The 144,179-nt window shown below is 40.6% G+C and overlaps 1 protein-coding gene across 15 annotated transcripts; it reads right to left on the reverse strand.

Moving 5' to 3' along the window:
* Positions 1-23,501: 23,501 nt before the first annotated feature.
* Positions 23,502-105,943, reverse strand: LOC132391456 (phospholipid scramblase 1-like). Of its 15 annotated transcripts, none has more exons than XM_059964688.1 (12): positions 105,749-105,942; positions 105,257-105,318; positions 82,547-82,651; positions 59,535-59,578; positions 57,998-58,117; positions 52,574-52,731; positions 48,490-48,532; positions 45,212-45,432; positions 39,485-39,646; positions 37,297-37,458; positions 25,530-25,625; positions 23,512-24,545 (listed from the first exon to the last, which is right to left on the reverse strand). In XM_059964688.1, the coding sequence occupies exons 4-11, from the start codon at positions 59,545-59,547 to the stop codon at positions 25,566-25,568; spliced, it is 939 nt and encodes a 312-aa protein (XP_059820671.1). In that variant the 5' UTR covers positions 59,548-59,578; positions 82,547-82,651; positions 105,257-105,318; positions 105,749-105,942; the 3' UTR covers positions 23,512-24,545; positions 25,530-25,565. The 15 variants fall into 15 exon arrangements, with proteins under 15 accessions (XP_059820677.1, XP_059820678.1, XP_059820675.1 ...); XM_059964681.1 differs by lacking the exon at positions 105,749-105,942 and adding an exon at positions 105,527-105,649; XM_059964689.1 differs by lacking the exon at positions 105,749-105,942 and adding an exon at positions 105,543-105,557.
* Positions 105,944-144,179: the final 38,236 nt, after the last annotated feature.

Consider the following 144,179-nt stretch of genomic DNA (forward strand, 5'->3'; position numbering starts at 1 on the left):
AGAAATGAAGCCTGCAGATATCCAGCTGAGAAATGAGGCCTGCAGATATCCAGCTGAGAAATGAAGCCTGCAGATATCCAGCTTACTGAAGCCTGCAGATATCCAGCTGAGAACTGAAGCCTGCAGATATCCAGCTGAGAACGGAAGCCTGCAGATATCCAGCTAACAGAAGCCTGCGGATATCCAGCTGAGAACTGAAGCCTGCAGATATCCAGCTGAGAAATGAAGCCTGCAGATATCCAGCTGAGAACTGAAGCCTGCAAATATCCAGCTAACTGAAGCCTGCGGATATCCAGCTGAGAACTGAAGCCTGCAGATATCCAGCTGAGAAATGAAGCCTGCAGATATCCAGCTATCTGAAGCCTGCAGATATCCAGCTGAGAAATGAAGCCTGCAGATATCCAGCTAACTGAAGCCTTCAGATATCCAGCTGAGAAATGAAGCCTGCAGATATCTAGCTGACAACTGAAGCCTGCAGATATCCAGCTGAGAAATGGCCTGCAGATATCCAGCTGAGAAATTAAGCCTGCAGATATCCAGCTGAGAAATGATGCCTGCAGATATCCTGCTAACTGACGCCTGCAGCTATCCAGCTAACTGAAGCCAGCAGATATCCAGCTGAGAAATGCACCCTGCAGATGTCCAGCTGAGAAATTAAGCCTGCAGATATCCAGCTAACTGAGGCCTGCTGATATCCAGCTGAGAACTGATGCCTGCAGATATCCAGCTAACTGAAGCCTGCAGATATCGAGCTGAGAAATGAAGCCTGCAGATCTCCAGCTAACTGAAGCCTGCAGATATCCAGCTGAGAAATGAAGCCTGCAGATATCCAGCTGAGAAGTGAAGCCTGCAGATATCCAGCTAACTGAAGCCTTCAGATATCCAGCTGAGAAATGAAGCCTGCAGATATCTAGCTGACAACTGAAGCCTGCAGATATCCAGCTGAGAAATGAAGCCTGCAGATATCCAGCTGAGAAATGAAGCCTGCAGATATCCAGCTGAGAAATGAAGCCTGCATTTATCCAGCTGAGAAATGAAGCCTGCAGATATCCAGTTGAGAACTGAAGCCTGCAGCTATCCAGCTGAGAACTGAAGACTGCAAATATCCAGCTGAGAAATGAAGCCTGCAGATATCCAGCTAACTGAAGCCTGCTGATATCCAGCTGAGAAATGAAGCCTGCAGATATCCAGCTAACTGAAGCCTGCAGATATCCAGCTGAGAACTGAAGCCTGCAGATATCCAGCTGAGAACTGAAGCCTGCAGATATCCAGCTAACTGAAGCCTGCGGATATCCAGCTGAGAACTGAAGCCTGCAGATATCCAGCAGAGAAATGAAGCCTGCAGATATCCAGCTAACTGAAGCCTTCAGATATCCAGCTGAGAAATGAAGCCTGCAGATATCTAGCTGAGAACGAAGCCTGCAGATATCCAGCTGAGAAATGAAGCCTGCAGATATCCAGCTGAGAAATGAAGCCTGCAGATAACCAGCTGAGAAATTAAGCCTGCAGTTATCCAGCTGAGAAATGAAGCCTGCAGATATCCAGCTGAGAACTGATGCCTGCAGATATCCAGCTGAGAAATGAAGCCTGCAGATATCCAGCTAACTGAAGCCTGCAGATATCCAGCTGAGAAATGAAGCCTGCAGATATCCAGCTGAGAACTGAAGCCTGCAGATATCCAGCTGAGAAATGAAGCCTACAGATATCCAGCTGAGAAATGAAGCCTGCAGATATCCAGCTGAGAAATGAAGCCTGCAGATATCCAGCTGAGAAATGAAGCCTGCAGATATCTAGCTGAGAACTGAAGCCTGCAGATATCCAGCTGAGAAATGAAGCCTGCAGATATCCAGCTGAGAAATGAAGCCTGCAGATAACCAGCTGAGAAATGAAGCCTGCAGTTATCCAGCTGAGAAATGAAGCCTGCAGATATCCAGCTGAGAACTGATGCCTGCAGATATCCAGCTGAGAAATGAAGCCTGCAGATATCCAGCTAACTGAAGCCTGCAGATATCCAGCTGAGAAATGAAGCCTGCAGATATCCAGCTGAGAACTGGCCTGCAGATATCCAGCTGAGAAATGAAGCCTACAGATATCCAGCTGAGAAATGAAGCCTGCAGATATCCAGCTGAGAAATGAGGCCTGCAGATATCCAGCTGAGAAATGAAGCCTGCAGATATCCAGCTGAAAAATGAAGCCTGCAGATATCCAGCTGAGAACTGAAGCCTGCAGATATCCAGCTGAGAACTGAAGCCTGCAGATATCCAGCTAACTGAAGCCTGCTGATATCCAGCTGAGAACTGAAGCCTGCAGATATCCAGCTGAGAAATGAAGCCTGCAGATATCCAGCTGAGAACTGAAGCCTGCAGATATCCAGCTAACTGAAGCCTGCGGATATCCAGCTGAGAACTGAAGCCTGCAGATATCCAGCTGAGAAATGAAGCCTGCAGATATCCAGCTAACTGAAGCCTTCAGATATCCAGCTGAGAAATGAAGCCTGCAGATATCTAGCTGACAACTGAAGCCTGCAGATATCCAGCTGAGAAATGATGCCTGCAGATATCCAGCTGAGAAATGAAGCCTGCAGGTATCCAGCTGAGAAATGAAGCCTGCAGATATCCAGTTGAGAACTGAAGCCTGCAGATATCCAGCTGAGAAATGAAGCCTGCAGATATCTAGCTGAGAACTGAAGCCTGCAGATATCCAGCTGAGAAATGAAGCCTGCAGATATCCAGCTGAGAAATGAAGCCTGCAGATATCCAGCTAACTGATGCCTGCAGATATCCAGCTGACAAATGAAGCCTGCAGATATCCAGCTGAGAACTGAAGCCTTCAGATATCCAGCTAAGAACTGAAACCTACAGATATCCAGCTGAGAAATGGCCTGCAGATATCCAGCTGAGAACTGAAGCCTGCAGATATTCAGCTAAATGAAGCCTGCAGATATCCAGCTAAATGAAGCCTGCAGATATCCAGCTGAGAACTGAAACCTGCAGATATCCAGCTGAGAACTGATGCCTGCAGATATCCAGCTGAGAAATGATGCCTGCTGATATCCAGCTGAGAACTGAAGCCTGCATATATCCAGCTGAGAAATGAAGCCTGCAGATATCCAGCTGAGAAATGAAGCCTGCTGATATCCAGCTGAGAACTGAAGCCTGCAGATATCCAGCTGATAAATGAAGCCTGCAGATATCCAGCTGAGAAATGAATCCTGAAGATATCCAGCTGAGAAATGAAGCCTGCAGATATCCATCTGAGGAATGAAGCCTGCAGATATCCAGCTGAGAACTGAAGCCTGCAGATATCCAGCTGTGAAATGAAGACTGCAGATATCCAGCTAACTGAAGCCTGCAGATATACAGCTGAGAAATGAAGCCTGCAGATATCCAGCTGAGAAATGAAGCTTGCAGATATCCAGCTGCGAGATGAAGCCTGCAGATATCCATCTGAGAACTGAAGCCTGCAGATATCCAGCTGAGAACTGAAGCCTGCAGATATCCAGCTGAGAAATCAAGCCTGCAGTTATCCAGCTGAGAAATAATGCCTGCAGATATCCAGCTGAGAAATGAAGCCTGCAGATATCCACTGCAGGATGGAGGGCAGCATCCATCAACCATGTTGGTGCCATTGGTGAACCACTCAAAGTGTTTCTCTTCTGGGGTTAGGTCATCGGTTGCGCAAGTGTGTGAACGTTAGCCGGTCAGAACACCAAGAAGAGTTTAAAAGGAGGCAGCTTTATAGAGACAGACAGAGTAGGAAGGCTTTGGCTCAACAGATCGAGGCGAAGTAGGTTGCTTGTTTAGAATAAAGACAGCAAGAATGTGTGAGGCCAACGTTCTGTGTTTGGTGTCAGATGTGGGAAGTCAGCTTCCCGGATGGCCACGTCTGCGCCAGGTGGATCAAGTTCCCTGAGGGACCGTGTTAGGGAACTGGCGCTTCTGCTCGATGACTTTCGTCTGGTCAGGGAAGGTGAGGAGGTGATGGATAGGAGCTATAGGCCAGTGGTCCCCAACCACCGGGCCGCAAAGCATGTGCTACCAGGCCGGACAAAATGATATGATTTGGCGATATGAAACGATATGAGTCAGCTGCACCTTTCCTCATTCCTTGTTATGTCCCACTGTTGAACTTGAACCCACGCGAGGTCATCAGTCGCTTAAATGCAGTGACACCCTCGTGCCAAGGATCACTGGTTGGCCTCATGTGGCCGGCGGGAAGCGCTGTTGGTACCAAGCTGAAGCACGGACAAATGGGCGCCACCTCTGAACCTGTTTAGCACATCGAATGTTCGTGGGAAACCCGGTGCTAAAATATTCGCAGACGGGCTCAGGACTCAGGGTTTCATAAGTAACAGAGCAGCTACCTCGCTGCGATCTACTGAAAGTCAACCCTCAAGCCTAGCTTTTGTCATCCAATAGATCCTACAAGGGGGGGTGGGCATGCACCCAGTCGCATTCCTCACTTGGTCAGTCACTCTCTCCGGACTGCGACTGCCATGGCCCCAGTACAGGGTCCTCCGGCCCTGACCTTGTCCTCCACCAACAACCAGCAGCACCTGGCCTAGGCATCTGGCGGCGGGCGGGCGGGAGGCTGGAGTTCGGGCCTGGAGGCTGTCTAATGAGGCAATGAAGCCCTCAAAACTGTTTCAGTACCTTGAGTCCAAGCAACCTGCACTTAAAGACAAACTCACTGAGTTTTTAAAGTGAAAAAAAACGTGAGCAAGTGGGACAGAAGCAAGTGCTGAAAGCCATGAAAACTAAATCGTGGAATAGACTGGACATAAGGAACTCCTTTTGTATATCACTGTCTCCATCAGCCCACGATGGGTCCGTCTTGTTAGAGGGAAACAAGCCCAGGGCTCCCATTGATTCAGCAATACTGGTGTGTTGCAATGATTTTATATGTTCATACAAGGAAAATACGTGCTGTGTGTTTACTATCCAAATGTTACTTAAAATGTTATGATGCTATTGACTTATAATTGAGTTATAATTGACTTATTGCTATATTCATGTGAGGAAAATATGCGCTGTTTAATATTAAATTTGTTAGATAAACCTTTTTAGAAACTAAATTGAGTGTACTAGCCACTTATAAGTGCCTTTTAGTTGACTTATCACCTATATTCCGGTCGAGATTAACAACCACACCCACCCCCCGGCTAGTCCGCAAGAATATTGTCAATATTAAACTGGTTCGCGGTGCAAAAAAGATTGGTAACCCCTGCTATAGGCAGGTAGTCAGTCCGGGGACTCGGGAGACAGTTAAGTGGGTAAAAGTCAGGATATGGAAGGAAAAGTCAGGAATGAGACGCTAGAGAGCACCCCTGTGGCTGTACCCCTTGACAGTAAGTACTCTTGCTTGAGTACTGTTGGGGGAGATGTCCTACCCGAGGGAAGCAACAGTGGCCGTGCCTCTAGCGCAGAGTCTGGCCCTGTGGCTCAGAAGGGTAGGGAAAGGAAGAGGATGGCAGCAGTGATAGGGGACTCTATAGTTAGGGGGTCAGACAGGCGATTCTGTGGACGCAGGAAAGAAGCACAGATGGTAGTTTGTCTCCCAGGTGCCAGAGTCTGGAATGTTTCTGATAGCGCCCACGATATCCTGAAGTAGGAAGGAGAACAGCCAGAGGTCATGGTACATAACGACATAGGTAGGAAAAAGCAGTCAAGTGAATGGACAATGAGGGACAACAAATCCTGAAGTTGGCAGTAATGCAACAGTATGGATGCCAACTGCCATAAAAACACAAGGAAGAAGAAGAAGATAGGAAAAGGGAGGAGATCCTGAAAACAGACAACAGGGAGTTAGGAAGGAAGTTGAGAAGCAGGACCACAAAGGTAGTAATCTCAGGATTATTGTCTGTGCCACGCGACAGTGAGTATAGGAATAGAATGAGGTGGAGGATGAATGCTTGGCCTGAGCAGAGGGCAGGGATTCAGATTTCTGGATCTTTGGGATCTCATTTGGGGCAGGTGTGGCGTGTACAAAAAGGACGGATTACACTTGAATCCCAGGGGAAACCAATATCCTGGTGGAGAGGTTTGCTAAAGATATTGGGGAGTGTTTAAACTAGGATTGCTGGGTGGGGGTATGGGAACCAAACTGAAGAGACGGAGGAAGAGGCAGTTGGCTCACAAATTGAGAAAGCTTGGAGACAGTGTGAGAGAGAGGATCGGCAGGTGATAGAGAACGGCTGTGCTCAGACTGATGGTTTGAGATGTGTCTATTTTAATGCAAGGAGTGTTATGAACAAAGTACTTGGAGCTATGATGTTGTGGCCATTACAGAGACATGGACAGCTCAGGGGTAGAATGGTTACTTTGAGTGCCAGGCTTTAGGTGTTTTGGAAAGGACAGGGAAGAAGGCAAAAGTGGTGGGGGTATGGCACTGTTGATCAGAGATAGTGTCATGGTTGCAGAAAAGGAGGAAGACATGGAGGGATTGTCTACGGAGTCTCTGTGGGTGGAAGTTAGGAACAGGGAGGGGCCAATAACTCTACTGGGTTTTTTTGTAGACCACCCAATAATAACAGGGACATTGTGGAGCAGATAGGGAGACAGATTCTGGAAAGGAGTAATAATAACAGGGTTGTTGTGGTGGGAGATTTTAATTTCCCAAATATTGATTGGCATCTCCCTAGAGTGAGGGGTTTTGATGGGGTGGAGTTTGTTAGGAATGTTTAGGAAGGTTACTTGACACAATATGTAGATAAGCCTACAAGAGGAGAGATGTACTTGATCTGGTATTGGGAAATGAACCTGGTTGTGTGTCAGGTCTCTCAGTGGGAGAGCATTTTGAAGATAATGATCACAATTCTATCTCCTTTACCATACAATTGGAGAGGGCTAGGAACAGACAAGTTAGGAAAGCATTTAATTGGAGTAAGGGGAAATATGAGGCTATTAGGCAGAAACTTAGTGTTGGCATGTGGCCTAGTGGATAAGGCATCAGTCTAGTGATCTGCAGTTCACTGGTTGTGTCCTTGAGCAAGGCACTTAACAACACATTGCTCTGCAACAACATCAGTGCCAAGTTGCATGGGTCCTAGTGCCCTTCTCTTGGACAACATCAGTGGAGAGGGGAAGGCTTGCATCTTGGCCAACTGCCAGTCTCCTATACAACCCTGCCCAGGCCTGCGCCCTGGAAACCTTCCAAGGTGCAAATCAATGATCTCACAAGACTAACTGATGCCTATAAAGGCAGGAACTTGGAAGCATAAATTGGGAACAGATGTTCTCAGGGAAATTTACGGAAGAAATGTGGCAAATGTTCAGGGGATATTTGTGTGGAGTTCTGGGCATAGATATGTTCCAGTGAGACAGGGAAAGGATGGTAGGTTACAGGAACCGTGGTGTACAAAGGCTGTTGTAAATCTAGCCAAGAAGAAAAGAGCTTACAAAAGACTAAGTAATGATAGAGATCTAGAAGATTAAAAGGCTAACAGGAAGGAGCTTAAAGAAATTAGGAGAACCAGAAGGGGCCATGAGACGGCCTTGGTGGATACGATTAAGGAAAACCCCAACCCCATTCTACAAGTATTTGAAGAACAAAAGGATAAGATGTGAAAGAATAGGATCAATCAAGTATGGCAGTGTAGAAGTGCATATGGAACCAGAAGAGATAGCAGAGGTACTTAGTGAATATTTTGCTTCAGTATTCACTACAGAAAAGGATCTCGACAATTGCAGGGATGACTGAAAAGCTTGAGCATGTAGATATTAAGAAAGAGGATTTGCTGAAGCTTTTGGAAAGCATCAACTTGGATAAGTCACTGGAATCGGGTGAGATGTACCCCAGGCTACTGTGGGAGGCAAGGGAGGAGATTGCTGAGCCTCTGGCAATGATCCTTGCATCATCAATGGGGACAGGAGAGGTTCCGGAGGATTGGACGGTTGTGGGTGTTGTTCCATTATTCAAGAAAGGGAGTAGAGAAATTAAGAAATTACAGACCAGTGAGTCTTACTTCAGTGGTTGGTAAGTTGATGGAGAAGATTCTGAGAGGAACATTTGGAGAGGCAAAATATGATTAGGAATAGTCAGCACAGCTTTGTCAAAGGCAGGTTGTGCCTTATGAGCCTGAGTGAATTTTTTGAGGATGTGACTAAACACATTGAGGGTAGAGCAGTAAAAGTAGTGTATATGGACTTCAGCAAGACATTTGACAAGGTACCCCGTGCAAGGCTTATTGAGAAAGTAAGGAGGCAATAGAGATTAATCAAAATCAATTCAATGAATGGAACAAGATGTTATCAAGATATATTTGGCAGGGTAAAAGGCCTAGAGTTTGTCTCAAAACTTTGCAATTAGCAAAGGAAAAGGGCGGATGGGGCCTACCTTCTCTTAGAGATTATTATTTTGCAGCACAGTTGAGAGCTGTGATATGTTGGTGCAACCCATCATATGACGCTCAATGGAAAAACATTGAGGAGTGGGTACTTTCCATCCCCATACAGGCAATTTTCGCTGTTAACCTGCAAAAGTACATAAATACTATTGATAACCATGGGGGAAATTGACTCTAAAAATATGGAAAATAACTATAAAAGAATATAATCTAGAGGGAGATATTGCAATTCTTAAATGGTGTGCATATGACTCAGAGTTTACACCGAATAAACTGAATGCTAGATTTCAGGACTGGACAGCTAAACATAATGAAAGAATGAACATTGTTCAGTTTTGAAATGCTTAAAGGGAAACACTTATTAGAAAAACAAGATTTTTATTGGTATTTACTGATGTGCCAATATGCTAAAAAGAGGCTTAAAAATGTAACCAAGGCAAATACATGCTTGATAGAGTTCTTTAGAAAAGCATATAATTCAGATAATGGTAGTAGAATCATTTCAAGCATGTATAAGGGGTTGTCGAATCTTAAAACACATTCGACTTCATACATTAAAACAAAATGGGGAGCAAGGAGGAATAATAATATCTGAGGAAGAATGGACAATAATATGGAGGCATCAATGGGAGTGTACCAGTTCACAGAAATGGAGGGAGTTTGGATGGAAAAACTTGATAAGATATTTTATTACACCCTCTCAGAAATACCATTATGATAGTAACCTCCCTGTTTGCTGGAGAAATTGTGGAAATCAAAATGCAAATCATTATCAAATTTTTTGGGACTTCCCTGTTATCAAAGATTATTGGAGAGGGATACACAATGCCCTACAAGACATCTTTAAATTTGAAATACCCTTAGAGATTAAGACCATATATTTTGGGTATATACCGCAAGAATGGTTGAAAAGAGATAAATATTTAATGAATATACTGTTGGTGGCTGGTAAAAAAACTTTTACTAGGAAATGGTTATCACAGGAGAGCCCAACTTTAAATGCATGGATGGAAATTACAATGGACATTTACAAAATGGAGAAGATAACAGCTTCTGTTAATCATAAGCTGGAACAATTTTATTCATTCTGGGAAAAATAGTTTAACTACATAATGCCTCATAGATTTTATTCTCACAAATCAATGAATATGTTGTAAAAAAAAAATCACTCCCTACTTGTACATAGCTTTTTTCTTTTGCTTTTTTTTTTCCACTCTTTTCTATAAGCTTATACCTCAGACAAATACTATATGGAGATTTGTGACATATATGATTATATGATATATATGTACAATGTCTGAAATACATCTTATGGACATGTTTGTTTGATGATGAACTTCAATTAAAAAAAATTACAAAAAAAAGAGAAAGTAAGGAGGCATGGGATCAAAGGGGACATTACTTTGTGGATCCAGAACTGGCTTGCCCACAGAAGGCAAAGAGTGGTTGTAGACGGGTCATATTCTTCATGGAGCTCAGTGAGCATTGGTGTACCTCAGGGATCTGTTCTGGGACCCCTACTCTTCATGATTTTCATAAATGACCTGGATGATGAAGTGGAGGGATCGGTTAGTAAATTTGCTGATGACACAAAGGTTGAGGGTATTGTGGATGGTGTGGAGGGCTATCAAAGGTTACAGCAGGACATTGATAGGATGCAAAAATGTGATTAAGAAAGCATATGATGCATTGGCCTTCATGGGATTGAGTTTAGGAGCCGAGAGGTAATGTTGCAGCTAAATAGGACCCTGGTCAGAACCCACTTGGAGTACTGTGCTCAGTTCTGGTCACCTCACCACAGGAAGAATGTGGAAACCAAAGAAAGGGTGCGGAGATTTACAAGGACTTTGCCTGGATTGGGGAGCATGCCTTATGAGAATAGGTTGAGTGAACTCGGCCTTTTCTCCTTGGAGCGACAGAGGACAAGAGGTGACCTGATAGAGGTGTATAAGATAATGAGAGGCATTGATTCTGTGGATAGTCAGAGGCTTTTTCCCAGGGCTGAAATGGGTGCCACTAGAGGGTCTGTTCAATAGCTTGTTTGGCATAGTCAAAGGGAGCTTGCTGGTTGGGACCCCATTGGAAAGGTGTCTTTATCCATGATACCTGCTATATATTATTGTTAGGTGGGAAATATGTTGTCATCAACAGCTAAGTAGTCCCACAAAATGCTAGGTCATCAATCTACACCCTATATTTTTTGTTTGGTCTTTTCTGGTATCTCCCCATTGTCCAGAATTCCATTGTATTCACAGAAATAACACATTCTGTCTGGGGCTTTGGATATTGTTGTGATTAGTAGATCATCCGCTATCCCTCAGGGAGATAACCACCTTGTCTAGTGCCTCCCCCACTGTCTCCTCTATGGGCCCCTGCAATCAGATACCATCTGTATGTAGTGGGATACTGAGATGGTTGTGAGTTTCAAGTTATAATGCCATGGCAAAATGTTAGACTGTACACATATCCCTGGGGAAGACAACAAAAGATACACAGTCTGCCTTCAGACATAAAGGCAAACTGGTCCTGGGACTCGGAGCTCAGGAGAATGGAAAAGAAAGCTTTTCAACCTCCTCTCTGTAGGCAAGGGGCACCTGCTAGTGGATGATGGGGAGGGAGTAGCCATGTGCATCCTGATTACCTGAGGTGTATTGGTTGAAATGGAGACTTGCGTAGAAAATAATTGCTGCAATGACATCGTCCACTGAAACACTGCTAAACCTTTTTCTTGACTTTGTATTTTCAATGACTGATTTGAAAATAATTTGTGAGTAATGCCATCCAGTGGTCAGAGTATGTAATCATTTACCAGTTGACAGATGGCGCTTCTGGTTTTAATAAAATTAGATGTTTATGGTGAAATGACTTGACATAAAAATGTAATTAAAGTCTGGCAACAGGAAGTAAGGGTCTGTAATTAGGAAGTCTGTGCAGACATAATTTTTTTTATGTATGTTACAATGATTTGACTTTAAGTGGTCTTTACACAGAATAAAAGATTTTAAACCACTTCCAGTATTTTAAATTTGATTTGCAAACTCTTAATTCTGTTAACTGCCTGCTTCTAATAGTGATCTTAAAATTCTAACCTTTGTTTTCAAATCCCTCCTTGTTGTTCCTCATCTCTGTATTCTATACCATCCCTATAACTGTCTGAGGTTTCTACACTCCCCATATCCTAGACTTTTGATCATCCCTAGTTTAATCGGGCATTCTGAAAGCTATCAGAACCCTGAACTTTGAGATTAATTTGCCCTGATGCTTGTTGAAATATTCCTGCCCAAATGCCACGAGCTGGCAGAGCAATGTAAGTTTCTAACCTACCTATCCAGGGACCTGAATTCAGATCCCACCCCCATGAAACTTAAATTCAGTTAATAATCTTTAAAATTTTAAAAGATGAGGAAATGGAGGAATAACATAACTGAAAGAAATGTTACCATCCTTATCAGATCTGATCTATATGACACCATGACAGAGCTAACATTTAAATTGCCATACAAGCTTTCTTCAGAGCCTAAGGACAATTAGGCTCAGCCAATAAGCTGTCTACTGGATTTGGGCTTGACTTGTCAGTGAACCTCGGACACCGATAAATGAATATAATAAAAATGTGATCTAATGTTACTTATTAGCAGTCTGCTCAAGAATCTTGGGATGTTAATGACGTTGACAGTGCTTAATGATTGTTGGATTTGTTGCTATTAATTAGCAAGACAGTAGCTTTGGATTTTGCCTAATCTTATGTACTGTATTTACTTCATCCTAATGAAGGATGTCTATCAAACTGATTGTGCTAACTCCAATCACATATAGATCAGGGATGAGATTTCCAGCCACGTGCAAGTTTTATCAGGATTAAAAGCAGCATTTGTCACAAAACACAGAAGAAATGACAGAGTTTTGACATCTTCAGAGACTTCCTCCTGCTTTGCTCCCCCTTGTACTCTCATCCCCTCATTCACTGCTCTGTCTCGACTGGATTTCCATTTATCTTCCTCCTACTTTATTCTAGTAAACACAGATGTGACAATGGAAGGCAACAATAGGACCATTCTCCATGCACATTTGAAATAAAATTATATAATTGGTCTCGTCTCTCTGGGGGGTGGGGGGAAATGAAATAACATGCTGAAAATTGTCTCCTTCCCAGTTAGGGATCACAATCTTCTTAAGATATTGCAACACCTCAGGTGAAAGAGAGGAGACCTAAACCAAGACCTTGGTCTCAATGCCTCCTTGTGCAATTGGATCCTGGATTTCCTCACTTGTAGACCCCAGTCAGGTCAATTGGCAGCAACATCTCCTCCACGATCTCCACCAGCAGAGGTGCACCATAGGGCTGTGTGCTTAGCCTCCTTCTCTTCTCACTTTTACACCTATGACTGTGTGACTAAGCAGAGTTCCAAGATCATATACAAATTTGTTGATTGCACCACTGTTGTGAGCTAAGTCAAAGGTGGTGATGAATTAGCTTACAGGAGGGAGACTGAAAATTTGGCTGAGTGGTGTCATTACAACCTCTCAGTCAATGTTAGCAAGAACAAGGAACTGTTAGTAGACTTCAGGAGAGGGAAACCAGAGGTCTATGAGCCAGCCTTCATCAGAGGATCAGAGGTGGAGTGAGCTAGCAGCTTTAAATTGCTGAGAGTTAGTAATTCTGAGGCTCTGTCCTGGGCCCAGCACGTAAGAACAATTGCGACCAAAAGCACAACAACGCCTATACTTTCTTAAGAGACTGAAGAGGTTCGGCATGACATCTAAAGCTTTGACAGGCTTCTATAGTTGTGTAGTGTAGAGTGTATTATTAAATCTGATCTATATGACACCACGATGGAACTAACATTAAATGGCCATACAAGCCTTCTTCAGAGCCTAAGGGCAATTAAGGCTCAGCCAATAAGCTGTCTGCTGGTACTTGGGCTTGACTTGCCTTGGTATGCAAACACCAATGCCTTTGAATGGAGAATCCTGCAAAAGATAGTGGATTTGGTTCAGTACATCATGGGTAATGCCCTCCCAACCACTGAACACATCTACATGAAACACTGTCATTGGATGCAGTATCCATCATCAGAGATCCCCACCACCCAGGCCAACCTTTTTTCTGACTGCTGCCTTCAGGCTGAAGGTACAGAAAGCCTTAGCATTCACATCACCAGTTACTCCCCACCAACCACCAAGCTCTTTGAGCAAAAGGGGATTAACTTGCCCATCCATTGAGATGTTCCCACAACCCATGATCTCACTTTAAGGACTCTGTATCTTGTTATCTCATGTTCTCATTATTTATTGCTAGTTATTTATATTGGCATTTGCACAATTTGTTGTTTTCTGCTCTCTAATTGATGCAGTTGCAGTTACTATTCTGTGGATTTACAGAATATGCTCGTAAGTATATGAATCTCAGCCTTGTATATGGTGACATGTGTACATTGAAGATAAAGATTTGCTTTAACTTTGAACTGTCATCCTCATGGAGCTGTTGGCAATATGGAAAGTTTATTAACTTAACAGTTATTTCAAATCTAATGTATTTGCTGTGCACTTCCTGCATTTCATTTAAAGTTCTCTATGTTAGATACTTACTCTTTCCCCAACGTCTGAAGGATATATACATGTAGTTCAGTAATGCTTTTACTTTGTTGTTTGATTTGATACAAGATTTGAGTGCAATGTCACTTTACTAAAAGACAAGCAGTAAGAAATCAGTACATCAGTAAAGTAACAGTCCATCCAGATAAAGTATAAATTTGGTAAGAAATGTGAATTATTTATTTTAACCTAACATGGTTAAAATAATACTTCACTAATTCTGAATCATCAAGGATATGAATAGAAAAATGAGTTTGTCCAGAATTCTAGGAATTATGATCTCATGTGAGCATGCATCCATAAATTAAACCACCTGGTAGAAGCAACATGTATATTCTGTTTCTTCCCTGCTTTTCTTTTTACTTAGCTGGTAAATGCAATGTACAGCAAAACTGTGCAGAGTTGTATGTTTCTGGTCTTTTTCCAGTTAGTTTACCTGAGCTAGGTTTGTACCAGGCACTCAGTGATTAGCTTTAGCATCCACGCATCCTTTTCACCAGAAAATCAGAGATCCCAGGCCTGGTCACAATCAAGCATCTCATCCTAGAAATGAATTATTAGCTTTAGATATAATCATCTACAGTGCATAAAAAACTTGCCAAACTTTTAATGAGATTCATGAATCATAGCAATAAGGTCAACAAGGCAATTGGTCGACATGGAACTTTAGCTCTAGTTAGAAGTAAGTAACCAAGATAAAATCGGCAGTGCACAAGATTAAAGTGCACAAATCAGAAAATTGCAAAATTGTCTTCCCATGGAGAAACTTACGTGGATGATAGAATTGAGAATGGAGGTTAGTATGGTATACAGCACTCTCGACTGTCGGGCCCATACTGGCTTTTGAGCTTAATAGTCAAATAACAAGGACCACAGTGAACAAAATGCACTCGTCTCCTCTGAGTAAAATTATCAAATCGTCCCATCAAATAATTGAAACTTAAACATGGAATGGTGTTTGACATTTTTGTGGTTACTCTTTAAATTTGATATTTCAAATGATCAGGACCTCTTTTGGACTCCCAGGTAAACCACCAGATAAAATGAGCATGTGCTCAGATCTTCTCAGTCCTGCCCACCCAATCTCCATGGCAGAATTTCATTAAGGTGATCTGAAAGTGTCCTTGACAAAAAGAAACCATTACTATTATTAATGTCTTTCTGTATTTCTGAATGACAACAAATATTTCTTCAGAGTCAAATTAGAAAGGGAAAGATTAGAAACTGCCATAAGCTCAAGGCAATATCCCTCCATTATCTTAAGCCAATTGAGCAAAGCTGTAAAAGGAAACAATTCACATTTTAAAAGATGGTTCAGAAATGTTGCTACAACTTCATGTGACAAGCACTTTCAACTGAACATCATTTTCTCCCTGACTGGTGCTGAAACAGGAAAGATTTTTGATTATCTCATTTATTTAAAAGGATTTTGCTACTGTATCATTGTCTTCTGACGATACTGAGGGAGATGACAAGTCATTGATTCACCTGCATACATAATTATAAATGGGAAGATTCCAAGTCAGAACTTGATTAGTTGTGAAACTGTAAACTCTGGCATATGACTAGCTTCAAAGATTCAAAGTACATTTATTATCAAAGTATTATGCAATATACAACCCTGAAATTTGTCTTTCCCACAGACAGTCATGAAACAAAGAACCACAATGGAACTAGTGCAGATAACTAGGAAAAAGGAATACAGAGCTTGAGGACTTTCTTAAAATAAAAGAAAGGCTCTGATGAAGAGTCACTTATAAATTAAGAAATGAAGGCAAAGAACTCTATCTTTGCATTGTTTCCAGGATGGAAAATTACCAGGAGATGGTCATGAGAGTATGAAACAGTATGAAGGAGAGAGGAACGGAGTGGGTAGCAATAGAGAGGGGCAGTAGAAAAGGGGGGAGCAGCAGAAGAGGAAGACAGGAACGAGGGGAGAGCTGAACAGGTGGTAGGGGAAAGGGAAGCAGCAGAGGATCAAGAAACAGAGTATGAACATAGAAAGGAATTGGCATAAAGTAGAAATGAAGGAAAGAAAGGAGATACTGCAAAGACATGATCAGCATTTAAAATGACCAGTAGTTATAAAGCTACTGGATTACACGGTTCTGTTGGAGACATGTCCAGGATCTGATTAATATTCAGGTGGGGTACTGACTATTTGTCTGCTATTATTCAAAGGAAGCCACTGATGCCATTGGCCTGTAACAATTCCAATTCCTTGGCCTTTTTGTACCAGCAAGCAGACTTCAGCAGAATTGGTTAGGTGATAAAGATGATTCATTCCAACTCAGGTGAAGACATCCATAAGGAGCTGAATCAATATCACTCAGAAATGATGCAGTGGCAGCTGGTGAGTTACTGAGCAAGATGCAATACACCAAACAGGTGCTAGAGGAACACACAAAGCTGCAGAGACCCTTCAGTATGAACGAGCTGGCTTGGCCAGAATTGCTACCAGGTGCAACAAACACCAAATGGGGCAGGTTTCCGGCTTTTTATATCCCTGCCCAGAATGTCAACTGTGTATTCTCTCCCGTAGATGCTGCCTGTCTTGCTGAGTTCCTCCAGCATCGTGGGTGCTTTGCTCAAGATTTTCAGTAATTTTATATTCTGCAGAATCTGAATTGGTACCATGTGCTGCATTCCCTGCAACATTCCATGCCAGCAAGAACTGGTACAAACATGGTTAAATCCATAGAGCGGAATGGAGAGGGATATGAAGACAGTGCTCTTCAAGAGGCAACAGCTCCCCAGAATTTCATAGATTCCTTTTAGCATAACCATTGGACTGAAAGAACATGTATACCCCATTACACAGATGACCACATATCTCTCTTCTCTCTTTACAGCAAAGGTATATTTCAGTATAAGATTTAGATTCCTGCAAAGCTTGTTTTAATTTTCAATACCTCTGAATAAATTGTTTTTTAGAAATACTTCTACTATTTTCAATATGAAATATCTCATTTAGTAGTTTTGTTGATGTTAAGCTGTGGCATGAGAAGCAAGTTGCAAGTTTGATTTCCTCCTGCTGGCAGACAGACCTAAATACCATTTATTCAAAATGCCATGCAATTACATTACTCGCCTTCGGTTCCATTCCAAAAAAAACTTTATCAGTAACAGTTAACCATATGGAATTCTTTATAGTCGAAAGCTAGTACAATGGCAAACTCCATTATAAATCAGGGTCTGCATCAATATGAAAGTGTCATCATTTTTAAAAGATTAGTTTGGAACAGGAGTAAGTCATTCAAGGCAGTTCACAAAGAATCATTTCATCCTTTTGTAAACCTGATCATCAGTATTTAAAACAGCAGTTGAATAGGAACTCTCGAGCTGCCTGTAGAACACAATCGAATACAAACACAGCAATGAAGTGAGTCTCATCCATGGTTGGGGTATAACTTACATTAACAATTGGTGGAAATACTAACCAATGATAGTTTAGTGAGGGCAACAATGACATCTAAGATGTCAGTGAGAGATGATAACAATCAAGTAGGTGTTAACCAAAGAGATTCAAAGATGAGAAAGAAATAGAAGCTTAAAGGGAAGGAGAAAATAAAATTAATTTAGATAAATTTGAAAGTGAGAAAGAAAAGTTAGAGGAAGTGACAGAATCATTAAAAACAATTCATGTTTTTGTCATTTAATCTCTCGTCTTTGATCCTTGATCTGTTGCAGACCACTTCTTGTTTTCCTTCTGCCCCCCTTTTTTCTTCCACGTTTGATTGACAGGTCTCTCTCCACAACCGCTGACTAATCTACCATGTGTTTCTAATATACTCTGCTTTAATTCAGATTTGAAGCCTCAATTATTTTTTAAACTTTTGAAACTTGTGGTATCAGCTGTGCAAAGAAAAGCACTGATATCATTAAATGAAAATCAGAACAAAATGCAGCTGGGCCTGACAGAGAGGTAATAGTGAACTCAAATATAAATTTAGTTTCTCTTAATTTTCAGGTCTCCAGACCTAGAGTTTTAGCTATTTCACTTCATAATGTTGCCTAACCTGCTGAACATTTCCTGGATTTGCAGTTTACAACTTAAATATCAATTGATCATTCAACATGTACACGCAGTGGCCACTTTATAAGGTCCATCTGCTCGTCAAAGCAAATATCATCAGACAATCATGTGGCAATAACTCAATGCACACAGACATCGTCAAGAGTTTCAGTTGTTCAAACCAAACTACAGAACGTGGAAGAAATATGATCAAAGCGACTTTAACTGTGGAATGATTGTTGGTGCCAAATGGGGTGGTTTGAATATGTCAAGCAGCCGAATATCTGGGATATTCACACACAACTGTCTGGAGAGAACAGAGAATTATGTGAAAATTGAAAATATCCTGTGAGCACCATTTCCATGGGTGAAAATGCATTGGTAATGAGAGGTCAGAGGAGAATGGCCAGACTGGTTCAAGCTGACAGAAAGGCAACAGTTAAATAATCACACATTCCAACAGTAGTGTGCAGAAGAGCATCTCCGAATGTACAGCATGTCAAATCTTAATGTAGATGGATTACAGCAACAGAACAGCATGGACATACACTCAGTGGCCACTTCATTACAGACAAGAGGTACTTAATCTTCAGTTCAGGTATACTCAGTGACTAATTTATTATGTTTGCACAGTCCTGGATTATCCCTAATGATCTCTGTGCTGAAGCAATACTTGAAGTACGTCACTTGGTACTTCAAGAGATTTAAAGAAATTGAATTAGCAATTATCATCTACTAAGATACTGTACTTGCATTAATAGTTATACCCCTAACTTTCAGCTGCATTTAGTAGTCAATTAAGATGAAAATTGGCCCTTAAAATATTTCTATGTAGATCAGTTGTTTTGCAATACATATTTAGGAAAAATGACACGACAGGAATAGTGAGAATTCACGTTAAGCATGGGCTGTGCCCACTACATCTGCAGTGCAAGTTGGAGGAACAGTGCATCTCATTGAGCTAGTAAATTCCAACACATGCCAGATTAATGGAGGAATTTTGCTGTACAAATGAAGGCTTCTAGCCTACTCATAATGCTGAATGTAAGTTGGACTTAAGCACAGTGCAGTAATATACACTGTACAAATAAACTAATGGAAATTGTGGGCATATCATTTCTTAGTGCTGGGTAACTACTTTGATCTGAAGCACTGGATGTGCTCTTAGAAACAATTTTCAATGTCACTGTCGTTGCAACTGAAAACGTTAAATCACAAGTTTAACTGCTACCTCAACAGACTGTAATTGCATGCTACGATTTATCCAAATAGGGACAGCACTCTTCAGTTTCTAAATGTACAATCATCCCACCTTAATAATGATAAATCAGATTCACAATATGTCAGGGGTCATTTGCAGAGCTTCTGTAACCTTGACAGCAATTGCTATTGTTGTGCCATCTTAAGCCTTTCCCTGGGTTTGAGGACAATTTGTCTCTACTCAAGCATTCTGTGTTTTGAGGTGGTTAATGAGGCCACTGCAGACCTTTCCACACAATGGGCAATCGGATAGTTTTGCGATGGCCCATTATTTTCTGCACATACTCAAGGCTTTGTTATGCTGTCCATACATAGTCATGGTTCACAATATTATATTGAATATTTCTTTGCCATTTTGACCAGGGATTTCAAAGAGCCGGTGGGGATGCTGCATTTCTGAGGACTAGAGCAAATTTCCTAACGCCTGGTCTCAGTCCAAAAGTCAGAAATTTATCTCTCCCAACGGAAGACTGGATGGTTGAACTACAGAAGAGTACAACAGTAATACTTCTAGAATGAGCACGATGGAAAAGCAAGGGCACTGGTTATTTGCTTTATTATTTAGAGATACAACACAGTATCAGGCCCGTTCAGCCCAAGGTGCTCCAGCAGCCCCATTCCATCCATGTGATTCATTAACTTACTAACCTGTATATCTTTAGAATGTGGAAGGAATGTGCTGATTAAATTTGCTGATGACACATTGATTGGCCTCATCTCAAACAATAACAAGGTGGCCTACAGGGAAGAAGTCATCTCTCTGATACAGTGGTGTCAAGAAAACAACCTCTCCCTCAATGTCACAAAAACAAAGGAGCTGGTTGTGGATTACGAGAGGAATGGAGATGGGATAACCCCTACTGACATCAATGGATCTTGGGCTGAGAGAATTAACAGCTTCAAGTTCCTCGACATCCACATCATCGAGGTCTCTCGTGGTCTGTACTCACCAACTGTGTGTTGAAAAAAGCACAACATCGCTTCTTTCAATCCAAGACGGTTGAGCAAGTTCAGTATGGGGCCCCAAGTACTAAGAACTTTCTAGAGGGGCACAATTGAGAGCATCCTGACTGGCTGCATCACAGTCTGGTAAGGGAACTGTACCTCCCTTAAATACAGGACTATACAGACAGTGGAGTGGACAGCCCAGTGCATCTGTAGTTATGAATTTACCATAGTTCAGGACATTTACAAGGACAGGTGTGTAAAAAGGGCCCGTAGGATCATTGGGGACCCAAGTCATCCCAACTACAATCTAATCCAGCTGCTACCATCCGGGAAGTGGTACCGCAGCATAAAAGCCAGGTCAAACAGGCTCCGGGACAGCTTCTTCCACCAGGTTGTCAGACTGATGAACTCACGATGATTTGAGTGTACTCTTTATGAGTGACTGTTCTATTTATTACAAATTATTATAAATTACTATGATTGCATATGGCACACTTACATGGAGGAATAACAAAAGATTTTTACTCATGTGAAGGATGTAAGAAATAAAGTCAATAAAAACACAAAATGCTGGCAGAACTCAGCAGGCCAGACAGCATCTATGGGAGGAGGTAGTGACAACGTTTCGGGCCAAAACCCTTCATCAGAAATAAAGTCAATTCAATTTGGAAACCAGAGCATGTGGAGGAAACCCATGTGGTCAAGGACAGAACATACAAACTCCTTCCAGACAGCAGCAGGAAATGCAAGCAAAGCTATTCTAATATTCCACAAGTATCAGAAGATAAATATTTAAGATATTCATCATATATTAACTTAAGAATCTTTATGTTTGCAGTGAGAATACCTTTAAATCCATTGTTCCTGTGAAATTATTTTGAGTGCATCAAGTGAAAAACAGTCTTGGGAAAACACATAGAAAGGCCAATAATGCACAGACAGACTTGCTCTACACTCTCCCTGATCTTTTTCTAACTGTGCCTACTTTGCTGCTACAAGTTTTTATTTATGATTGCAACCAAGTTGTATATTGATTTGTAAACACAAAAGATTCTGCAGATGCTGGAAATTCAGAGCCACACACCAAATGCTGCCAGACTACATCTATGTAGGGGACAGGGGAGAAAAGAGAATGAGCTGAAGTGGTCATCGTTAGGTTGATTATTCTCTCAAAACAGCAGAAAATGTAGACTTTAATGGAAGGGAAGCTGGTTTGCCTGATGGACTGGGCCACTTTCACAAACCTCTGCAATTTCTTCTGCTCTGGGTAGAGCAGTCGCCATAATCAAACTGTTATGTATCCAGACAGGATACTTCCTTTGGTATCTCTGTAAAAACTGATGAGTTAAAGAGTTCAATGCAAGTTTATAATCAAAGTACATACATGTCACCATATACTACCCTGAGATTCATTTTCTTGTGAGCCTTCACAATAAATACAAAGAAACACAATAGAAATCATGAAAACCCGCACACAAGCAATGTGCAATAAACAGGTATTAATATTGAAGTAGTAAAATGGATTCAACTGTGGCTGGATGAGAGATGCCAGAGAGTATTCGTGGTGGATAACTGTTTGTCAGGTTGGATGCCGGTGACAAGTGGTGTGCCTCAGGGATTTGTACTGGGTCCGATGTTGTTAGTCATATACACTAATGATCTGGATGATGGGGTGGTAAATTGGATTAGTAAGCATGCAGACAGGTGGCGTTGTGGATAATGAAGTAGGTTTTCAAAGCTTGCAGAGAGATTTAGGCCAGTTACAAGGGTGGGCTGAAGGATGGCAAATGGAGTTTAACACTGATAAGTGTGAGGTGTTACTTTTTGGTAAGACTAATCAAAATAGGGCATACAAGGTAAATGGTAGAGCATTGAGGAATGCAGTAGAACAGAGTGATCTAGGAATAATGGTGCATTTTCTTTCCAAAAATGGCTGCTAAAAGAAGCAGTTCAGTGTTTGGAACCTGTTGACTAGAAGAAATATAAGTCATCACATGGATTTCTTAAGGATTATGAATCCATTTTCTCTCATGCAGCACTTTCCTTATTCATGTAAGGATTTGTATAGGAACTTTACATATTCATTCTTTGAATGTGAGCAGCTTTGGTGATGTTGTATTTATTATCCATGCTATAAATCCTGCAAAGGGACTGACCAAATATTTCATTAATAATATTTATTTTAATTGATGAAATCAGTAGAATACAAGCTTCAGTTTCCCGTTGCCATAGCAGAGAAACCAGCAGGAATTGGACAACCTCAACAGTGCAAGATTTCTCATTTCTGCTCCTCTGTCCCACACAACACCCACCCCAATTATTCATTTCACAGGAATGAAACCATAGTCAGTCATGTAGGATACTGAACCTGAAGCACATTCAAGAACATCACATCCGAAGTTCTTCTACTCTTTAGGCATGACAGGAGTTAGGGACGCACTCTTCAGCATCGCTCTCTAACCCCGCTAGCCACAGCTCCTGGACACTGGAATTGAGAGCAAGGTAAAAATAATGACAAGAGTTCAATCAGTAGCACCAGGAGTTCCACCTCCTGTTCATCTGTAACTAATGATAACGATCCATTCCTCAAATGCCAAATAATATTCAATGATCACATTTCAGACAATATGTTGTACTATTGATGAACATATTGGTGAGAGTATATTTGTTGAGAATAAGAAGACAATTTCCTATCTGCAGGACTCTGAATCGATGCATACAATTACAGAATTATTCTAGCAGAGGAAAAGGCCATTCAGACCATCAAGTGTATCCTAGCTTCCACCACATCAAAGTAGTCAATCCGATTCCTCAGCCTTTCTTTAATTTTTCAACAATATCCAACTGTGGCTTTGATCCTGTTTCAATTATCATCACTGGTGGCAAGTTCCAGATCACAACACCATTCATACTGGCTCCAAATTTCAACCCCATGTCCCCTGTTGATGGAACCACCTGTAAGTGACAAACCAGTAATCTTCTCATATGCCTTATCAATTCCCTTCTGCTACAAAGTGAATCACCCAGATTCTTCATTATTTAGTGGAAAACCCTTATCCATAAAACCATTCTGTTAAGTTTTTTCCTCTAATTGCTGACTCCATTACTGAAACACAATGGACATGGAGGGTCTCACTACAACTGACTCAGTAAAATTCTCTAGAACCTCTGGAAATGTACGCAAGCCAACATCTGTGCTTGCTCCCTCGCTGACACCCCAGCATTTCAGCTCTGCATACCTTCAACTGCACTGTTGACACAAGATTTCCAGAAAGTGAATTCTACTGAGTTCCAGGAGAGCAGAAACACAACATTTATAATTCATCCACAAAAAGAAGGGAATTTCTCATCTGAGACTACTCAAAATGGAGAAGACATTTGAAGGGTCCCATTGGAGGATTCTAGACACCATGTACATACAACTCTACCAGCTGTCCCCACTATTGTCCTAGAGCTGGCATTGTATTGTTCTTTGCTCTTTGATTGGTGTCCTTTTGCATAAGCCAACTGCATTTGCAGGACTCCCATATTCTCCATCACCATTCCTCAGATGAGTGATACCAATACCCTCCTCCTACTAGGCTTCTATTTCAGCCCTACCATTCAGTTTGAGTGAACAACCAACTCACTGCAGCATTTGCAGGGTCTGTAATATCGCCGTAATCAAAAAACAATCCACAGAGTTAAAAATCATGCATTAAAATCCCACTTTAGTCCTGGTTTATAAAATGATATAGAAAGGAACACAGCCACAATTGTTTGAACAATGCAGATTTAATTCCTTGCCATACATTTGGGTAGCATCTAGAACACAAGAACATTAAATTAAAAAGTTATGTATTACATAATTAATTAAATCAAACATTGATACTAAAACTCTACATTTTGAAAGTATGGTATGATTCCAATGGACATACTAACTACAACTGAATATGAAAATAGAGCATTCACAACGTAATGCTTTGAATTAGTTTGGATCTGGTCCCACTGAACATCAGTGACCAAAAGTGTCAGAATCCTTTGTGATCTACAATAGATGGCTTTCTACTGAAATTATAACATTATAAAGGACAAATGCAAGGAAACTCCCAAAATAATACTATTATGGTAACTGTACATTTTCTTTAATCTTAACAGGCAGTACAGAATACATTGATAAATCACAAACTTGTGATGTAAAACATTTTTAAATTAATCTACATTTCAAAAATGACACACAACATACCATTCTATTAATCATAATGTACTGAAGGTGAATAGCTGCAAGCTTTCAGAGGAACACCAGTGAATCCTTTTCATTCCTGTGGATCCATGCTGAAGTTAGGCACATAACTGAACATCAACACTCTCTGTGCAGATCATTTTTAACCTTTTCTGATGCATCTGTATGACAAAAGATAACACAGAGAATGCATTTTAGTGTGTCTGAGATAGCCAACAACGTAGAAAGCATTGTGCACATTTAAAACCTAATTATTCTAAGTAACAATAATACAATTGCAGTTGCAAAAATATAATTTGGTTGCTTCAGTGGCTATGAATATAATGTGACATAACAACATATTTCCCAGACTAGAATTGTTCGATATCTGGTCTCAACTATACTGGATGATGCCAGCAGTCTACTGCAGGGTATTTCAGATTGTTGTGTGTCCCTGGGCTTTGCAAGTGTAAAACAGAAACAGTGAAATTGTAAAATTCATCTAATATCCCAGTGGTATGTGCACACATGTGGATATTTTAGCCAAGGTACCACAAGGAAAAATTCCACCTTTTCCAAACAATCAGTGACTCCCTAGTGTTGGGTTGTACTATTCAGTGAGACACACTCGGGCTATTGGATCCAAGTCTGCCAGAAACAAGAATCCAGTCTAACGGTGGCAGGGACAGTGGATACTATCATTGCTGAATGGAGCCAAGTACAAGAAAATATTCCTATTAGATTTATTCAACTTCAAAATTTAGTTAGAAGAAATACAATTCACCAATCAGGTAAATAGCTGACTATTATTCAATATTAGATTCTTTGACCACAGCCAACATTTTATTCCGATTTCTATTTTAATCCTCTTCAATTTCTCAACTAACTCCTCTGTGCCATACATTTTGTTTTGTTTAACAAAGGAGAAAACAGGTGCAAAACTTATGACAGGCATCATGCCCCCAAATTATATTCTTTCAGGCTCACAGACTAAAGAATTAATTTATTCAAAACTTTCTGTTTCAAAAATCCTCTGGCAACAACATTAAAAGACACTTTTAAAATGATAGCAACAAGAATAATTTTGTTTCAAATCTCTAAACACCTTAATTCATCACAAGCAGGATTCATTCAACACAAAGCATGATAAAGCTTCTAAATCTTACCATAATACTTCTGACTGAATTCCAGTACTCTGTGGCTCACATCTGCCAAACTCCGCCAGGTCCTGCTCCAGAATTTTGCTCGAAGTACATAAAATCCTGAAGAAAAGTTATCAATATTTACAGTTCAATTGTTACATTACTGGCAATCTTTAGAAAAGGTTCAAAGATAGAAACCTTAGTCATTAACACTGCCATCAAAATTCTGTCTAAACAGAGAAGTAGATTACACCACTTTTAATCACAAGTCCACACTCAATGCCTGGGACAAAGTAGGAACATGTTTAAAAGTGAGATTCCGTTCTTCTGAATACAATCAACAGACCTTGCTTAAAATGTACAAGTCTGAATGTCAAGTAATCATAGGATCAGCATGCAAACTGCCATCTAATATCCCACAATGATCACTTAGTTTACCAGTATAATGCATGACTCAAGTGATGGAAGATGGAGGACTTCAGATAAACATGGGATTCAGATCAGTTCTTTCAATAGGAAAACCTGTGCAGAATGCCTCAAAATGAAGCGTCTTCAAAGACTGGTTAACTAGTGCAATGGAGGGGTTAAATTAATTTGAGTTTAAGCAGTTTTAGAAAGGAATGCACAAAAGAGAGCACAAAAGAATAAACACATTGGTGCTTGAGAAAAATTGCCAGTTAGGCTAAAATGACTTTAAAATCTATTTGTGCAAGGACACAGATTGTGGTAAATAAAGATGAAAAAAAACTATGTATTGATGCCAGCAAATGAAAACAATCTCAAACATGGGAAGAAATGTATACTTAATACTCCCAAGGATAGTCTTCAGAAAGTAAGGGAGTTGATACTGATGGAAAAAGACATCAAAAGTCAAGATCCCTGGACGACCAAAAAAAAAATCACAATTTACAGGAGCTTAGGATAAACACGTTGAACGCAGTAGTGAAAAAGAAAGAGACATAAAGATATATTTATAAAATTAGCATGGTATACAGTGCTGCTAGAAAGTTTGTGAACCCTGTAGAATTTTCTCTATTTCTGCATAAATTTGACTTAGAACTTGATCAGGTCTTTACACAAGTGCTAAAACTAGATAAATAACAAAAGAATTATACTTGTTCATTTATTTATTGAGAAAATTGATCCAATATTAAATGTATTTGCTAGAAAAAGTATGTGAATTTGTGTGGTAATGTCTTCTACAAAAGCTATTTGGAGTCAGGTGTACCAATCAATAAGATGAGATTGGAGGTGTGGGTTGTAGAGGTGCCCTGACCTATAGGCACACAAAGTCAGGTTACTGACAGAGCTTACTATACTCAAGAAACATCTGTTTATGCACACTCTGCCTCGATCGAAACAACTTTGAGGACATCAGAAGAAAAAGAATTGTAGCGATGCAGAAAGATGTAAAAGGGGATGAAAGTATTTCTCAAGAACTGAGTGTTTATCAATCCACAGTAAGAGGAATTGTCTACAAATGGAGGGAACTCTGTACTGTTGCTACTCTCCCCAAGAGTGGGTGTCCTGCAGTGATCACACCAAGAGCACAATGTGCAATGCTGAAGGAGGTGAAAAAGAAGCCAAGGGTAACAGCTAAAGACCTGCAGAAATCTCTAGAACTTGCTAAAGTCTCTGTTCATGTGTCCACTATAAGAAAAAACACTGAACAAGACTGCTGTTCATGGAAGGACACCACAGAGGAAACTGCTGCTCTCCCAAAAAAAAATCATGGCTGCCCATCTCAAGTTTGCAAATGATCACTTGGATGTTCTACAATGCTTCTGGAACAATGTTCTGTGGGCAAATAAGACAGAAGTTAAACTGTTTGCTAGAAATGCACATTGCTATGTTTGGAGGAAAAAGGGCACTGCACGCCAACACCAAAACCTCATCCCGACTGTGAAACAAGACGGAAGGAGCATCATGGTTTGGAGCTGCTTTGCTGCCTCGGGGCCTGGACAGCTTGCAATCGGTGAGGTACCAACGAATTCAAAATTGTATCAAGACATTTTACAGGAGAATGTCAGGAGTCCATCACCTGAAGCTTAATAGAAGCTGGATGATGCAACAAAACAGTGATCCAAAACACAAGAGTATATCAACAGAACAGTTTAAAATGAAAAAAAAATGTGTTTTACAATAGCCAACTTGAAGTCCTGACTTTAATCCTTTAGAAATGTTGTGATGAATCTGAAGCAAGCAATTCATGCAAGGAAGCCCACCAACATCCCAGAGTTGAAACAGTTTTGTAAGGAAGAATGACCTAAAATTCTTCCAAGCCAATGTGCAAGGCTGATCAACAGTTACTGGAAAAGGTTGGTTGTCGTTATTGCTGTACAAGGGCATTGCACCAGTTACTGAAAGCAAAGGTTCACACACTCCTTCCAACAAATATGTAATACTCATAATTTTTCTCAATAAGTAAATGAACAAGTATAATGTTTTTGTGTTATTTATTTAATTGGGTTCTCCATCTAATTTTAGGTCTTGCGTGAAGATCAGTTTATTTACTATGTCATTAAGTATGCAGAAATAGAGCAAATTCTACATGGTTCACAAACTTCCTAGCATCACAATATACAAGGGGTGATTGATAAGTTTGTGGCCTAAGGTAGAAGGAATCAATTTTAGAAAACTTAGCACATTCATTTTTCAACATTGTCCCCTTCTACATGTACACACTTAGTCCAGCGGTCATAGAGCATACGATCCCTTCTTTGTAGAAGTGGTCCCCTGCGGGCGTGATTGATAAGCTCGTGGGCTAGGGTAGAAGGAGATGAGTTATTAACAAACTTTCTGCATAATCACTCAAAGAGTTGAATTATATGTGATTGTAACGAGAGCGCCTTGGACCTCCAGGTGGTCCACAGCAGGGGTGATTGATAAATCTGTGGCCCAAGGTAGAAGGTGATGAGTTATATAGCTCTCGTTACATGCATGTGCAGTTCAACTCTGAAAATGAAAGAAGTTTGAAGTTAATAACTCATCTCCTTCCACCTTAGGCCACAAACTTATCAATCACCCCTGCTGTGGACCACTTCTGGAGGTCCAAGACACCGACTTCTACAAAGAAGAGATCCATATGCTCCACAACCGCTGGACTCAGTGTATAAATGTAGGAAAAATAAATGTGCTAGATTTTCTAAAATTGACTTGTTCTACCTTAGGCCACAAACTTATGAATCACTCCTCGTATAAGGAAACAGCGGAGCTTCAAGAGTGGGAAATCAGTTGTCAGGTGAAGTACTGGGATCTGAGCGGAAAAAAGTGGTCACAGTCCATAAAAATGTTTTCCATCACATATCACAATGGGAAATTAAATCACAGGTTTGCTATAGTAAATCATACTTGACGACTGTTTTAAAGTAACAGAGAGGCTTGATAAGATTGAGGGTTGTGCAATTGATGTTTTGCCAATGGGCTTTCAAAGGGCATTTGATAGGCAACCACATAAATCAGTGGAAAATTGAACCACATGGAATTAGAAGGCTGTGGTTAACAAATTGAAGGTGAAGATTTCTGATGGTGAACCACTGCTTTTTATAAACTAAAATGATATGTACAGCCAAGAATCCCAGGGAACAATTTTAGTCATGACTATCTCACTTCAAAGTTTGCAGTTAATGATAAGTTTATAAACAAAGATAATAGCAGAGTTGAACATAAGGCAGATAGAATTAAATGCAAAGTATAAAGTAATTCATCATGATCTGAAGAATGAATAGTAATTTAAATCAAATTTTAAGCAGAATGCCCAGAGTCTACTGGGTTCGAGCCATAGTAATCCTAAAATGATCACATTTGCCACACAGATTCCAAAGTTCAAAGTAAATTTATTCTCAAAATGTCACCATATACAACACTGATTCATTTTCTTACAGGCATAGTCAATAAATCCAAAATGGAATAAGAACTATAATTGAAACAATGAAAGACCACACCAACTTCGATGTTCAACCAGCTTGCAAAAGACAACAAACTACAAATACAAAGAGAAAAAATCATAAATAAAAAGCAATAAATATCAAGAACATGACATGAAGAGCCTTGAAAATGATTCCTTTGGTTGTGGGAACATTTCAGTGATGGGACAAGTGAATTTAAGTGATGTTATCCTCTCTGGTTCAAGAGCCTGATGGTTGAGGGGTTTATAACTGTTCCTGAACCTTGTGGTGAGAGCCCTGAGGCTCTTGCACCTTCTTTCTGATGGCAGCAGTGAGAAGAGAGCATGACCTGCAGGTGGGGATCCCTGATGATGGATTCTTTCCTGCGATAATCCTCTATTTAGATGTGCTCAATGGTGAGGAGTGATGGACTGGGGCGTATCCATTACTTTTTGTAGGATTTTCCATTCAAAGGCATTGGTGCTTCCATATCAGGCTACGATGCAGCCAGTCAATCTAATCTCCAAATTACACATCTTTAGAAGTTTGTCAAAGTTTAAGATGTCGTGCTGAATCTTCAGAAACTCCTAAGGCAGTAGAGGGTCTGTCATGCTTTTTTCATAACTGCACATACATGCTGGGCCCAGAACAAGTCCACAATAACCATAACACTGAGGTATTTAAAGTTTCTGAATCTCTTCACCTCTGATCACCTGATGAGGACAGGCTCATGGACTTCTGGTTTCATCCTCCTGAAACCAATAATCAGCTCCTTGATCTTGCTGACATTAAGATGTTGTTGTTGTGGCATTACTCGGCCAGGTTTTCAATCTCCCTCCTGTATGCTGATTCATCACCACCTTTGATTCAGCTAAGGACAGTGGTGTCAACAGCAAAGTTGAATATGGCATTGGAGCTGTTCTTGGCCAGGTTCCCCATCTGGGCTGGGTGTTTTTGTGGGTTCACCCTCCTGAAGGCCGCTCACATATCAGCCTCAGAAATTAAAATTGCAGGATCATTGTGGGCTGTGGGAGTTCATGATGATTCCTCCATGTTTTGACGGTCAAAGCGAGCAGAGAAGGCATTGAGCTCATCTGGAAGTGAAGCCCTGTTGTTGCCCATGTCCCTTGGCTTAACATTATAAGAGGTGAAAGCATTCAAACACTGACAACTGTTGAACATCCTTCATTGATTCCAGATTAATCCAGAATTCCCTCTTTGCCCATGAGGTGGCTTTTCAGAGTTCGTACCTGGACCTCTTGTAACCTTCTTTGTTACCAGACTTGAATTGCCTCTGATCCAGCCCTCAGCAAATTGTGGTTCTTCCAGGGCTTCTGATTGCGGAAATCTCTATTATTCTGTGGGGACACCCTCATCCGCAACTGTTATTATAAGCTCTGTGAAAACCATGGTGCATTCATTCAGATCCACAGCTCAGTCCTTGAACGTGGGCCAGTTTACAGACTCAAAGCAATCTGGTAGCCACTCCTCTGCCTCCCGTAGCCACCTCTTTGTTGTCCTGATCTTTGGAGCTTTGCTCTTTAGCCTCTGCCTGTATGCAGGTAGGAGAAGGAGAGGCAAGTGATCTGATTTACCCAAATGCTGTCTGGGCATGGAGCAGTAGCCATTCCTTACCTTAGTGTAATAGTGGTTTAGTGTGTTGAGTCCTCGGGTGCTACAGATTATATGCAGATGGTAATTGGGTAGGGATTTCTTCAAACAAGCCTGACTGAAATCCCCAACTATGATTTGAAAGGTGTCAGGACGGACAGTTTCTTGTTTGTAGACGGCATTGTGCAGCAACTCAAAGGCTTGATTATAGTCAGCCACTGGAGGTATATAAACTCTGATGAAGATCACAGATCAGAACCCCCTAAGTAAATGGAATTTCATCATTATGTGTTCAAGGTTGGGCAGACACAAGTTCAACAAAACCACCACATTGGAGCACCACCGGATGTTTATCATGAAACACACACCACCTTCTGCCTTTTTCAAATCAGCAGTTTGGTCCATCCTGTGAGTCAAGAAACCTTCGGGTCTGATCACCATATCTGGTGCACTGAGAGTAAGCCATGTCTCACTCAAACACAGAATACAATAACTTCTCATTTACCTCCAACACAGCAATCTTGCCCTCAGGTCCTCAAATTTTTTCTTCCAGCAACTGCACATTTGCTACCAAGATGCTGGGTAGTTGATGTCTCATTCCTCTGTGTTTCAGCCTGGCTTGGAGCTCCCCCACCACCTTCCTGCATCGTTCCCTGTCATGGTGATGAAACTTCTGCTTAAAGCTGCTGTTTGAGAGTCAAGTCTTCCAAGTCCTTCAGGAAGTCATGAATCTGTAGTTCATTAAGTCAATTTAGAAGTACATTGCTTAAAAGGGCATCACCTTCTGCAGATTGTAGTACTTATAAGTATTGTATGTAGTCTGCAGAATATCACCACGGTTCATTGGTGCCATCTTGCATCTTTTCTTTTTCCTTGGCTATAATTAAAGCATAGACTAAATGAACAGCTATTTTTGTTAATGTTTTAGCCCCAGGGGAACAGCAGCCATTTCTGAGAGTCACACATGTGAAGATATCCATACTTGAAGAGAAAAATTTCACGGTATTCCAAACTGGTACCAGACCTGCAAAACCTTGGTTACATCGACAAACTAAATCAGCTTGTGCAGCCAGGGTGTTTAGAATCAGAAAGGATTCTGATCAGAATAAAGACGGAGTAAGCTGTTTCCAGTGGTAAGTGGATTGGTCAGTAGAGGACAAATAAATTGCAGAGAATTAGAAGCAGCAAAGATACACAAGGTAACAAAATTGTTTTCTACAATGCTGGCACAGCTGTGGAGATACAAGTATAACCCTATATCTAGATCATTAAGCCATAATACTTGCATCAGGGAAGATGGAAAGAATCTCTATGAATGTTACATCCTCCTTAGGGACAAAGCAACCTGATTTGATGTTTTCCACTTTCTGGACCCGAAGGCTACAGTCATACAGCAAAGATTTTACTCTCATAAGGAAATTGTTCCAAAATGCCCATCATCTAGTCAAATACAACTACCACTGTCACCAGAAACTAAATATCCTGTAATACACATCACAGATCTCCAGCAGCAAACATAGTCCTATTATTACCCATGCCATTTCTCTGGGTAAAAGGGCAGGTAGTGTGCTGAACTCTTCTAATCTGGCCTAAGCTAGCTGCAGTGATTCAGAATGTACTTTCTGAATGAATGCCAGAAGCATTTTCAATAATAACTGCAACTTTCAAAAAGATTAAATGAGAAATAGTTGCAAGGATGTGGAGATAGATGTTGTGAGTAATTGGATAACTCATTCATTCAGCTCATTCAGATACAGTGACATCCAGTGCCAAACAATTTTGGTCAGCTTCCTAGTGCAGCAAATGTAGGGAACAACACGGGATTCCCTTGCTATAGTTAATATCAACACCTATTGACACATCATATCATTGTTTTATATCCAGATGGAGTGATAACTGCAATATCTGATACCAGGTTAAATGCAGCTCCACTGGCATTAGGAGAACATGCTGAGATTACACTGAAAACATTACTTAGCCTCCTGTCTTTTCTGATGGACTGGATTCGAATTCAGAAATGCCTCACTGCCACATTCAACTGCCAGTCACCTTGCTTACAAAACACCAGACCAACCAGAAGTTCACATCCCACAGTTATTTAAAGGGATTTATTTCAGGCTGCTGTAAACTCCTGGAAACTTGACACCAACTATAACCCTGGAACTTCCACATTGCCCAAAGACAGCACGATAGAGCCACGCAAATGGTCGAAGTGCTACACCTGCCCATTCACCTCCACCCTCACCTCCATTCAGGACCCTAAACAGTCCTTCCAGTTGAGGCAACACTTCACCAGCAAGTCTGCTGGGATCGTCTATTGCGTCATCATAAGTTGGTGGACTGATTCACTGAGCACCTCCACTCCATCCACCAAAAGCAGAACTTCCCAGGAGACAAACATTTTAATTCCGATTCAAGTTCCAATATGTCGGTCCATTGCTTCCTCTTGAGCCATGATGATGGCATACAGAGGGTGGAGGAGCAACAGCTTATATTCCATCTGCGCAACCTCCAACCTGAGGGCACGAATATCAAATTCTTCTTGCAAAAAGAATTTGCTCCCCTCCCCTTCGTCTACTTCATACACTGGCCTCCTACTTCTTCTCACCTATCTATCACCTCCCTCTGGTGCCCGTCCTTCCCCTTCTGCTGTGGTCCACTCTCCTTTCTCTTCAGCTCTATACTTTTCCTAGCCACTTGGTTTCACCTATCACCTTCTAGCTATCCTCCTTCCCCTCCTCACTTCTTTTATTCTGCCACCTTCCCCCTTCTATTCCAGTCCTGAAGAAGGATCTCAACCCAAAATATCAACTGTTTGTTCATTTCCATGGATGCTGTCTGATGTGCTGAGTTCCTCCAGCATTTTGTGTGTGTTGCTTTGCCTCATACATGACTTAATTGTAGACATGATATATTGTGGCTGCACAATATAGGATGCAAAAGGGAAGCAGGAGGATACAGAACATGGTGTGGTAGTCTCAGTGGCGATGGATAACAGATTTTTAAAAATTTTGTAAAAATCCCCAAGGATCAGGTTCCCCTCCATACAGACCTTAAGGATATAAAATAGAATACATTCCATTAGACGAGAGAACAAGCACTCAAGCAACATGGAAAAGAGGAAATTCTGGATGAGGGAGTGATTCAGGGAGGGAGGTGCACGACAAGCAGGTGAAAAAACTCAGGGGAGTGTCAGGCGTGTAACAATTACTGATTGATGAAACTGGATTAACTTTCACTTACTCCAATATGACCAGAACAATATTTAAAAAGAACAAAGGAGAGGATGACTTCCTGAATGTGTCAGTAGAAATGTCTCAGGTGTTTATGACCCAATAAGGCAAGAAGCTGTACCGGATAGGTTTTGGGGTGAAAGCAAAGTGGGGAAAGTGAGCAAATTATCAGTGAGACAGCAGCAGTCAGCAGATCATGAGAATTATGATAGTAATGGAAAAAACTAACAGTAGAAACTTTTTTTTGACAAAGATGCCAGGCAAAGTCAATGCAAATCGGTAAAGAAACAATTGGAAAACCCGGAAACAGGCAGCCAGCCAACATCTGATCGAGTGAGTGAGCAAGTCTGTCCAATGGGTCCAGTTCTGTTTGACCAGCCTCCAGTCGTTGCAGCTGGGGGTTAGGGAAAGAAGGCATTGAAAAACCCTGCTCCTACCCGGCTGAAGAAATCTACAGTCCCACAACAGCCAGCAAATCCATACCCATCCTTCCAGCTTCCCTAAAACTTAGTTATGGACATTGTGTAAGCATGAAGATGGCAGGCATTCATAACCTAGAGGAGAACCTGTAGTGTAAATGTGTTCTTAGTAGTTTGTGTGGATTGAAGACCTGCCTCTGTGGTTCTGTGACTACAGGAGTACAATGAGATGGGAAGTGAGAACTAAGATAAAATGAGCAAAGATCAAGGAACAGAATAAGTTCAAATCGAAAATAAACTCTGAAAACATTCCCCTTAGTCACATGGTGGCTGAGACCAACAAAAAGAAAGTTCAATATTTAAACTGAAGACACAACCGAAATACTAAATGAATACTTTGTATCTCTCTTTTCTGGGAGACAAGATGCTCTCTAGATCTCAGCAGAAGGGGCGGAAGTACAGGCAGTCCCTGAGTTACATACGAGTTCTGTTCCTGAGTCCGTATTTAAGTCGGATTTGTATGTACATCGGGTCAAGTAAATCCGGTATTAATTAGCGTCAGTCAAATGTTTGTCTTAGTATATAGTATATATTTTACCTTTCTATGCATATAAAACACTTAAGAAACATATGTATTCCAATAATTAAACCACTGCGTTGCTTAGTAATAATTGTAGCTTTCATCGGGGGAGGGCCTTTCAAATGCTCCATTATTCTCACTTTATCCATTATCCTTTAAAATTGTTCCGATTGTTGACCGACTGTAGCCTAATACTTTTCTAATGACTGATGGCATTTCACCTCTTTCCAAATGTTTTATTATTTCCACTTTATTTTCAATTGTGATCGCTTCTCGTCAATGGAACAGAAACACTGCGGGTGTCAGGTCCCAACCTCCGCCGGCTCTCGAGGTCCGCTGGGTCTTAAGGACCACCGCACACCATCAATGGAACAGAAACACTGCGGGCAACTGGTCCCGAGGCCGCTGGGTCCTAATGACCACTGCACTGAGACAGGCTGAATGGGACAAGTGGGCGCTGTGCTGGGTTTGGGTATTTGATCCTCCAGAATATTCTGCGTGGAAATTTAAACTGGAGGTGGCAGTGTTTTTTTTTTAATGAGGTTGAGTTGCGAGCTGGATATCAACCCAGCACAGATGGTATGGAGTCACTGGATCGACGTCAACCCAGCACGGAAACCTCCGTTCTCCAGCCCGGCGCTGATCTCACTGCGCCACCAGCTGACCGGAACGGAGGAGGGGGGCAGGGGAGGCGGGGTCAGGGTGAATCTTACTCAGAAAATTTTAAGCCAAATACAAAGTTAAACACTCAACACAGTGTCAATGGCAATAATTTAAAATGGCGGACGGCATTGGGATCCGACTTAAAATGGCGGACGGCATTCTCCTTCCTCGGTTCGTAAGTACGAGTTGTCCATACAGCGGATGTTCGTAACTCGGGGACTACCTGTAGAAATTATGTGTGGGGTGAAAACTGATAAAGACGCACTGGGCTGGCTGTGCTTAAAGCAACATCAGTAGATGTGAATGGAATGCATTCTAGTTTGCCTGGTGAAGTGCAAATATATACTGCTGCAGATCTTATTATACTTTCAGTTGTTCCTTGGATGTGGGACATATGCCAAAGGACTGGAAAGTGCCAGATATATCACACTTGACCTTGCAACACTTTATGTACATGAAGGTCGACTTCTTGCCATCCAGTTTAATATCAGTTGTGGCAAAGCTTTTCAAAACAATAAATCACGGCAAACAATAACAATTACTCCAAAAGATCTGCATTGATAAAGGAGAGCCAGCACAGTTTTAAGGTAAGTTGTTCAGCATTAATTTTCTTTTGCTAATGTCACAAAGAAGAAGAAAGGAATTCCAGAGAACATACCTCTTAAGGTACAGACTACAAAAGGAAGGCACAGGCTACAAAAGCAGAGCAACCATTTTGAGCTAGTACAGGACACTGGTATTAGATAGGGTTCTGGTCAACCCCAGAGAGGATGAAGTAAATATTAACCAGTTTGTTACTGATATTAACTATGCCAGCATGGAGAAACTACACCTATGCTCCCCGAATCAAAGAAGGTTTAAACAATATTTAATAGAGCCATACAAAATCACAAATGGTTTAAATAAAAGCTAAATAGAGGGAAGTTTTCCCATAATTATGGACAGAATATACAAACAGGATGCGAGGATGATTTTTTTTAAAACACCATCCATGTACATCCTGGAGTTTACTAACTCTAAGTGCGGAGTTAAACATTATTGATCAGCACCTTCACAAAAATCTGATGGGTAATAGAGTGGATATTTTACACAGTTTGGGAGAAACAGTGGTGGGGGGGGCTGGATAGATATGCGGCTAATGGGTTTGCTCTATTATACTAGTCCACACAGATGAATAGCCAAATGGCAACCTCTTGCACTATAACAGGTCTGGAAAACATTGAAATCATGCAACTTAAATCTACTGACATAGATACATACTCTTACCCCAAATTACTGACGTATCTCATCCCAGAAATAATAGCATTGTAAAGCTAAGGAGGATGAATCTCACTCAGGTTGTCTGCCATTCCTCCCTTGTTATAAAATAATGACAACAGTTTAGTTATTTCCACTTACCACAAATATGCATGCTCCAAGGAGAACAGCTTTAATTTTAACATCCAAATCCATAGGAAACTGAATTCCAAAGTTATCAGTATCTGTGAGGTATTCACGTACAAGACCCGACCATTGCTTCGATATCTTTCCAACAACAGTGGCCTCATCCCGGCTTACAACCTATAAGAAAACAACAAGATATTTTCATTCCCATTGTGAGAATAACTATCAATTGCCCCCTGCCAACTTTCATTGATTCTTATGTTGCTGGCATTAAATTGGTAATATCAAATCGCAATTCACATCCTAATGTTGAGAGGTTACAATTACATCCTTGGTTATCAGAGGTAAATACCAGCCAGAGAGCAGGAGAAAAGAGGCACCTCCACAATTTGGAAAAAGACACTGTAGTTCTCAGTGAAATGAACATCAGGGGAAGTCCTGTGTGCCGGGAGCCAAGGGACAACACAAGAACCTGAAATTCAGTGGCTCAAATAATCTTCAACAGCGCTAACCCAGCATATTGGAGCAGCACAAGACACATTGTAACTTCAAAATATGCCGAGACAAGTGAAGAAAGCACAATAACACAAAAACATATCCCTCTAAATGTAGGATGAGGAACAGGTCCTTCATTCAGCCCCAGACACCAATAAAGAAATCTGCTTATAAACACAAGAGATTCTGCAGATGCAAGAAATCCAGAGCAAACATTAATTGCTGGAGGAACTCAACAGGTCAAGCAACATCAATGGAGAGGAATAAACAGCTGACATTTCAGGCTGAGACCTTTCATCAAGACAGAAATTGACACACGTGGCAGAGACCCTTCTTAAATGAAGGACCTCTCCTGGCTGGAGACCAACAACTGCTCCAATGGCAGAGTAACCACGAAGGCACAAGCCACCTCAGAGGCTATATGAAATATATTCACTGTATTTTCAAATTGCACTTAATATTTCCTTCTGTGAAGAGTATGCATCTTTATTAATCCAAACCCTGCTACATTACCTTGAACATGATTCATATCATACAGTACATGGACCTCCAGTCAGCCTGAGCTTGGCAAAGTATTGAGAAAGAACACCCACATTCACCACCCCCCATTATATTGTCATTTCCTTTCCATCGGTACAACCATGAGAAAAATAAGATGGCAGTCAGAGGTCAACAAGGAAGAGGACGGAGTACATTGTGTTATAATGCCAGAACCCCAAGCACCAATTGGTACAATTACACATAGAAATTAGATTAAAAGTTTGGGTGACATGGAGAGAGATACACCAGGATCCAGCAGTTTATTGTCTGGCATCAGGACTGGATTTTAAGTGGCACTCACTGTGGACAGCGAAGGATATGGGGGTTCTGTTAGATGTTGGACGCTATTGCAAGTAGATAGATACTTTGATGCAACTGTACAGGGTTCTAGAATGAGAGCATAACTAGAGTACTGCACACAGTTTTGGTCACCCTATTTAAGGATATACTGAGGAACTGAGGCTATAAAGAATCATTTTGAAACTATGTCGCCTCTGGCTAAAAGAATAATTGGGACTAAACAGGAATTTTTGAACTGAAGTAAACTGTCTTCAGCAGTTAGCTAAAAACTGGCTTATACTATTTCTCCCTTGGTTTGCAGAGAAACACCGAGAGTTTGATAACATTGTATATTGTACCCTTGTTTAAGTAGGGGAAGGAGAACTCACTGATAGGGACAGCAATGAACATCCATCTGTGATTAAGTCAGGCCCTAACAAAGGGAATAAATGATAAGGACTGGACAGTACATCCATCTGAAATTAAACCTTAATTTAGCGGACTCTCTTATCTGTAACTAAGTTTTGCACTCACAGACTTGTGGGCGTACCAGTTCAAATAACATCTTGCAACAGTAATGTATAAATATACGGCTATAACCTGAGGAGGCATGTCCACTTGTTGGATGGTGGCAGTACTTACATGCCTTCCCTTCGACAACTGGGTCTCAAACTCCTGCAGGAGGGTGCGCAATAAACTGTGGTAACTATAAGAAGCTGGTCTCCTGAGTTCTATTCAGATTCAACTTTAACAATACTTGCATTGGAGACACTGTAGAGAACATCAGAAGCTAAGTTCTGGATGAAGGGTTTGTGAATGAACATTGAGATCGTTGAACATATCCTCACTAAAGGAACAAGAAGGGATCTTATAAAGTACATGAACTTACTTCAAAGTTTACATCACCAAAACAACTCATTGTCAAGCAAGGACCTCTAATTTTCAATACTGTTTCACGACTTTCATTCAGGATACTCATTTTGGGTATAAAAGGATGCCATTCCTGGACAATATAGCCAATAGCTTTTCCTGGTGGTGCTTGAACCTCCATCTGCAAGAGAAAATATCACTTAATCACTGATGAATATTAAAATATTAATTATGCAAGAGTACAAAGATAAACAAACTTAAGAAAAACAAATGTTCTCATGGCCCATGATTAGATGCAACTACATTAGCACCAATTAAATACACAAATTTACAGTCCACCTTCTCTGGTTATTTCTAACCAAGATCTGACTCAGCTCTGAGTTCTACTGATATTATAACATTTCCTTGAAACTCCTCCTCTAATTCCATCTAAGCTCCAAATATCCCAACCAATTTTCCACCTTGTTGCTCATGCTGAACACATTTTAGGATCAATTCTTTGTCAAGAGTAGGAATTCTCAATTTCCTCTATCTTTTTACAGACAAATTACTGTAAAACTCCTGACGAAGGGTCTCGGCCCAAAATGTCAACAGTGCTTCTCCTTCTAGATGTTGACTGGTCTGCTGTGTTCCACCAGCATCTTGTGTGCGTTGCTTGAATTTCCAGCATCTGCAGATTTCCTCGTGTTTGAAATTACTGTATTTGCTTATGCTAATTACGAAGAAATAATGAGAAGCTTCAGTGTACAAAACATTATTCCAGATATTAATTTTATTAAATACTTAATAAGATTGAATGTGTTGATAGCATATTGCTTCTGAAGTCTGCAGTCTTTTGCATGCATTAAAATAAGTAGGAAGCTCTGGATTGTGGGGCAGAAACACTACTTCACAAAAACTTATCACAAGGACTCCAAAAATGTGACATGTTGAGAACAGATGCTTTCAGTTGTACATTGTTTGGCACATCTACAAACATGTGGGATTTTTGGTCACAGTGACACACCCATGGGGTCACTCCTCGTACCTAGCCAAGTAACACCAACATCTATTATTTGGCATTGTGCAGCTCTTGTGAACTGAGACACCAGACTGAATTCTCACATTTAAATTACTGACCAATGGTTTGAGCATTCTACATATTGGCTCCTTTATCCCCCCCTCTGCCTAGCACCCTTCTTATTTTGATGCCCAAGGACTACCCTCAAATTTATTTTGTTTTCCTATGAGGCAATTATTTCAAGTCTATGAAAGTGGTAAAGTAATCTTGCACTTCCAGCAACTTTAAAAATAGTTTACTGAATGATTTGCGCAGGTTACTTAGGCATAATTACAAGGGAGTAGAAAATCCCATTCTTATGTGAGTTGCCATTCCCTCAGAATGAAGAGCATTTTGAAAATGCTATTTAAATTTGTTATTTTAGCTTTCAACTCAATCCCATTTAGTTATCCCATTCTTTATTTCATGATGGCAAAGTTTCTCTGATGGTCTCTTTTCTCACTGCTACCAGAGAGGAGGTATGGGAGCTGGAAGGCACACACTCAATAATTCGACAACAGCTTCTTCCCCTCTGCCATCCAATTTCCGAATGGACAACTGAACCCATGAACACTAATTCATTATTTTTTTTTTAATTTTGCACTACTTAACTATGTTATATATAGTTACTGTAATTCGCAGATTTTTTTCCTCTATTATTATGTACTACATTGTTCTGCTGCTGCAAAGACAACAAATTTCACAGCCTGATTCTGATTCAGTGCAGGTGAGACCATCACAATTTCCAGGTCTTATTTCAGTTTGTGGGTGGCAGGTCCATATTCATTAAACAGTGTGACTGACTAATTGCAAGTATTTTTTAAACAAGTTTTATTTAATCTTAAGTACTCTAATGAGACACTGCCATCATGGGAAATGATAGTCTACGAATCCCATGTTCTGGAATGGATATTATTGATCTAGATCAGGGGTTCCCAACTTGCTTAATGGTGCTGGTCCATGGCATAGGAAAGGTTGGGAACCCCTGATCTAGATGAAGATGAGGGGGGGAAATTGGCCACCAGGAAAAATTTGAGCTACCGTTTCCTTCTGTTCACAATAAGCATCAATGTCAGAATGTCATCCTAAACATTTAGACATTGAAATCTGTCTGTCCATAATAAGCATCATTCTATCTGGTCCATCCATGTTCCCAGAACAGCAATCACAGCAGTCCCATTTCCTCTTTATTTCTCAGGACACTACAACCTCTTCTCTTTCCTGTGCCTGTCAACTCCCCTCTGGTTCTTTTACTACTTCCCTCCACTTGCTGAGCCAATTAACCCATCTCTTGTCAGTGGGATGTTGGAGGAAACTGCAGCACCCACAGAAAACCCATGGAGTCACAGCAAGAATGTGCAAATCCCACATGGACAGCAAAGGTCAGAATCAAATGCAACGTTGGAGCACTGACTACAGCATGGATGAGATGCTTCCAATAATGGAGGCTACGATGTGCTCATGTGAATAATCAGACAAGATTACCATGGGCAGGGAATCAGGAGAGCTGAGGGACATTTTGAACACAAAAGACTGCTGATGCTGGAAATCCAGGGCAACACACAAAATGCTGGAGGAACTTAGCAGGTCTAGCAGAATCAATGGAAGTGAATAAAGAGTTGACATTTTGGGCCAAGGCCTTTCCTCAGATCATTTGATCCTCCATCAAAATGAAGGACATTTGCCCACTGACCTCTGGAACAGGTTTCCAGGCCATATCAAAGGTCACAATGCAGTTTTAATAAAAGAGGTACATGACTGCCTGCTTTTGGTTGTTATCTTTTAAAACTGAATTTCAGACACAACAGAAAGAAAGGTGGGGAAATTGCAATACTGACAGGGGAACATCACAGCTTAGTGAGGACATCCTAGAGAAGTCACCCAGGGTGGCAATAATAGTAAGAGGTCAGAAACAAGGAAGGTGCAATCAGAAATATGGGTTATATAAGGTTTTACATCATTATACAGATGGCCCGTTTTTCGAACGTTCGCTTTACGACAGCCGCTGCTATGAAAGACCTACATTAATACCTATTTTTGCTAACCAAAGAGGATCTTTTTCGCTTTTACAAAAAAAGATGCCCGCTTTATACACTTGTTACCCCAAGAAAGTCTACCATGACCGTGAAGCCTTGTGTGGGCAGTTGTGCGTGCGTGTATGTGCGCAGGCGTGGACGTGCCGATTTTTTCTCCACATCAATTTTGGTAAGTGAAACTACACCGTACATACAATATTTTTATTTTATATAGGCTGTATATTTATCATATCATTCTTGCTTTTACTATATGCCCATGTTAATTTAGATTTTGTGTTATATGGTTTGATTTGGTAAGTTATTTTTTGGGTCTGGGAATGTTCAAAAATTTTTCCCATATAAATTAATGGTAATTGCTTCTTTGCTTTGCGACATCTCAGCTTACAAATGGTTTCATAGGAATGTTCTACCTTCGGATAGCAGGGGAAACCTGTATAACACACAACAGTCAGCAAGAGCAAGTGGAATAAATATGTAGGAAGATCAGGGAAAGGTGTAAAAATCAACAGGGTTATTGTAGTGGACAACTTTAATGTCATAGCATCATAGCCCAACTCTCCATGCTGACCAAGTTGCCTTCATTAATTATTAACATATTTGGCCCACATTCCTCTAGTCTAAATCCCATTTTCTGCCCATATCCAAATATCTGATAAGAATGCAACGGCCACTTTCTCCAGCAGCTCACTCCATATAACCATCTCAGTGTGGAAAAGGTTGTTCCTCAGGTCTTCTTCAAATCTTCCCATTCTTACCTTAAATCTGTGTTCTCCGGTTTTAGACTATGCTAACCTGAGAGAAATAATGTGACCATTCACCTGATCCATGCCAATCATAATTTTACAAACTTCTAAAGTCCTCAGTCTCCCAGGTACCAAAACAAAAAGCTCCATCCTATTAAGTCTCTGATTGACCATACTCTCCAGTCCCAGCAACAGTCACTGAATCTATTTTGCACCGCTTCCATCTCAATGACATCCTTCCTATTGCTAGACATTTAGTTCTGCACTGTTCTGCTTTTGCTGACTCCAGTTTGATTTTTTTTAAATGCACAGTCTGGTTGATGCCTGAATCATGTTACCAGGGGAGATGGTCTAAACAGATATAATTGCAATATTCCAAAAGGCAACTAGGCAGGAAATGGAGGGATATGGACCATGTGCAGGCAGTTGGAATTAATTTAATTTGTCATTACAGTTGACACATATATTGTGGGCTTAGAAGTCTCTTCTATAACGGGACCGCGTTCACTACCTGGTCAAGGTGTACGCTGAGTCTAATGGTAACAGTTTTAATTGATGTTGAGAATGGGAAAGGAATGTGTTCCCTGAATTGGGTGGGACAATATACATTACTTAACTCATTTATTTGGTTCTCCAGGCAGATTTCTGTGACCAATTTTGGATAGAGTAACTTTGAGAAGCATGATGCTCCAGTTATTCCCACTTCACAATCTTCCTATGTCACAACTTGGGGTTTCTTTCAGTTGGAACAATTGCCTGATTATCTGGTTAACACAAAGCTACATAGTAATCAGACCAGAGAATCAAACACTACAATACCTCATCAAAATATTCTGCACCTCGAGTTTATAAACTTCAGCTTCAAAAAACTTATTAGTCAAAGACAGCACTGTCTCCCTTGAAGAGCATTTAGTGACAGAGTCAATATTAAACTTACTCTATTGCACTAAGTTTAGTTTCAACAAGGGCTCCATATTTGAAATACATGGATGATATGCCGATCCATGGCCTCCTCTTGAGCCAAGATGAGGCCACCCTAAGGGTGAAGGAGCAACACCTTATATTCCAGCAACACACTCAAAATGCTGGTGGAACACCTTATATTCCATTTGGGTAGCCTCCAACCTGATGGCACGAATATAGATTTCTCCCTTCAGTAAACTAATTCCTCCTCCCCCTTTATTCCCCAACCTTTTACCTCTTTTCACCTACTTCCCCCTTGGTCCCTTCCTTCTTCCCTTTCTGCCAAGGTCCTTTATTCTCTAGCCCTTGACCGTTTTCATCCACTTCACCCCTATTACCTTCCAGCTAGTCTCCTTCCCTATCCCACCTCTTTAATTGGGCATCTTCGCCCTTCTTTCTCAACCAGCCCAAAATGGCGGTCATCTATTCATTTCTATAGATGCTGCCTGACCTACTGAGTTCCTCCAGGATTTTGCATGCGTTACTTTGAAATATTGAGTTGTTTAAGAAACCGGTTAACCTTGTGATACTTCTTAAGCATGATCCCAGTGTTTGGTATGATTGCCAACTGGAATTGTAGTAATTCTTCTGTTCACTCATGAGTTTTTAAAACAGGTAGGAAGATTTCAGGCCAATGAATTTTCAAGGGTAAAGCAATATTGAGATTAAATTATATAGTCTGTGGGAAGAATCTTCAAAAATCTCCCACACTACCTAACCCTGAAAAATCATGATTGAATTGTTATAACTAAACTCCATTTCAAGACTTCAGCTGGTATTAAAAACTGATTCTTCAGAAATAAAGGACTCCAATACATAACATTTCCAAAAGCATCTGGACTTTGGTAGGAAACCAAAAAAAAGGGCAGTGAATCACTAAAGAGGACATGCTTAAAAATAAAAAAACAAAGTGAACAGAAACAACTTCAGATACAACCAACAACTGAATTTTATTTTACACTCACCTGATGTAAGCAACAAGGGCAGCAACAAGATCCACATCCTAAAGGGCGCACAAGGTGCATGACGGTTCGTCCTAGGTTATCCAAAATCTTTATGATAAATGCCCTATTAGATCCACAACATATTCGATTACAAAATTCGCTGTCTTCAACTGCGTAATAAACTCTTTGCCCCAAGCCGTTTTTTACTTCATACTTGTTTTTGGTCTCATATCCTACTAAGGCTGAAAAGCAAAATACCGCACTTCAAAAGACAAATCAAAGTTAGCCGAAATATGAAAATTATCATTTACTTTCGGCAGACCATGAACACTGCTCACAAGGCTAACATATACAGTACTGGCCTTTTAAAGGGTGACAAGAGAGGCACTTTCAGAAACAGCTGGAGTCATGGATCCAGTTCCTGCACTGTGCTCAAGCAGTGAAGTTTGGAGGGAGGACTGCACCTATGTGCTTGCTACCACTGACCCTGAAATGGTAGACATAACATGTTCGAGAGGGGATACCGGGAAAAAATCTTAGTAAATAAAGTGGTGGATAGAATGTCAGCTCAGAAAGTCACTGACCCAGATGCTGTCAAGAGTTTGTGTACTGGTGGTGCTAATCTCACCTGGCAAATGAACATTTATCTCTTTATACTCCCAGTGTCTTGAACATTGAAGGTAAAAGTTGACCATCACGGGCATCACTCAGCAGACAATTCTGCCTCTAACAATCGCAAGCAGCAATGTATCTGTGTTGGTTAAGTTACACTTTTGGTCAACAAACAACCTCAAGATGTCATTATTTTGGGATTTAAAATAAATAATGCCACCAACGGCCAAGACCTAGTTGGACCACCTCTCGGTAGAGATGGATATTGCTGAGCACCTGTTTGTGCAAACAAAACCTGCAACAGTGTAACAATGGTGCAGTGGTTAGTGCGACACTATTACAACTCAGGGCATTGGAAGTTCGGAGTTCGATCCCGGCATCCTCTGTAAGGAATCTTTATACCTTCTCCCTCATGCAACATGATGGTTTTGTCCGGGTGCTGAACCAGGTTAGTTGAATGGTCATTGTAAATTGATTAGGCTTAATTTGGGGGTGTCAGGGGTTACTTGGGGGCTCAGCTCGAAGAGCCAGAGGGCCTATCACACATGGGATAGTTTAGATTAGATAGACAGACAGACAGACAGCTGATTGGATCGATAGACAGACAGCTGATTGGATAGACAGACAGCTCATTGGATCGACAAACAGCTGATTGGATCGATAGATAGTCTGACAGCTGATTGGATTGACAGACAGCTGATTGGATTGACAGACAGCGGATTGGATTGATAGATAGTCTGACAGCTGATTGGATAGAGAGACAGCTGATTGGATCGATAGACAGACAGACAGCTGATTGGATTGACAGAGCTGATTGGATCGATAGATAGACAGACAGCCGATTGGATCGATAGATAGTCTGACAGCTGATTGGATAGACAGACAGCTGATTGGATCGATAGACAGCTGATTGGACAGACAGACAGCTGATTGGATCGATAGATAGTCTGACAGCTGATTGGATTGACAGACAGCTGATTGGATCGATAGATAGTCTGACAGCTGATTGGATTGACAGACAGCTGATCGGATCAATAGATAGTCTGACAGCTGATTGGATTGACAGACAGCTGATCGGATCAATAGATAGTCTGACAGCTGATTGGATAGACAGACAGCTGATTGGATTGATAGATAGTCTGACAGCTGATTGGATTGACAGACAGCTGATTGGATCGATAGATAGTCTGACAGCTGATTGGATTGTCAGACAGCTGATTGGATCGATAGACAGACAGACAGCTGATTGGATCGATAGATAGTCTGACAGCTGATTGGATTGACAGACAGCTGATTGGATCGATAGATAGTCTGACAGCTGATTGGATTGTCAGACAGCTGATTGGATCGATAGACAGACAGCTGATTGGATCGATAGATAGTCTGACAGCTGTTTGGATAGACAGACAGCTGATTGGATTGACAGACAAACAGACCTTGCTGCACACAGAAACTGCTTCACCTGAGGACTTCTGAACAGAACTGAACACAGCAATCACTCTCAGCTCTGACCTTAAGAATGTGGGAAGGTCAGTACAAGGCATCTGTGGACAGTTGTGCTGAGGACACTGACCCATTGCAGTAAGGCCCAGAGATTGAGTTAAGTGGCTAATAACAGCAGCTGTCTTTTGCCCTCATTTTAACTTGGTTCCAAACAGATAAGGCTGGAAATCATGAGAACATAAACAAAAGGTACTATTCAGTTGCTTTTATTGTTTGCTGATTTGTTGTTTCTCTCTGCACATTCGGTGTTTGACGGGTCTTTTTTCTAAATGGGTTATTTTGGATTTCTATATTTTGTAGCTGCCTGTTAGGAGATGAATCTCAAAGTTGTATACATAAATGTATTTTGAACTTTAAAGGACATAATCCTCCACAGAAAGGCTGAGAGGTCCACACGCCCTCTAAATGAAAAGATTCAGAGTTTGCTTACAAATGTGGAGGCCACCAATCCCCACAATAGTGATTTCCTAATTAGACACCAACATTTAGATGCCTTGCATTGTCAGTGGGGAAAAAAGCATATTTTTCAGTGTCCTGCTGAACCTTTGACAGGAACGTGGAACCATTCATTTGAATGGAACAAAATGACTTTGGGAGAACAGCAAAGACAATTAAATCACACACATTCAAGAATTTTTCTGAGTTCTTTAATGGCATAATAAATTTTCCCATTCAAACTAACTAGCCAATATTGACAGAAATCAGAATGGCAGAATGTGAAAGGCTATTTAACTCATCTTCTCCATCCTGGAAAAAGTACACTTTTACTCACCATTTAATTACTGTTTTAAACAAGTTCAAAATTAAAACTGTTCCTGAAATCCAGCTCTGATTTTTAGGTTAAACACTTAATATTGAGCTTCAATCCCATATAGCAGGGTCTTAGCAGATATATTAAGAAGGTGTGATGCATCCATCATGGAATAGAGGACTGTCTACTCAAGCTTAAGCAGTCAATTTTTATAATGTTCTAATTAATACTGTTAGGACTCAAATTATTTTGCAAACATATTAGATGCCAATTCGAGATCTGATGGATGTCAGATACTTTAAAATGTTCAATTTCTGAAGATTTCTATACAAATCCATTTCAATGACATAGCTATATTAAAAATTTATCAATGCAGAACTAATATCTATTCAGCTCAATAATTTAAATAAAAACTCAATCAAATTACACTCACCTTCAATAAGCTCAGTAACCTGATGAACAAGTATCTGATCGATCTGTGAAGGGCAGAATATACCAGTTCAATACTTGAGTTATCTCAAAATAAACTTTGCAGCACGAGCACTGTATTCTATGTCAAGATTTAATAACAATCACAAGATGACAACACATTGCACCATTTCCTATCACTATTACAGTTCAATAAATTACTTCAATATTTTAAAAACAAGCTCTCAATGCATCTTTTGTTACAAAGGATAAGTGTCACAACAAAATACAGAAAGTTAATATTATTCAGATTCCCCATAACATCTTAGTTTCTAAATAATTCTAATAAATTGAAGGACTGTGGTGCTGGGGGTTATCTAGACAGATAACTGATGCTGGAATCTGGAACAAAACAAACTGCTGGTGGAAATGGAGTGTCTAGGTAACAGCCATTTCAGGTGATAATGGTACCAAGCTCTGCCATGTGAAGCAATGACTGAAAATGAATCAAATATACTCTATTCTGGCCTAAACAGGAGCTCTAGTTCCAGTTCCAGAACAACTCACTTATTAGAACAGCTTCAAGTGACTTCTGGTCAAAATTGCCAAGAAGGGATCCATTTTGGGAAATTCATGCCAATTAGAACAGGATCAAGTCCAGCTACTAAAAAGTATGAGCTTGAAGCTCAGGTGCAAATGGGTAACTATGATGTTGTTGGGATAACGGAGACATGGCTGCAGGGAGATCAGACCTGGGAAATGAATGTACAAGGGGATACGTGCTATCGTAGGGACCGAAATGTGGGCAGAGGGGGTGGGGTGGCCCTGTTGGTGAGGAATGAGATTCAGTCCTTTGCAAGGGGGGACATAGGATCAGGAGAAGTAGAGTCTGTGTAGATAGAACTGAGGAACAGTAAGGGCAAAAAAACCCTAATGGGTGTTGTCTACAGGCCCCCAAACAGTAGCATGGATATTGGGTGCAAGTTGAATAGGGAGTTAACACTGGCATGTGGCAAAGGTAATGTTGCAGTAGTTATGGGGGATTTCAACATGCAGGTGAACTGGGAAAATCAGGTTGGTGCTGGACCCCAGGATAGGGAGTTTGTAGAGTGCCTACGGGATGCATTCTTGGAACAGCTTGTACGAGAGCCAACCAGGGACAAGGCTATTCTGGATTTAGTCTTGTGTAATAAACAGGATTTGATAAGCGATCTTGAAGTAAAGGAGCCATTAGGTGGTAGTGACCATAATATGTTAAGTTTTTATCTGCAATTTGAGAAGGATAAGGGCAGATCAGAGGTGTCAGTGTTGCAGTTGAACAGGGGAAACTATGGAGCCATGAGGGAGGAGCTGGCCAAAGTTAACTGGATGGATATCCTAGCAGAAAAGACAGTGGAACAGCAATGATGGGTATTCTTGGGAATAATGCACAAGGCGCAAAATCAGTTCATCCCCCAGAGAAGGAAAGATTCAAAGGGGGGAAAGGGGCCATAGTGGTTGATAAAGGAAGTCAGAGATTGCATAGCATTAAAAAAAAAGGAAATATGACAGAGCTAAGGTGAGTGGGAGGACAGATGATTGGGAAATTTTTAACGAACAACAGAACTTAACTAAAAAAGCAATACGGGGAGAAAAAATGAGATATGAACGCAAGCTAGCCAGGAATATAAAGGAGGATAGCAAAAGCTTTTTTTTTAATATAAGGTATGTGAAGAGAAAGAAGATAGTTAAGAACAATGCTGGGCCCTTGAAGAATGAATTGGGTGATATTGTTATGGGAAACAGAAAAATGGCAGAAGAATTTAATAAGTACTTTAGATCTGTCTTCACTAGGGAAGACACAAGCAATCCCCCAGATGTATGGATGGGCCAAGGACCTAGGGTAACAGAGGAAATGTAACAGACTGACATTAGGAAGGAAACAGTGATGAATAGACTGATGGGACTGAAGGCTGACAAATCCCCAGGTCCAGATGGTCTGCATCCTAGGGTACTTAAAGAGGTGGCCCTGGAAATTGTGGATGCATTGGTAATCATTTTCCAATGTTCCTTAGATTCAGGATCAGTTCCTGAGGATTGGAGAATGGCTAATGTTATCCCACTTTTTAAGAAAGGAGGGAGGGAGAAAACAGAGAACTATCGACCTGTCAGCCTGACATTAGTGGTGGGGAAGATGCTAGAGTCCATTATTAAAGATGAAATAGTGGCATATCTAGATAGCAGTGATAGGATTGGGCCGAGCCAGCATGGATTTACCAAGGGCAATTGGAGTTTTTCGAGGATGTAACCAGGAAGTTAGACAAGGGAGAGCCAGTGGATGTAGTGTGCCTCGATTTTCAGAAGGCATTTGATAAGGTCCCACATAGGAGATTGGTGGGTAAAATCAGAGCTCAGGGCATTGGGGGGGAAATATTGACATGGATAGAAAATTGGTTGGCAGATAGAAAGCAAAGGGTGACGGTGAATGGGTGTTTCTCGGAATGGCAGGTGGTGACTAGTGGAGTGCCACAGGGCTCTGTATTGGGACCACAGCTGTTTACAATTTGCATCAATGATTTAGATGAAGGCATTGAGAATAACATCAACAAGTTTGCTGACGATACTAAGCTGGGTGGCAGTGTGATATGTGAAGAGGATGTTAGGAGAATTCAGGGTGACTTGGATAGGCTGAGTGAGTGGGCAGAATCATGGCAGATGACGTTTAATGTAAGTAAGTGTAAGGTTATCCACTTTGGGAGTAAGAACAGGAAGGCAGATTATTATCTGAACAGTGTAGAGTTAGGTAAGGGAGAAATACAAAGAGATCTAGGAGTCCTTGTTCATCAGTCACTGAAGGTGAATGAGCAAGTGCAGCAGGCAGTGAAGAAGGCTAATGGAATGTTGGCCTTTATTACAAAGGGAATTGAGTACTAGAGCAAGGAAATCCTTTTGCATTTGTACAGTGCCCTGGTGAGACCACACCTGGAGTATTGTGTACAGTTTTGGTCTCCAGGGTTAAGGAAGTACATCCCTTTTTTCCCCTTTTCTCTTTTTTTTTTATTTTTAGTTTTTTTTCTCCTATTAGTTATTAGATTTTTAGATTAGTTTTTGCATAATAATTTTTTTCTTTTTACTTTTTCTTTTTATTTTACATTATGATACAATATACAAATAAACAAGGCAAACCTAGGTGTATCTTTTACGATGTGGGAATACTCATTTATACTGTAATCATTGTTTTTGTAATCTTTTATAGTTAGTTGAAATATGTATGTTTGTAATCTCATTATCTATGTACCAATTTTATTTTGTTGTTATTAATAATGATAATAAAAAGATGGGAAAAGAAAAGGAAATGGGAGAGCAGATGGAGGACGTGGTTAAAATAAAAACATTTCCAGGAAGTACATCCTGGCTATAGAGGAAGTACAGCATAGATTCACGAGGTTAATCCCTGGGATGTCAGGACTGTCTTACCCAGAGAGGTTAGAGAGACTGGGCTTGTACACGCTGGAATTAAGGAGATTGAGAGGGGATCTGATTGCAACATATAAGATTATTAAGAGATTGGACAAGATAGAGGCAGGAAATATGTTCCAGATGCTGGAAGAGTCCAGTAGCAGAGGGCATGGTTTGAGAATAAGGGGTAGGTCATTTAGGACAGAGTTAAGGAAAAACTTCTCCCAGAGAGTTGTGGGGGTCTGGAATGCACTGCCTCGGAAGGCAGTGGAGGCCAATTCTCTGGATGCTTTCAAGAAGGAGCTAGATAGGTATCTTATGGATAGGGGAATCAAGGGACATGGGGACAAGGCAGAAACCGGGTATTGATAATAGATGATCAGCCATGATCTCAGAATGGCAGTGCAGGCTCGAAGGGCCGAATGGTCTACTTCTGCACCTATTGTCTATTGACCATAAGGTCCTTGGAACTGAAAGACACACTACACCAGCAGACAGACTGGTTTGGAGCCAAAATTATATTCAAGAAATCACAAGGTCAAAGTCATCTAGCACAGAGTATCGCTATAACACTCATTATATTTTATTAAGTGTAGATAATGATCCACTGAAAGATATGCTGTTGTTAGCTCTTCCAGGTTGTAACATGAAGGAATAACGTACTCACTCACCAATGTAAGGTACTCCAATCCTGGTGGACAGTTAGGAATAGGAGTTGGTGCTTGCATCCACTGTGCCTGGGGCTGTGTTGATACACCTGTCTGGTGACCAACCATTGGAGAACTACCATGATAGACAACATAACTGGGATGAGCTGCATAAGGACCTGCTACATATACACAGGATAGAAATAGAGAAACAAAAATAAATTTACAATCACAATAAAAATCTATCTCATATTTCCTGATAGATTTTAAATTTAATATTTTAACCTCAGCAGCCGTGCTTAAATATGTGGCAACTTTCAGATTTTAGATTGTGAAGTTTTGTTCATAATCCAAAGGTTTGTTTAGATGCTTCTTTCTTTCCCTTACCCAGGCGTAAAACCTGCATGAGCTAGCTGCTCCAAGAAATATTACTGATTTGATTTATTTAGCATTGAAGACATTCAGTAATGAGCCCAAAATTTACAAGATACTTATTCTCTAAACACTCAGCAGGTAAGGCAGCTTCTCACCCCCTCTCCACTCTCCCACCCTCTCTCCTACCCCCCCCCGTCCTGCACCCCGTCCCTCTCTCTTATCCCCGTCCCTCTCCCCTACCCCTGCCCCTCTCTCATGCCCTCTCTCCCGCCCCCCTCTCCTGCACCCTGTCCCTCTCTCCCGGCCCTCTCTTAACCCCGTCCCTTGCTCCCGCCACTCTCCTACCACCCGTCCCTCTCTCCCCCCCATCTCCCACCTCTGTCCCTCTCTGCCACCCCCTCCTACCCCTGTCCCTCTCTCCCAACCCTCTCTCCTACCCACATCCCTGTCTCCCAACCCTCTCTCCTACCCCCGTCCCTCTCTCCCAACCCTTTCTCTTACCCCCGTCCCTCTCTCCCACCCCAGTGTCCCAATTTCCCCCTCTCCTAACCCGCCTCCCGCTCTCCCCCCTCTCCCCTATCCTGTCTCCCTCTACCTCTGTCCTACCCTCTCCCCCTCCTCTCTTAACCCTACCCCATCATCTTTCTCTCCTACTTCTTCCTCCTCCCCACTGACTGATACTGCCTGACCTGCTGGGTGTTTTGAGTCTTTTCTGTTTATATTTCAGATTTCCTGCAATGCAGCATTTACTTTTTAATTCTCTTTTTTGGTCCATTTGAGCAACTTCCACAGAAGAGTATCACCATGCACTTAAGGAGAAATATGGAAAACTTCAAGTACACCTTTAAAAATTAGCAAATGTATCAAACCTTAAATATTAGCACAAGTAACAGGTGAGACTAAGTTAGTTTGATACAAATGAGATTTTATAATCGTATTTTTAAAAGCTTTCTCCTGCAGAGGGAAGCAAAGAAGAAATGCCCATTTTCTCCAAATTGTAATATTAACAGAAGCTTTGAAGGAGAGTACAGTGCAGTGCTGCTACTCTTAGCAATGTCTTTCCAAGCACACAAATCAAAAGAAAAAAGCAAATACAAATTTGACATGGTACTGAAGAATCCTTAATTCAATCTGATTATTAATTGTACAATTCTATTAAGGACTTAAGATTATCTTTGCTCTAAAAACTATCCAAGACTTTATTTGCCAACAAAAAAAAAAGTACAGTCAGTAGAGAATGAAAAATAGGACAAACTGAAAGAAGAGGTGGATCTTCTCTCTTCAGTCTTGCTCAATTTATAGATCTCATATAGTGCTCAAATGTTGCTGGAATATTGAGCAACTTTAAGGCTGTTATCTCCATTATCCATGGGTTTGGAATACTCTACCAGAAATACTGCACATAATAATTAAAGGTAAGCAAGTTTGCTGAGGACATTGCAATATATGCATCTAGAAGCATACGTTCTCTTCATTAATTCCTTATTTATTTGAAGTTCAGTCTTTAAAACTTGTTTGAAAATTCATTTCATCTCCTGATCAACCCTCATTGTGAACGGTTTTCAAAAAAATCAACCCCAGACATTCTTTTTTGTTGTCCTACTCCTACAGCTATTGAATTGGGGTCCAGATTATTGTTTTCTTGTTTATTTTTGTAGTTTTAATTTTCTTTACACTTGTTTTGTAATGTTTGTGTGACACCTGTTTGTCTGCATTTTCAGTCTAGTTTACAGAACAAGGGAAGAGCATGAGGTCAAATTCTTCATTATTTAATTTATTTGCTATTTGTTGTCATTTGCTGACACTACCTGACCTGTACTCTGATGAACAATATTCTTTAAAATGGCAGTGTCTATAAGATTAGCACCTCATTCTTGACAATAGACAATAGGTGCAGAAGAAGACCATTCGGCCCTTCAAGCCTGCACTGCCATTCTGAGATCATGGCTGATCATCTACTATCAATACCTGGTTCCTGCCTTGTCCCCATATCCCTTGATTCCCCCATCCATAAGATACCTATCTAGATCCTTCTTGAAAGCATCCAGAGAATTGGCCTCCACTGCCTTCCGAGGCAGTGCATTCCAGATCCCCACAACTCCCTGGGAGAAGTTTTTCCTTAACTCTGTCCTAAATGACCTACCCCTTATTCGCAAACCATGCCCTCTGGTACTGGACTCTCCCAGCATCTGGAACATATTTCCTGCCTCCATCTTGTCTGCCTCTATCTCTATCTTGACTTCTGCAAAACCTTCTTAACACATCATATCCAGATCTATCACAGTTTAAAGTAACAACCTTTTGAACTTCCTGTATTTCCCAATGCCTCTTCAAAATCATCGGGGTATCACGGAGGTTATCGGGAATGAAAGGGTGAACGTATGATTACTTGGTGGCTCTGGGCCTGTACTAGCTGGAGTTTAGAAGATCGAGACAGGAATCCCATTGAAACATATCAAATACTGAAAAGCCCAGATGGAGTGGATGTGGAGAGAATGTTTCCTACAGTGAGGTTGTCTTGGAAAAGAGGACAAAGACCCACAATATAAGGACATCCCTTTAGAACAGAGATTATGAGGAATTTCTATAACCAAAGGGTGATAAACCTGTAGAATTCATTGTTACTGATGGCTGTGGAGCCCAAGTCATTGGGTAAATTTAAAGTAGAGGTTGATAAGTTTCTGATTAGTAAGGGAGTCAAAGTTTACGGGGAGAAGGTGGAAGATAATAAGTGTTCTTTGAATAGGACTAAAAGGGACAATAAATCAGCCATGATTTACTGTGGAGTAGACGCGATGAGCCAAATGCCCCAATTCTGCTCCTGTGTCTTATGGTCGCCTCTTGACTGGACACATTTTGCTCTGCACTGCTCAACTTACTGACTTACAGTCAAAAGTTACATGGAGCCATAATTAAACTGCACAACTTCCTGAGTGTGAAATCCATTCTGGTTGATAAGGATATCTTTTCTGAGACAGAAGGAGAAAGCGCTGTAAAAAATAAGCATTCTTTTTCTATTGTATCATTGAAAATGTTGCTGCAATTTTTTCTCCAGTTGTTCGTGCATGTTGCATAATGTGTTTTTTGATGCAACAAGTTTTACATTGCATAACTTGTAGAGAACACTTTTATTCTAGGATTTGTAGGTCCATGGTTGTAGTCTTTCTTGAACTAATGGAAACGCACTGACATATTTAAGTTTTCACACCAGTTCTGGAGAGCATGCAGATCTTTGTTGAAGGTATTCCCTTCTGAGTTTCATTGGAACAAGTAACTTAAAAGCTGTCATTTCTCTTCAGAAGTGGCAAGCTTTTTCTGCTGAGGTTAGGTGGGACTGCAACCAGAGGTCATAGGTAAAGGGTGAAAGGTGAAAAGTTTAGGGTAACGAGGGAAAACTTCTTCACTCAGAAGGTCATGAGAGTGCAGAATGAGCTAACAGCACAAGTGGTGCTTGCAAGCTTGATTTCAAAATTTAAGTGATGTATGGATAGGTACATGGATGGTAGGGGCATCAAGGGCTATGGTTCTGGTGCAGGGCAATGGGAGCAGGCAGTTTAAGTGGTTTCAGGATGGGCTAGATGGGCCAAAGGGCCTGTTTCTGTGCTGTTACTTTTCTATGACTCTAGAAAGCAAAAGAAAGGTCTATTAAACTGATGTTAAGTTACCATTTTAAGTTGTTAACTCTCAAACATAACACAAGATCTTCAGAGAAATGTTGTTGTTAGTACTAATCTTTACATTACTTGGTAAAGAAAAATGGCCAGTCAAAATGCAACTGCTCAGGTCATCAAAAACAAAAGTGGCTGGAAACCTCCATTCTGGAAAAGAACTGGATTAACAGCACCAACCCTTTGATGGAAGTTGCATGAAATGTAGCTGTAAACCCAAAAATCAAATCTGGTGAATTGCAGCATCAAGATTATAGCCTGTGAGAAGTTCTGGAGCTCTTTTCTTTATGTTGCTTTTACAGTCAGGTGTTGGAGGAAGTGTATTACCATGGAGTACAAACTGGTTGTCACAAAAGTAAAAGGTTAGAATCAATGGTTCCTTTTCAGGCCGTAGGAGCATCACTATTGAGATTGGTTGAGGCTCTCAAAGGTTTTATGATTTTAATTTATGGTCTGAGAGGGAATGAAAGGCAAGGTTTGCAAGTTTGCCAATCATGTAGAAATAGGAGTTGTGATAAGCTACTATGTTATAGCACTGGAAACAGACAGAGTCAGCATAATTGAGGTAATCAATTTGGTAAGAGGCATCAAAGGTCATGTATATGGAAGGACATTCTAAACAAGTAAAGCTCGGGGTTTTGTAATACATGTTCTATTACATGGATTACAAAATGCTAGCAGGTAGATCCAACAAGTAGATAACAAGGCAAATTTCACATTGTCCTTCATTGCAAAGTGGTTGGAGTTTGAAAATACACTTCCCATGGAGAGCTGAGGTTACAACTGGAATACTGGGCACAGATTCAGCCCCCTTACCTAAACGGAGCCAATCCAAAAGAGATGCACTGTGCTAATTCCCAAGAGACCATTATTCCTTCAAGACAGGGAAGACAGTTTGGGTCTGTATTCCATGCAGCTTAGAAGAATAAAAAGTGACCTATTTCAAACATATAAAATCCCAAAGAAGTTTGACAGCACAGATGTTGTAATGTTTTCACAAGTGGGAGAGTCACAAACCAGGGGACACAGCTGTTCAGTAAGGGGAATAGATATGACATATTCAAATTTATAATACTGAATAGTTCAAAGTAGTAAAGGGGAGCCTTCAGGACTAATACTTAACTCATTTGCCAACTGATTATCTGGTCATTATTCATTCTGCTGCCTTAGAATGACCCTGTGGAAAAGTTTGCTGATATACTTGTCTGTAGAATAGTGACCACACTGAATTCACTGCCCGATAACCAATTGGAACATGAAAAATACAAATGTTATTCCACATTATTTGTACTTTTTTAGAACACCCCAAATTTAACTTACACAAGATTTATAAAGTTAAAAACAAGGTAGCCTTCCCCATCTTTGATCTTCAATTCACCATTACAAGTTAAATAAAATTAGGTACCAAAAGAGACAGGTGGAGGAGACCCATAATGATGCGGTGGCGGTGGGTAGGGACCTTGCTGAGATTGGACTGGTGGATACGGAGGAGCACTGGGCTCAGAAGCAGGATACGAATGAAGACCTTGGGAGGGAAAATAAACTGCATTAAATGGTTTGAAAACTAAAGCAAGCAGATACTAACTTTAGTATTCAATTGATTTATCATCTCTGAAAAAGGACAGCTTATAACCGAAGTAATGTTAAGAGTTAATCTACCAGAATATAACAATGGAGCAGTTCTAATTTGCAAGCAGTTTGCTGAAAGACAAACTGAAACTTCCAGAATCAATTGCCATTACTCAACAACATGCTAGCTCAGAGATGGTGCTTTCAAATAAACAGTCAAATTGCAAACTTTAATAACTTAAATGAAACTCTAGTCAGTGGATTTGAAGCAAGTGCTAATTCTGAGACAGCACAACTACAGTCCCTCATCTGCATGCCTTGTTTACTGTCTGCACGAAATTGATTTGGAGGAGCACCGATCAGGTCTGACAAAACATCATCAGTAGTCCAATGATGCAAAGCAGTTGCAGGAAGTCACACGTGTGGAAGATCTGGAATGAGGACAGCAACTTGATGCCATGTGAATGCGACCAAAGTTTTCGTGAACATTGAAGATAAACTGCTGTTGCTCACTTTAAAAGCAAATTTATTTAAAAATTGAAAGTATCAAATTCTTTCCCCAATGCCTTCTACCCTGTCAGAAAACTAGAAAAGATTCCTCACCCAAGAAGAGGAATGAGACCAAGTTGGGATTAGGTATAATAAATTGAAAGAAGCTAATCTATTAGGTATCAAGGAACAGAAAGCATTAATTTGAAGTGATACTTAAAAGATGGCAGAATAATGTGAAAAAAACTGTTTTAATAAAAAGGTCATTATCTGGAACTCACTGACTGCAAGGGCGGTGGAAACACAATTAACCTGGGCTTTCAAAAACAGGGTGTTGGATCGGCACGGAAATGGGACCAAGATAAGCTCTACTGGAAGCCAGAGCTTACTGTGTGTAATAATGGTGTGTGTGTGTGTGAAAACACATCACCACCAATCCCAACCCCACCAAGCTGAAACACCTTTTCCTTGTGAAGTGAGGTGATTGCCATTTAACAATATTCCACATCTATCTCCAAATTGGTTTTCCTGTGGACAAGACCACAACATTGATTACAGCTCCTCCTCGATCAAAAAGGAAGTTAAGGTTAGACAGCTTACTCAAAACTGTTAATGAACAATTAGTTCCAACATAACTCTCAACCCCAGCTGGTTCAGGATCCATCCCCCATTGTTACAACTTTCTAGCATGGCCATATCACCAAAAAGTGAAATGAGTTAACTGTGTATTCTATCTTACAGATTAAAAGCATCTTTTAACTATAGTTATTTTGTCATTAACCAAAGTCTTTGCATAAAGTGTATTTTGTTACTATTTTCCCATAAACGTCCCCATTGTTTTAGGAACTACATTTAAAAGTATTAATTGATAAACGTGAACTTACCTTGAGCAGCCATATCATGCACTCCTTTCAACCCAAAATGGCCTCTGAAAACAAAGGAGAAAATAATTAGGAAACTATAATTTAATAAGCATAGCTAAATATTTTTAGCATTTAGTAACTATTTTTTCTATTTCCCAATTTTTCTTTCTTTTTACGATATTTTTATTCAAAAAAAGCTTTACAGAATGCAACACATAGATGCATCTCAACCTAACTTGTGTACATTCATATATTGTAATAAAATTGATCAAAATGTTATAACACATAAAGGTATATCACTCTGTAATCAAAAATTTAAAGATAGGTCATACATAATAAAATAAATTTTATATATATATAAAAAAAGTCAACCCCCTACCATCTACCAAAGAAAAAAGCTGATGGATGACAATGGATAATTAGAAAATAAACATTCACTTAGAAGAGAAGATAAAAATATACATAAAAGTCTGTGCACTGTTAAACTTTATAAATTGGAAAAGTAATTTAGGAAAGGTCCCCAATTATCATAAAAAGATTGCTGACTTTGATCTATTTCCTAATTTTTAAAGATATAATTGTACAAAAGTACATTTAAATATTCAACTAAAATGAAGCCACAATCTTTTTGGTATTAAAAACACCAAACCCGGACTTCCTCAACCATCTCACCAGAGAAAGGGCTACTTGAGCCCATCTCCTCTTCCCCAATGGATCATCAAGCAAGTTGGGCAATATGTTTATAAGACCTCCACTGCCATGTAGGAGCCCAAGATTACTCCCAAACATACTCAAAACATTGCTGCAATGCAAGAGTCAAACTTAGAGTCATAGAACACACAGTACAAACAGGCCCTTCAGCCCAGTGCCAAACTATTAATCTGCCTAGTCCCACTGACCTGCAGCCTAACCATGGCCCTCCATATCCCTCCCATCCATGTACCTATCCAAACTCCTCTGAAATGTTAAAAATTGAACACGCATCCACAACTTCAGTTGGCAGCTCGATCCACACTCTCACTATCCTCTGAGTGCAGTTCTCCTCATCTTCCCCTAGAACATTTCACATTTCACCCTTAACCCATGACATCTAGCTCTAGACTCACCCAACCTCAGTGGAAAAAGCCTGTTGGTATTTACCCTATTTATACCCCTCATAATTTTGAATACCTCAATCCAATCTCCCCTTATTCTTTTACACTCTAGGAACTATTTCAAACTTTTCCAATAACTCAGGTCCTTCCTCAAGGTGACCACAACTACAAACAATACCACAAATTAGGCCCCAACAACACCTTATACAACTTCAACTTAACATTCCAACTCTTGTACTCAATGCTTGGATCTATGAAGGCCAATGTGCCAACAACTTTCATTATAAACGTATGTACCTTTAATGCAACTTTCAAGTAGTTATTGATCTATATTCCCAGATCCCTCGGCCCTACTGCACTCCTCAGTGCCCTACCACTTACTGTGCAAGTCCTACCCTGATTTGTACTCCCAAATTGCAACACCTCATACTTGTCTGTATTAAATTCCATCTGCCATTTTTAACACTATATTCCAGCTGGTGCAGATCTCACTGCAAGCATTGATAGTCCGCTTTACCCCCCAATCTTGGTGTCATCTGCAAATTTGCTGATCCAGTTTACTATATTATCATCCAGGTCACTGATATAGATGGCAAACAACAACAGACCCAGCACCAACACCTGCGGTACTCCACTAGTCAGAGGCCTCAAGTCACAGACATAACCTTTTACTACCACTCTCTGGCCTCTCCTGTGAAGTCAATGCTAATCCAATTTACTACCTCATCTTCAATGCCAAGTGACTGAATCTTCTTAACCAATCTGCTATGCAGGACCTTGTCAAAGCCTTGCTCAAGTCCTTGTCAAGTCCGCATAGACAACATCCGCTGCGTTGCCTTCATCCATTTTCCTGGTAACTTCCTTATAAAACTCTAATATTACTAAACATGACTTACCACATACAAAGCCGTTGATTATCCCTAATCAGTCCGTCTATCCAAATACTTGTACTTATATCTGATCCCTTATTCTACTTGCCAGTAACTTATCCGCTACTGACGTCGGGCTCTCCAGCCTGTAACTTCCTGTCTTATTCTTAGGGTCATTCTTAAACAACAGAACAATATTAGCTATCCTCCAGCACTTCACTCATGACCAGGGACATTTTAAATATCTCTTCTAAGGCCCCTGAAATTTCTGCATTAACTTCCCACAGGACTCAAGGGAACACCTTGTCAGACCCAGGGGATTTATCGACCCTAATTTTCTTAACAAACATCAAACAGCTCCTCCTCTGCAATCTTTCCACGATCTCACTATTGTCTTGCCTCACTTATATAGATTATGCCTGTCTCAGAGTAAATAAAGATGCAAAAAAAATTTAAGATCTCCCCCATCTCTTTTGGCTCCATGCAAAGATGATGATTCTGATTTTCCAGAGGGCCAATTTTGTCCTTTGCAATCCATTTGTTCTTATTATGTGTCAAAACCTATCTATAGCCTATCTATATCCCTCATAATTTTGTATACCTCTACCAAATCTCCTTTCAGTTCTCTATGTTCTAGCGAATAAACTCCTAAACTATTCAATCCTTCCCTACAACTCCAATCCTCAAGTCCTGGCAACATCCTTGTACATTTTCTCTGCAATCTCACGTACATCTTTTTTTTAGGTCGGTGACCAAAACTGCAGACAATAATCCAGACTAAGCCTCAGAAACATCCTATACAATTTCAACATAACACCCCAACACCTGCACTCAATGCATTGCTTTATGGTCCAATGTGCCAAAAGTTCTCTTTACAACCCTATCTCCCTGTGATTCCTCTTCCAAGGAATTATGGATCTGTTTCTCCAGAACCCTCTTTTCTATCCCATTTCTCAGTGCCCTACCACTCACCATGTAAGACCCACCCTCCCAAAGTGCAACGCCTCACACTTGTCTGCAATAAATTCCAACAGCCATTTTTCTAGCAATTTCCAATCCCACTTGTGTTTCCTGCATCAATCTGCAGTCTCTCAACAATCCTGCAGACTGTTGGGTAGTCTACAACATAATCTCATTAATGTGGTTATATGTTTCTTATTCTTCAGTTTACCCATAAAGCCTCACTGGATGAGTTCTCCAGTCTATCTTGACTGAGCACTGCTGTGCCATTATCCCTGACTATTAATGCATCTTTAGTTTAAAATAATGGAACCCCAGAACATTGAGCTGCAATCTGTCTGACTAATGACTGCAACGTCATAATTCCACCTGTTGACCCACGCTTATCCACATTTCCTACGATACTCCTTGCATGGAAACAAATACAATTCAGAACATTAGTCCCACCAAACTCAACCTTCTGATTCCTAACCTTGTATGCAGGCTTAACAACATTTTTCTCCACCTCCACTCTACTATCTATTCTGGCTCTCTGGATCCCATTCCACTGCAACTCTCGTTTAAACCCGAAACCCCACGCAGAACTAGCAAACCTTCCCACTAGGATATTTGTCCCCCTTCATTTCAGGTACAAACCATCCCTTCTATACAGGTCCCACCTTCCCTTGCAGAGAGCCCAATGATGAGAAATCTGAAGCCCTCCTTCTTGCACCAACTCCTTAGCTACATGTCATACTGTATGATCTTCCTATTTCTGGCCTCACTAACAAGTGCCACAGGCAGCAATCCTGAGATCATAACCCTAGAGATCTTTGCAGGACCTTGTCATCCATCCCACCCATGTCATTAGCACTGACTTGTACGATGACATCTGGCTGCTCAACCTCCCACTTACGAATATTGTGAACACGATCCAAGATGTTTCTGACCCTGGCTGCTAGCAGCCAACAAATCCATTTGGGAATCTTGTTCATAGAAACTCCTTTCATCAAAAGTGGGACATGTTTCTAGCAAACGTAGCAAAGTTACTGCCCTTCTTCATCACACTGAAGAAAATACAAGGAGATAGTTGAAACTGGGAAAGGGGGAGGGTGAAGTAAAGAGCTGGGAAGTGGATTGGTGAAAAAGATACGGGCTGAAAAAGGGGAATCTGATAGGAAGGCCATGGAAGAAAGGCAAGGGGGAGGAGCACCAGAGGGAGTTGATGGACAGATAAGGAGATGAGGGAAATAGGAATGAGGAATGTGTGCCATCAGGCTTCTGTACTTCCTTTCTGATGGTAATAATGATAAGAAGGCATGACCTCGATGATGTTCTCTATGGTGTGGAGGCCAGCGCCCATAGAATTAAGAGTTTATAGCCCTCTGCAATGTTTTCCAACCCCGTGCATTGGCACCTTCATGCTAGATAGTGATGTAAGCAGTCAGAATGGTCTCCATGGTACATTTGTAGAAATTTGCTGGAGTCTTTGGTGAAATATCGAATCTCCTCAAACTCCGAATGAAATATAACTATGGGTGTGCCTTCTTTGTAATTGCATCAATATGTTGGGCTGAGAATACTGTAGATCTTCAGAAATGTTGCAATACAGTTAAACTTCTAATGTCACCACCTCTAGTTCAGCATCATGAATCTAAACTAAGGCACTCTATAACAGCTTTTTAAAATCTGTCTCTCAAAATTGCAATCGGTTCTTTCAATGCTGCATTTATGTTTATAAGAAATCCATATTCTAATATTCAAAGGCTTTTCTTACATCAAGTGTACATTCACTGTTATGATTTTTTTTTAAAATATGAACCCAGCTGCAATGAGGAATCTCAAAATCCTTGTATACTCGTCACATTCCAGCACCTCCTACAGACAATAGAGAACATCCACAAACCAACTTTTATCATGATGCTAAGATACATCCTAGAATATGCTGGGTCATATCAACGTTATAACTAGGAGCCATCAGGTCTTTCAGGTCTTACAATATCGGGCACTCTCGCCCAGGGTTAATCAGGCCCTGCCTTGTGTCCACAGGTCACACCTCTTGATCCACAGCTATCTGAAGGGTCGCTCAGCAGTCTCTGTAATGGTCTTGGAGGCTCCCCTCTTTGTAGTCCCCATACTGCCAAGGAGAGAGGAGGTTCTGTACAGCAAACAGCCGCCAAAACCTTTACACCCCACCTTTATAGGCTCGCATCAAGCTCTCCACCACAGTCTCTGGTACTGCTCTAACAGCCCTGGTATTTGGCTTTCTTTCACTCAAGTGCCTCCTCAATCTGATCTTCCCAAAGAACTATCAGTTCTACCATGACCAAACTATTCAGCCAGGAAGCTCCGGAATCCAACTGGAAGCCAGTGGATTCCAGAAAGGGTCAGTATGAAATGGCACCAGGCTACACAAGGATGTAGAAATACCACTGTAGGCCAATCAATCCCTGCGAATACGTCCCGCTGACTGACTTCCGCCATTCGGAATTTGTCCGAAAATCCATACGGGCAACCTTTGGAAGCGTGCAGAAATGCCGCCGCGCGGCCCGGGTCAATCCCTTTGTCCACTTAGCCATTCAGTAAAAGATAGATCACAATTTTACCTCACTCTCTCTCTCACGCACTGACCCTATCTCCTTCAGTCCAATTCATTATCTGCAATTATGCAAACAGCATGCAAATTCACAACAGGAGCAAGTCTGCCAATGCTGGAGTCCTGAAGAAGGATCTCAGCCTGAAATGGCGCCTGTTTATTCATTTCCATAGGTCCTGGGCTCTTCCAGCATTGTGAGTGTAGCATACAAATTCTTTTATCTTTTAGACTAAGTAATTAGTTCATGAAAGCCAAAAGTTAGGTTAGACGTCAAAATGGTTTAAAATATATTGTCATGACCACACTAACGTCACTACAAACTAACTCTCCTTCCCAAAAATGAAAATTCACTATATAAAGTTGTTATTTACAAATGAATTTTTTTCTAAAGGTTCCAAGGTTCAATTTATTGTCAGAGTATGTGTGTACAATTCAACTCTCATATTCCTCTTCTCCAGATAGCCATGAAATACAGGAAACCATGGGAATTGTTGAAAGACATCAACTCCCACCACGAAAAAGAAAAGAAACAAAACTCGCAATTCTGAAAATCCCTCACTCCCTCACCACAGGGAAAAAAAACAGCAACAATCAAATGCCTGACCCCCTCTCCCACAGAGAAAAAGGCCAACAATAATAACATCGAATCCCCCAGCCCTTTCCACAGAAAAACAGCAACAATTACATCAAATCCCTAACCCTCCACACAAAATATTAACAGATCACCCACCCGCCAATCTGACACAAGAAAGGCAAAACCAAAAAACTGAAGGAGACCAATATAAAGTACAGTCCAATAATCACATAAATCTCAGACTGCTGAAGGCATCTTCCTGTCAGTATTCAGAGTGAGCAGCCACAGTAACTCAGTCTTTCCATGAAGGACGACCACCACACCAGGACTGAATGCTGCTGACCTGGCTGCTGACTGTCAGCACCACGGTGACCTCAGTTGGGAGTGATCACTGACCACCCACCCCTTCTACATTCACCTCAATGCTTCAAAATGGAGCCGTTCATGACACCCGCACCAAAATGTGATCTCTTTTCCGTGAGTCAGTTCGTGTTCTTGGTCCTTTTCAGGACACAAGTCTCTGGTCTTCTCCACAAGGCAGCTCTCCAGACGTACCAGAGCTCTAGATCATTTGATCACATTTCAAACTGCTCATCACAGGCTAAAAGTTTCCGTAATGCAACACAACAAAAAAGCAAGCAGAAAGCCTAGAAAAAGTGAAGTAATTAAAGAGATTGCTATCTGAAAGGTGTCACCCGAGAAATCGTTGTTCGCTGGCACCTTCTTGACTGGATGTCTCCTACCCATATCATATTTTTGTATGGGTTAAAACACCGAAACTGGAGATTCCTACTGATTTTCACGTTGCTTCTGAAATCCAGTTCCACCAAAGTCATAAATAGAAGTCAATGTTCACACTACAACCTTGTGTAAATATCACATAGGACTGAGAATAATTTTCTTTTCTACCGGTGTCTGGGGGAATTTATCAAAGCTTTCCCAGTGGAGTACACGCCTGAGATTCAGGTGTTTCAAAGAGGGAGGGCTGGGCAAGAGTGTATCAGTCAAGATAGCGTGAAAGAGAAAACTCTGATGAAGCATGGTCAGGGGTACAGTCCAGAATCACTGTCATTCCATGCCATCTGTTGTGCACCAAGTTGTCCTTTTAAATTGAAATAGCACTTTCCATGACCTTTTACAACTCAGAACAATCCTGGCATTCATAGCCTGCATTCCAATCAATTGCATCTCTTACAATTTGCCCTCTTACATTCAGAACGTAGAGGAGAAGGATTCTCAGGAATAACTGGCCTTGCAGATATTACAGAAGTGACAACTAAAATAGGAAACTTGTTCACAAATGACAGTAATTCATTTAATTAATAATAAGTGATCAGAAGAGACACTCTGTTAAGGACAGGCAGCTTGGTGTCAGAGCTTGGACGCTGTAATCCAGTATTTTAAAAATAGTACCACTACAACAGGAAATATGATATAATTGCTAATGTTAACCCGTCACCTTTAAAATACTACCAATAGATGTTTATGGTGATATGCAAGTTTTATAGGGACAAACTGGTAAGGTACACTGTCATACAAATGTGTGCCTGGATGACATCTTTGCATCACCACTCTGAAAATGCCTGCTGGGGACTAGTGCAGCTCCTGCATCCCAGTGCCCAAAACAGAGGTTCAGTCCTAACCCAAGCGCTGTCTAGCGGGAGTTGATAAGTTTTCCTTGTGACCACGTGAGCTTTTTCCAAGGTGTTCTGGTGTTTACCCATATCCCAAAGACCTGTGAATCTGAAGCTACTATGTAGCCAAATAGGGGAGTTTGAGAATATGGGAGAAAACTTAAAAATCTAGGGTGCTGAGAATCTGGGTCAAGCAGTACATTTACGAAGATGGGAGTTCTCTGCCAGTCAAAACCCTGCATCAGGGCTTATTGACCAGATCAGAACAATGTTGTCTATCTTCTGTGGGAAGCTTACTGGCACTATAGTGAAAAAGCTAGAAACAAACACTGATTGGTACAATTAAGCTTTTCGTTTTAGCACTGGTCTTCACTGAGACTGGCTCTACTGTGGACATACTGATTAAGATTATGGTCTGCACGCCATCATAAACAAGTATTGGATGGTGGCAAGTTTCTGGATTATACCATACTTGAGGACAGTGCAGAGTCCCCTCAGGTTGTAAGAGTCAAAGAAGGTTGTATAAACCATGAACTGGAAAACCTGCCGATGCTGGAAATCTGAAAAGACAGACACAAACACACACAATGCTGGAGGAAGTAAACAGGTCTGGCAGCATCCATTAGAAATGAACAAACCATTACCATTTCTGTTTGTTTATTCTTGAAGAAGGGTCCTAGTCCAAAATGTCAACTGTTTATTCATTTCCATGGATGTTGCCTGACCTACTAAATTCCTCCAGCACTTCTTGTGTAATAGCTAGTTCTACTTCCCCTTCATTCCTCCTGGAGTTCTTGCAGTTAAGTTCACATCTACTGTACTGCAACTGAGGGAGTAACACTTGCCATTGGTAGAGGCAACTGAAGAGGATTCTACCAGTGGCTTTCCTTGTAACAGATGGAGCGCCTACCACAATTAACACAACTTTCCACAATTGCCATTTGCACAGCATGACGTGCCCTGGTACATCCTCCTCTCTCTCCAGATGAAGACAATGAGATTCACAACTGAAAATCTTCACTGCTGAGTTCTGGAGGTTCATGGGGATAGAACCTGTTTGAGTTCTTGCTATTAAATTGGGATGTGGCCATTTCGTCCTCAGTAGTAGTGGCAAAGGCTCAACTGAATCAGCTGCTGTGAGAAGCATCCTTCTCCTGGATAGAGCTATAGTTGAGGATATCTTCAATTTGCTCTGGAGCTAATGGAGCCAATGCTGAAAGCAGAAGAAACCATTTAGAATCAAGGGCTCCTTAAACAACAACTATTTTCATGTCATACAAGAATAAACCTGATTCTACCTCTGAACAGAATTTCAAGCCATCGTGAACTTGTTTACTTAAGTGTTTTAAGAGCATGGACTTTTAACTCCAGAACTGTGAGAGAAAAGGTACTTTACAATCTACCCTGGTGAACAGCTCTGTCTCTGACAATGAATGATAACACCGGAAGCATGGATCACTTTTCAAGTTAAGAAAGCATTTTCCACAAAGGCACACATCAATTGTTTATTCTATCAAAGCACCAGCAAAACATTCAGTCAATTGTGGATGAATACCTGAAGATCAAGGCCACAGGCCTGTCACAAAACTCAGTCTCTGCCTCTAATACATGTCTCAGCCCTGGACAACCTCCAACAGACCCCTCAATCCACCAGAAAGAGATTACTAGCAGCAGTCTCCATAAAATCCGCCAAGTTCATTGGAAAGGTTTGTGAAATAATGTCAGGGTCCTTTCCCAGGCTAAATTCTCAAGTGTTGAGCCCCTAATCAGCTGGTTATATTGGGCAGGCTACCTGTTTCACATGCCCAATATGCTGAAAGCCTTTTTGAAGAAATGTAATGTCCCAAAGGAGCCTTGGGAAAAAATATTCCAAGACCAAAAACACACACACACACACACACAAACTGAGATGATATGGGGAACTTCTAAACCATGTTCTGGGAGCATTCAGACAGCTAGCAGAAATGGATGAAACACACTGTCACAAATTACCTTCCTGATTTTTCTATCCAACATTTTTTACCTCACGTGTGAGCAAGCGAACAGTTTTCACACTCCACCTTATCACCAACTTAGAATGGCAGAACTGAAATAGAATCAGCACATCTTCACAGACAAACTCAGTAGGAAATGAGTTTGGTTATCTCCAAACCACGATAGAGCAGATTAGGGAGATAAATCCATGTCAATACATGCCACCACTTTAAGAGCAAGTGAGATACAGCCTGGAAACAGGTCCTTCAGCATACTGAGTCCTCAGCAACCTTCAGTACTAATTTTAACATAATCCTTTATTGTTCTAAATAGATTCCCCATATTTTCATCAACTCCTGGTAGATTTTACCTTCAACTAAACAGTAGTGATGGCTCACAATGGCTGATTAACCTACTAACCCACATATCTATGGGATGCAGAGGAAACCGACGTTGTCAGAGAGAATGTACAAACATCACAGAATACCAGGGGTTACAATTGAACCTGGGACCCTTGCCCAAGGCAGTGGCTATGCCATTATGCTGCCCACTTACCTTTCAGTTTTGATTCTTCTTCCCCCACCCTCACAAAGCACTCTGTAGTACTTCTGTCCTACACGCAAATTTACATATTTATATACTGTACATGCATTCCAAACTGGATTATACTCTATAGTTATGTTCCATTTCTATACACTAGAGCCTTTAATTAACAAGGCAAAATTTCTATGGAACTTCAGACTCAATGATACAGAATAAAAATAGATACTAATTACACTGCAAGTGTCTTTTTTTAAAAAGAAAATTCAGTAATTCAAGTTTGGAATGCAGAGTCTGCAGCACTTAACATTTAATAACAATTTCAACTTAAATCTGCCCAATCTACAGCATGGCCTGTCATGAGTTAAGAAGTAAACAGAGCTGCCACACACAAAACTGACTTCTACTTAGCCCCCACTGCAGCTACAGTTTTGTAAGTACACCCTTCTTACCTACCTAACATGCTGAGACTTTACCCTTAGAAAAATGCCCCAATCTCCCTCTCAAATATTCAAACTCATTTTAGTTTTGAAAACATACTTTGGCAATGAAGGGCATTACTGTTCTTACCATGCATTTCTACACAACTATGCAGAAAGCTAAGCAAATTCTCAAAAAAAATCACCTAAGACAGAACTTTCTTCGGGGTTTTTAAATGAGATCTCTTTACTTGTGAAACTGCAGAGAGCTAGTAAAATATAAATTACATTCAATACAGAATCACACGCCTGTATATACTAATAGTGTTGATTATTCTCACAAGCAATGTTAACCAAGGTAATTCACATACACAACACTCCATAACTACACAGTGTAAACAAGAGTAAACTCATGGTCCAAATACAAACTTAAATACTTCCTTCAAAATATGTCTACTAAATGCTTCCTAATATTAACAAAAAACTTAATACTGCATGATAATGCCATTTGAAGGGTAAATAAACAGTGGATAGAGATGTGTCATATGCTTCAAATCATATAAGAACAAACCCTCAAAGGAGAGGACACAAAAAAAGTTTACAAATAGGAAGTGAAGTTCATGAAAAATTACCTGCAGCTCGAGAGGACAGAACACTCCCCACCTGGCGTCCATAAAATGGGGAACTTAACGACTGAAACTAAAGGTCAAATGATAACTTCACTAAGTCTTTCGTAACAGAAGGACAGTCTCAGAGACTGGTTTTGAAAACAATCTTACCACACTGTCCTTAATCATTCTCTGAAAATGACATACTTGTTTGTGATAACATCCAATTAGCAGACAGGTGACATGGTCCCAACCCAATATGAGAATTGCCTGAGCTTCCTCTGAAGTGATTTGTGCTTCTTAATATGTCCTACAAGATGCTGTACCCCTCAGAGTTAAGAAAGGGAACTTTGTTTTGAGAGATTCCTGCTTTGTGATGAATTGCACTTCCTCTGCAGAGGCCTGTCTTTGAACAAGAAGAAGTCTACCCTTTGCCCGATTCAGTTGGTCTGCACTAAGGTTGCTTACAGATGTCCCAACTGCTGCAAATGCTGCCTTTGGCAACTCTTGCACAGAAATTAGTATTTGAGAGTCCAGCAATAAATGCTCAAAGCGTGCTCTACCAAGTCAAAGTAGTGATAAATAAGTAACGCCAGTCAAAACTTGAGGACGATTTTCTACATGAGCCTCGGGGGCGGCCAAGTCAAAAGTTTCCTGCTGACTATGTCCCTATTGAGGATCAGCAAGAAATGCTAGGCTAGCTAACCATGGGGAGAGGGCGAGTTGATTAGCTTGAAGCCCTCTTGCAGCATGATCAGCTAGGTTGAGATCAGTAGCAACAGTTCCACTGGCTATTCTGAGCTAATCGCCTGGTACGGTGGATCCTATTATGTATGCTGACTGCTTCTTCTGCACTAGAAAAGACGAACATCAACACAGCCAACACACAAAATACTGGAAGAACTCAGCAGGCCAAGCAACATCTACGGAATAATCAACATTTCAGGCCAAGACCCTTCTGCAGGACTGAATAAGGTCGCAGCCGAAACGTTGACTGTTCTCTTTTCCATAGATGCTGCCTGACCTGCTAAGTCCCTCTAGCATTTTGTCTGTGTTGCTTGGATTTCCAGCATCTGCAGATTTTCTCTCGTTTGTGATTGGACATCAACACAGAAATGCCTATGTACCTCCATGCTTCAGTCCCGGATTCCTTCTCGATAACTGCCCTCTCAAAGTCATAGATTGCCACAGCTGACAAGGGACAGTTACCAAATACATGAACTCTCAAGCTGGATTTCAGAATCTCGTTGTCCAGTTGGTGATCACAAAACCACAAAAATTTGAGCAAGTATCAATAATCCTCTCTCACTAGGAACTTGTGGAACATTGTCTCCGTTTTGAAGCGCATGAGGATCCCAAATAGACTGTAATTGAGGTTAAGCTCGCAACAGCAATCTGTTCAGTGCTCTACCTTTGAAATGTTCACTTGAATCAAAGACAATTCTTACTTCTACAGGTATCTGGGATTGGTAAACACCAAAGTTGGGCAAATACCAGTTTTCTTTGTTGGGATCTGGTGGAGGAGCTCGCTCAGCATGATTGTTCCTGTTACGTACTGGTGACACATGACAGTGGTGCCCTTGTCATGTGACTGGGGTTGAAGTTATACTGGACTTGAGGTGATGGTCTTGTGATGGTGGAATGACGTCATTTTCCCGCCAGTAGAGATCATGTGATGTTTTTTTTTTTTTTTTTTTAACAGGTTATAAAAGGTAGACCCCACCCTGTGAGGAGGGGCAGTTCGTGGCCGGATTTGCCAGGTTGACTTCATGCCACTGCGTGTTTTAAGTGATGACGCAGTTTAGTTGAAGGATGAAGTTTTTATTTAATGCCTAAAGTTTAAGAGGTCATTGCCAGCAGGTTCTTTATGATTCTGCTAGTTCGAGAAATTAGTGGAGAGTGAAGATTGGAAGTTCGGAAGTTCGGAAGTTAAAGATCGAAGAGAATCGCTTTCTACGGTGAAACAGGGCCGACCTTTGTTTGATCCTTATTTGGAAGGATTTCGTTGACTATCTTCGTGTTAATCCCTGGGTTTACCAGAAAGGATTGAGGATAGTGAGGAAGGAAAGGTCAGTGCCTTTAAGCCGTTCTGTTTCGTAAATTCTTCGTGGGAAGTTCGACATCGGGGATCGGAGCCAAGCGACATGAAAGAGAACCTAAATCGTCCTATAAAGTCTCTCCTTTTTAAAATGGACCGTGAGCATATCGAACTTTTGGCAATACCACTTTAAAGAACTGTTTTTGCAATATCACTTTAAGAACTGTTTGGGCTGCCGCTCAGCAGCTGTTTCCGGTTACGGTAGTGTTTGTTTACTTTTGTGGGGTTTGTTTTCTGTGTTTAATAAACGTGTTGTTTGTTATAAGAAACCCTTGCCGAACTTATATATTTATTGTTGCCTGAATACGTAACATTAAATATGGGGGCTGCTTCTGGATTGAATCATTTGAGTTTAAATGCTTGCTAACTTTTAAATCGGTGTTTTGGAAACGGGGATTACTCGGTTCTTTTATTTGGCTTGTTGTGGTATTCGGCAGCAATGAATATTGATGAGTTTCTGGCTTCGCCAGCTGCGGAGGTGTTGGCGAAGGCGAAAACAACTGAGGTGTTTGAGATAGCTAGTAGATTGCAACTTAAAGGTATTTTGCAGACTACTTCTAAGGCTGTGATACAGAGAAAAATCACGTCACACTATGTGGTCTCGGGTGTTTTTGATGAATCGATTTTAGAGTCGTTTCCAATAAGTAATCTGGAGATGCAGTTGCAAATCGAACAAATGAAATTAGAACAAAGTAAAGCTGATTTGGAGAGGTGTAAATTGGAGATGGAACAAAAGAAGAGAGAATTTGCATATGCAATAGAGGAATTAAAGTCTGGAAATCAGTCTTCTGGTTCTAAAAAACCGTTTGTTGCTAGTCAAGAAATTAAATTGGTTCCTCCATTTAGTGAAACAGAAGTGGAAAGGTATTTTCAACATTTTGAAACTATTGCTCGGATGTCAGAGTGGCCGAAAGATAAATGGTCAGTGTTGTTACAGAGTGTAATTAAAGGCAAAGCACAACAAGTTTACACAGCTTTAACAGCTGTGCAAGCACTTGATTATGATATTGTAAAGAGGCATATCTTAAACGCATATGAGTTAGTCCCAGAAGCATATAGGGAAAGATTCAGAAGTTTGAAAAAGTCTGTGGAAAAAACTTATGTGGAATTTGCCTATGATAAAGCTATGTGTTTTGAGAGATGGGTTTCTTCTAAAAGTGTAAATGGGGACTATGATACATTGAGAGAGCTGATTTTAATGGAGGAATTTAAAAGAAGCATTCCTGTTGAAGTAAGGACCTACTTAAATGAGAAGGATACTGATAAATTGCAGGACAGTGCTAGATTAGCTGATGAGTATGTTTTAATCCATAAGAATAAATTTCCTCAGGGCAGAAATTTTAAGAGGAAAAATAACATGGAAACTCCAGGTAAATCGGAAATTAAATCAGAGGTTAATGAGAAAGTTGATGAGAAAGGAAAGCCTGTGAAGGAAAGACAGTTTGGTTTTATTTGTAACTATTGTAAGAAGCCTGGCCATGTAATAGCTAACTGTTTCAAATTGAAAAAGAAAGAGAAGGAAGCAGTTCCAGATGCTTGTGTGCAACATACTGAAGCACCTGTAAAGTTACAGGATTTGATAAACACAAATGAGTTGTTAGAGTCTGACCAAGTTAGAAAGGGATATGATCATTTTGTAACTGAAGGGTTTGTATCCTTGAAAGAAGGATCTACTCTGGTGCCAATAAAAATCCTTAGGGATACTGGTGCTTCTCAATCACTGACGTTAGACAGTGTGTTGAAGTTTAATGAAGAGTCTGATACTGGTGAGGTAAATTACATAAGGGGTGTTGGAAGTGATTTTATGCCTGTACATTTACATAAAGTAAATTTAAAGTCAGGGTTAGTTACTGGATTTGTTAAAGTAGGATTACAGCATAGCTTACCTGTGAAGGGTATTTCTTTATTGTTAGGTAATGACTTGGCAGGTGGACAAGTTTTTCCTGAAGTGCATTTGACAATGGAGTCAGAGGAACCAGAGTTGAATTCTAACACAGATTCTTCCTGTGTTGTGACTAGAGCTATGGCTAAAAAGATTGATGCGCAGAATGAGGTTGTTATTCAGGACTGTTCAACTCAGGATTCGAGTTTTGAGGATGTGTCAGAGACTTTCTTATCTTCGTTGTTTGAACAAGATTCTTGGAGTAAGTCTGACTATAAAGATTTATCTTTGTCTCGGAAGGAGATGATAGCAGAGCAGAATAGAGACTCTGAGATTATAAAATTAAGAGAGCAGGTTTTACTAGATAGTGAAATTGCGAAGGTGCCAGTAGGATATTACTTGGAAAAAGGAGTGTTGATGAGGAAGTGGAGATCGCCTACAATTCCTGCAAGTGCGGATTGGAATGTTATTTACCAGGTAGTTGTTCCGAAAGTTTATCGAAATGAGATTTTGACTTTAGCTCATAGTGTGCCTTTAGGTGAACATCAAGGGGTAAGGAAAACTGTGGACAAGATTTTAAAACATTTTTACTGGCCTGGTCTAAGAAAAGATGTGGCGATGTTTTGTAAAATGTGCCATACTTGTCAAATTGTGGGTAAACCAAATCAGGTTACACCAGTAGCTCCATTACAACCTATCCCAGCATTTGGTGAACCATTTTCTAAAGTTATTGTAGGTTGTGTTGGTCCATTACCAAAGACAAAAACTGGTTATCAGTATTTGTTGACTATCATGTGTACTTCGTCTCGGTTTCCAGAGGCTGTACCACTTAGGAATATAAAAGCTAAAACTGTGACAAAGGCCCTTATAAATTTTTTTACTTATTTTGGATTACCTAGGGAGATACAAACTGATCAAGGCAGTAATTTTATGTCTGGATTGTTTCAACAGATAGTTTATAAATTGGGAGCTAAGCAAATCACTTCGTCTGCATACCATCCGGAATCGCAGGGTGCCTTGGGAGGTTTCATTCTACCCTCAAGAATATGATTAGGACATTTTGTGTGGAAAATGAAAGTGACTGGAATGAGGGTATAAACTTACTTTTATTTGCAGTAAGGGAATCGGTACAGGAATCTTTAGGTTTTAGTCCATTTGAACTTGTGTTTGGGCATAGAGTTAGAGGACCTTTAGCTTTATTGAAAGAACAGTGGATTAATAAGGAAGTACACACTAATTTGTTGGACTATGTGTTGAAATTTAAGGACAGATTACATAAAGCTTGTAGCTTAGCTAAGGAAGATTTAAAGTTGGCTCAGGAGAAAATGAAGACTTGGATGAGAAAAGAAGCTAGGATGAGGATGTTTAAGCCTGGAGATAAGGTGTTGGTTCTTTTCCCAGTGCAGACAAATCCTTTACAAGCTAGATTTCATGGTCCTTATGAAATTGTGTCTAAAATCAATGATGTGGATTACGTGGTAAAAACTCCAGATCGTATAAGGTCAACACAACTTTGCCATATAAATATGTTGAAACCATATTTTGAGAAACAATCTGATACTGTGACTGTTGTGGTTAGTGAGAGTGAGTTTGATTTAACGAGGAACATGATAGATGATTCATCTGACTTTCATTCTAAATTCAACATTGTTTCTGTTAGGTTACCAAATTCAACCATTCTGGAAAATATTGATGAAAAATTAGCACATTTACAGTTAGAGCACAGACAACAGATGAAGGAGTTGATTTTTAAGTATAGGGAGTTGTTTGCAGATGTTCCAAGAAGGACTACTATAGCTTCACATGATGTAGATGTTGGAGATGCCAAACCTATTAAACAACATCCATATAGGATGAACATGGAAAAATGTGAACTTGCTGAGAAAGAAATTGAATATATGTTAGAGAATAATATTATTAGACATTGGAGTTCGCCATGTGTAATGGTGCCAAAACCAGATGGTAGTATTAGGCTTTGTACAGATTATAGGAAGGAGAATGCTGTAATGAAAACAGATGCATATCCAATTCCTAGAGTAGATGATTGTGTAGATAAAGTTGGAAAAGCAAAGTTCCTTACAAAGATTGATTTATTGAAGGGGTATTGGTGTGTTCCATTAACGGACAGAGGTAGAGAGATTTCTGCATTTGTAACTCCATCTGGGTTATATGAGTATAATGTTCTTCCATTTGGGATGAAGAATGACCCAGGTTCTTTCCAGAGGATGATTAACTTTGTGATTCAGGGATTGAAAGATACTGATGCTTATATTGATGATTTAGTGACAGGAAATGATACTTGGGAAGCACACATTATTGTGATGGAGAAATTGTTTGAAAGGCTTTCAAAAGCTAACTTAACTATTAATTCAGCTAAGAGTGAATTTGGACATGCCACTGTGACTTACCTTGGTTATGTTGTGGGTCAAGGTAAGGTAGCTCCTGTTCAGGCAAAAGTTCAGGTAATTTTAAAGATTCCCACTCCAACGGGGAAAAAGACTCTCAGAAGGTTTTTGGGAATGGTAGGATATTATCAAAAATTTTGTAAGAATTTTGCTAATGTTGCCCTTCCATTAACTAACCTTCTGCGGAAGAATGAGAAGTTTGTATGGACGGTGCCTTGTCAAGAAGCATTTGAAAAATTGAAAACTACGATATGTCAACAACCTGTGCTTAAGGCACCTGACTTTGGAAAACCTTTTTCATTGGCTGTGGATGCTAGTGATGAGGCTGCAGAAGCAGTATTAATGCAAAGGAATGAGGGTGATGAGGCTGATCATCCAGTAGCTTACTTTTCTAAGAAATTTAATAAGCATCAAAGAAACTATTTGACAATAGAGAAAGAATTGTTATCTCTTGTTTTAGCTTTGGAATATTTTGAGGTATATGTTAGTACAACTCAAAAATCACTTATTGTTCACACTGATCATAATCCGTTAGTTTTCCTGAGTAAGATGAAAAACAAAAACAGAAGATTATTAAATTGGAGTTTGATGTTACAAGAGTACAATATTATGATAACTCATATTAAAGGTAAAGATAATGTGGTTGCTGATTGTCTATCTTGATGTTGAATGTACACTGTAATTTTTTTTTGGAGTGGTTTTTTTTCCAATTGTAACACTCCTACTGTATTGTGAGTTATAAGCTGTTATATGATGGTATTGTATATTGTGTATGTTATAAAATTTATACCTTTGTTTTTCTTGTAAGCAATTATTAAAAATTTTTGTTCTTGTCAGACCAAAAATGTTTTTTTGGAGGGAGGTGTTACATACTCGTGACACATGACAGTGGTGCCCTTGTCATGTGACTGGGGTTGAAGCTGTACTGGTCTTGAGGTGATGGTCTTCTGATGGTGGAATGACGTCATTTTCCTGCCAGTAGAGATCATGTGATGGTTTTTTTTTTTTTTTTTTTTTTTTAAACAGGTTATAAAAGGTAGACCCCACCCTGTGAGGAGGGGCAGTTCGTGGCTGGATTTGCCAGGTTGACTTCATGCCACTGCGTGTTTTAAGTGATGACGCAGTTTAGTTGAAGGATGAAGTTTTTATTTAATGCCTAAAGTTTAAGAGGTCATTGCCAGCAGGTTCTTTATGATTCTGCTAGTTCGAGAAATTAGTGGAGAGTGAAGATTGGAAGTTCGGAAGTTAAAGATCGAGGAGAATAGCTTTCTACGGTGAAACGGGGGCAACATTTGTTTGATCCTTATTTGGAAGGATTTCGTTGACTATCTTCGTGTTAATCCCTGGGTTTACCAGAAAGGATTGAGGATAGTGAGGAAGGAAAGGTCAGTGCCTTTAAGCCGTTCTGTTTCGTAAATTCTTCGTGGGAAGTTCGACGTCGGGGATCGGAGCCAAGCGACATGAAAGAGAACCTAAATTGTCCTATAAAGTCTCTCCTTTTTAAAATGGACCGTGAGCATATCGAACTTTTGGCAATACCACTTTTAAGAACTGTTTTTGCAATATCACTTTAAGAACTGTTTGGGCTGCCGCTCAGCAGCTGTTTCCGGTTACGGTAGTGTTTGTTTACTTTTGGGGGGTTTGTTTTCTGTGTTTAATAAACGTGTTGTTTGTTATAAGAAACCCTTGCCCATCTTATATATTTATTGTTGCCTGAATACGTAACATTCCTGAAGAGTCTATCCATGAAATCCACGTAACGATCTTTCATTTCTGGTTTCCTTCTCAATGTGCAACTGAGGCACGAGTCAACAAAGCACCAGCACTGTGTTGTTTGGTCGGGTTTGTCATGGAGTGCAGAAAAGAAAGGGAGAATCTCAACTACTTGACCCATCTTCACTAAACTCTTTGTTCATGTTTCAAAAGAAGAACCATTTTCAATGGAACCTGCCAGGTTAATCATCTTCCGAGTGACAGAAGACCAGCTTGTCCAAATATGATTGAGCAGAGGCAGGTACGTCAGTGCACTTGGTAAGCTTACTTACAATCTTGTTTGTCATATGGATTCTGCTCTCACAGGGTCTGAAATTACTCGGACGCCCGTTCTCCAGGACATTACTCGTAAGTGTGCTGGTACTGGTCTGATGAGCACCATCAAGGCAGACTTCACTCAACCCAGATCCAGTCGTTGAGCATAAGTGCATCATGCTTAATGTGCTGCGCTGCGCTGGTCCTGTATCTTTGTGCACAGACGGTATTTCTGCCAAGCAACAGGAGAACCTCAGCAAGAGTCAAGTGGAGGGATCTTGTCAGGCTGTGGCCTTAAGAGGTGAATGGTTGCGTGCAGATTCAGGAGTTGGGATCCCAACCCTAGTGTTAGGAATATGGTCACACTCAATGAGGATTGGCAAGGGTAAGCAGACATCCCCTCCTATTGTCACAACAAATCCACTAACTTCTTCTGGCAACATCTGATGCTCCAGAGCATGTCCTTTGAGTGTATGGGAAAACAGAACTTTAAATATTGAATATATCTAAGAATGCTGATTTTATCAATGACACATTGCTTTGATCATCTAATATCACATATGCCTTCATTTCTTTTTAAGTAGGATTTCCTTTCAGGGAGATGTTGACTGGGCATATTTAAGAGCAGGATTTGCTTTGGAAGCCTCTCTGCAGACCTCTGTGCGTGAGGAAGTAGCTACATCTGATGGACGCTCAGCTGGCTGCCCACCGTGCTCTGTGCTGGAACCGAGGTGCTGATAGACGCTGGTCACTGTTGCAATCACAGCAGTGTATGACGGCTTTACAGACTTTTGCTAATGCACAACATTTGAAGCAGATAAAGGGCCCGTTTAGAAAGTACATTTGGTCTCTGAGTGACTTTTCTCTGAATTCTCTGCATTTTAAGGGCTGTCATTTCTTATCAACAGGGTATTGTCTTGTGGGGTTCACATTAGAGTTTTCTACTTCACTTTTGTTGATTACAATTGGGATCCTGATTTTCCGTGCTTTTGCTGGAAACCTCTCTTTGAATGATGTGTTACTGGAAATTGAGAGCATAAAACTAGGGTCATTTCACAGTTCTGCCTCTGAAGACAAATTATCTTTTCACTTTACTGTCCTCACACAATTATGCAGCAAGCTGAACAACTATTCAAAATTCACCCAAGAAGGAAGCTTTCCTCAAGGTTTTTTCCAAAATGCGATTACTTTAATTGTGAAAAGATATTGCTATTTGAAGGACAAATAAAGAATGCTTAGAGATGTTCAGTACGTCTTCCCAGCATGCATTTCAAAACTAACCCATGCATGACAATTTAATTTAAAAAAAACAGTCTGTGTATAGAAAGAAGTGTTCATACAAAATGAAGTGTGCATTTGCAGGCAGAACAATATTTAAACACGACAGGTATAGCATAACACCTCACAGAATCTAACCTGGAGGCATACAATCTCCTGAACCCTTATGGTCTGATAAATTCTTCTCTGGGTTTGTAACAAAATTATGCCAATGTTCCATTTATCAATCACAAATGGTTAGTACAATTACCAACAGTGCCATCAAGAAACCTGTTGCATTTGTGAACTAAATTGATTCAATGTACTCCCCATAGATCTCAAATCCTTCCAAAAAGTGGTATCTCACAATATACAATGCCTGAAAATTGCATATATACCTCACTCAGTCCCAAATAGTGCACTCATGGATAGTACCAGCAGAAATATTCCACGGTCCACCCCTCTGTATCATCCCCCTGGCTTCTGTTACTTTGAAATGGCTCAGTGGCCTTTGAAGGCTCTAGCTCTAAGCTCTAGTCTTGAAAAGGCTAGATAAAAGAAGTCTCTGACCAACTATCAGCAACGTGTTACGCCCAGAATTAGTGGGCCAAAACACAATCACTGTTACACAACCAAGAACACTTCCACCACATTTGGCAACTCTGGTCACCTGGCTGTAGTTCTCCTCCAGACATATCAGCAGAGACTGAGGACCACAGCACCAGTTGTGAGGGCATCAAACTATGGTCAAGGGAGGTGCAGGTGCACTTACAGGACTGCCTTGAACGGATCCAGATCTTCCAGTAAGACAGTAGCACATCCAATCACAGCGGCTTCTACAGAGTCAAAAGTGTTACTGACCTTTTTTTCATGTATTTTTATATGACTGTAAGGCCATGCAGGTCTATCCCATCGGCGAGTTATTTACTGATGAAGAAAATGGTGCTCAATTTGCTGTGGATCCTGCTGCCGCCTGCATCAAAGGGGTGTTGGAGGCAACGTGCAGTCTAGCAGCAAATGGCAGTCTTAGTCGCTTTTCTTGTGATTACACGAGCCAGTTGGGCACCATTAATGCAGAATGCTACAAGACAACTCACTGATTTATTGGCAGATGACAGGGGGAGATGGCATGGGAGCTGCGTGGCTTTGGTCACAGCGAGAACTAGGCCCCAAGTCATGGTGCCACCTGCTTACAGCTGCTCAGGAGAGAGGCAGAGCCGCCGCTCTCCACTGGAGGCGCTGTGGTGCAGCGTACAAGCTGGAGCCTGTGCTGCCCCCAGTGTTCACTCAGCAGAAAACAAGCCACAGTGTTAGATTGATTCACGAATTCAGGGTCTTGGACTACTTTTCTGTGTAACTGTATTTTACTGATACTTTCTATGTGCCTTGTGTTGTGTGTGACTGTGGGTACTGTGTTTTGCAACTTGGCAATGGAGTAACACTGTTTCGTTTGGCCGTATTCATGGGTATTCGTGTGTGGTTGAATGACAATTACACATGAACATGAAATAGTGGACTAGATCATATTCAGGAATTCATCTTCAAATCTGAATAAGCCTCATCCATCATCAACTTCATCACTGTGAATGAGAGTGTGCATTCAAAACATACCCAAAACATACACCATGGATGAACTTGGAGTTTCACAGTCAGTTGAGAGCTAGATCTGTGACATTCAAGCCTTTTGAATCCAACAAATCATCTACTGCGACCTACAGAAGGCCATTGGGAGAGCAAAACTGAAGCTACAAAGAGAATTGGAGACACAACTTCTGTGGCAGCATCTGAATGCCATTAGTTCCCATAAGGTGAAATGACAGTGATGCTTCACACCCCAAATGAACCATGTAAGAGAATAAAACTACATTTCTGCAAATCCCCACAGCATCCGACAACCCTGTCAACATCATCTCCAGATCTAAGGTGGGGACCAAAATTGAATAAAGTACTTCAAATGCACCCTCAATATCTTGTCCAATTACAACACAACATCGTAACTGCTGTATTCAACACTCTGACTCATAAACATAATGGGTAAAGTCCTTTCAGCAACTGAGCATATCTACACAAAACACTGTCACAGGAAAGCAGTATATCCGTCATCGTAGATCCTCACCTCTGAAGGACATGGTCTTCTCTCACTACACGAGGAAATCTGCAGATGCTGGAAATTCAAGCACACACACAAAACGCTGGTGGAACGCAGCAGGCCAGGCAGCATCTATGGGAAGAAGCACAGTTGATGTTTTGGGCCAAGACCCTTCGTCGGGACTAACTGAAAGAAAAAATAGTAAGAGATTTGAAAGTAGGAGGGGGAGAGGGAGAGGGAATCCGAAATGATAGGAGAAGACAGGAGGGGGTGGGATTAAGCTAAGAGCTGGAAAGGTGATTGGCAAAAGTAATACAGAGCTGGAGAAGGGAAAGGATCATGGGACGGGAGGCCTAGGGAGAAAGAAAGGTGGGGGGTGGGGGGAGTGAGTAGAAGCACCAGAAGGAGATGGAGAACAGGCAAATAGTGATTGTGAGAAGGACAGAGAAAGAAAAAAAAGGAGAGGGGAAATAAATAAATAAGGGATGGGGTTTTAAGGGGTGAGGGGCATTAATGGAAGTTAGAGAAATCTATGTTCATGCCATCAGGTTGGAGGCTACCCAGATGGAATATAAGGTGTTGTTCCTCCAACCTGAGTGTGGCTACATCTTGACAATAGAGGCCTTGGAGGGACAGATTGGGAATGGGATGTGGAATTAAAATGTGTGGCCACTGGGAGATCCTGCTTTCTCTGGTGGACAGAGTGTAGGTGTTCAGCAAAATGGTCTCCCAGTCTGCGTCGGGTCTCACTAATATATAGAAAGCCACACCAGGAGCACCGGACACAGTATACCACACCAGCCGACTCACAGGTGAAGTGTCACCTCACCTGGAAGGACAGTCTGGGGCCCTGAATGGTGGTGAAGGAGGAAGTGTAAGGGCAGGTGTAGCACTTCTTCTCTCATTGTTGCTATCAGGTAGAAGGTACAAGACCCTCAGAGCTTGCACCACCAGGTTCAAGAGTAATTACTAGCCCTCATCCATCAGGTTCTTGAACAAAGTGAATAACCACACTCACTTTCCCATCCACTGAAATGCTCCCACAACCAATTAATTCACTTTAAGGACTCCTTAAAGTGTTATCTTATGTTCTCATTATTTATTGCTAGTTATTTATATTTGCATTTGCACAATTTGTTGTCTTCTGCACTTTAGTTGATCTTTCATTGATCCTGTTATAGTTACTACTCTATACATTTACTGAGTATTCCCACAGGAAAATGGATCTCAGGGTTGTATATGGTGACACATATCTACTTTGAACTTTGAAGGCCAGATGCCAAAATCTTTCTTTACCTCCCTACTTGCGGTGACACTTTCAAGGAAACATATCTGTACTCCTAGATTTCTCTGTTCTATAATGCTCCACAGGGAGCTACCATTAACTGTGAAAATCCTACCCTCATTTGTCTTCACAAAAAAAATGCAACACTTTGCACTTAACTGAATTAAGTTCCATTTGCATTTATCCAGCTGAGCAAAATGTCCCTGTAAATTCTGATAATCATCTTCAATTTCAACAATATCATCTATATTAGTGTCATCCATTATGAGCCAGAATACCCAGACAGCAGCTATAAGTAGATTTAAACAGCAGTTCAGCTGAGAAGACTGGCAGCTCTGCAGGGGACTTGATAAATCATCATGCTGTTGAGTGTTGGCAGTTTGTGGATTGTCAGCATGGGCATGGACCAAAAGAAACATTACTGTGCTGTACGAGACTGTAGTGCTTGCGATCACTAAACCATTGTCTGAATTTCCCCACACAGTAACCTTTCATTGAGACCCAGCTCCTGGAGATCATATCTTCCAGGTTTTCCTGCTCCCTCCATGGTGAGGAACCTCCAATTCCAGGGATCAGGCAGGGCTCTTTTGCCTTTGAGACTACTGAATGAAGGGAAACCTCTGGTCCAGTAAAAGCTCTGGGACAGAATGATGTCACTGATGGCATTGAGATGGAGTACAGAAATCACCCAAGTAACTTTTAAGTATATCTGTGATGTCATATTGCACCATACAACACATTTACCCACTTAACAGCCAAAAATGTATTTATTTTCCAATCTATTTTTCACAATCTTTTTCTATTCCTCCACCATTCAACTCTGGAACACCTGCACAGCAAAGATATATACATCAGGATGCTCTTATTGACTACAGCTCAGCATTCAATGCATAATTCCCTCAAAACTAATTAATAATCTTCAAAACCTTGGCCTCAATACCTCCCTGTGCAATTGGATCCTCAATTTCCTCATTTGAAGACCCCAGGCAATTCAGATTGGCAACATCTCCTCCACAATATCTATCAGCAGAGGTGCACCACAAAGTTTAGCCCTCTGCTCCATTCACTTTACTGTTACAGGTTTCCCCACTATTCGAAGGTAGAGTGTTCCTATGAAATGGTTCATAAGCCGGAATGTCATAAAGTGAAGAAGCAATTACCATTTATTTATATGGGAAAAATTTGTGAGCGTTCGCCGACCCAAAAAATAATCTACCAAATCATGTCAAATAACACATGAAACCTAAAATAACGGTAACATATAGTAAAAGCAGGAATGATCTGATAAATACACAGCACTGTCCACTGCAGCAAAAATGTCATGCAAGTGCTCTCGACAGAAAGACTCAGCGCAAATGCTCTAGGCAACACTCAGGGCAAGTGGTCCCGGCAGAAGCACTCTCTCCAGTAACCTTTACGCTATGAAGCTGCCAAATAACACATAAAAATACACAGCCTCTATAAAGTAGAAATAATGTACGTACTGTGTAGTTTCACTTACTGCAATCGGGAAGACAGCAAGCACACTGATGATGGTATGTTAGGCTGAGTCATCGGAGGTTGGGGTGGTGGGAGACTGGGGTGTCATCTCATCATCGTCTGTTTCCATCAGGGCAGGCAGGTCACCTTCTATGTCCGTCTGCCTCGATCTCGAAGATCGAGGTATCATCTTCGTCAACTTCCACAAACCCAGCCTCCTAAGCCAACCTTACTGTCCTTACTTCATTCAATACGATCGAAACACTTAATTATGTCTAGTTTTCTGCTAAGTATAACACCCTTACGCACTCTTTTCGGCTTTTCCAATACCTTAGAACTCATCTTGCTAACGGATGCACAAAATAAATCAACAAAAGCACAGATGCTCACAGGCATGTGGTTAAGCAATGCCGGCTAGAATGCAGTTTCTGGGGGAGGAACTCGGCTGCTCGGGGTGCGCTGCCTTTTTTCGTAACAGTGAAAACACCTTCTGTTAGCGAAAACAGGTAACTAATGTAGGTCTTTCATAACAGCGAGGTGTCGTAAAGTGAGCGTTTGAAAAACGGGGGACACCTGTACTATGTGACTGCGTGGCTAAGGACAGGTCCAATGCAATATTCAAGTTTGCTTATGACACCACTGCCGTAGGCCAAATCAAAGGTGGTGATGAATTAGCATATCGGAGGGAGATTAAAAATGAGGCTGAGTGGTGCTACAACAACAATCTCAAACTCGATGTCAGCAAGAACAAGGAGCTGATTACTGACTTTAGGAGGAAGAAACCTCAACCTTCACACTCTTGAGCCAAAGGAGATAACTTCACGTGCCCCACCACTGAAATTTTCCCACAACCAATAGACTCACTTTCAACGACTCTTCATCTCATGTTCTCAATATCAATTGCTTATTTATTTATTTATTATTATCATTTCTTTCTTTATCTATTTGCACAGTTTGTAGTCTTTCACACACTGGTTGAACATCCAAGTTGGCGTGCTCTTTCATTGGGTCTATTAATGCTATTGTTTGATCATAGATTTATTGAGTATTCCCACAAGAAAATGCTGTGCATGATGACATACATATAATTTGACAACAAATTTACTTTGAACTTGATCTAGTCGATACTTCCCTTCTAACTGTACAATTCCGAATGAAAGGAATAGTTATGCAATCCTCTTTTGATCATTACATTGCTAAACATGGTGCAAAATAGGCACACACCAAAGTTTGATAAATGCCTACAAACCCCTTTGAGAACAATGTGCTGTTTGCAAAACAAAAGAAAAAATAAATTGGAGCAGGTTATTTTTAGTCAATATATTGACTACACAATCAAGCTATCACAGAATATTTACTCTCAATTTCAAATGCCACCCTTCGCACACACACAAGTGTCACAGTGGTACTCAAGAACTTCGACCCACACAACAAATTAGTAATACAAACTTCAGAGATCACCAAACCCTCAATGCATTTCTGTCAAAGATCAGTCACATGTCAGAGTCAGTGAATGTTGCTCTGACAATTGGCCCATTGTCTATAATACATCCTCATGTCCAAACAACTGAGAAGCAAGAGACAAATCACTAAATATGCAAGCTTCTGTGAACTTAATCTCAAACCCACAAACAGCACTGGTAGCTCGCCAGTAAAAGTTTTAAAAATATCTTGTTTCCCTTATCACGGCTCAGGTGATTTAAATACAAATTTTAAATAGATCTTTTTTGCACTTCCATGGACAGAAGGAAATAAATCTTATTACTAACTAAACACAATTTAATTGTGCATGGATTTTCTTATTTTGATTTTTTTTAAAGATACAGACATTAACAATATGTTCCCTGTTATGGGCACCAGATTAAAAATTGATGTCACTAAATGCATTTTTAATCATTCAGTAAATTTGGCTCATGGAAGAGAAGCAACAGAAATAATTAAATTATTTCTTCAGTGGAAATACAAATATACCAAGCAAATCACTGGGAATTCTTAAGCAAACTCTTGTAAAAGTGGCACAAGTAATGATGCCAGATTCAATCCTACAGTCAGCATATAGTTTGCATGTTCTTGTTGTGAACGTATGGGTTTTCCTCCCACATCTCAAAGACCCGCAGTATGGTAAATTAATTGCCCCTGTAAATGGCCACTATCAAGGTGGGGGGAAAGGGATTATTGCCAATTTGATGTTGAGAATGCAGGGAGAATTTAGAACAAAATTGGATGAATGCAAGTAGATATGAATAATTGGTCACCTTGGACTCTGGGCCAAAGGGCACATTTCCATACAAAATGCTGGTGGAACACAGCAGGCCAGGCAGCATCTATAAGGAGAAGCACAGTCAACGTTTCGGGCCAAGACCCTTCGTCAGGACTGGCCTGAAACATCAACAGTGCTTCTCCTTATAGATGCTGCCTGGCCTGTTGTGCTCCACCAGCATTTTGTGTGTGTTGTTTGGATTTCCAGCATCTGCAGATTTCCTCGTGTTGGCACATTTCCATGCTGGATTTCTTTTAAACCCCAGAAGTAACCCAGTCCCTCGTAAGTAGAACCAATGTCATCAACCCTGAACGAACTGGTCAAAAAAATTAATGGGAGCAGGAGGCCATTCAATAAAATCATGGTTGATTACCTGTTTTCAACCCACCTTGGTAAAGGCAACTGATCTGTCCAAGGCCAAGAGAAATTACAGTTGAGAACAGTCCATGAAAACCAGCAACCAACATCAAAGACCCTCCCATCCTCGTCATCCTCCCTTCGCTCCCCTTCCGTGGAGCAGAAGATACAAAAACTTCAAAACATGTACTACCAGGCTCAAGGTCAGCTTCTATCCCACTGTCAAGACTTTTAAACAGATCTCTTGCAAGCTCTGCTGAGTTCCTCCAGCATTTTTGTGTGTTGCTTGGATTTCCAGGATCTGCAGATTTTCTTGTGTTTGCACTTTATTTGTCTACCTGCACCACACTTCCTCTGCAATATTACCTCTAACACTATAGCGTGCATTCCGTTACCATCTTTCCCTCAATGTATGTCTCTAGTGGCGTACAGAATTCCAAAGGCTCGCAGGCTGAATGGGAAGTATTTCCTTTCATCCCTGCTCACTGCCCAAATCATTATTCTGAGGTTGTGATCCAACCATGGCCACAGCTTCCCCGAATCTGCCTTACCAGAGGAGTCAAAAGCTTCAATGGACTTAATACGAATGGTCCAGACCGACTGGCCCTTCGAACCTGCCCCATCATTCATCCCGATCATGGCAGAGGTAAAAGTTCAGACATTTGCTTACACTATTCCTGTATTGTCTGATACACTTAATATCCAGAAATCTGTATTTAAAATTAATTCAATGACTGTACCTTTTGTGGAAAGAGGTTTCCAACCTGAGGTTCACAGACCCCTCTATTAATGGTAGGGATCCATAGCATAAAAAAGGTTGGGAGCCCCTAATTACAAGGATGCTCTACCTTCTGTGTACAGAAATTATGTAGCTTTCAATTGAGATCAAAACCTGGTTCTAGAATTATCAGCTAAAGGGAATAGTCTCCTTACATTCAGCCCGTTAATGCATTGCAAGAGTTTTTATAAAACTTTCATATAACCATATAACCATATAACAATCACAGCACGGAAACAGGCCATCTTGGCCCTCCTAGTCCGTGCCGAACCCTTAATCTCACCTAGTCCCACCTACCCGCACTCAGCCCATAACCCTCCACTCCTTTCCTGTCCATATACCTATCCAATTTTACCTTAAATGACACAACTGAACTGGCCTCTACTACTTCTACAGGAAGCTCATTCCACACAGCTATCACTCTTTGAGTAAAGAAATACCCCCTCGTGTTTCCCTTAAACTTCTGCCTCCTAACTCTCAAATCATGTCCTCTCGTTTGAATCTCCCCTATGCTCAATGGAAACAGCCTGTTCACGTCAACTCTATCTATCCCTCTCAAAATTTTAAATACCTCGATCAAATCCCCCCTCAACCTTCTACGCTCCAATGAATAGAGACCTAACTTGTTCAACCTTTCTCTGTAACTTAATTGCTGAAACCCAGGTAACATCCTAGTAAATCGTCTCTGCACTCTCTCTAATTTATTGATATCTTTCCTATAATTCGGTGACCAGAACTGCACACAATATTCCAAATTTGGCCTTACCAATGCCTTGTACAACTTTAGCATTACATCCCAACTTCTGTACTCAATGCTTTGATTTATAAAGGCCAGCATTCCAAAAGCCCTCTTCACCACCCTATCTACATGAGACTCCACTTTCAGGGAACTATGCACAGTTATTCCTAGATCTCTCTGTTCCTCTGCATTCCTCAATGCCCTAACATTTACTCTGTATGTTCTATTTGGATTATTCCTGCCAAAATGTAGAACCTCACACTTCTCAGCATTAAACTCCATCTGCCAACGTTCAGTCCATTCTTCTAACCGGCATAAATCTCCCTGCAAGCTTTGAAAATCCACCTCATTATCCACAACACCTCCTACCTTAGTATCATCGGCATACTTACTAATCCAATTTACCACCCCATCATCCAGATCATTTATGTATATTACAAAACAACATTGGGCCCAAAACAGATCCCTGAGGCACCCCGCTAGTCACCGGCCTCCATCCCGATAAACAATTATCCACCACTACTCTCTGGCATCTCCCATCTAGCCACTGTTGAATCCATTTTATTACTCCAGCATTAATACCTAACGACTGAACCTTCTTAACTAACCTTCCATGTGGAACTTTGTCAAAGGCTTTGCTGAAGTCCATATAGACTACATCCACTGCCTTACCCTCATCAACATTCCTCGTAACTTCTTCAAAAAATTCAATAAGGTTTGTCAAACATGACCTTCCATGCACAAATCCATGCTGGCTACTTCTAATCAGATCCTGTCTATCCAGATAATTCTAAATACTATCTCTAAGAATACTTTCCATTAATTTACCCACCACTGATGTCAAACTGACAGGTCTATAATTGCTAGGCTTCCTTCTAGAACCCTTTTTAAACAATGGAACCACATGAGCAATACGCCAATCCTCCGGCACAATCCCCGTTTCTAATGACATATTAAAGATCTCCGTCAGAGCTCCTGCTATTTCTACACAAACTTCCCTCAAGGTCCTGGGGAATATCCTGTCAGGACCCGGAGATTTATCCACTTTTAAATTTCTTAAAAGCGCCAGTACCTCCACCTCTTTAATTGTCATAGGTTCCATAACTTCCTTACTTGTTTCCCACAACTTAGACAATTCAATATCCTTCTCCTTAGTGAATACCGAAGAGAAGAAATCATTCAAAATCTCTCCCATCTCCTTCGGTTCCACACATAGCTGACCACTCTGATTCTCTAAGGGGCCAATTTTATCCCTCACTATCCTCTTGCTTTTAATATAACTGTAGAAACCTTTCGGATTTACTTTCACCTTATTTGCCAAACCAATCTCGTATCTTCTTTTAGCTTTTCTAATCTCTTTCTTAAGATTCCTTTTACATTCTTTATATTCCTCGAGCAATTCCTTTACTCCATGCTGCCTATATCTATTGTAGACATCCCTCTTTTTCTGAACCAAATTTCTAATATCCCTTGAAAACCATGGTGCTCTCAAACCTTTAACCTTTCCTTTCACCCTAACAGGAACATAAAGATTCTGTACCCTCATAATTTCACCCTTAAATGACCTCCATTTCTCTATTACATCCTTCCCATAAAACAACTTGACCCAATCCACTCTCTCTAAATCCCTTCGCATCCCCTCAAAGTTAGCCTTTCTCCAATCAAAAATCTCAACTCTAGGTCCAGTCCTGTCCTTCTCCATAATTATATTGAAGCTAATGCTATTGTGATCACTGGACCCGAAGTGCTCCCCAACACATACATCTGTCAGCTGACCTATCGCATTCCCTAACAGGAGATCCAACACTGCCCCATCTCTAGTCGGTACTTCTATGTATTGTTGCAAAAAACTATCCTGCACACATTTCACAAACTCTAAACCATCCAGCCCTTTTACAGAATGAGCTTCCCAGTCTACGTGTGGAAAATTAAAATCTCCCACAATCACCACCTTGTGTTTACTACAAATATCTGCTATCTCCTTACACATTTGCTCTTCCAACTCACGTGCCCCATTAGGTGGCCTATAATACACTCCTATCAGTGTTACTGCACCTTTCCCATTCTTCAATTCCAACCAAATGGCCTCCCTAGAGGAGCTCTCTAATCTATCCTTCCAAAGCACCGCCATAAGATTTTCTCGGACAAGCAATGCAACACCTCCTCCTCTGGCCCCTCCTACTCTATCACACCTGAAGCAACTAAATCCAGGAATATTTAGTTGCCAATCACACCCTTCCTGCAACCATGTTTCTCTAATAGCTACAACATCATAATTCCAGGTATCAATCCACGCTTTAAGCTCATCCACCTTTCTTACAATGCTCCTAGCATTAAAATAGATACATTTAAGATACTCTCCATCTCCTCCTCTCTTTCCATCCCTAACAATGCATTCAAATTTATTATCCTTTTCTTTCTTCTCCCCTACATCTTCGGGCTGAGCGCATCCCTTCTCCATCACCTGCCTTTCCTCCCTCACACACTGTCTATTTACTTGCTCCACTGGTGAACTAACCTCCTCTCCCATAGTCTCCTCAAATAGTCTCCCGCCCCCCCCCCCCATCTTACTAGTTTAAAGTCCGCCCTGTAGCCCTAGCAAACCTCCCCGTTAGGATATTGGTCCCCCCACGATTCAAGTGTAACCCGTCCTTCTTGAACAGGTCACTCCTGCCCCAGAAGAGGTCCCAATGATCCCGAAACTTGAATCCCTGCCCCCTGCTCCAATCCCACAGCCACGCATTCATCCTCCACCTAATTCTATTCCTACTCTCACTGTCGCGTGGCACAGGCAGTAATCCCGAGATTACTACCTTTGCGGTCCTTCTTCTTAACTGCCTTCCTAACTCCCTATACTCTCGTTTCAGGACCTCTTCCCCTTTCCTTCCTATGTCATTGGTACCTACATGTACCACGACCTCTGGCTCTTCACCCTCCCACTTCAGGATATCTTGGACGCGATCAGAAACTTCCCGAACCCTGGCACCAGGGAGGCAAATTACCATCCGGGACTCCCAGTCACCTCCACAGAAACGCCTGTCTGAGCCCCTGACTATAGAGTCCCCTATTACTATGGACCTCTTTCTTCTAACCCTACCCTTCTGAGCTACAGGGCCGTCCTCTGTGCCGGAGGCCCGGCCACTGTCACTCCCACCAGGTAGGCTGTCCCCCCCAACAGTACTCAAACATGAGTACTTATTGTCAAGGGGTACAGCCACTGGGGTACTCTCTAGTACCTGCCTCTTCCCCTTCCTGACTGTAACCCACCTATCTGCCTCCCATGGCCCCGGAGTGACCACCTGCCTGTAACTCCTCTCTATCACCTCCTCACTCTCCCTGACCAGGCGAAGGTCATCGAGCTGCAGCTCCAGTTCCCTAACTCGGTCCCTCAGGAGCTGCAGTTCGGCGCACCTGGCGCAGATGTGGACGTCCGGGAGGCTTGGAGACTCCAGGATCTCCCACATCCGACAACGAGAACAACAAGCTGCCCTCACACTCATACCTCCCAAATAACTGAAAGTACAAGAACTAAAAGATAAGCCTACTGTGCCCTCTTCCGCCTAAGCCCTCTGAGCCCAAGCCCTGCACTCTGCGCCCGGCTCACTCCGCTGCCCACAAACGAAGCTGCCCGCTTCTTAAGGCGGCGTTCTTTATATATCTTCCCTCATTCCCGGGCCTCCTTCACGCGCCTGTGCAGTCCCGCCTCTCAGAACTCCGATCTGAGAAGCAATTGGACAATTTGAAAATGGCCGCCGCCGCACTTCCTCTCAAGCCTCGCTGTCCTCTTCCAAAAGAGAACTACCTCACTCAGTATCTCCTTTACATATCTTCCCTCCTTCCCGGGCCTCCTTCACATGCCTGCGCAGTCCCGCCTCTCAGAACTCCGATCTGAGAAACAATTGGACAATTTGAAAATGGCCGCCGCCGCACTTCCTCTCAAGCCGCGCTGTCCTCTTCCAAAAAAATCCTCTTTCAATGATTCTTCTAAGCTCAGGGGTACAGATATAGCCTACTTAACCTGCCATCCCTGGAAACTTGGAAAGATGACATTTGGTCCCTTTTGTTCTTTCACTGATATGGATTGTGATCTGTTAGTATGAAGCATTGATCTACGGGTACCAAAGATATTGATTCCAGCTCTGATTTCTGTCAAACCATTCTCAATTCATGTACGCACATTAACTCCATGTACTCTAACCTCCTTCAACCAACCTCCTGCTAGAACTCATTGAAAACCCTTAAAAATCGACTTCCGGTAAGATGGCAATTGTTTAGTTGCTCCGAACTTTTGCTCCGTTATTCTTCTTACCTTTGCACTATATGTCTCCATTCTTAAACATCAGTTAGGTATTTTATTAGTTCTCTTTTACCTGCCTGCGAACACATCTATCTTATAATGGCTACCAAAAGTACTAAAACCGGGAAAAAGGAAACTTCTACAGCTTTGCCGGCTGACATTCTCGCTGTTCTGGAACAACATCGACAAGATACTTTAATGGATTTTAGAACTGAATTTAGAACTTCTTTCAACCAACTGAATGTCAAATTGGATCAGATTAATGCTAGAGTGGATGAACATGCTGAACATTTATCTCGCATTGACGTAACTTCTGAAGATTTAAAACGCCGTGTTCAATATCTTGAAACTCTCTGCTCCAGCCTAGAGGAGAACAGTAAACTTTTTTCCAAGATGGTGGATCTTGAAAATCGGAGCAGACGTTGCAATCTACAAATTCTTGGTTTGCCAGAGGGCACCGAAAAGGGCTCTCCCGTTGAATTGTTTTCCAAGTTTCTCTGTGAGATTTTCGCGAAAGAATTTCTTCCGACTCCACCTGAGCTTGAAAGGGCACACAAGATCTATGTTCCTCGAGCAATTCTGGGTTCCCGCCCACGGCCGATTATTTTATTTTATCAATACCAGGTGAAAAATCGTTTGATGATGGAGGCACGCCGCAGAGGTACTTTTGCTTTTCAAACTACGGTCATTCGTTTTGTGGAGGATTTTGCCCCCCAGGTTCTAAAGATGCGTGCTGAGTTTAAAGGTGTAATGAAAGTGCTTTTTGATCACGGATTCAGACCCTCTCTCCGAAATCCAGCTGATCTTTGAATTACGCTTACTACTGGAGATTATAAGTGGTTTAAATCACTGAAGGAGACTGAGGCGTTTGTTGGACATCTTCCAGCCACCTCGTCTTCTTCGGAACCGGCCTAACCTTCTAAAATGGTTAAGTACTTCTCGAAGTAAAACTATTTTTTCTGAACTCAGACTTTACTTGAGTAATTCAGACATTATCTATTGAAACTCTAAGGGCTGCAGTCAATCCCTCCCTGGACTTGGTGCGTTTTTTCTAAATAGATAATTTAAGTTTAATGTTTCCCTGCGAACTTTTAGATTTTACCTGTGTAATCTATTTTATCTTTGTATAACCTTATCTATAGAGAACTACAATTGTCTTTAACTTGTTTTGGAGGTTTGGAGTTTTTATTGAAGGCTTCCCTGTTGGTTGATTCATAGTTTTAAGTTTTGCTTTTTTTTTCTGTAAATGGTTGATAAGGACTCTCTTTGAATTTTATCATTTCCCCCTTTTCTCCCTCCCCTTTTTTTCCTTTTAATCTTTTATAATTTTTCACGGGTAGGTTAGTTTTAGTTTTCTTCTGATTTTCTTTGTATTAAGTTTTATACTTCTGTTGAAGTTGTTCCTATTTGTAATTCTGTTTTCTAGTGCATAAATTATTTATTATTTGCTATATTATTTATACGAAACTTTTCTTAACAACAATTTTTTTGGTAGAGCTAGCTGCTTTTTTAGGTAGCCATCTAATTTTGGGTTGCGGGGGGGGGGGGGGGGTAGGTTCTCCAGTTCCAACACTACTCACTGTTTCTTTTGTTTTCCTTTGTTATTCAGGACATGTCTCTGTTTTGATTCTACGGATCTATGTTTACATTTTTGCTCCCAGACTGTTATTGTACTCCTTGATTTTTTTATATGCCTGCTACCTTCTGTGCACTAACAATTGATAATGGTTAATTCACTGAAATTTGTGAGCTGGAATGTAAAGGGATTGTATCATCCTGTTAAAAGAAGGAAGGTCTTCTCACATATTAAACAACTCAAAGCTGACATTGCTTTCCTTCAAGAAACTCATATTCGTAGTTTTGATAATTCTCGGCTCCTGTCAAAGTGGGCGGGTCAGCATTTTCATTCATCCTTTGCTGCCAAAGCTGGGGGGGGGGGGGGGGGGTCTCCATCCTTATTAATTCAAATATTCCTTTTGAACTCCATAATAAGATATCTGATACAAATGGCTATTTTATTATTGTTTCTGGTAAATTATACAATACTAAAGTTGTACTAGCAAACCTATATGCTCCCAATTTTGATGATGTTAATTTTTTGAACGTTTTTTCTCCTCACTACCAGATTTAAACTCATACTCTCTTATACTGGGTGGCAATTTCAATTGTTGGTTAGATCCTAATTTGGATCGATCGTCCTCTGTTACTAGACTACCTACTAAATCTGCCTTAGCTATTCACTCTTTTTTTCTCTAATTATGGTATCTCTGATATATGGTGTTTCCTTCATCCTACTGAGAGAGACTATTCTTTTTTTTCACATGTTCACCATACATTTACTAGAATTGACTACTTTTTACTCGATAATCAACTTATTCCATTTGTCTATTCTTGTGATTATCAGAGTATACTGATTTCTGACCATGCCCCAATTACTTTGTCTTTAAATTTTTTTGGTCTCCCTCAGAGGAATAAACACTTGCTTTTTGACTCGACTTTATTATCGGATGATGATTTTCTAAAATTTATTAAGGATCAGATAACCTTTTATTTTAACACCAATACATCATCTGAAATGTCATCCCAGATTGTCTGGGATGCCATGAAAGCATATTTGAAGGGTCAAATAATCTCCTATACAACAAATCTTAATAGAAAGTCCTGTGCAGATCGATTAGACCTCATTAATCAGATTAAAGAATTGGATTAACTGTATGCTCAAACTAAGAATCCTGAATTATACAAGAAGTGTGTAGAACTTCAAACTAAATTTAATCTTCTGTCTACTCAGCCTGTCGAATGCCAACTTCTTGAAAGTAAGAGTCGCTTCTATATTCATGGTGACAAATCTGGTAAATTTCTAGCCAATCAGCTGAGACGTTCCAAAGCCAAACAACATATTACAAAGATCCAGAAGGAGAATGGAGACTTCACATCGGATCACTTAGAAATCAATGACGCATTTAAAAATTTCTATTCTCGACTTTATTCCTCTGAATCTTTGAATGACAATATCTCTGTTGATCATTTTTTAAATAATCTGAATATTCCTTTGCTTTCATCTGATTTTAAAGCCAAACATAATGCGCCCATATCATCAGAAGAAATATCTTTTGCAACTTCTGCGTTGTCTTCAGGGAAATCTCCTGGACCTGATGGGTTCCCCGTAGAATTTTATAAATCATTCCCTTCACTTCTTTCTCCTCAGTTATTCCCAGTATTATCTGACTCGTTTAATTACGGTAAATTGCCACCCTCTTTTAATGAGGCATCTATTATTCTTTTATTAAAAAAGGGTAAAGACCCAACAGAGTGTTCCTCGTATAGGCCGATTTCTTTGCTTAATGTTGATGTTAAAATCTTAGCCAAAGTTTTGGCTTATAGATTAGAAACTATTATTCCCTCTATTATTTCTGAGGATCAAACTGGTTTTATTAAAAACCGTCTTCCTTTTTTTAATATTCAGCATTTATTTAACATTTTATATTCACCTCCAACTGGGATTCCTGAATGTGTTATTTCCCTCGATGCGGAGAAAGCATTTGATCGTATAGAGCGGAACTACCTTTTTGCAGTTTTAGAAAAATTTGACTTTGGTCAAAGTTTTATCTCTTGGATCAAATTGCTGTATGTGTGTCCTACTGCCTCTGTTTTGACTAATTTTCAGAAATCCCAGTTATTTAACCTCAAACGTGGCACCCATCAGGGATGCCCTTTAAGTCCCTTTCTCTTTGATTTGGCTATAGAATCTTTGGCAATAGCATTTCGAAATTGTCCTGAATTGACCGGGATTTGGAGGGGGTTGTTCAGCATAAAGTCTCTCTTTATGCTGATGACTTATTACTTTTTCTTTCAAATCCATCTACATCCTTACCTCCAATGTTTTCACTTCTTGATCAGTTTAGCCAGTTCTCTGGCTATAAACTTAATTTACATAAGAGCGAACTTTTCCCAATTAATAAAGAAGCACAAGAATTAACATTTTGTGATCTCCCTTTTAAAGTAGTTCATAATCAATTTATTTATCTTGGGTTTACAGTCACAAGGAAGTTTAAAGATCTCTTTCGTGAAAATTTTGCCAATCTTTCATATACTATAAAACAGAGTCTGTTACAATGGTCACCTCTATCTATGTCTTTGGTAGGTTGTATTAATGTTGTTAAAATGTATGTTCTCCCTAAACTTTTATATTTATTTCAATCAATCCCAATTTTTATTCCTAAATCTTTTTTTGATTCCTTAGACTCTATTATTTTGTCATATCTGTGGAAGAATAAGCGCTCTAGAATTAATAAAGTTTATCTCCAAAAATCTAAAAAAAGAGGGTGGCATGGCTTTACCTAACTTTTGTTTATATTATTGGGCAGCCAATATATGTTGTGCGACCTTTTGGTCTTTTTTCCATGGCCAACCCGAGTGCACTAATTGGGTGGCAATGAAGTTAAGTTCCACTAAAGATTTATCTATCTCTGCACTTCTTGGCTCTGTACTCCCTAGTAGTTTGTCCAGATTAATTGTTAATCCTCTTGTTAGACACACTTTGCGTATATGGGCTCAGTTTAGGAAATTTTATGTTTTCCATGGTTTTTCCTTTTCTAGCCCTATCTTACATAATCACCTTTTTTTTTTACCTACTACGTATGATTTAGCATTCCATGATTGGCATAGGAAGGGCATTAGACATTTTGAAGATCTTTTTATTGATAATCGCTTTGCATCTTTTCAACAGCTCTCTGCTAAGTTCAATTTGCCCAATGCTCATTTTTTTAGATATCTCTAAATTAGACACATTATTAATCCTTTAATTCCTAACTTCCCTGAGAAAAAAGTTATGGATTTATTTCTTTCTATTAATTCACTAGGTAAAGGTTTAATATCATTTATTTGTGATAAATTAGCATCCTTACGGCGTGCCCCTGTGGATAAAATTAGAATGGCTTGGGAGCATGATTTAAGTATCTCCTTATCAGATGAGACTTGGGACTCGATTCTCAAATCGGTTAATTCAACCTCTCTTTGTGCTCGCCATTGCCTTTTACAGTTTAAGATTGTTCATAAAGCTCATATATCTAAATCTAAACTAACTCGATTTTACCCTAACATTAGTCCTCTCTGTGATAAATGCAAAAGGGGCGAGGCCTCTCTCTGTACTGGTTTTGTCCCAGCTTGGAGAAATTTTGGAAAGATCTCTTCATAACATTATCTTATATTCTGAATCATCACCTAGAACCTAACCCTTTAATTGCTTTGTTCGTTTTTTTGGGCGAGACAGATTTACGTCTGAGTTCAACTAAGTGTCGAATATTATCTTTTGCTCTCTCCTGGCGAGACGTTTAATCCTCCTTAGGTGGAGAGATGTTGCCACCGCCCACGCATGTTCAATGGCTTAATGATATTATGTTCTGCTTAGACCTTGAAAAAATTCATTATTCAGTTCTTAATTCGGATACAAAGTTCCATAAGGTCTGGGGACCTTTTATTGAGTACTTTCATAACCTTCCTCTTAACTAAGGTTTTTTTTTCGGTCCCTTGCTTTCAGTTCCTTTTATTTTTTGGTAGTAGGCATTAATATCTTCTGTTGCTAAGTGTATTTACAGTTTTGGGGGTTTGAATGTCCTGATTTATACTCTCTATATTGTGTTGTGGTTGGTCTGGAGTTCTTTTTTGTTGCGGGGCTTGGGGAGGATACTAATTTTACCTGTCTTCAATTTGGGTGCTTTCTCAATTATCTTCTTTTGTATATTATTATTGTATGTTTATTTTTGCACTATATTAATGTTCTTCATTTCAATCTGGGGTTTTTTATCTGTAGCGATGTAGAAAATGTATAAAAAACCTAATAAAAAAAATCCAAATACAGTATATCACATAACCTCCTTGTTATTGATCATAGTCACAAAGAACTCCAGTAGATTGCTCAAAATAAAATTTTATTTCATAAACCTACAAACTCTGGTTATTATTTTCAATGTTTTGCTATTTCATCTTTCGTGATCAACTTCAGCTCTTTCCTCACTGCAAACTTTTAGCTAACTCATTTGAGAAAGTCTGCAAAATTTGGAAATCCACATACATGCTGGAGGAACTCAGGAAGTCAGGCAGCATCTATGGAAAAAGAGTAAACAGTCGTCGTTTTGGACCGAGATCCTTCTTCAGAAGGAAGAGGGAAGGATGCCGGAATAAAAAGGTAGGGGGAGGGGAAAGAGGCTAATCGGAAGGTGATAAGTGAAGCCAGATGGGTGAGAAAGGTCAAGGACTGGAAAAAATAAGAATCTGATGGGAGAGGAGAGTGGGCAATAGGTGCAAGGGAAGGAGGAGGGGACCCAGGAGGAAGTTATAGGCAAGTGAGAAAAGATACAAGGCCAGAGTAGGGAATAGAGGAAAGGGGTGGAAATGTGTTTATCAGAAGGAGAAATCAATATTCATGTCATTGGGTTAGAAGCTACCCAAATGGAATACAAGGTGTTGCTGCTCTGCCCTGAGGGTAGCCTCAGCTTAGCACAAGAGGAGGCCATGGCCAACATATCAGAATGGGCATTATAATTAAAATGTTTGGCCACCTGGAAGTTCGGCTTGTGGTGAATGCTGCGGAGTCCGTAGGTTATTTTATAACCTACAGGCTCAGATCATCATCATTATTCTGTTCAATATATTGTTATTGCATCTTTCATTATCTACTTCAGCTCTTTCCTTACTACTGAATTTAGTTAACCATATTGGTAATTCCTAGTTTTCTCCCTACATAAAAAAGTGGTATTCTTCATCCACTGGAACAATTACAATATATACATCTTGGAAGAGGACAACAGAGCATTTAGTTTCTCTACAAGAAACATTTCTGGATTACAGTGATACAAGTCATTGACGTTTTTCACCAATATCTTAAGTATCAATAACTTCACTTTATTTTGGTGAAACCATTCATTCTCCGATCTTTCTAATGATTTGATGTTGCAATGCTTCCTCAAAGACCAAGTAGTTGTTTAATTCACTGACACAAGAGACTACAGATGCTGGCATCAGGAGCACAAAACACAAAGAACAAGCTGCTGGGAGAACTCAGTGGGTCAGTTTTTGTGGGAGGAAATTTACAGTTGATTGAAAGGTAGAGGGGAAACAGTAGAAAGGGGGAAAATGAGTTGCTGGGAAGCATTAGGTGGATCTAGGTGAGGAGAGGTGGTAGGCAAATGGAGGAGGGATCCCACCAAGTTTCCCAAGGAATTCGTTTTTTTAAACTACAGTGATTTTTTTTTAATTTCTGTGCCCTTCCAAAAGAAAATATTAAACTTAAAAGCAAAATGACTGCAAAACTGACACAGATGTACTCTTTTTCAATAATTTTGTTCCCATAATGTTTGTCTAATCAAAGAACATCTTTACATTAAATCCCATTAATACATATGGAGTCACAGACATCTTGGAATTGCAAGTTAGCATCGTTTGTACTCATATGTGTTTCTGATTTACACCACATGGATTTCAAGTCAACCCAACTCACTGATAACCATGTAACAATTACAGCACGGAAACAGGCCATCTCGGCCCTTCTAGTCCAAAGGACTAGATAATAATTTTTGCAATTGAAAGTATTTTTATATAAACTAAGGAGTGGGGGAAAAACTAGAAAATTACTTAAAAACATCCTTTATTTACATCTGAATGACCAAGCACTATTTGTAAAGATTATATAGAATTACAACTAAAACTACTAGCCCTTTTTAAAAACGCAGACATAGGCAGGAATATACTTTATAAAAGTGCCCATTTTATACAGATTTGTAAGCAACAATTACAGGCATTACTAATGACAGTTGTCACTACTTTTCAAGTCGAAATTTAACCCAGTGCCATATTCAGCTTCCCTCCATCCAACCAGTCTTCTCTCTGGAAAATAATCTTCACTATAAACATCATCCTGGCCCACATTTATGTCTAATCTGTCCAACATATTAAGTTTAAAATTCTCTCACTCATATAGAGTCTATACTCAAAGCAAATTTTGTTTGTTCTCTGCCAAATTCACACCAGCACCCACACAGACTCTTACTGCACCTGAATGAAGCTACCAAATCCACTTGTTTCTCTATGCAGAAACACCACCCACTTCCACATCTCTCATTTCCCCACCTCAGCCATCATGTTGCTGAAACTCTTGTCCATGTCTTATTCAATTACAAATTCTTCTATTGACATGGTCCAAATTCAATGTTCTGTGACTGTCTTGTATCCATTATATCTGATGCTCTGCTGCCCACATCTTTATGCTGCAAAAGCAAAACTCACTCATACAATTCTGGTCCTCTAATCTAAAGATGTGTCTGCTGCTCCCACTGTGGCCTCCTCTACGTTGGGGAGATTCATCGTAAACTGAGGGACAGCTCCATCAAGCACCTCCACTCCATCCACAAAAAGCAGAATTTCATGTGGCCAAACATTTTAATTCGGATTTCCATTCCCACATGTTGGTCTGTGACCCCCATTTGTGCCACGATGAAGCCACCCTCAGGGTGGAGAAGCAACATCTTATATTCCGTCTGGGTACCCTCCAACCTGATGGTATTAATTTCTCCTTCTGGCAAAAAAAATACCCTTCCCCTCTCCACTTCCTCAATCCCACTTTGGCCTCTTACCTATTCTCAGCTGCCTTTCACCTCCCCCTTGGTTTCCTCTTCCTTCCATTTCTTCTATGATTCGCTCTCCTCTCCCATCAGATTCCCTTTTCTCCAGCCCTTTACCTTTCCTGCTCACCTGGCTTTAACTATCACCTTCTAGCTTGTCCTCCTTCCCCTCCCCCCAAGAAGAGTCTCAGCCTGAAACAGCAACTATTTGTTAACTTCCATAGATGCTGCCTGACCTACTAAGTTCCTCCAGCGTATTGTGTGTGTTACTAAATATCTTTAATGGTCTTGAACTTTCCATTAGATCCTCCAGCTTTGCATCCTCAACCAATATATCACTTCTTCCCATCATGGTAACAACTTCATTCCATGTTCTAAATTTCTTTCTCATCATCTCCCTCCTCTTCGTGATTCTATTCTATCTACTTCTTATTGCCCCACCTCTGAGAAAAAAAAAGACGTTCCACTATGAAGCACCTTGGGACATATCATTTGAGAAAAGCAAGCTGTATTTTTCTCCAAAGATCCACATTAGATTTTTCTTCTCACCCAACAACCACTTATTTTTTACCACTTACACTTGGCAGTCGAGGCTCTTGACCATAAGTCAACAACCAATAGGTCATTGAGAGACTTACATGATCAGTAGTAAACAACACATATTTAAGAATATACAGTGGCATGCAAAAGTTTGGGCACCACGGTAAAAAAAAAATCTGTTACTGTGAATAGCTAAGCGAGTAAAAGATTACCTGATTTCCAAAAGGCATAAAGTTAAAGATGATGCATTTCTTTAATATTTTAAGATTACTCTTTTATTTCCATCTTTTACAGTTTCTAAATAACAAAAAGGGAAAAGGGCCTGAAGCAAAAGTTTGGGCACCCTGCATGGACAGTACTTAGTAACACCCCCTTTGGCAAGTATCACAGCTTGTAAACACTTTCCGTAGCCAACTAAGAGTCTAAGTTCTTGCTTGGGGTATTTTTGTCCATTCTTCCTTGCAAAAGTCTTCTAGTTCTGTGAGATTCTTGGGCTGTCTTGCATGCACTATTATTTTGAGGTCTATCCAGATTTTTGATTATGTTTAGGTCGGGGGACTGAGAGGGCCACAGCAAAACCTTCAGCTTGGGCCTTTTGAGGTAGTCCATTGTGGATTTTGAGGTGTGTTTAGGATCATTATCCTGTTGTAGAAGCCATCCTCTTTTCATCTTCAGCTTGCCTTTTTTTTTAATTACACACACAAACGGTGTGATGTTTGTTTCCAGAATTTCCTGATACTTAATTGAATTCATTCTTCCCTCTACCAGTGAAATGATCCCCATGTCACTGTCTGCAACACAAGCCCAAAGCATGATCGATCCACCCCTGTGCTTAACAGTTGGAGAGGTGCTCTTTTCACGAAATTCTGCACCCCTTTTTCTCCAAACATACCTTTGCTCATTGTGGCCAAAATGTTCTATTTTAACTTCATCAGTCCACAAGACTTGTTTCCAAAATGCATCAGGCTTGTTTGGATGTTCCTTTGCAAACTTCTGACGCTGAATTTTGTAGTAAAAGAGGGGTTTTGATTTGCCTTTCTAGCAATCCTACGAGCAGTTCTCTCGGAAAGTTTTCTTGGCCTTCCAGACCTCAACTTGACCTCCAGCATTCCTGTTAACTGCCATTTCTTCATTACATTATGAACTGAGGAATCTAATACCTGAAAACACTTTACTTTCCTCTTATAGCCTTCTCCTGCTTTGTGGGCATTATTTATTTTAATTTAACAAGTGCTAGGCAGCTGCTTAGAGGAACCCATGGCTGCTGATTGTTGGGACAAGTTTTGAGGAATCAGGGTATTTATAAAGCTTTGAAATTTGCATGACCTGGCCTTTTCTAACAATGACTGTGGACAAGCCATAGCCCTAACAAGCTAATTAAGGTCTGAGATCTTGGTAAAAGTTATCTGAGAGCTCAAATCTCTTGGGGTGCCCAAACTTTTACATGGTGCTCCTTTCTTTTTTTCACTCTAAAATTGTTCAAAACAAAAAATAATACACTAATCTTGCTTAAAATTTTGAAAAGAATGTTTCATGTTTAACTTTATGACTTTTGGAGATAAGTTCATCTTCTACTCACTAACTATTCACAATAACAAAAATTTTGACTATTGAATGCCACTGCAGAAAGAAACCAGCTGAATTAAAAATTTTGTTTAAACAGAAAGAAAGCCCTGCTTCTCTCCCACTAAAAACTAAGTTTGATTTGTCTGCTCTCTGGGCAGCCACATAAAACATCTCTAAGGGAATCATTGCATGCATATCCTTCAGCAAAATAAACACTGATTTATTTTCACACTGGTTCCTTTATTAGCCATTGATTATTCAAAGCAAATGTAAGATGGCACAGGCAGTCCAGCAACTTGAGACCCTTCCACACCATAAATTTCCAAGTTATGGAGAAATCAGATTAAATTCACTGTTACTTATACTGGCTGCAGCTTAATTGTTTCTCAATGAAGTAAATTTATACACATCATTAACTACTTCTGTACTGCTATGGCACTTACTTTCAATACCACACCAATGTAGAGAATTTCAGATTACCCACCTCCTCGCATCTGAATACTAGTGTCTACTTATTCACAAGTCTACGAGGCCTGAGCCTGGGTAGGGTGCATCTCGTAACACACAGGTGACATCAAACACAGACCGCGAATTTCTGAATGTTGTACAAAAGATATATATACTCCAGAGACTCCCAACCTGCACGGGAGGAAACCGATCCGCAGAAATCACCGGTAAACCTGCAGAAGGCTGTACAAACAGTTTTTCCGCCCAAGAACTCTGTCATGCAGCATAGAAAAATGCAAGCGTCCGCAAGTACTTATCATGTACTGATGTACTGGGTAAATCTTCAAAGTCCATTCTAACTCCTTTCTTACCAAATTTTTACTGTGCAGAGTCAAAAGCTGCTTTACGTAGTTCACGCGAGAAACCGTACGTTCTGGAAAAGGAACAGGCAATATAAGAAAGGAAATTCAATAACACCAGCTAATAAACAACTAATAGAGGCAAGAGACAGTATCTTAGATTTTGTTCCAAACTATAATCAGCTTAGTTACCGCAGATGATATCCATATCCATGAACAAAAAGAATTTCCGAGTTCAGCTACAGAATACATTTTAATATATATATATATTTAAAAACACACCCAGAAGCAGACTGACAATGTCTGTATTTACCCCCTCTGGATCGGACTAGGCGGTGTCCACTCCTTTACAGAAAAACTGCTTGTACTTTGACGTCAACCAATTCTATCTTTGGTCACCGACATAATAGGAGGAGATTTAACCACGTGTGCGACTTACATTAAACCAGAAAAGGCCATGTGACATTTGTATCTTATTATTGAATCTATTATATGTATACTCACTTTCCTATAAAGAATATGCGTTTGAAATGCACGTAAAAGGGCGTCAAATAGAAATCCAGTAAGTTGTATTTTCTAACGAGATGCTTATATTTTATCTAAAAGACCGATATTTAGGCAATTGCCTAAACAAATAGCAGATTGCCAACAAAGCAGGTTGCTGTGCAGCTGCAATTTACGATGGAGTAAGGACAGTTACGAATGTGAAATTAAAGCGCTCTACGTGGTTGCATTTCAAAACAAAACGCAGGCGGCTTACGAGAAATGATTGACACAACTGGCATCCAATGAACTGGCAGCAACGTTTGAACTAGGTAGCCAATCATAGAAGACGTATGTCTATCTGAAATTGGAAACGGAACGTCTTTTGCTTTAAGATTACTTCGAGAAATTGGGGCTTTTTGCCTGATAATCACTGGAACAAAATTAGTGTTGTTTTTCGTAGAAAGTCATTATCACATCTTTGTGTGTTGATTTGATACAATTTTCTTCTTTTCTACTTCTCGTTAAGTATTCCAATATGTGGATACAAGGAAAATGTACTTTACTGTAAGAACAAATGCTTGCAAACAGAATATTTGTGAGCAAAACAGTTTAGTGAAGCAGCATCCTGGGAAGAGATTTAAAGGGGAACAAGGAGAATTCTGGTGCAAATTGTTTTGATCTGACCAGACTTGTGCCTAACCGATCTTATAGAGCTTTTTTTAGGAGGTTACCAGGAAACATGATGAAGGAAAGGCAGTGGTGAATGTTGATGAGTCCTGAAGAAAGGTCTTGGGCCAAAACTGTTTACTCTTTTCCATAGATGCTGCCTGGCCTGCTAAGTTCCTCCAGATTTTCTGCACGTTGCAGTGAATGCTGTCTAGATGGACTTCTGCAAGCCCTTTGACACAGTCCCAAATGGGAGGCTGGTGAAGAGGGTTCAGTCTCTTAGTATTCAGAGTGAGGTAGTAAATTGGATTCAACATTGGCTTGGCAGGAGAAGCCAGGGAGCAGCAGCAGATGGCTAGGCACTCTGACAGGAAGACCATGACAAATGATGTGCCACAGGGATCAGCACTGGATCCATTGATGTTTGTTACCAATATCAACAAACCAGATGATAATGTGGTAAACTAGATCAGCAAATTTGTGGTTGAAAACAAGATCCGGGTATAGCTGATAGCGAGGAGGGCTAGCAATGCTTGCAGCAGGATCTATACCAGCTGGAAAAATGGGCTGTAAAATGGAAGATTGAATTGAATGCAGACAAGTCTGAGGTATTGCACTTTGGAAAGACAAATCAGGTGTGTTGTGTCCAGCTCTGGTCACCTACCTACAGGAAAGATATCAATAAGATTGAAGTACAGAGAAAATTTACAAGAATATTGCTGGGACCTGAAGTTGAGTAAGTTAGGATTTTATTCTCTGGAGCATATGGTAATAAGGGGAGATTTGATTAAGGAATACAAATTATGAAAGGTATAAATAAGACCATAAGACTTTGAAGCAGAATTAGACCATTCAACTCATTCTGTCCTGTCACACTCACCTCAATAATAAGCAAATGCTTTGAGAGGCTGATCAAGGATTACATCTGCAGCAGGCTACTACCAACATTGTACCCCATACAATTCACCTATCGACACAACTGATCGACAGATGATGCAATAGCCACAGCTCTACACACTGTCTTTACACATCTGTAGAAGAAGGATGCTTGTGTGAGAATACTGTTCTTGGACTACAGCTCAGCATTCAACACCATAATTCTCTCCAGGCTTGACAAGAAGCTCAGAGACCTCAGCCTTCACCTTGCCTCATGCAGCTGGATCCTGGACTTCTGTTCTGTCTATACAGGTATCCGTCCCCCTCTTTTCCTTCACTACATCGACAACTGCATTGGTGCTGCCTCCTGCACCCATGCTGAGCTCATTGACTTCATTAACTTTGCCCCCAACTTTCACCCTACCCTCATATTTACCTGATCCATTTCCGACACCTCCCTCTCCCTCATCTCTGGAGACGGCTTATCTACTGATATCTACTATAAGCCTACAGACTCTCACAGCTACCTGGACTATTCCTCTTCCCACCCTGTCTTTTGCAAAAATGCTATCCCCTTCTCACAATTCCTCCGTCTCATCCATATCTGCTCTCAGGATGAGGCTTTTCATTCCAGGACAAAGGAGATGTCTTCCTTTTTTAAACAAAGGGGCTTCCCTTCTACCATCAACTCTGTTCTCAAACGCATCTCTCCCATTTCCCGCACATCTGCCCTCACCCCATCCGCCCACCACCCCACTCAGGATGGGGTTCCCCTTGTCCTTACCTACCACCCCACCAACCTCCAGGTCCAACGTATAATTCTCCATAACTTCTGCCTCCTCCAACGGGATCCCACTACCAAACACATCTTTCCCTCCCCCCCCTTTCTGCTTTCTGCAGTGATCACTCCCTACGCGACTCCCTTGTCCACTCGTCCCCCCCCATCCCTTCCCACCGATCTCCCTCCTGGCACTTATCCTTGTAAGCAAACAAGTGCTACACCTGCCCTCACACTTCCTCCCTCACCACCATTCAAGGCCCCATACAGTCCTTCCAGGTGAGGCGACACTTCACCTGTGAGTCGGCTGGTGTGGTATACTGCGTCCGATGCTCCCGGTGTGGCGTTTTATATATTGGTGAGACCCGACGCAGACTGGGAGACTATTTCGCTGAACACCTACGTTCGGTCCGCCAGAAAAAGCAGGATCTCCCAGTGGTCACACATTTTAATTCCACGTCCCATTCCCATTCTGATATGTCTATCCATGGTCTCCTCTACTGTCAAAATGAATCCGAACTCAGGTTGGAGGAACAACACCTTATATACCGGCTGGGTAGCCTCCAACCTGATGGCATGAACATTGACTTCTCTAACTTCCCTTAATGCCCCTCCTCCCCTTCTTACCCCATCCCTGACATATTTAGTTGTTTGCTTGTTCTCCATCTCTCTCTGGTGCTTTCCCCCCTCCCCCTTTCTTTCTCCTGAGGCCTCCCATCCCATGATCCTTTCCCTTCTCCAGCTCTGTATCACTTTTGCCAATCACCTTTCCAGCTCTTAACTTCATCCCACCCCCTCCAGTCTTCTCCCATCATTTCGCATTTCCCCCTCCCCCCACAACTTTCAAATCTCTTACTATCTTTCCTTTCGGTTAGTCCTGATGAAGGGTCTCGGCCTGAAACGTCGACAGCGCTTCTCCCTATAGATGCTGCCTGGCCTGCTGCGTTCCACCAGCATTTTCTGTGTGTTGTTCCTGGACTTCCTGTCAGATTGCCGGCAGGTGGTAAAGGTGGGCTCCCTCCCCTCTGACGCTCAACACAGTAGCCCACTAGAGCTCTGTCCTAAGCCCTCTCTTTTTCTTTCTGTATACCCATGACTGTGTTGCCACCCATAGCTCCAATCTGCTAATGAAATTTGCTGGTGATACTACGTTAATTGGCCTAATCTCAATAATAATGAGGCAGCCTGCAGAGAAGAAGTCTTCACCCTGACACAGTGGTGTCAAGAAAACAACCTCTCCCTAAACTTCGCAAAAACAAAGGATATGGTTTTTAATTACAGGAGGAATGGAGACAGACTCACCTCTATTGACATCAGTGGATCTGGGGTTGCGAAGGTGAACAGCGACACCTTCAAGTTCCTCGACATATATCAAGTGATCTATTCATACTGGCTGTGTGGTGAAAAAAGCACAACAGCACCTATTTCACCTCAGACGGTTGACCAAGTTTGTCATGAGTCCCCAACTTCTAAGGACTTTCTACAGGGGCATAATTGAGAGCATTCTGACTGGCTGTATCATTGCCTGGTATGGGAACTCTACTTCCCTTAAAATCACAGGACTCTGCAGAGAGTGCTGCGGACAGGCCAATACATCTGTATATGAGAACTTCCCATTATTTAGGACATTTACAAGGACAGGTGTGTAAAAAATGCCTGATGGATCATTGGGAATCTGACTCACCCCAACCACAAACTATTCCAGCTGCTACCATCTGGGAAATGGTACCGCAGCATAAAAGCCAGGACCAACAGGCTCTGGGACAGCTTCTTCCACCAGGCCATCAGACTGATTAATTCACACTGATACAATTGTATTTCTAAGCTATATTGGCTGTTCTATCATTTATCTTACTGTACATATTATTTATTACAAATTACTATAATTTACACATTGCTCATTTAGACAGAGTGTAACTTAAAGATTTTTACTCCTCATGTATATGAATGATATAAGAAATAAATTCAATTCAATTCGAGTCTGCTCTGCAATTTCTTCATGGCTAGTTTATTATCCCTATTCACCCCATTCTCCTGCCTTTGATACCCTTACTAATCAAGAACCTGTCAATCTCTGCTTTAAATATGCCCAGTGTCTTGGCCTCCATGGCATCAGTGTCAATGAATTCCACAGATTTACTACCATCTAGCTAAAAAAAAATCCTCTGCATTTCTGGTCTAAAGGGATATCCTTGAATTCTGAGGCTGTGCCTCTAGTACTCCAATATGGGAGAATTCCTCTCCATGTCCACTCTATTCAGTCCTTTCAATATTCAATAGGTTTCAATGAGATCATTCTTCAACTTATAGTGAGTACAGGTGCAGGGCCATTAAGTGTTCCTCGTACGTTAAACCTTTCAATTCCAGGATCATTCTGGAGAACAGCTCAGGAGACTCTCGAATGCCACCGCATCCTTTCTTAGATAACGGACTCAAAACTGCTCACAATACTCCAAGCACAGTCTGATCAACGCTTTCTAAAGCTTTGGCATTACATCTTTGCTTTATATTCCAGTCCTCTTGAAATGAATACTAACATTTGCCTTTCTTATCACTGACTCAATTCTCAAGTGCACCTTTAGGGAATCCTGCTCAAGGACTCCCAAAACCCTTTAAACAATGATTTCTCAATTTGCTCCCTGTTTAGAAAATAATCTACACCTTTATTCGTACTACCAAAATGCTTGCCCATACATTTCCCTACATTGTATTTCATCGACCACTTCTTTGCCCATTCTCCTAATCTAACTATATCCTTCTGCAGACTCCCTGTTTCCTCAGCACTACCGGCCACTCCACATATCTTTGTATCATCTGTAAACTTGGCTACAAAGCCATCAAATGCATCTTCCAAATTGTTACCATATAATGTAAAAAGAAGCGGTCCCAACCCTAACCCCTCTGGAATACCACTAGTCATCAGCAGCCATCAAGGAAAGGTCACTTTTATTCCCATTCTGTGTCTCCTGTCATTCAGCCAATCTTGAAAAGTCAAAGTTCAGAATAAATCCATTATCAAAGTACATATATGTAACCATATGCTACCTGAGATTCAGTTTCTTGCAGGAATTCACAGTAGGACAAAAATATACAATAGGATCAATGTAAAACTGTATATAAACGAAGACTGACAAGCAACCAATGTGGGTAAGAAGATAAATAGTGGAAATACCACAAAAGTAACTAATAATATTAAATAAATGATACTGAGAGCATGACTTATAGAGTCCTTGAAAGTGAGTCTATATCTTGTGATGCTGAGCTGAGTGAAGTTATCCACACTGCTTCAGGAGCCTGATCACTGAAAGGTAGTAACTGTTCCTGAACCTGACAGTTTGGGACTTAGTGTTCATGTACCTACCTCCTTCCTGATGGCAGCAGCGAGAAGAGAGTGTGGCTTAGATGGCGGGGATCCTTGATGATGGACGCTGCTTTCTTGGGCCAGAAAGATGTGCTCAATGGTGGGGAGGACTTTTCCTGTGATGGACTGGACTGGACTGTATCCACCACTTTTTGCAGACTTTTCCTTTCCTGAGCATTGGTGCTTCCATACCAGGCCATGACGCAACCAGTCAGGGCACTCTCCACTGTGCATTTATAGAAGTTTCTCATAAGTTTTAGATGACATGCTAAATCTGCACAAATTTCTAAGAAAGTAGAAATACTGTTGTGCCTTCTTTGAAATGGCATTTATATGCTGGCCCCAGGAAAGCGTCAAATACAATAATGTCAAGAAATTTTAAATTACTATATCTCTCCACCTCCTATCCCCCAATGAGGAATAACTGATGGACCCGTAGTCAATCATCAGCTCTCTGATTTGGCAGACGTTGAGTGAGTGGTTGTTGTGGCACCATTCAACAAGATTTTTAATCCCTTTCCTCTATGTCAATTGATCTCCACTTTTGATTCAGCCAACAATAATGGTGTCATCAGCATTTCAGTGGAGTTGTACTTATCCTTACAGTCTTAAGTATAAAGGGAGTAGATCAGAGAGCTGAACACACAGCCTTATGGTGCACTTATGCTGATGGTGATTGAGGAGGAGACACTGTTGCCAATCCACTCTTACTGGGGTCTGCAAGTCAGGAAATTGAGGATCCAGTTGCACAAGGAGGTATTGAAGCCTAGCTCTTAGAGCCTATTGATTAGTTTTGAGGGGGTAATAGTGTTGATTACTGAGCTTTCGTCAATGTAATGTTGATTACTCAGCTTTCACCACTAGTAAATGCAGATGTTCAGAGCTGAGTGAAGAGTCAATGCAGTGGCATCAGCTGTTGACCTGTTATGATGGTAGGCAAATTAGAATGGATCCAAGTCACTCCTCAGCCATCCATGCTAGTATCTTCCCTGTAATAACATGGACTCTTAACCTTTGTGGCACCTTGTCAAAAGCCTTCTGAGAATCCAAGTAAACAACATCCACTGGCTGTCTATCGTGCCTCTTATGTCCTCAAAGAATTCCTGCAGATTTGTCTGGCAAGATTTCCCCTTGTTGAGACCATACTGACTTCAGCCTATTTTATTATATGCTTCCAAGTACCCCGAAAACTCATCCTTAATAATGGACTCCATCTCTTACCAACCACTGAAGTCAGGCTATAATTTCCTGTCTTTTATCTCCCTCCCTTCTTAAAAAGTGGTTGATATTTGCAATTTTCCAGTCCTCTGGAATCATTTCAGAATTTAGTATGAATGAAAGATCACTACTAATGTCTCCACAATCCCTTCAGCTACCTCTTTCAGAACTCTGGAGTGTAATCCATCTGGTCCTGGTGACTTATCTACTTTCAGTTTCCCAGGTACTTTCTCCTTAGTAACAGTAACTCCATACACTTCTGCCCCCTGACACGCTCTAATTTCCGGCATACAGCTGGTGACCTTTCAGTGAAAAACTGGCACAAAATACTTAGAGTTCATATGCCACTCTTTTGTCACCCATTAAACCTCCCCAGTATCATTTTCCAGCAGTACAATATCTCAGCCTTTTGGCAAAGACCACTCGCAGTATATTGTAATGATATCCATCCTCACGTCTCTCTTATTCTTTATGTATCTGAAAAATGAATTTGGTATCCTCTTTTATATGATTGGATAGTTTATATTCATAGTTCATCTTTTCTCTCCTTACTACTTCTTTTGTTGCACTTTGTTGGTTTTTAAAAGTTTCCCAATCCTCTAGTTTTCCACCAACTTTTGCTATATTATATGCCCTCACTTTTGCTTTTATGTTGTTTTGACTTGTCAACCATGTTTGCCTTACCCTCTCTTCAGAATTCTTCCTCTTCTTTGAGACCAGATAGTCAAGCCATTCCCTTCCCAATCAGCTTTGTCCAGCTCTTTCCTTATGCCCTTGTAGTTCCCTTTAGTCTGCTGGAAAACTGACACATCTCATTTTAGCTTGTCCCTCTCAGATTGCAGGGTGAATTCTATCATGTTATGATCATTGCCTCCTAAGGGTTCTTTTACCCTAAACTCCCTGCCTAGGATTAATGCAAGTAGACTATTTCCACTGAGGTTGTGTGAGATTGGAGGTCATGGGATGAAAGGTGAAACATTTAAGGGGAACCTGAGGGGAATCTTCTTCCTCAGAAGGTGGTGTAAATCTGCAACGAGTGGTGGGTACTGGTTCAACTTCAAAAGTTAAGAGAGGTTTGGATAAGTACATGGATGGGAGCGAAATGGAGGGCTGTGGTCCACGTGTGGATCAATGGGACTAGACCAAATAACAGATTAGCACAGACCAGATGGGCTGAATTGTGTGTTTATGGGCCGTAGTGCTCTGCAATTCTATTACAATAGTTAACACTCCCCTGTTTGCACTGCTTCTGTTTTCTAAGGCAGCCCACTGTGGTCGAGAATGTGTTACTTCCATTGCAGAGACTCCTCAGCTTACAAAAGAGGAAAACATTTCATTATGTGAAAGTTCAAAACACATTGTCCAATACCTTTACAGTAGAACATCTGGCTGTATTCCTTACCTTGGGAATTTTGGTTAATTCAACCTAACACATGAAAATATTTCAACACAAGAAGCAGAAATAATAACTGTTTTATTAAAATTTAACATGATAATAAAACATATATTCTTTTACAAAACTTGCAGAAAATGCAATCACATAGAAAGAGCAAGCCAGGCAGACAAAAGTAAATGACTCCACAGTGAAGAGAAAAATATAAGAAGTCAAGTTGACATTTCAAAAAGATCACTAACCTGCATGCTGAGGATGAAAAACCTAATAATGATGAGAATGACATAAGACAGGGTAGCCTAGAGATTTACTATATGAAAACTAAAAGGAGAAAAGCAATATGGCTTTCATCAGAAGTGAATGCCAAATGTTTCAGTTATTACACAAGATGAGTTTGAACGGCATTTCAAAGATACTGAACTGAAGCCTGTAGATATCCAACTAAGAACTTACTGGAGAAAAGATAACTCCTGTGGGAATGACATTCGTAACAGTGAAATACAACAACCAACAAACCACATTGCATGTGGTAAAAATAGGCCAGCATTGTGAGGCCGTGATTGTCTGAGACAATTACAACTTGATTGGAGGTCAATCCACGATTTCTATGCCACATCCTATGTAATAAGAGTCAGTTGAAAGCGAATTAAGGAAGGTACTGGTTGATACTGTAGCATTGTTCAAGGATGGCATTGGAAAACGAACACATCAAGGGTAAAATAGTGTTAAATGACAATGTCACACCCAAGTTTTACAAAGATTCTGTGATAAAGTAGCCAGTGAACTACATCACGTGGAGGCTGAAAGAATTCTTTCCAAGGTTTTGTGGATCACATGGGTAATCACAGTGGTCCCAGTAGCCAAGAAGAATGGATTTGTCGGGATCAGGGGCAATTTTAAGGTCACAATCAACACAATACTGAAAGTAGATCACTGCCATCTGCCCAGGACAGCGGATATCTTTGCAAACCTTTCTGGAAGGCAACACTTCAGCAAAGTGAGCAACTGAGGCCTACCTACAGGTGGAGAGTCCAAAGTGTTTCTCACCATAAACACCTACAAAGGGCTTTATCACTATAATAAGCTTATTTTTTGGAGTGGCATCTGTACCTGGACTCTGGCAGAAAGCAATGGACCAGGTGCTGCAAGGCCACCGGGCACTCAGTGTTACCTGGATGACATCATTGTTACTGGTGAGGATGATAAGGAACATCTCCAAAATCTCAAGTCAGTGTTAAAAAGATTAGAAGATTACGGACTCAGAGCACGACACAAGTGTGAATTATTTAAACCAAACATCACTACTGTGGCCACACCATCAACACACAGAGAATACACGGGTATGCTGAGAAAATTCAAGCAGAATCAAGACCAAAGGATCTGTTACTATTGTGGTCCTTTTTAGGATATATTAATCACTGTAACAAGTTCCTGCTAAACTTATGTTCCAACCGTTTATTACAAATCTAGAAGAAATGGTAATGGACAAAGCAGTGTGAGGTGGTTTTCCAAAAGGCAAAAGAAATGGTGACATCAGACACTGTACTCACACATTCTGACCAACATTGTTCAGTGAAGCTTGCCTGTGACACCTCACCTTATGAGATAGATGCAGTCATATTACATGTGTGATGGAAGTGAACAACCAATAGCCTTTGCGTTCCCTTACTACTACAGAGAAAAAATATGCACAAATTGATAGAGAGACTTTGAGTCCAGTTTGGGGTGTAAAACATTTCAACCAGTTTATCCTTGTTTCTGATCAACCACTAGTGTCCATTAGTGTCCACTAATCAACCACTAGTGTCCACTTTCAATCCACAGAAGGGTGTTCCACTGACTGCAGCAGCACCATCAGAGAGATGGGTTCTGTTTCCTGGAGGACACAATTACAAGATCAATTTCAAAAAGACAATTATTCATGGAGATGCTGATGGATTGTCCCATTTAGCTTGGGAAAAGTAAACACCAGAACAATTTACAAAAGAGGACACTCTTCTTGACATATTCTCCCAAATGTAAATTGAAATTCTCCCTATTATCACAAAGGGAAATCAGAAAAGACCCCACACTGTCTCAGGTATACATGGCCATCTAAAATGGCTGGAATGTGCAGCAGAAATTCCAGTTCCTCCACTTGTACCGGTGCCAGGATGTACTTGCCCTTGATAGAGGTTGCCTTATGTGGATACTGAGAGTTGTTGTACCATCCAAGCTGAGAACTAACGTGTTGGAGGAGCTGCATGCCAGTCATCCAGGCATGGTCAAAATGAAAGTGTTGGCTCAAACTTTGTCTGGCAACCAACAACCAACTTGTCCACAACCAACAACTCACCAGACATGCCGTTCCCAGGTTGTCCCTTGCATTCACATTTGGATCTCCTCAAAATCAACCTCAGAAGGATTATGCAGGTCAAAGAGCTGAGACAAATTGAGGGCTCCTCAAACAAGGAGGTTTCATGTGTCTCTCCTGGACAAGTAGTCATGGTGAGAGACTACTGAGCTGATCAAATTGGGTACTTGGAAGGATTAAGGAGAAATAAGACCACTCTCCTACACAGTGGAGATCATGTCTGATATCTGGAAACTATACATTGATCATTTGAGGAGAGCAGAGTCAATTGTTACAGAAGAAACTTGTCTGGAGCTGTCAGAACCACTCCTTGCAGTTTCCAAGTCAACTCTTCCAAACAAAACAGAGCAGGCTGAAGAACCTGCGATTATTTCACAGCAACACAATTCACCTGCCAAGCAGACTGACCCCTCTTGTCAGGAAAGTTGTTATCCCACTAGAGTAAGAAATCCTCCACAGCAATTAAATTTTTTGGCCTGAATGGGATAATTTAAAATTTATTATGCTGTGGAAGTCTATAAAACAGTTGTCAAAGAGACTTTGGAACTCTTCCTCAAAGTTAGTTGAAACATTGTTGTCTTTTAGACGGAAATGTACTGTGAGTAGACAGGAATGCAGCATTGAAGTAGTGCTCAGAGTAATCATGATCTTACTGAAAGGTGACGCAGGTTCAAGGGACCAAGTGGTATATTCATGCTTCTAGTGCACATTTCCACACATAAAGGTGGCAGCAGGGAAGATACGAGATGGTTAGCACTGGTCTTAGTGCAGGCTATGACTCTAAGCTTGATGGAATTTGTGACATCGATGGTGATGGATCTTCCTGTGACTGTTTCTGAATGGCTGAATGAGGCTGAAAGGAGGAGTAAATGGAACTCTAGAAACTCTTTTCATTCATTAAGCTCCTTACAGTGAAGCACAAATCATCTAGCAAGTAGCAACATTTAACGTTCTGCTCCATATTTTGTTTCTAAAAATGGCTATTTGATTAGCTAATGATTTGTTTGGTGTTGGTTGTGATGCTATGAATTTGTCCTCTTGCAGTGTCTGTTGTTCAAACATAAATGTATCCTCACTTGTAAACTCTTCACCATGAGGTTCCAATGATGCTTCCTTATTATCCCAGTTTAGTTATTCAAACCATGTTGAACAATTTCTTCAGGGAGATATATTGTACATATTGCTTGGGCTACATCACCCCAAGATCAGATGCAGATTAATTTATCACGTGTACATGGAAACATTCAGTGAAAGATGTTTTTGAGTTAACAACCAACACACTTATGGATGTACTGATGGCAGCCCAACAGTGTCGCCACACATTCCCACACTAAGGAGTTCAGCAGAACAACACACAGCACAACAAAACAGAACACAGCAAGCAACAAAACAACAACAGCAAAGCAAGCCTTTATTTTAACTCTCTTCTCTATCCCCCAAACCATCCTTACAAACTTACAATATTTATCTTAGTTTAAAGAAGTGTTAAGCAATTCACATCTCGATGGAAACTACAAGTCAGCATCACCTTGATCAGTACATCAAGAGGTCCTAATGTAGTCCATGGCTATCTTGATATTGTACTTCTTCCAATTTTCCTGAATGGTGTGTTTGACAGTGCCATCTGACTTTTAAATAATATGCCTCATTAAGAGGGTGCAGGTAACAAATCTTGTAAGACCTTGTTCTGTGAGTTCCTTAGTCAACTTTAATGGTGAGTTAGAGTCTGTTGTCAAAGTCATCACATTTTATGTTGGTGAGAAATACAATGTGATGTAATTCTAGAAGAATGGCACCATCCCAACTTGTTTCAATTGCCACATCCTTGCAAGATTTGTTTTTGGATATTCAGATGCTAAGTAGTAAACTAAGAGACACATAAACTTATTCACCCAATATATTACCTTCATGGAGATAAGTAAGATGATCTTTGGCTACATTAATGACTGGAACAGTTTTCTCATTCCCTGAGATAAACTCAAGGGTATTTGTTGTGTTTTTAATATTTCAATAATATTGAATATTGAATAATATTGTAAATATGTTGTTGATTAACTATTCTTTATTTGTTTAAATAATTACTGTTTATATGTAAAAATAAATGAATTGCATATATCATGACTCTACCATGAGATACGTACATACACCTCACTGTGCACACCACTAGAATCCCTGACCCTCCATGAACAGTCAATGAAGAGAAAAGATATAACCAAGAAAGGCGTCTACACTGGCCAGGCGTCCTTCGTGGTTCTGACCTTCACCTGTCCGTGGGCTCCTCCTTATCCGCAATGGTTGGTCTCTGATTGCTGGAAAATTATCGCCCCTATGTATTTGGAGCTCCTGACTCTTACAGCGTTCCTCATTGGTTGAATTGTTGGATTGCCATCCCATTGGCTCAAGGTCCCCTTCTTACTAGTTCTATTCCAGGGCTACAATCATGGTTCTGCCCAGCCTTACGTGTTTGTGTCTTCCAACTCTTTCTGGTCCAAACTAGTTAAAAGAGGCGACCCAGAAAAGAGTCTAACAAGATTACAGGTTGCTTCTTTGGTGGGTCTGGCATCTTACATAAAAAGCAGCTACTCACCTGAGAATGGTCTCAGGGTTAGCAGAGGGGGAACAAAGACAATTGGTTTGTCTGCTTCCCCTGACATTGATTCATCATATCCATTTCTGGACAAGTGTTTCACTTCACCTCCATTACTGATTCCTTTGAAGAGAAGCTACTTTTTCTAATGAGTTGCTGCAGCTCCCTTGGTAATGTTTCTGTTTCTGTGGTATCTGGACATGATGTCTCTCCTGTGAGATGAATTAAGCATAACTGCATGTTTCTGTAATGAAAATATTTCAAAATTAATTTCTTCTTTTTCTTTCCTCATTCCGTGGCAAGGCAAAGAAGGCACGATTACATATGTTAAACACCATCAGAACTATTTTATCTGGATTATGTAAAGACTACTCTTTAACAACTTCACTAAAATACAGAAGGAAAGAATACTTATCAATCAATCAATCAATCAGTGAATTGATCTAATAAAATGCCAGAGGGAACCCCAGGTGTCCAATGGTCTCTTTTAGTTTCTTTTTTCACTCCTTCTCTGTCTTATGTCAGTTTTATGTTAGCTTTTATTGTGACTCCATCCCAAAGCAAAATTCCAATTTGCGCAAAGTAGCCCCTTCTTATACCCTTCCAAACTCCTACCTTAGTGATTTTACATGCAGCAAAGTATTATACCTTCTTAGCTCTCGGGACCTTTCGCCTCGGTACATAACTTAAAGACAGAAACAGGAGGTTTTGTAGAAAGGCATGCTTTTCACCATGTATATTAGTACTCCATTACATTCTCAAAACATTCCTACATTGACAACATTTTGTTTTATAACCACCATTTTGTGTTATACACTTTTGTACATTCGAAGCATAAATGAAATATAGCTTCCGGAAAATTCAATTCTCTCCTGACACTCCACTCCTTGAATCTTCATTAATACATTATAATAAAAGGAAAAGAATAAAACACTACATTAAACAGCAGGATTATCACAGTGAAGGTTCCATATGGGTAATAAATAATAAAGTACAGGAGAAGCCTCACAGTGCAACCACCTAAACTCCTGCTTAAAGCAGCAAGTTAGAGTAAACCACACTACAAACCTAACCAATATTGGGATTATAGCAAGATGCAAAAGGATCCCAATGCAGGGGTTGTTGCATTGGAAGGTGTCTCCTCTTTTCATGTCAGAGCGACGTCCTCATGTACAGCCAAGCAGTACTCTCTACCCAAAGGAGGGTCCATATCATAGACAGAATTAGTCCAATGCTTACATTCTGCCAAAATGAAAATGAACATATGTTGTCAGTCTTTCAGAACTTTCATGATTTCTCTAATTTCATCAATTTCTTCCTGTTTAAACACACTAAATTATCTTTCATTTGTACTGATTCCCAAAAAGTGTTATTATCTCCGCTTGTCAGAATCTCCCTCTTGCAAACTGGAAAACTTAGTAAGCACATTCATACCTTCCCACACACTACAGGAACTATTTCCACAGTTCTGCTTCCTCCTCAGGTGCTAGGGTATGCTTCATTATTCTAGCTACAGGTGATCCTAGGGGTAAGAGTCTGTTATTCGGATTATACTATGCTTGAGGTAGTACAGCAAGTGTAGGGTGTGGGTTAGTGTTAACAGACGGATTTGTTGCTTCAAAGCTCCATTCATCCTCTCAATCAGCCCCACAGTCTGACACTCTAATAGGGTATAAAATATGCCCAATCAGTACCTTTGCTGGAGGCTCAGTCACTCACAGCTTGTCCTGCAAAATGAGACACGTAATCCGATTGTATTCACCATAACAACTGGTTAACTCCTGCAGCCCTTTCAGAGTATAGTCATGATCAGATTTATAAAGGAATTTGCCATTAAAAGACCTGAACATGTGTCAGCTTTCGTGAGAAAGTAAGTTGTCACTGCTGTGCAAGGGTGTGGTAAATCATGTATATCTGTCTGGAAATGCCCCTCTACTGACTGCTCCTGTGGCTCCCCCCACAGTCCAGGGCAGACATCCAGCATGGACGTGGTCCATTTTACTGCTATTAAAAGCCTTTCAGTATTTACTCTACTTCCAGTCTTTTGGAGTTATTGATAGTGCATCAATTTTATTCGCAGTAATTTTAAGGCATGGAGCACGTTCTGAGGCCCGACAAATTGGACATTGACCCGCCAACACCTGAGACCGCAATGCTTTCAAACTCTGGCTAGCCTGCTTCGAATCATACCTGGCGGAGATTGAAGTGACCGAGTCCGCTGCGAAGCGCAGAGTTCTCCTCTCCAGGGTCAGTCCACGGGTCTACTCGATAATTAGAGACCAGCCAAGTTATGATGGCACAATGAGCGCCCTCAGAAGACAATACCCGCGACCGGTAAATACCATCTATGCACGACATCGCTTAGCGACGCAGCCGCAGCGGCCTGGTCCGGGCCCTACAGACACTCGTGCGGGCCTGCGATTGCCAGGGGCTAACGGGTGAACAGCAGCTTGCAGAGCTCCTAGTAAGAGACGCCATTGTCACGGGGATCAGGTCAGTGTACATGCGCCAGCAGCTGCTGGAACACACCGATCTTACCTTACATTCGGCGATTGAGCTAGCCGACACGCTGGAGGCCACTCTGCACAACTCTGACACTCTCCAGGCACGCAATCTCCCAACGGCCCCAGTGGACGCAGCAGACCCCGCAACCCACTGGCGAATCGATCACGGATGCGAATGTTACTTCTGTGGACTCGAGAAGAACCCCCGGAAACGCTGCCCGGCCCGAGAAGCTACCTGCTCCAGCTGCGGGAAGAAGGGCCACTTCGCCAAGGCCTGTAAGTTCAAACCATGAAAGGGATCGAGCAGCGTCACATGCGAGGCATGGGGGTGGCCATCTTGCCTGCCCGCCGCTGCATGTGAGGCATGGGGGTGGCCATCTTGGCTACTGACCTCCTCCACACACCGACCCGCACATCCCACCCAACGCCATGCCAACAGCCTCATTACGGACACCACTTACGGCCTCTGTACCCTCAAGATCTCTCCCCCACCTCTGTTCACCAACCTGACCCCTGACTGTAAACCTGTGGCAAATAAAAGCAGGAGGTACAGCGCGATGGACAGGGCCTTCATTAAGTTGGAGGTGCAGCGGCTGCACAGGGAGGGGATCATTGAGCCAAGCACAAGTCCTTGGAGGGCCCAGATGGTCGTTGTTCAGACCGGGCAGACAACTAGGATGGTCGTGGACTATAGCCAGATCATCAATAGGTTCACGCAGCTTGACACGTACCCCCTACCCCGCATCGCGGATATGGTCAATCAGATAGCTCAGTACAAGGTGCATTCAACCATAGACCTAAAATCCACTTACCATCAGCTCCCCATCCGTCTGGAGGACTGCCCTTACACCGCCTTCGAGGTTGACGGCAGGATTTATCACTTCCTGCGCATCCCCTTTCGTGTCATGAATGGTGTATCTGTCTTCCAGAGGGAAATGGACCAGATGGTGGACCAGTGCCAACTGAAGGCCACGTTCCCATATCTGGATAACATCACCATCTGTGGTCATGACCGGCAAGATCATGACAACCACCTCCAAAAATTTTTCCAAGCTGCCAATGCTTTTAACCTTACCTATAACATGGACAAGTGTTTGTTCAGAATCACCCGACTCGCTATCCTTGGGTGTGTCATGGAGAATGCAGTCATTGGCCTTGACCCCGACCATATGCGCCCCTTGTTGGAACTTCCTCTTCCCAACACCCTCAGAGCCCTCAAAAGGTGCCTGGGCTTCTTTTCCTATTACGCCCAATGGATCCCTAACTACGCAGACAAGGCGTAGTCTTGACACCCTGATCAAGTCCACCACATCTTCCCTCTCAGCCGAGGCCCACGCGGCCTTCAGCCGCATTAAAGGGGACATGGCCAAAGCAGCAATGCATACTGTGGACGAGGCCATTCCCTTCCAAGTAGAGAGTGACGCCTCCGACTTTGCACTGGCTGCTACCCTCAATCAGGCGGACAGACTAGTGGCATTCTTCTTCCGTACCCTTCAAGGCCCTGAAATTCAGCATTCTGCAGTGGAGGAAGAAGCCCAGGCCAAGGTGGAAGCTATTAGGCACAGGAGTCACTATCTCGCTGGCACAAGGTTCACCCTGCTGACCAACCAGCGCTCAGTTGCATTCATGTTTAGCAACCGACAGCAGGGCAAAATCAAAAATGATAAAATTTTGAGGTGGAGAATCGAACTCTCCACCTACAAAGGGTCTGATGCCATACTGAGGCTGGGCTACTCCCCCTTCAGTCTTTCCGGGAGAGCTCTCTTTTTCATTGGTTGGCAAACATTACAGCAGTGACAACTTCCTTTGCCATGTCCACTGGTATTCATATAACTTGTTTCTTAGCCTGTTCAATAGTACCATGCATGCCCAGGTAGTTAGTCACAATATGTGCCCATTGTCCCATTGCACAGCATTCAGGGGTACTAATCTGGTTTACACAGAGTAGCTGGTCAACTTGATTATTAAAGGTAGTGGAGGGAGAGAAGTCTTTCTGCAGGGTGTCTACATTGGATACAATGATCTTCATTCATTGAGCTGTCTCCCAAAACTGTTTCCAGAGTGCCCATCCCCCTAGGCTTTCCCTCTATATGACAGTTCCTTTTCTGCTAGCCCGTCATACATAAAACACCATTAACCGCAGCCCAGGAGTTTGTGTATATGTGCAGCTAATCTGTTTCATGCTGCAGTAGCAAGGGGACTGCTACCAGCTTAGCTATCTGGCAGGAACCACCCTCTCCCTGTCTGAAATTAAAACTTTGTAAATGTTATTCCTGTGGCTGGGTTTAGTGTAGCAGCCTTCTACCCTGTACACCAGCTTTCCAGCGACTGCAGACCGGGCATGGCATTTGTCTGCATTGGGCAGCAGTTCCTATGTCTCCCTGCATGACAGGAGAGGGGAACACTGGGATAGGAGGTACCAGTGGGCTCTCTGACCAATACACAGGTACATGTTTGCATGTTTGTGCAGAACAACACAGAACACGAAAAGCAACAAAACAACAGTAAAACAAGCCCCATTTCTCCCTCCTACCCACACATTCACAGTCCTCCAAACCCAAGACAGGCTATCTTCTCCAGCATCCAGCAGATTTGGGTTCCGACTTGAATATTGTGCCTTTGACTACTCGAGTGGACTCACAGATCTGTGGCTCTGGCCAACGGGCCTCGACTTCTAGACTTCGATTCTCAACGTTGACCCCAGGACCTGCTGATCACTGAACGCCAGGCCTCAAACTCCAGACTCACTGATGATGAGGCCCCAAACAGGCCTCAATTTACTTCAACTCAGGTGGTCATCGAACCTTGTTCCTCCTGTCCACATGGAACTCTTACTCTGGACCAGCTGATAACAGTTTTCATCCATGCTGGTCTGCTGGTCCAGTTTCCAGCCAGACATCCCACATCTGTATTGCTGGCTTTCAAATGTGGATCCTGTCCTCTAATTCCTCCATATCCCTGTCTATAAATTCTAATCTGATACCTAACTTTATCCCCAAAACAATCCCCATGAACCCAAAAACAACACTAACAGCAATGAAAACGGAGTTAACCTCAATGGAGGTCACAGCTCAGCATCATATGGTACTCGCAACTTGTAGTGGAGTCCTCTGAGAATACCCCTGTTCCTTCATTCCAGAAAGGGAGTAGAGATAGCCCAGGAAATTATAGACCAGTGAGTCTTACTTAAGCAGTTGATAAGTTGATGGAGAAGATCCTGAAAGGCAGGATTTATGAACATTTGGAGAGGTATAATAAGATTAAGAATAGTCAGCATGGATTTGTCAAAGGCATGTCGCGCCTTATGAGCCTAATTTAATTTTTTGAGGTTATCACTAAACACATTGATGAAGGTAGAGCAGTAGATGTAGTGTATATAGATTTCAGCAAGGCATTTGATAAGGTACTTCATGCAAGGCTTATTGAAAAAGTAAGGAGATATGGGATTCAAGGGAACATTGCTTTGTGGATCCAGAATTGACTTGCCCACAGAAGACAAAGAGTGGTTGTAGATGGGTCATATTCTGCATGGAGGTCGGTGACCAGTGGTGTGCCTCAGGGATCTGTTCTGGGACCCCTACTCTTTGTGATTTTTATAAATGACCTGGATGAGGAAGTGGAGGGAAGGGTTAGTAAGTTTGCTGATGACACAAAGGTTGGGGGTGTTGTGGATAGTGTAGAGGGCTGTCAGACATTATAGCGCAGCATCAATAGGATCTAAAACTGGGCTGAGAAGTGGCAGATGGAGTTAAACCCAGATAAATGTCAATTGTTTCATTTTGGTAGGTCAAATATGATGGCAGAATATAGTATTAATGGTAAGACTCTTGGCAGTGTGGAGGATCAGAGGGATCTTGGGGTCCGAGTCCATAGGGCTCTCAAAGCAGCTGCGCAGGTTGACTCTGTAGTTAAGAAGGCATATGGTGTATTGGCCTTCATTAATCTTGGAATTGAATTTAGGAGCCAAGAGGTAATGCTGCAGCTATATAGGACCCTGGTCAGACCTCACTTGGAGTACTGTGCTCAGTTTTGAACACTTCACTACAGGAAGGATGTGGAAGCCATAGGAAGGGTGCAGAGGAGATTTACAAGAATGTTGCCTGGATTGGGGAGCATGCCTTATGAGAATAGGTTGAGTGAACTCAGCCTTTTCTTCTTGGAGCGAAGGAGGATGACAGGTGACCTGGTAGAGGTGTATAAGATGATGGGAAGCATTGATCATGTGAAGTCAGAGGCTTTTTCCCAGGGCTGAAATGATTGGCACAAGAGGACACAGGTTTAAGGCACTGGTGAGTAGGTACAGAGGAGAGTGGTGAGTGCATGGAATGGACTGCCGGCAACGGTGGTGGAGGTGGATACGATAGGGTCTTTTAAGAGACTTTTGAATAGGTACATGGAGCTTAGAAAAATAGAGGGCTATGGGGAAGTAATTTCAAAGGTAGGGACATGTTCGGCACAACTTAGTGGGCCGAAGGGCCTGTATTGTGCTGTAGGTTTTCTATGTTTCTATAATTGGAAGATCGGGTCTCAAAGTGACCTCACTAGCCTCTGTGGAGGTTTCTGTCTCCACTAATGCCCAGTAGCAGGCTTGTGATTGTCTTTCAAAGGGTGTGAAACATTCAGCTCTATCAGGCAGGGAGCGATGAACTCCACAGTAGTGCACGGAGACCTGTAACTCGAATGGCAACTTCAGTCCACAAGGGGCAAAAGTCCAGAGCCACTGCTTCTTTGGCAGCCATCCAGGATGTGATTTCAAGGCATCTGACCACAAGTCCCTACAAAGGATTGCAAGGGCTACTGAGAGGATAATTGGGTTCTCTCTTCCACCCAGCAGGGATATTTATTAGGAGTGCTGCATACACAGGGTCCCTTAGCATGCATCCTACAATCCATTTGACCTCATACCATCAGGCAAGAAGAACCTTAGCATTAAGACAAGATCTGTTAGGATGGTCAGAGCTTCTTCCCCCAGCCCATAAGACTACTGAACCCCCTGCCAGCACCCCGGTCTCATCCCGTAGGAAGCACCAATAGTGTTATTACTGTTTACTTTTTAATTTGTGTCGTAAGTGTATCTTATTTATTACTTTTTGTCTTGTGTGTGAGTTATATGTACTGTGCTGAGTACCTTAGTCCAGAGGAACATTGTTTCACTTGGTGATATACGTGTTGAATGACAATAAACTAACAATGCACAGGATAACACAACCCTGCCTTATTAACGTCAAAATGTTTATCAGTTGTCAGCTTGAAGTTTCAATTGAGTTTTACTCCGCTATTGTGAATGGTGATTGATCTTGCAAATAGCAAATTCAAGCGTAAAATATACCACATGGTCTATATCTGTGATTGAGAGCCAATTCTGTACAAAAGTAGTAGGTTTTTGTTCAGACTTCAGAACAGTGTGGGTTACAGGGGCCATGCTGTTCTCCTTGCACACAAGCAAAATAAAAATAGTTTTGGGTCATAAGTGTGTGTGTGTGTGTGTGTGTGTGTGTGTGTGTGTTCTGGGCCCAGTTATGTTATTTTATTATTGGTGCTGACACCATCATGGCATAACTTGCATATGTCCAGGACAAAGAGACAGGCAGAAAAAAATTATTGCAAACACTACCTACCCAGCAAACTGCTTTTCAAAAAATTAACTTCTGGGAAGAGCTAAAGGGCTTTTAAAACAAAAACTTCATGCCATCTTAGAAGTTTCTTACCCCAGGGAATTAATCCCATCAACCATTCTAATTAAGTATCCCACCCCTTCTTACCTATCACCTCAGTCACTGCACTGTACCACTTTAAACCACTTTTTATAATGCGGTTTAAATTGTAAATACATGCTGGTATTTATGTATTTATGCATATTTTTCCTTATTCATACTTTAACCTCTAAAGTTACAGCTCTATTTCTAACAACACACACAAAATGCTGGTGGAACACAGCAGGCCAGGCAGCATCTGTAGGGAGAAGAACTGCCGACATTGTTTGAATTTCCAGCATCTGCAGATTTCCTCAATTTAGCTCTATTTCTATCTTTGATGTCTCTTTTTTCCCTTTTCCAGGTTCTTTTGAAGACCCTGACCTGGAGGTTTGACCCTGGCTTTTGGTTCTCTGTGGGAATGGGACCCGCTCTCAGGGCCTGACGACCAGCCGCTTTTTGATGTGTCAAGGACACGTCCTGGGAGACCGGTGTTCCTTCAGAGTGCCGGATTTTCGTGGCTCTGGAAACCAGCTGGGTCTAGGCCAGTACCCTGAGTGAGGCATTGTGGGAGAACATGGAACTTCAGGAGCAGCGGGTTAGCTGCCGAGGGTTGTGTGTCCGGAGAGCTGCACCTTCCTGAGGCCAACTCTCTGGGTGCAGAGCTCAGAAAAACTGATGCAACAGACTTTTAACATCATAAATCAGCAAGTTGTTTTTATGTCTCCCATCTCGCTGTGAAATGGAGACATCTCTTTTTCCCTTATTAGGGAGAGAGAGAGAGCCTATGGTATGTTGAATTACCGGGTGAACGAGTAGTCTTTGCAAGTCTGTGTCTTTATTGATGCTTTGCTGTATGGTTGAGTACTCAGTGGAGGGTGCTGTTGCACTTTTGCGGGTGGGGGTGGGTGGGGGGGTTGTTGCCTTGCTGCTGCTTGTGCTGGGAGGGAGAACTAGGGGGGGCTTTGGGGTTCTAATGTTTAACTGTCATTTATTCTTTGGGGCACTCCTCTCTTTTCGTGGATGTTTGTGAAGAAAAAGAATTTCAGGGTGCACATTGTATACATTTCTCTACCAAAACCTATTGAAATTTATTTCTATATAATTCTTTATTCTTATAATTGTTGAATGTTGTATTTTGTTGCATGTCACACCAACACTCCACAGCAAATTCCTAGTGCAGTGGATTCCAGTTAACTGGGACACATCAGGTCCACTACATTTTGGCTCGATTAAGCAGCTGACTCAATTAGCTGAAGTATCATGGAAACTGTTAAAAAGGTATAAAAAGCAAAATAGCATTTAATTGAGTAACAAATTATGTATTTAAATGAAGAACAGAACAACTTAGAACAGCATCAATATAACTACAGTATCATAAAACTACACATTAGATCCTAATATATATCAACAGAGGAAATGATCCAAAGTACGTTGCCATTTTCTTTTGATAGACTGCAAATGAACAAAACCAGCACAGACACCTAGTGTAGATAATGGACTGCCTTCATACACTCCTTTCAACAATTGCATCCTCCAAATCTTCATCCTCATTGTAACATTCAAGGTGAATATTGATACCTTTAACTTCTTATAGTTTCTAAGTTGTTGAAGTAGTAAAATGCTTTCATTTTCACTCCTGACCATTTCTGGCATCCCCTGGCCTGAATGCTTGAAAATTCAATGAGAAAAACAGTTCTGAACTGTCTTACTGCTTATTTTTCATATACTGTAACACGCTATAAGATTTCACTGCTAATGTAATGAACTCTCTGTAGCAGCAATGTTTGGGTTATGACTTGAGATAACGGGGTCTTCAGGATGTATGTTATCCAATGAGAGGGATGCTGTTCTTTCTTGTGAGTTTGGAAGAGAGATTTTTGCGGGTTTTTTTGTCAGTGAGAGAAGGAGGAAGATGCATATGGATGGAGCTGGACGGAGTGGACCGAGACTGAGGGTCTGAAAGTCGGCAACACTCGGAGAAGGTCAATGGTTAATGGATAGCCGCATCAGTGAGCTCCAAGGTGCACTTTTGAATTTTATCCTTAAAATGGGCCCTTTTCCTTTTTATTTTCTTTACTAACCCTATATTCAGATTAAGTTTTATAAAGTTCAATCATTTAATTGCATTATGGTATACTGTCGATATTTTACGGTGCAGGTTTGTAACCGGGTAACACATCACACAGCACCTACACAAATGAGATTTCTCAGTTTGACGGGACCAGATGTTGTCTTCCCCAAGACAAACATATGCTGGCTGAGCCTGAGGGTGACACTCACAAACTATCAGTGACAGAAATTATTTCTTTTTCAACTCAATTGCATGCAACTGACACTATTTATAAACTGCTCGCTCTAAGCATGGCATAGTATCTAATGGCCAAGCAAGTACACATGACTGACGCTAGTTTAGAAACTGTTCAGCAACAGTCTCCTGCCTCAATGAAGCAGCACAGAATCCCAAATAAGCAAAGGGAATCCTGGATATTTTGATACTTGAACACTTTCATATTATTCCTTTTTTGTACTACCTATTTATTTTATAATTTATAGTAATTTTATGCCTTTGCATTCTACTGCTGCCACAAAACAACAAATTTCATATATTTTAAGACAATGTTGATGAACCTGATTCTGATTCTTTTTATCTGGTTACTTTGTGAGAGTCAGAACAGAACAGTTAGGTGTGGTATGTTCCATGTCTAGTAGGCCCACAAACCTTTGTGCTTCTTGTTTATTGGGGGGTAGGGGTAGCCATTTCATCCTGTTCCATTCTTCAGCTGGGATCTCTTGATGCCCTAAAATGCACTCACTGGATTCCTAAAAGTTGGATTGTCTGACTCAATCCTTGTACCCTCCATTATCCACTCATCCTCAGTCCTTCATGTGGCTTATCAGCACATCCAGGGATTTGGCTACCCCCTCTTTGGTGAGTCTTCTAAACAAGATGCCGTTGATATCGCAGGCTGCCAGCACATCAGGCAAAAGCATACGTGCTTCGAGGTCCCGTGCTATCAGAACATACCCCTGATGCAATCCAGTGAGGGTGTGCTGCCTGCCTTTCCTGTAGGGGCAAATTGATCCTGTGACCTGGATGATGAAGAAATGGAAACAAATGCATTGGCCACATCTATTACTGTGTACCTCCACTTGTTCCCTTGTAGCATTCTCTCCACTAAAGTCTAGGTCGGCAGCAGGTAACAGAGGGGCGTGCTTATTTAGCCGACAAAAATCACCCCTCATTCTCCAGCTGCCAGGTGATTTCTTCAGTGGCCAAATAGAACTGTTAAACATTATGCTGTATGCCTGATCACACCTTGTTTTAATAGCTCTACATAATGTCAGAGACCTATGCTATCCAGCTATCCCGCTATCCAGCACTGCTTCACAGAGACAACAGTGCTAGGTGGTGGTACTGTAAGAGGTTCCCACTTTGCAGCATAATCTCAATGTTTGAGTTTGAATTTTATTTGGTGAGGCTGACCCATAAGCAACACAACCATAATCAAAGACAAGTATGTTTAAGGCATCCAGAAGATTAAGACACATGGCATCCATGGTGACCTAGTAGATAAGATTCAAAATTGGCTTGGTTATAGGAGAAAGAGGGTAGTGGTGGAGAGGGTGTTATTCTCACTTGGGGTCTGAGCTGGCACCTCCGGTGTTTATTGTTTTACAATATGGAAACAATGAATATATAATTGAGACAGGTTTTTTAATAACAAATAAAACATGTATTAAACACCGCTCAAAAAAACCCCAAAAGTAAACAAATGACTAATGTAACTGGAAGTCGGCTGCTATACGGCACTTCAAACAGTTCTTAAAGCTAGAAATGATAACTCAGTTCTTCAAAGTAGTATTGCAAAAGATCCAAAATGATTTACAGTCAGTTAGGAGAGACTTTCCTTGAAGTAATAAATTCTCTTTCATGACATTACTACTGATCCCAGCCGATGTATGCCTTGCCCGAAGGATTTACGATTGAAGGAAATAAAATGGCTTAAAGGCACTGACCTTTCCTTGGCGAAACTCACTGCCCCAGTCCTTTCTGCTCTTAAAGCAGGGAATAACATGGGTGCAGGTCACGAACTCCTTCGGAATGAAGATCAAACAAAGTCGAACCTGTTTCACCGCCGACAACACCAACTCTTCCTGATCTTTCGGGTTTTCTGAATGTTGATAATTCTTCACTCTCCGACTGGACTTTAACTGGCAGTGATTTTCAGAACTGCCAGCACAACAATTCTTACACTGGAAATTAAAACTCCACTTTTAAAACAAAACTGCATCATTAAATAAAATACACAGCAGAATGGAGCCACTGACGACTTAAGCCACAAACTGACCTGTGTCACAGGGAGGGGTCCTCCTTTTATACCCTGTTGAAACAGGCCATCACATGACCTTTCACTGGCAGGAAAATTACATCACTCCACCATCACAAGACCATTACATCATGCCCAGCAGAGCTTCAATTACATCATGGTCATGTGACAGTCACAGGATACCCACGGGTACGTAACAGTTGTATATGTAGCAAATATACATAGTAATGGTCTGGGTGCAAAAGTAAGTGGGCTGTTAAATATGATTGCAAAATACACTAAAGTTGGCATATTTGTGAATACTGAGGAAAATTGTCAAAGAATTTGTCAGGATATAGATTATTTGGAAATAAGGTAGACAATTGGCAAATGGAGTTTAACCCCAATGAATGTGAGGTGCTACACTCATTGGAATCTAATGTAACGGGAAACTGCAAGTAAATGTAAATGGAAGGACCTTTGGGAGAACTTATGCATTGAAGGATCTCAGGGAATATAAGGTGCTAGAGAAAGTGTATGCCACACATTTTAATTAGTGGGGTTATTAAATATAAAAGTTGGTGAGTCATGACAGAAGATTCTGTGCATGTGAAGTGAGCAGAATGGTTGCCTCTCAAATACCAGGATTAGGGATGTCTCAGATCAGGAACACAGCATTCTTAAGGGAAAGGATGAACAGCTAAAAGTCTTTGTACATACTGGCAACAACAACATAGTTTGGAAAATGGGTGAAGTCCTGAAGAGCAAATATGGGGAGCTAGGTAGAAAGCTGAAAAGCAGAACCTTAACTGTAGTAATCTCTGGATTGCTGTCTGTGCCAAATACCAGTGAGGGTAAGAATAGGATGATTTGGCAGATGAATTTATGGCTGTTGAACTGAGAGTGGAATTTCTGATTTGTGGATTATTGAGATACCTTGTGGGGAAGGTATGACCTGCACAAAAGGGGTAGGTTACACCCAAACACAAGGGGGAGCAAGCTCCTTGATGGTGTTTGCTAGAGTTGGTGGAAAGGTTTAAACTAGGCTGGAAGAGGGATGAGAATCAGAGGAGTGGGTCGTTGGTGGAAAGGTCGATGCAACGAGAATCTGGAGAAAGGATAGGCTATGAATAAGACATAAGTGCATTCAGTTGGATGGGTTGAAAAGAGTCCATTTTAATGTGAGAAGTATCAGGAGCAATTGTTATGAACTGGGATGAGTACACGGAAATACTATTTGTGGACATTACTTGGCTGTAACATGAGCAAGGAATGGCTGCTAGATGATCCAGTGTGTAGATATTTCAAAAGGGACAGTGAGGGATATAAAAAAAAAGATGGGGGAAGAGACAATGCTACTCAGACATAGTCGCACTGCTGCAGAAAGGGAGGACATCATAGAAGGATTGACTACTGATGCAGTGTGGATGGAAGTCAGAAACAGGAAAGGAATACTCGCACTATTGGGAACATTCCATAGAATCCCCAATAACGACAGATATATAATCAGGAAGCAGATTTTGGAAAGGTGCAAAAAATAACAGGGTTGTCATGGGGGACATCAACTTCCCTAATATTGATTGGCACCCCCTTAGTGCAGGTGGTTTAGATGGGACAGAATTTTTTTTTAGGTGTGTCCAGGGGATAAATTCCTGACACAATTTGTGGACAGGCCAACTAGAGGAGAAACTACCCTGAATCTAATACCAGAAGCTGGTCAGCTGACAGATCTCTCAGTGGGTGAGTAATTTGGAGACAGTGATCACAACTCCCTTACCTTTACCATAGCCTTGGGTAGGGATAGGAGTGGAGAGGGTGGAAAAGTGTTTATTTGGAGGAAATTGAATTATAATGCAGGATGTTGGGAACATAAATTGGGAATGGATGTGCTCAGGGAAATATACAATGGAAATGTGGAGGTTGGCTAGGGAGAACTTACTAGAACGTTTTGACACATTGAAGCATGGAAACTTGAAGGAACCATGGTTAGCAAGAGATGTGGAACATCCAGTCAAGAGGAAGAAGTAAAGATCAGACAGGGCTCTCAAGAGCAATCTTAAGGTTATCAGAAAGGAGCTTAAAAGGGACTTAAAAGAACTAGAAGTAGTCATCTGAAGGTCTTGCTGAGTAGGATTAAGGAAAACTTCAAGGCATTTGAGAGTGATGGTAGGACAGATCAGGGATAAAAATAGAAATATACCTGGAGTGAGAGAAAGTAGGGAAGGTCCTTAATAAAAATTTTACTGTAGTATTCAAGGGTGAATGGGATCTTGATGGAAATGAGGATGGTATAGATCAGGCTAATATGCTGGAACATGTCGATATCAAGAAGTAGGAAATGCTGGAACTTTTGAAAAACAGTAGGATAGATCAGTCAAACACACAAAATGCTGGTCAAACTCAGTAGGCCAGGCAACATCTATGGAAAAGAGTAGAGTCATCATATCAATTCAAAATCTTACAACAGGACTGGAAAAAGATGAACAGACAGGGTAAGAAAGTGTGGGAGGGGAGGAAGAACCACTAAGTAAAATGGAGGAGGGGTGAGGTAAAGGGCTTGATTGGTGAAAGAGATACAGGGCTGGAGAAGGGGAATCTGATGGGAGAGGAAAGAAGGACATGTAAGAATGAAAAGGGGGAAGAAGCACCAGAGAGTGGAAGATAGGCAGGTAAGGAGATCAGGTGAGAGAAAGGAATGGGAACAGTGAAAGGACGGGGGTAGCATTAGCATAAGTTCAAGTCACCAGGGCCAGTCAGGATATACCCCAGGTTACTGTGGGAAAAAAGGGAAGAGATTGCTGCACCTTTGGCAATGATGTTTTTTTTTTCCCATCCTCACGGTCCACCGAAGTAGTTTCAGAGATTAAAGTTTGGAAAATGTTATTCCTTTGTTAAAGAAAGATAATAAGGATAATTCTAGGAATTATGGACCAGTGAGCCTTATATCAGTGGTGGGCAAACCAACGGAGAGGATTCATCGAGACAGAATTTTGCTCACAGAGTTGCGAGGTTTTCAGCTGTGGCTGATAAACCACGAGCGGTGATTGTTCGCCTTCATTATCCTCGTGAGAAAGAGCTTTTAATTCGATTAGCTCGTAAAAAAGGTATGATTTCCTACAAAAACTTTCAATTTCGAATTGTTGAGGACTATTCTTATGAAGTAATGAAAGCCAGAATCGCTTTTAAACCGGTGATGGCAGAGATTCACTCGATTGGACTTAGACAAGCTTTAATGTATCCAGCGAAGCTTAGAATTGTGCTGGACGACAACAGTCAACGATTTTTCAACACTCCGGAAGAAGCGAAGAAATTTGTTGAAGAATTTCGATCTTCTACTGCAACTTGAACTATGTGTTATGTGGAAGATTTTTCGGAGAGAGGATATCTTTTTATTTTAAGTTTTAACCTATGAAGCTGGGTTATAACTTTTTATTTTTTGATCTATGGGTCCGGTTTTTTTTTACTAGCATCATTGTTTATAGATGTTCTTTTTAATTTTGATAATATCCTTTTTTTTTCTTTCTGTTTTGGTTATATACGTTTATATTTTGCAATAATGATTTACCTTTTTTTTAAGATGTCGTTTCTTTTTCCCGTAAGATTCTGTTTTTTACAAGCATTTATCTGTTTGCCTGTACTCAGATATGGGACGAATGTTTTGGATTTTTGGGTTTTTTTTATATATATGTTGTACTGTTTATTATATCCCTTTTTTTTAAATGTTATTTTGTCTTTTAACAGATTGCTGAACTCACATTTGTATTTAGTAATATGGCTTTTTCAAAATGGCGTTTCTTCTTCCCATAAGTCTTTGCTCTTGAAACGTCATCTTGTATTTGAATATGGGATTTTTTTTTAAAGGTATATTACACTTTTAAATCTTGACGTTTATACTTTTTTTTATTAATAATTGTTGTATTATATTAGTTTTCTTTTATTTTGATTGATATATATATATTTTTTTGCAACTCTATATCTTAATTTGGGTGTTATATAGTTTTCTTTTAATCTTTTTTTATAGAGCTGCCATCTTGAAATGGGGGTAATATTAGTATTAGATTATGCGCCTGCCGCTTGGCTTTTTTTCGAAGGGTGGGGGGAGGGGGTAGGGATCTTTTTTCACGCTTTTGCTTTTTATTTTTTTGCTTTTAGTTTATGGGCCGACTTTAAACTACTAATATTGTTGAGGTGTCATGTTCTCCGGTTGCTCCTGAATCAATTTTCCTCCTTCCTGAATTGTGGGTTATGTGTCTTTTTAACCTTTTATGATACACACAATTAATATTGGTATGATGGATAGATCTGTTAACTTTATTTCCTGGAATACTAATGGTTTAAATCATCCGATTAAACATAAAAAAATATTTAAAGTATTCCATAGACTGAATGCTAATATTATCTTTGCACAGGAGACCCATATCAGGAGGGAGGATAATCAACATTTTTTTTAGGTTCTGGAAGGGTCAACAATTTCATTCGAATTGTACCGCTAAAATTAGGGGTGTGTCTATTTTTATAGATCCCTCAATATTGTTTACACATCATGAAATTATCTCTGACCCACAGGGTAGATTTTTGTTGATAACTGGCTTACTCTTCCATCGGAAAGTTGTTCTAGTTAATATTTATGCTCCAAACTTTGACTGCCCTGAATTTTTTAAACGTTTATTTACCTCTCTTCCTAATCTAAATGAATATATGTTGATAATGGGTGGAGATTTTAATTGTTGTTTGAATCCTTCGATGGATAGATCTAAACCTATTCGTACTCTTCCGAATAGATCAGCCCTACTTATTAATTCATTTATGGTTGACTCAGGAATTACAGAAATATGGCGGTTTTTGAACCCTAAAGATAAAGAATTTTCATTTTTTTCACATGTATATCATAGCTATTCTAGAATTGACTATTTTCTTATTGATCATCGGTTATTAACGGATGTTATTGATTGTAAATATGATTCTATTACTATTTCGGATCATGCACCTTTGAAGTTATCTATTAAGATTTCGGACTATTCCAATAATACCAGATCTTGGAGACTTAATGCTACTTTGCTTCAAGACCCAGAATTTATTATTTATATAAAACAGCAAATTGACTTGTTCTTTTCTACAAACTGTACTGAAGAAATCGACAGAGGAATACTTTGGGACTCTTTTAAGGCTTTTATTCGTGGTCAAATTATCTCATATTCTGCTGGTAAAAGAAAACAAAGATATTTAGATATTGCTTTATTGGTGGATAAAATCAAGGAAATTGATAAGATTTATTCCGTGACTCCTACCAAAGAACTTTATAAGAAGAGAGTTGAGCTTCAAATGGAACATAGTTTACTATTATCTTCTTCAATTGAAAATCAATTAATTAGGACCAGGGCTCAATTTTATATTCATAGTGACCGTACTGGTAAACTGTTAGCTAATCAATTAAAGGCTATCTCGACTAAGCGACAAATTATTAAAATTCGCAAATCAGATGGTAATTTAACTACTGATCATAAAGAAATTAATAATACCTTTCAAGATTTTTATAAATCTTTATATCATTCAGAATTTGATGGTGACCAGTCCATGATAGATAATTTTTTTAACAATTTGAATATTCCTAAACTGACTGATGAAGACCATAGTCTGTTAGATGCTCCTATTTCTATGGTGGAAATAGGAGAGGCTATTTCATCAATGAACTCAGGGAAAGCTCCTGGTCCTGATGGTTATATAGTAGAATTTTTTAAAACTTTTTCTTCTTTGCTTTCTCCTTGGTTATGTGAAATTTTTAATGATGCGTTTGCTAAGAAGAGATTACCTCAATCTTTTTATGAAGCTAATATTTCTCTAATTCTTAAAAAAGATAAAGATCCTACTTTATGTACATCTTATCGCCCTATATCACTATTAAATGTAGATTCTAAGATTCTTACAAAAATTTTAGCTATTAGATTAGAAAAAGTACTATCACAGATTATTTCAGAAGATCAAACTGGTTTTATGAGGAATCGGTATTCTTTTTTTAATGTTAGAAAATTGATTAATATAATTCATACTTCACCACCCACAATCCCAGAATGTGTTATTTCATTAGATGCTGTAAAAGCTTTTGATAGAGTTGAATGGATATATTTATTTAATACATTGAGAAATTTTAATTTTAGTCCTAACTTTATATCATGGATTAAATTAATATATCATAAACCTGTTGCTTCTGTTTTTACAAATAACTACAGATCCTCTTTTTTTCAATTATCTCGTGGTACGAGACAAGGCTGTCCCTTAAGTCCTTTATTATTTAATATTGCATTAGAACCTTTAGCTATTGCTATTCGTGAATCTCCTAATATTTTTGGTATTACCCGTAATGAGAAGTTATATAAATTATCTCTTTATGCTGATGATTTGCTGTTATATATTTCTGACCCTGATAGGTCTATTCCTGCTATTTTATCCTTGTTGGTTCAATTTGGTACTTTTTCTGGTTATAAACTAAATTTAGATAAGAGTGAATTATTTCCTTTAAATGCACAAACTTTATTGAGTGATAGGATACCATTTAAAGTTGTTACTGATAACTTTACCTATCTAGGTATAAAAATTACCAAGAAATATAAAGATTTATTTAGACTGAATTTTTTACCTATGCTTCATCAAATTCATCAACTTACTACAAGATGGTCTCCTTTGTTTTTATCATTAATTGGTCGGATTAATGCTATTAAAATGATGATTTTACCGAAATTTTTATACTTATTTCAAGCCCTACCAGTTTTTATTCCTAAATCTTTTTTTGATAACATTGATTCAAAAATTTCCTCATTTGTGTGGCAAAATAAAAACCCTAGGTTAAGTAAAAAGCAATTACAAAAATCAAAAAAAGATGGTGGTTTAGCTTTACCTAATTTTAGATTTTATTATTGGGCAAATAATATTCGTAATTTATTGTATTGGAAACTAGATTTGGATTCACCACTGTGCCCACAGTGGGTAAATTTGGAATGTAATGAGGTAAAGGGATATTCTCTATTCTCTGTTCTTGGTTCTTGTCTTCCTGCGGATTTAGTTAAATTTAATAAACAAATATTTAATCCTGTTATTAAACATACATTACGAATTTGGTTTCAATTTCGTAAGTTTTTTATTTTGAAAAACTTTGTTCTTGATAGCCCTATCTTATTTAATTTCTTTTTTAAACCCTCCTGGACAGATCAAGCTTTTAACATATGGAAAAGGAAAGGTATAAAATGTTTTCGTGATCTCTTTTTTGAAGATACTTTGATGTCATTTGATCAACTTTCCAATAAATTTGAATTACCTAAATCTAATTTTTTCAGATATTTACAAATTAGAAATTTCTTACATAAAGTTTTACCATCTTTTCCTAATTCAACTTTGGTGGACATTACAGATTTGATCTTTACCTTAAATCCTTGTCAGAAGGGATTAGTAGCTTTTATTTATAATATGATTATGAAGATACAACCAGAAATATCAGTTAGAATTAAACAAGAATGGGAAAAAGAACTTCAATATAACATATCAACAGATAAATGGGAAAAAATTTTGCAAATGGTTAATTCTTCTTCTATATGTGCTAAACATGCTTTAATACAATTTAAAATTGTACATAGAGCTCATATGTCTAAAGATAAACTTGCTCGATTCTATTCTCATATTAACCCTCAATGTGACAGATGTCATTCAGAAGTGGCCTCATTGACCCATATGTTTTGGTCATGTCCCACTTTACATAATTATTGGAAGGACATATTTACTACTATTTCCTCAATTTGGAATATAGATTTACAACCTCATTTTATTACTGCAATTTTTGGCATACCAAATGAAGATGGTAATCAGTTTTCCCCTTCAATCAGACGAATGATTGCTTTTGTAACATTAATGGCCAGAAGATCTATATTACAAAATTGGAAAGAAGTAAATCCTCCTACCACATTTCAATGGCTTTCTCAAACTATTTCTTATCTGAGTTTGGAAAAAATTAGAAGCACTATTTTTGACTCATCAATTAAATTTGAAGAAACTTGGAGACCGTTTATTCAACATTTTCATATGAATTAATTTGGCCTTTTCCAGACCTTCTTTCTGCTTATTCATGTTCAGGTATGGAGTTCCGGAGTTCTTTGACACTATCATATACTTGTAAACTGTTATTATTGCCCATGTTAGTTTAGTTTAGTGTTTTATTTTTTTTTAATATATATTTTTTTCACATATTTTTAATATTTTTTTTCTTTTTTAATGGTTATTTTTTTTTCATATAATCATGTGGACTTGATTGATTAAGGTATTTTCTTCTGTTGATGTTTAGTAGGATATTGTTATCTTATTATCAATGTGATTTCAAGTCTATTGTATTCATAATTTACTTATTACTATGTTATTTTTTTTTGTGTATATATGAAAATCAATAAAAAGATTGAAAAAGAAAGAAAGAGACAGAATTTATCAGCCTTTCAAGAAGCAGAGTCTTATAGAGATCGTCAGCTACCTCACAACCTTCAATGACATTTTCAAGGAAGTGAACAAACAAATTGATGAAAGTAGAGCAGTGGGTGTGGTTAATATTGATTTTAGTAAGGCATTTAACAAGATTCCTCATAGTAGGCTCATTCATAAGGTCAGGGGAATGGGATCCAGAGAAACTTGGGTTCATGAACACAAAATTGGCTTGCCTACAGAAGGCAAAGGGTGGTAGTAGATGGAGAGTATTCTGACTAGGTGTCCATGACCAGTGGTGTTCGACAGGGATCCATTAGGAACCCCTGCTCTTCGTGATTTTTTAAAATAAATTACTTTGAAGTGATGGATGGGTTAGTAAGTTGGCAGATGAGATGAAGGTTGGTGATGTTGTGGATAATGTAGAAGGTTGCCATATGTTACAATGGGACATTGGTAGAAAGCAAACTGGTCTGAGAAATGACAGGTGGAGTTCACTCCAAAGAAGTGTGAAGTGATTCACTTTGGAAGGCTAAAACTTGAAGACAAAGTACAAGATTAATAGCAGAATTCTTGGCGGTGTGGAGGAACAGAGGGATCCTGGGGAAAACATGCATAGATCCCTCAAAGTTGTCAGTCAAGTTAAAAGGGTGCTTAACAAGGCATATGTTGTGTTGGTCTTCATTTGTTGGAGGATTGAATTCAAGAGCCACAAGGTAATGCAGCAGTTCTATAAAACCCTGGTTAGACCACACTTGGAGTATTGTTTCAGTTCTGGTCCTTTCTCATAGGAAGAATGTGCAAAGGAAATTTACCAGGATGCTGCCTGGATTAGAGAGCAGTCTTATGAGAATAGATCGAGTGAGCCAGGCTTTCTATTTGAAGCAAAGGAGAATCAGAGGTGACTGGAGAGAGGTGTACAAGATGATAAAAGTCACAGATGGACAGCCAGTGCCTTCTTTCCAGGATGATAAGAGGGCATCATTTAAAGGTGATTGGTGGAGAGTTTAGTGGGGATGATATTTTACACAGGGAGTGATAAGCCCATGGAATGCACTGCTAGGGGAGGTGTAGAAGCAGATAAATTAGAGATAAAATTTAAGAGACTGTTTGGCATATGGAAGAAAGAAATAGAGGACAGCATGGGAGGGAAGGTTTAGATTGATATTGGAGTAGATTGAAACGTCAACACAATTTGTGGACCAAATGGTCTGTACTTTACTGTTGTACTGTATATTCCATACTGAAACAGTATTAAACTTAGGCTAGGCCACAGTCGGTACTTAGTATGCAGTTTTGTTTACTCACATTGTGGAAAGAAGGTGTAGGTTTTGGACAAGATGCTGAAGAGGTTCAATATGATGTTGCCTGGATTAGTGCACTGGTTATAAAACTGCCCTCTGCAACATCTCTGTGAACCTATACAGTGTGCATCAAATCACCTTCCAATAAGACACTTTCCTTGTGTACTTCCCTCTTCTGCCTGTCCCCATTCTGAGCCTGTACTCTTCGTACCTCTGCCTGGTGTCTCTCCTCATTCTAAGCTTTCTGCTTTACATCACAATTTACTGTACTTCCCCCCGGCATATCTCCGTCATCCACTCACCTATTATCTACCAACCCACCCACCTCATTCTCCTCTCACCTATCCTTCTTTGTTAAACTACATTCTACCCATTGCTCTGACCCCGCTCTTAAATTGGTATCTCCAACTACTATTTTACTCTCTTGCAAAGAGGCCTAACAACGTTTTCAAGCACCCTCTCTTTCCCCGCAACATAACCTCTCTCCTCACCCAGGTGTGCTGTCTTCAATGAGCTCAGGCCAGTTAACAATTATTGAACCTTTCCTTGGTTCTTTGTCATTGCTTTCTATTGACGCCCAGGAGAATTGGTTTTAAACAGTATGCTTCCTAACCTGCCTCAATTTGCTGCCTCTCCAGCCAGAACTTTATTTCCTCATCCTCTGCGTTCTCTCCCCAGATTACAATTCCAAACATTATAGCAAAATCTATTTTTCAGCTCAGTGCCAAACTCAGTATAATCAAAACTACCTGCTGGCGATAACATGACATGAATGTTGTAATGATGTCAGCTGACCCCAATTTGAACAATTTGCAGGAAGAAATTCTACCCTCCAGAAATTATGTCCTCAAACAATTTGTAAGAGCATCATTAAGTAGGTGAAAGGAACTGACACTTGATTTTACGAGTACATGCAGGGTGGTGAGGAAACTAGTACTGCATCTGTGTATTCCTCACATGAGTTAATTAAACTGTACTTTCATAAGATATAGTTCTTTGCAACACATTATTATAGACTGCAGATAACAGGATACTTCAGAATGTTTCCCTTTAACCTTGTGCATCATGAGTGTTAAAGTTTTATTGGTATATTCATATCAAATAATAATCTGGGTATGTTCCAGCATTGGTCTTCAGAGGTTCAGCTGATCAATATCTGGAAGTTGGGCTACTCAGGCCAGAAAGATGCATTGTGATTTGGGTCTGTGATGTCCTATCCACTGAACTCTACAATTTATCACAAATGTAATAGGTGTAAGTGAGGCCACTCCAGGAATGCAGCACATAATTTTGGTCATCTTAGCTAAGTAATGTTATAGTAGCATTGGAAGCATTTGAAAGGAGATTCACCAGGCTGATTCCTGGGATGAGTGGATTGCTCTATCAAGAGAGGTAAATGGGTTGGCTCTGTACTTCTTGGAGTTTAGAAGAATGAGGGGTGACCTTACTGCAGATAGTCATTTAGGGATGGGACCAAACTAGACCTTGTACTGGGAAATGAACCTGGTCATGTGATTAGAGTTTCAGAGGGAGAGCACTTTGGGAACAGAAATCATTGTTCTATAAGATTTTGGATAGTTATGAATAAGGATCACTTCTTGCAATGGTGTAATTGTGAAACTAGGGAAAACTAATCACAACAGTATTAAACAAGATATAGGGCGAACAAATACAGACCAACATATTCATGTGAAGAAGAAAGACAAAGATGCCAAGGTTTGGAAAACTTGGATTCCAGTCAAGATGGTGCCAAACTGAGGTCTCCATTGAGGTTATGGCTCAGAGTTAGTTGTTTTACAGGTTTGTAGGGAAGGTTCTGGGGTCACAGAGGGGTTAGATGTCAGGTTAGAGTTAGGACAGAGATCTGGGGGAGTTAAAGGTCAAGGTGGAGATGAGGCTTCTGCTCAGGGTTTGAAGGCCATGCACATGGACATGTGGTGAAGGGCATCCATGACCAGATTTTGGGCTGGCAAGTGAGTGAGGAAGAGGGCTGGTGCCCCTTTCCCCAGGTCAGCGAGTTGTCAGTGGGTTCCAGGATTGGAGTTCCATGCCGGCAGGAGGCATGGGGAACAGTGAATCCATAGGTACATGAGTCAACAGGACTCATTCAAAGCCTTGGGTGTGAGGGTCATCATTCATCGTCACCAATGAGTACTGGATTTGATACTGAAGATTGAAGCCCGAAGGTCATCTGACATCCAGAAGTTGAGGTCCAATGGGCAAAGCCTGCATCTGCCAGGGAGGTCGAAGGCCCAATGTCTGTGATTCTGATTCCATTTGATGCTGGAGTGCCTGCGAGAGCTGTCCTGAGATTAGAGGACTGTCTGTGTGTGGGTGGGGAGGGAGGGAAATAAGAGGCTGGTGTTGTTGTTGTTGTTGTGTTGCTGTTGTTATTGTTGTTTGTGTGTTCTGTGAACATGGTAGACATAATATGTCCGTGCTGCAATGTGTGGTGACATTTGCGGCTGCCCACAGCACATCCTTGGATTGTGTTAGTTGATGCAAATGACACATTTCACTGTAAATTTCAATGTACATAAATTAGACTGAATATATCAGTTTATTAAAAGTAAAAGATACTGCAAATTTAGTCAAAAAACAAAAAGGAAGCATATGTTGGGAAGATAAAATCAGTCAGAGCCATTGAAGAATATAAAGAAAGGGATTTTAATAGGGTATTAGGAGGGCTAAATGGAAACATCACATGCCCTTGTTGGAGAATTCCAAGGGATTTTATACATACATTAACAACAACAGGACAGCTAAGGAGATGACTCAAGGACAAAGGACAACATTTATGCCTGAACCCAGCTACTAAATAAGCACTTCACCAAGGAGAAGGATATTAAGGTGAGGGAAATCAAATTAAATATTCTGATATTCTAGGGTATGTTGATATCAAGAAGGATATTCTCTCTTACAGAACATTAAGTTGGGTAAGTCCCCAGGGAC

Source organism: Hypanus sabinus, chromosome 3 (genome assembly GCF_030144855.1).
Source record: "Hypanus sabinus isolate sHypSab1 chromosome 3, sHypSab1.hap1, whole genome shotgun sequence".
NCBI classification, from domain to species: domain Eukaryota; kingdom Metazoa; phylum Chordata; class Chondrichthyes; order Myliobatiformes; family Dasyatidae; genus Hypanus; species Hypanus sabinus.

Excerpts from the sequence above, each read along its gene's own strand:
- LOC132391456 (XM_059964692.1), bottom strand. Across the intron at positions 39,647-45,211 it reads GCCCTTGTTGCTTACATCAG|ATGGAGGTTCAAGCACCACC; the intron begins GTGAGTGTAAAA and ends TTTCTCTTGCAG. Across the intron at positions 25,626-37,296 it reads TTGGAGCATGCATATTTGTG|GATTTTATGTACTTCGAGCA; the intron begins GTAAGTGGAAAT and ends ACTTTTCTTCAG.